The sequence below is a fragment of the Cheilinus undulatus genome, linkage group 6, assembly GCF_018320785.1.
Source record: "Cheilinus undulatus linkage group 6, ASM1832078v1, whole genome shotgun sequence".
NCBI lineage: Eukaryota > Metazoa > Chordata > Actinopteri > Labriformes > Labridae > Cheilinus > Cheilinus undulatus.
The window spans coordinates 53,283,055-53,414,060 of record NC_054870.1 but is presented as its reverse complement, the minus strand read 5'-3'; the positions used below and the strand labels follow the sequence as shown (position 1 = coordinate 53,414,060).

Here is a 131,006-nt window from a genome sequence, read left to right as displayed (position 1 = left end):
TTTTTTTAACTGATTTTTTGCTACTTTTTTACAGCTTTTTGACAGTTTTTGTCACCCTTAACTCTTTTTTTGTCATCATTTTGCCACTTTATGTCCACATTTTTGCCATTCTTTCCCAGTTTTTGCAATGTTAGGCCTATTTTGCACATTTTCATCCTTTTTTGCAGCCTTTCACCGCTTGTTGACCATTTTTGCCACTTAAGCTCACTTTTTATAGCCTTTTAAACACATTTTTGCTCCTCTTCACCACTTAGATTGTGGCTCTTGCAGAGTTATTTTCAACAGTTTGGTTTTTTTGGTTGAGCAGGGTTGAGTAGCGCTGCATTAGACAGTCTGGAGGACTAGAGGCCTGTTATGGCCGCTCAAAAACTGTGGTGTCAGTGTTAATCTGTGGGAGCTTCCCGACCTTAAATCGGACTATGAACCATACAATAATGGTATTAAAGACTCCAGATTCCTGTTTAACTGTTGGAATGGTTCTTTTTGTTTGTCAACAACATAATCCGGACCAGTCGAAGGCTGCTATCAGACCTGGACTTCATAACCCCCCAGCAGAGCTCAGACCAAGTACTGGTGATACATGAGCAGAATTTTCCAGAAGGTTGACATTTCTTGATTATTCATCCTTATTCTGGTTGGTGTTCTGTAACGCCCTGAGAGTTTTTGTGAACTATAAGACACAATCATGAAGATTAAAACAACAAACCCTTTAGAATATTTCACGTTGTGTGATAAATCTGGGATTTACAGGGTTGAATGTTTTCATGACAGTCTAATTTGCTGTATTTTTCCCAAACAGGTCCGGGTTTTGCCACCCAAGTGTTTAGTGTTTTAGCGCCAGAGCAGAAATGCTAATCCTCCTCTGATTCCCTCATCTGTTAGGGATTTAAAGCCTTATCCAATAACAGCCTCCCTGCATGCCCACGTGACTCCTCTCATAAAGCACGCCTTGTTGGTTAATTGGTAATTGGAAACATGGCCTAACCAGTAAAGAGCTGCTACAAAGCTTTAATTTACCTCCTAATTCAGAGCTATTCAAATGAAACAGGCGAGAAAATGACCTGAGGCGAATACCAACAGTCTTCTCTGGACACTCACAGAGAGCAGCTCTGTTCATTTAATAACCCCGAATTAAAGGAAAATGAATGATCCAATCATCTGGCCACAGAATTAGATCATGCTCTATGACATCATCCTGGACCGCCAAACGCTGTTGACCTAATCCTGCAAGAGCGGAAGTCAAATCCGAGCGGGAATATCACGGTGTCATGGTGGAGAAGCATTCAAATCAGCTGGTAGATGAACTTTAATGCAGAAGTAGAGAAACAGAGCAGACTGACACGACTCTCCTGGATCCTGCAGAAGCGAGCAGATTTAATGTTGTATAACGGTTGTTTTCATGTCAACATTTCGTCCCTTTCCCTTTCCTTTTATTGGTGTATTTTGAATGCACTCCCTTTTACTGTTCATAATAACAGCACACTTTGGGTTTTATGAGCCATGGTAGAGAAAAAGGTTAACCAAATGAGCCTTTCCTAAGTAGAGCCTGTGTTTTTCTCCACCACAAAGCATTGCAAAGCTCTGCCATCATACAGCCGGCCCAAAAATACCCAACAACAGTTGGTCGGAGCAGTTGTTGTTGACTTGTGGAGTTATGCCGCAGTTGGCGGACTCCTGTTCTCGCTGCGTGGAGGCATTACAACAGACAGACATCACATGTGTCGGCTGTAAAGTTTAAGAAAACACCGACTAAGCAAATGTGTCAGGGAGGCTCGGCGGGATCAGATGGTTGACGCAATGTGTGCGAACGCTGACAGGTGTGACGGCAGGCCTGAATACACTTTCACTGCAGGGCTGGGCTCGCTCTCTGTCACAGCTCTGACCTTTGAACTAGAGGGAACAAGAGAAAGACATCTAGATGTTTACAGCACTGATCATCAACCGGCGGCCCGGGGGCCGTATCAGGCCCCCCAAAGCTTCCTGTCCGGCCCCAAAAGATCATCAAATTCAGAAAAGGAGGAAAAGAAGATGTTGTGGTTTAAAGAGTATCCTCTGGCTTTAAATGTCTGCAGCTGTTAAATCCATCCCACAAACAACCAATATAAAATAGTTTTAGAATGACTCAACATTCATCTGTTTTCACAGAAATTTACTTTCAGTCACACTTAAAGGGGTAAGGTTGGCAAGAGTTAGAAAAATAATGGGTGATAAATGGTAAAATGGGTTGTTGAGTGGCACAAAGGGACAAACACTGGTGAGCAAGTGGTAAAAACAGGAAAAAGGGTTAAAAGTGTCAAAAATAGTGCAAAAAAGTAATGAAAAGGGGTTAAAAAGTGTCAAAATATGAAGAAACCAAGAGGATAAAACCTGCTGGAAAAGTGGTTTAAAAGGACTTAAGAATGGAAAAAATGGGTTAAAGAGGCAAAAAGTATCAAAGATGGGTTAAAAGTGGTAAAAACAGCACAAATAGCCTGGCAAAGCTGGAAAAAGAGATAAAAATGGCAAAATGGGTGAAAAGTGGCAAACATTGATTTAAGTGTTGAAAAAAAAATGTAATGAAAAGGGGCTAAAAAATGGCAAAAGTGGATAAAAGAGTGTCTCAAAGAGAATAAAACATGCAGAAAAAGTGGTTTATAATGGCCTAAAGAATTGAAAAAAAGAGTTTAAGAGAAAAAAAATATCAAAAATGGGTTAAAAGTGGCAAAAACAGCAAAAATAGCCTGGCAAAGCTGGAAAAATGGGTTAAAGAGTGGCAAACACTGATTTAAATGTTGCAACAATTATTAAAAAAATAATGAAAATGGTTGAAAAAGTGGGTAAAATGTGCAGGAAAAGAGGTTTAAGAGCGGTTAAAATCTAGCAAAAATTGGTAAAAGAGGGAAAAAAGGGGCAAAAATGATCAAAACAGGTTAAAAGTGTCTAAAATGGGGACAGATAGGGATAGATCTCACTGGTAATGACTAAAAATGTCCTGAGTTTTGAAAGAAAACACAAATACTACTACAATAATATTTCAATCAGACCAAAATATTTCTTGAATTTTTGTGGATTTGAAAGTCCGGCCCCCAGGGTCTCTGTGGAGAATAGATCTGGCCCTTGTGCAGATGGACTTGATGACCTCTGACCTACAGAGAGCAGTCTTTAAAGGGGGTAGTGGATAGATGTATATTCTGTAGCCTTCTATTATGACAAATATGGAAACAGAAAACTTTTACCAGATAAAAACCAGCCTTCCAGACATGTGATCATGTAAATAAACTTTGAAGCCGTTCCAGGAACTTCTTTGGTCCACTTCCAGAGAAAAACATCATCACACTTCAGATTGTGTAACAGAAAGAAACAGAGAGCTCTGGCAGAATAACTGAAGATGATTACATCTGACGGTTTGAGATGGAGAGAGTAGGACCTCTGTGACCTGGATGTTTATTTTGGTGAGGTAATTTTCTGATAGTAATTTTAGTCTTCTGTGTCTACAGGGTGCAGTAATGTGTCTTAGAGCAGGCGTTCTCAAATGGTGTGACAAGGCGCAGTAGTGTGCCTTAAGTCTCAGTGTGGCGTGGGAATCTGTACCGTAGGTTATTACTGTAACTTTATGGCAAGTCCTGTAACCAGGCCTGCCCACGGATCTGGACCCCTGAAAATCCTCAGAGAATGGGACCGTCCCAGTTGGGATTTATTGATGTTATCAGTAGTGTGTGTTGGATCAGTAGCATTGGTGCTAGCATCCTGGCTAACAGTTACCTCATTAAGAGCTGGAAAGCATGGCAGGCTGTTATTGGGTTGAATTGGTGTTGAAAATATCAATTCATGCAATTTTTAACCAAGTTAACCAATTTTAGCATTTTTGCCACTTCCTATAACTACTTTGACCCATTTTTGTCATTTCTTTGAAACTTTTTAACCCATTGTTGCTACCACTTTGCCACTTTTTGCTGAATTTTGCTATTGTTTGGCCATTTTTTTTTTGCCTTTTTCCCCATCACCTTTAACCCCTTATTACCACCTTTTAACAACTTTAATCATTTTTTGCTACTTGTGATCTATTTTGCCAACTTTTTGCCAATTTTTACCCACTTTTGCCTGTTTGACCACCTTTTTGCCCAAGTTTACCCTCCTTTTATCCCTTTTAACCCATTTTTACCACCTTTTTACATTTAATCCTTTTATGCCACTTGTAACCCATTTTTGCCACTATTTTGACACTTTCAAGAGGTTTTTGCCAATTTCCATCCATTGTTTGGACATTTTTTTTTTTTTTTTTACCAATTTTCTCCCATTTCTGACTTTATTTTGCCACCTTTAGCCTACTTTTGCCATCTCCATGATTCCCAAATTAGTTGGGCCCCAGAAAGCTCTCCCCTTTATCTCCCCTTACAGGCCACTTTGACTGCAACATTATTTAAAAAGTCTACTTTGTGTTGATTTAAATATAGTGTGCCTTGAGATTTTGGCTGAACCTTAGGTGTGCGTTGGGTGAAAAAAGTTCGAGAACCCCTGCCTTAGAGTATTCGGTGGTCTGTAATCAGGTCTCAGAGCTCTGCAGGGCAGCCGGACAGCTGTCATTCGGGGCAGCGCAGTCACAATCGGTCCATTGTGCCCGATGAGCAGCTGGCATGGTGTTGGTATGCTGACACGCCATGAATCAATCAGAACCCTAGATGAAGCAGACCTGCAGAGATAGAGCAGATCCACGACAGCTGATGCACGGCTCCTCGGCCTAATCCCTCTACGAGGATCGACTCTCAGGACTAACATGATCACACAAAACAAGGACCTATAATAACACGCTGTTAAAAGGTTGGCGTCAAACCAGTCTGCCATGGAGTGTGATATTTACGGTCACTGAGGGGAAATTTCTCAGTGATGGACATGGTTCAGGTTTTACCTTCTGAAAACTTCACTTTCTAAGTCAGTAGTGAGCAGTTCTGGATGGGAGAGTAGCTTTATGGTGGCACACAGGGGCCCCACAGGGGACTTTGGGCCCCTAGAAAGAATAGTGTAAATGTTTTTACAAATATATGCATTTTAATGTATTTTTGAACCATAATCTCCCCATTTATGAGCTACATTTTTAAATGGTTAAATTAAATCTACTTGCATTATTTCAGCGCTGGACCATACATCTGGACATCTTTAGGGAGAAGCACAGGACACCAGTACTACATTTTACTCTATTTGATACAAATATCAGTCTGTTGACCCACTGGCTCCCAACCTGGGGTCTGGGACCCCCCAGGGGGGTGCCAAAGATCTTAGGTGGGGTGCGAGGCTTGGTCTGTTCTGTGGGCCCGGGTAATCAGTCCCGTTTCCCAGGTTTCTGGGTTAAATCCTGCTCTGACACGGCTTTTCTCTGAGGAGTTTGCATGTTCTCCATGAAGGTGGGTTCTCTGTGATAACTCTGGATCCTCTCACTGACCAAAGACTTTCATTTTAGATTACTGGTGGCTCTGGATTTATCTGTTCGATTACCTTCTATCATCTTAGTTCAGTGGTTCCCAACTTTGGGGTCAGGACCCCACTGGGGGTCGCGATGTGCTTAGAGGGGGTCTCCAGATGCCTCAAAAAGTCTAAGAACATTTTTTAATCACAGTGTTCCCACTTTACACCAGTTTTGCCTAATCTTAACCCATTTTCATCACCTTTTCCCACCAATTTTGCCAATTTTAATATATTTTTGCAACTTAAAACCCATTTTTTAAACATTTTAAACCCTTTCCACCACATTTTTCTGCTGGTTTTTGCCACTTCTAAACCAAATCTTGCAACTCTCTGCCTACTGTTGGCTCTGTTGACACATTATTGCCACTATTGACCCCTCTTACCACTTTTTAAGCCACATTTCACAATTTGATATGCCCATTTTTGCCAGTTTCTGCCTCCACTAATCCTTTTTGGCCAGTTTATATCAATTGTCATCCCATTTCACCAAATGTCCACCTATTTTTGCCACTTTAATGCCATTTCAGCCACTTTATAATCCCCTTTTAACACTTCATGTGCACATTTTTGCCACTTAAACCTATTTTTGCCATTTTTTGGTTACTTTTTTGCCATTTTTATCTGATTTTTGGTATTTCTAACCCATTTCTGCTACTTATAAAATCTAATTTCACCACCTTTCTCACCCTTTTTTGTTATAAATAACCCATTTTAGCTATTTTTAACGTATTTTAATTCTGTTTTTAACAAAAGGATTTACATTCTAAGACGGCTACTTACTACACAAATAATTTAAAATGTGTTTCTTTGATAAAAGTGGTTCTTATTCAGGTTAAATATAAAACCACATCTTAACTTTACAATGGACCAGGATTTTGCTGGGCCCCAGGAAGCGCTCTGATTTTTCCCTCCAGTGGACGGCCTTGTCTCCACATGACTATTCTTCAACATGCTTGGCTGTGTTCAACCACCTTCAGGTTGGGGTCCCCGGTCTCTGGCACCTTTATTTCGGGGGTCACGGACTGAAAAGGTTGAGAAGCCCTGTCTTAGCTCTCTTATCTACTCATTTAAATCAGCTGAAGTTTAAATCATTTCTCTGCTGCACCTGTGAGGTGTGGTAAATATGTGACGTTTCACAACTTTACTCGATGTCACAAAAATGCCGATAAAGCTTGACTCTTCTGCTGATGTGGCTCTCTTATGGATCTGCACTGTAAACCTGAACAAGATGAAAACACTCATAATATTTATGTCTGGTTATGTAAGAGTTTCTAAGTGGTGGAAATAAATTATTGGAGCATAACCCTGTTAAAATATCTCATTTACATGTTTCATATCCACTGCACCTCATGTCTGTCACATGTTTTAATCCAGAACTATCATTCCCCTGAAGTAAGCTAATCTAACTATAACAAAGACTGAAAGGTGACCTTTGACCCAGAAAGCCTTCTTCCACAGAGTTCAGTGTATCATCCTTGTGTAGCATTTATCTGATGCAGTTAGCATTTAAACCATCATTTATGACCAGTATTTATGACTGTTTGCTTTAGGAGGCTTAGAAGCATCTGAATATTACTGATTAATTCAGTTTAGTTAAATTATATAAACCAAACATGTAAAAACACCAAACTCCAACATCTTCCTGCAGTATTATCATGATAATGTGTATGTACTGATGAGTAAACCATCACAGTCATTCCTTGGATGAAATTCACTCACTAAGGATGAAAAGCTGTCATAAAAGTGGAGACGCCTTCCAACCCAGCGTGAGCTGCAAGTAAAGCATTCTGGGAGCTTGCAGAATCACGAGGCTGAAAGACACCATGACTTTAAAAACAGATGTTTGACATCCATCTATGAGATGACAACAGTTGACTCCTCAGTAAATACACATTTTGAGAGCATTTCTACTGGAGAGAGTCCTGGATTCAAAGAGCAGGTGAGCTTCAGAGGTGGGATGAGGTGTGTGGTCTACAGCTGAATAAATAAATAAATCGCTGAGGCTGTACAGTAGCATGGGACTCTATCTGGATTAAGACAGCCTCCATATAACTGCAGTTTGAGCTCTTTGCCCAGCCCTGGAGGTTCCCTCTAGAGTCAGTCCTTCTATGCGCGTTTCACCATTCACATTTATCGATGGCGCCTCCACTGTAGGATGACAGCAGTCCTGCCTGTGTGATGATGTCTGTTTAGCTCTGAGAATGCGGTGAGCTGCCCACAAACACATTCTTGTGTATTGACAGCATTTAGCTGGAAGATTTCTTCCATGATTAAGGAAATATCTTTATTTCCAAAACAAATTCAGACCCTCAAAAACTCCCCAGTTTGACCACAGGCTCCCTCTGGAGTACACTCATGCTTGTTCAGTGGTTGAGGACTCTAGCCCTTCATGGTTCCAGGCTGGTTCACTGTGTTTATGCAAGGCTGGAGAGCTGTTGGAATTAAAACACTCAGATCTCCAGGGAAGCTGTTCAGGAGCTCAGCGTGGTCTGGAGTCCTCTAGGATGGCCGTTATGTAAGCAAAAAACACAGAAAATCAATACTCAGGAGACTCCAGTCAAACCAGTCAGATTAACTGGTCATGATATCTGACCAGTGAGGGATCACATTCTTACAATATTATTATTATTATTATTATTATTGTTATTATTATTAATAATAATAATAATAATAATAATAATAATAATAATAAATGATGGTGATGGTGAGGATAATAATAATAATAGTAGCAGTAGCAGTAGTAGTAGTAATAATAATAGTAGTAATAGTAGTAGTAGTAGTAGTAGTAGTAGTAGTAGTAATGATAGTACATAAGTTGACTGGTTTAATAAAAGACAATAATATAAGTAAATGTGGTAGCAGAAGGAGCTGAACTCTCACTACTGAGCTGAATCAGATGATCCAGATCTCTGTGAAGAGCAGGGACCCTCATTGTTAGACTGTATGTTTGTGTATGTGCAGCAGCTGACCTCAGGAGGAATTCAAAACATGTATGACAGCGCCATCTGCTGTTAAAGATGCATCACTGTGTGTACAACAGCCACATTGGCTCAGACAGTAGTAAACTCAGTACTACAGATACATCTAGACAGTAGTAAACTCAGTACTACAGATACACCTAGACAGTAGTAAACTCAGTACTACAGAAACAGCTAGACAGTAGTAAACTCAGTACTACAGAAACAGCTAGACAGTAGTAAACTCAGTACTACAGATACACCTAGACAGTAGTAAACTCAGTACTACAGAAACACCTAGACAGTAGTAAACTCAGTACTACAGATACATTTGACTTTTTCTCATCATTTTGATTTTTTTTAATCTTATAATTCTTTTTCCTCATAATTTGGACTTTTTTTTCCCTTTATATTAACTTTATATCATAATTTTGACTTAATATCATAATTTTGACATTTTGTCTCATATTTTTGATTTTCTTTTTATCTCATAATTTTATTTTTTCTCATAACTTTGAGTTTTGTTTAAATATTGACTTTTTTTATCATAATTTTGACTTATTATGTAATATTTTTAATTTATATGACTTTTTAATCTCATAATTTGATTTTAAATCATAAGTTTCTCATAATTTTGACTTTTTCTCATAATTTTGACTTTTTTCCTAATTTTGACTTCATATCAGAACTTTGAGTTTTTTAGTCTCATAATTTTATTTTTTTCTCATAATTTTGACTTTATATCATAATTTTGATTTTTTTATAATATAAACTTTGTGTCATAATTTTTTTTAAATCTTATATATAAATTTTTAATCTCATAATTTTGATTTTATTTATCTTAATTTTTAAATCATAACTTTAGCTTTTTATTTCATAATTTTGATTTACCTTATAATTTAGATTTTTTATGTCATAATTTTACTTTTTATCCCAAAATTTTGACTCACTAATCACGATTTGGAATGAATGTCCTAATGATGATCATCTCATAATTTTGATCTTACCTCATAATCACAGCTTGCTTTCTCAGACTTACACACAGTTTGGACTTTTATCTCCTAATTTTGACTTTTTATCTCATAATTATAACTCAGGCCAGTGGTTTTCAGGCACGCCTCATATCAAGCCAAACTCTCCAGACACCACATATTCATAAGCAGACATAATGATCTCTTCAGCATGTAAAGAGATTATTACATATACATATGAATATGGTGTGTCACAGTACCCACATCTGGGCCCAAAAGAGGATCAGCTGGACCTGACTGAGGACCATGAAGAGATTCTGCTGCCTCTTCTCCTTCGTTGGTTCATGAAGAAGCCTTCAGAGAACCTCACATAGACATTTTGCTCCAGTAGGTTTTAACTGTTGTATATTTCTAGTATTAACATATGGATGCACATGTTTCCAGGGCACGCTTAGACCAGTGTGCTTGTTGGCACATCACTGAGAAACTCTGACTTTACTATCTCCCGGTCATCAGTTAACTTTCTGTTTAAGTGTTGTTTGCAGGTTTCCATAGTTTTCCGTAGCTTCCGTCAGTCACACCGGGATGCGGTCAACATGAACGAGGGTTTCTGGCTATGACTGAACCAGCCGCTGGGCGGCGCTACCGGACGGTTCTCCTCCCAGCTCGTCATGAGTCTGTAGTCTCCTCCCGGTGGATCCCTGCATGTACACACACCAGTTAGCTACAGCCGAGTCGACCTGAAGGTACCAACATTTTATTCCTCTGTGTATACCTTTACCTGTTAGCTGAACAGCACAGAACTATGCCGAGGCTGCAGATGAACGCTGCTGTGCTAACTCTTAGCCGCTTGTTTCACATTCAGATAGCGTTAGCATGCTAAGGCTAAATAAGGTAGCGTACTGATTAGCATTAGCCCAGTTAGCATCAGCCTCTCCTCCTTATCACTTGGTGAGCTAACAGTTGAATACATGAACGCTTTAATTTCAGACGGTTGCAGTTAGAGTCGACCCTATATGACAGCTCACCCTGAGTATTTTATATGTATTTTATATGTGTATTTTATTCCTGTTTTTGGAGCTAACCATAGCTAGCCGCTGTATGAGGCGTTGACTGGGCTGTAGTAACCGTGCTGCAGCTCCATGAGTGATTAGCTGTATTAAGAAACGTTGGATTAGCTTTATTAATGTATGATCTGTGGGTCTGTTATATTCACAGCCAGTAAAAACACCTGTAGCATTGTGGGTCAGGCTCACTGAAAGTGAAGGGGGTGTTATTGTCTGTTAAATACCAGGTTGAAATAGTCATATCTGATATCAACAACATCCTGAATGATGGTGGAAATGCTGCTCAGATCCTCCCTCTAATAATACCTCTGAAAACTGTCATTGATCATCAAAGAAGACAATCAAATACTCTGTTAAGGAACTGAGAAAGCTGCTTTTTGATCAAATGAGCTAAACTGCTATAAACTTGTTTACTGCTGCATGTGTGAGGCAGTCATTCCTCCATGTTGTTGTTGTGTTTGTAGATGAATTTGGTCATAGATGGTCTTATCTAGGGTTGCCACATTAACAGCAGAGATGTACCACTTGTGAAAATAAGGGCTGATACCAATATTTATGTTCAAAATGTTGATCATCACTTCTTCTCTCCCACTATGACAGCATTTTCTGTTTCGTGTTTGACCATGAAAACAGATCAGAATTTGTCTAACACAAATCTCCTTTTTTACTTGGCAGGTAATGCACCAGATGCAAGCTTTTAATTTGTGTGGCACAACAGATAAACGTTGGCCGCTGGTCTCTCTTTATGCCACATTATTTGCACATGGCCAGTGTTTGCCTGGGCTGATACTACGGGTGTATAAACCACCAGTTTCATCACGATACGATTCAATATATCGATTCTCAGAACAACGATTCGATATTTGCCGATATCACAAAGTCTGCCATGATTCGATTTTGATTCGAGTTGATTTAGAGGCCTGTGATCGATATCAGACGATATTGTGAACCCATTTACCACAATCTGTTACTTTTCACATAAAGGAAAAAAAAAACACGATATTGATGCTCTCTCAGCTGCTAGCCATTACCTGCTTTCTGCACCTAGCGGTGTTGTGACTGGTGGAGGGTGGAAACTGTCATAACCAACCACGTGGGGGGACTTTCAAATTAAAAGCGAAAGGTAAAAAAGGCGATTAATATCGATGTTTATACTTTCAGTGGATTTGACTGAATCATTACTCAAACAATCTATAATCTATCAATCCAGATCAATGAATGGTTGCACCCCTAGCTGATACCAGTGTTAAACTTGTGTATCATTGCATCCCTAATTAACAGATTTGAAAATTCCATATGGTACTAGTAAATCTCAGTGAATAGCATTTCCTGTTTAGATGCCACAGCAAAAAGAATTGAGGTCCTAAGGGACGCAGGATATCAGAAACTATCAGTACTGATATAGTCACACGTTTTGTTTGTTGCATCATGTGTGTTTTTTATGATGTACATGGTGTGTATATTGCATTGATTTAGAGTGTAAAGATTGATGTGGACTGTGCCATTTAGGGCTGGGCAATTAGCCTAATCGCAAATTAGATTAAATCGCAATATGGCCTGCTGCAATATTTCTTTGTATCTGGTTTTCTGACACATTTCAGGTTAGTTTTTTACAGTAGATGTTTTATGCTCTACAACCCTGCTCAACCAAAGCCCTCCAGATCATTTGATATTTTTATTAGAACTGGCCCACCAGTATGAGGTCTGCAGATTTCCTCCAGTATAAAAATGTAAACTTAACCTTGATGATTTATAAAATCCTTGTTGAGTCATAAAAATTAGAAAAAGTAAACAGTAAACATATATTGACCTTTAAAAACTCATGATTTTGATTTTTTTCTCATATTTTTACCTTTAAAATTTATGTTTTTGAATTTTTTTTCATATTTTGACTTTTAGAACTCATGACTTTGATTTTTATCTCATATTTTGGTTGTTAAAAATCGTGGTTTCAGTATTCTATCTCACATTTTGCCTTTAAAAACATGATTTTGACTTTAAATGTCATGTTCCTACCTTTAGAACTGACAGCTTTGACGTTTTATCTCAGATTTTGGATTTTTAACTTGTCATGTTGAACTTTTAATCTCTAAATCATTTGTCATCAGTCCTAAGTTTTTTAACCCCATATCATTTCTGGGGAAACTGAGGTTGACAGTCAGTGGTTAAATATTGACCCTGTTAGGCCCTCAGGTTAGACCCAAATTCAGAATCCGGCCCCTGCTGTGACTGAGTTTGACACCCCTGACCTAGACCATCCAGGAACACAAGAACCCAACTATGTAAAAATATTATGGTATTGGATTTTTGCCAGTATTTGATATGCTGATTTTTCCTAACTCGTTTTAGCTGAGACCAGTATATTTGCAGCTTTTTATTGTAAAGAGCAGCAAGTGTCTCCTGTGCAACGAGAGGCTGAGTCAGTAGAGCCTGGAGGAGAGGGGACGTAGACAGTCAGGTAGTGGTTTTACATTTAGGCTTCATTAGGGCTCACAGTGAGGCACCTAAGTACCTGATGGTATAGGTGCACATTTAGCTGATATTTAAAGCTGATTTAGGATATTTTCTGATGATTTGTACGGCCCATAAACCAGCAGAAATGTTCATCTCTGCTGCTAATGTGTGCTGATTCCAGTATCATACCGATAATATACAGCCCTGCTTAGATCATTTTGTTTTTAAAGGAGTGGTGTGAAAGGCAAAGAAAATGTAGTCAACCATGCATGACTGTTCTTGCTGGTGTGCCCTGAGAAAGCTGTGCATACCTCTTTAATGACACTGTGTTAAGATTTTAGGTCACTCGAGGCTGAGGTTGTTTTTCTCTCCCTCTCTACAGTCTGCTCTTGAACGATTCTCATGAGTCTGATGAAGTTAGACCCACATTTGCCTGTTGTCTAGATCTGGCCTGTTTTGCTCCTAAGAGATATTTGTGACTGAAATAGAACGGTCTAAGTGAAGTGGTCTTCTGGGGGTTTATTTTTAAGAGCAAACAAAGGTTGGAGGTCAGTGAGACAGTGAGTCATTGAGACAGACAGAGCGAGGGCATGTAGGGTTAGCTTTACTTGTTTTGAGAAGTTGAAGGCTTCTCCTTCATTAACTTCTGCCACAGATTGAATTTTAATCTGTTCTTTGGGTATTTGTGCTTCTGATGGTTTTTGTTGATAAAGTTGGACCTAGTTTTAGACACATATCTGCAGACGCTTCCTTGTTTGGGTGCAGAATACTAGCTATCATTATGCTAAGGGCTGCAGAGCTTTTACAGATGCACATCAGTGTCCGTCAATATTCTTTATTTGCATGTCTATCAAAACTAGGGCTGAACCATTTACAAAAATCATCTAAATGCCATTATTTTTCCCAATATTGCGGTTGCAATTTGATGTGCAATTATTTTTAGGTCCCCTGTCTTATGTGTTGTTTAGCAAACACAAGCAATAAAGAGCACCATATTAGATAAATAAAACTAGGAATAAATAACTTAAAAAAGAAAAGACATTTTGATTCATATCTTTTCTTGTTATTCTTGTTTTGAATAAGAAAAACACACATGTGAGGGAGAAAAGAAGGATTTTTGTTAAAAAACAAATCCACAAAGGAAACTGTTTGCATATAGTGTAGAGCAGTGATACTCAACATGTGGCTCTTTTATGTTTTCATCTGAAATATTATTCCCCCAGAAAACCTTTAAAAAGCTTTTATGCCATTTTCACCATTTTTGCCACTTTTCACCCATTTCAGCTATCTTTTGCCATTAAATCCTCCTTTTTCATTTGTTTTGGGCCATTTTGCAACTTCTTTTGCCACTTTTTCCCCATTTATTTGACTTTTATCCAATTTTTGCCCTTTTTAACCTTTTTTGCCACTTTTTGCCCATTTAAGCTACCTCTTGCAATTAAAAACCACATGTTGAATTTTTTTTCCAAATTTTTGCCTCTTCTTTTTGCCACTTTTTTCCCATTTTTTGCCACTTTTCATCTAAATAAGCTACCTTTTGCCATTAAATATCATTTGTGTCCTTTTGTGTCCGATTAAAAACCACTTGTTTAATTTTTTCCAAAATGTTTGCCTCTTCTTTTTGTTATTTTTTTCCCATTTTTGCCTTTTTTCACCATTTTTTTGGCCACGTTTTACCCATTTCAGCTAACTTTTGCCATTACATACCACTTCTTTCCTATTTTTTGCCCATTTTTGCTACTTGCGACTGCTTTTTGCCCGTTTTGGTCCCTTTTCACTCGTTTTTTTTTCCACTTTTGGACCAATTTTGCTACTTTCTGACCCTTTTCTCCCAATTTTTGCCCCTTTCATGCATTTTTGCTGCTTTTTGCTGCTTTTTGCCATCTTTAACTTATTTTTATTGCTACTTTATGCCATATTTGCCACTTTTCACCACTTAGGTTGTGGCTCTTGCAAAGGTATTTTTCAACAGTTTGGCTCTTTGGTGGAGCAGGGTTGTAGAGCATAAAACATCTACTGCAAAAAACTATCTGGTATTCTGACACATTTCGAGTTAAAGAAATATTGCACTGTCTGTGATTGGAATATTGCAGCAGGCCATATTGCGATTTAATCTAATATGCGATTAATTGCCCAGCACTAATAGAAACACACCAACCTGACTACCATCATACCCGAATATTGCTCTCTTGTTCAAAGATTGGACTCAGTCATCCCTTATAACGCCTCAGTAGCTGAGAGGGAGTTATTGTAGTTCAGAGACGAGTGATGCAGCTCTTTATATTGAAGTTTTATTCCCCAAAAGGCTGCAAAGTTATTTATATGATTCTATATTTAAATCTTTTGTAGCGCAGCCTGAAGGTAGAGAGATGACTGTAACCAGAAAGAAAGAGGAGTGGTAGGTGTGGGTCTAATCACTTCTTAAAATACTCTCCCGGTGTAGATAATGCCAGGGCTTTGGAGCCTGTCAGCAGCAGCAGAGTCGAGTAACTCTTACCCTGTGAGGACAAATAGTTCCCCTTTGTGTGTTCCTCGATTGCCCCTCCTTGTTTTTCTCCGCCGCTGTCCTAAGCAGAGTGTCTCTCCTCCCTTTGTTCATCGCAGGTTTCGATGGTGTTGGCTTGATGGGATCCGAGGGGGGCGACAGAGTGATGGTCTAAGGACTGGAGGTCGTCGAGGTGCTTGGCGTGGAATGTTGCGCTGGTCGGTGCACCTAGAAGGAGGGCCGCGGAGAGTCAACCATGCTGCTGTGGCGGTGGGTCACAAGGTGTACTCCTTTGGAGGATACTGCTCCGGGGAGGACTACGAGACGCTGCGACAGATCGATGTGCATGTCTTCAACACAGGTAAGGGCCTCTTTTATCTTTTTATGTTTTTATCTGTTTTTTGTGTTGAATTTGTAGGAAAATTCTACAATTTGATATCAAAAGCTCAACACCACCTTGTCTTATTTAGCTCTGCTTTATTAGTTTCTTACATTTTTTTATATTCTGATCCTTTTAGTATTTCAGGTGTTTTTTCTTATAATTCAGTCACTGTGTTTAATCATCAATGTTATCATAAAGTGCATCAACTTAAAATCCATCAGTCAGTCTTTGTTTGTACAGCAAATTCATAACCAAAGTTATCTGAAGACACATTAAAGAGGGCAGGTCTAGACCGTGCTCTCTGTTCTGGCCTATTATAATAGACCAGCGTTAAAAACCTAGGACTAGGGCTGAACGATTTGGGAAAATAATCTGATTGCAGTTTTTTTTACCAAATATTGTGATTTAATATGTGATTATTTGTTAAGTTTGTCATCTCATGCATTTAACAATAAAAACAAGCGATGATTCCTCCATCATACAACCAACACAATATTAGATTAAACTAGGGCAGAACTATTTTTTAAAGAGATCTAATTGTGATGATTTTTTAACTCATTTTGCAAATTTGATATAAACTGTTGTATTAAAGGGAATTATAATTTAAATGTAACTTTATAAATGTCAAAATTGTTTATCATCAGTGCTACGTTTTTTTCATATTTTATTTCTGGTGAAATGAGTTTGACAGTTTCTGGTTTAAAAGGTGACCCTGTTAGGCCCTCAGGTTAGACCTGAATCCAGATTCCAGCCCCTGCTGTGACTGAGTTTGACACCCCTGGAATAATCCATCAAAGGTGCAGGGTTGGGGTTAGTTATGGGTTAGTCATGTTAATGTTAAAATCATGTTTTTGTTCATTACAGCTGTCTCCTAAAACCAACGTTAGTCTCATGGTCTGTGGTGTTTTTCTGTTTGTTCCATCGCTCTGTCACAAACCCAGCTTTTTTCCTTGACCTTTTATAAAACTGCTCCTTTTTCTTCCTTGTAACCACGTTTAAATACTTTCCCTCCGTGTGTCAGCAGCCTCCTCTCTGCTTTTATAACCTCCTGAAGGATCCAAAGCTGGTCTTTGTTTCTACCAAACTCTGATGGAGGTGTTTCTGACTGATTGGATGTAAATGTGACACCTTCCTGCACTGTTTCAGGACTTGATCACGTCACTGTCTTTGTGCTGCTTCTCTTTGATGTCTGACTTAGAGCTCAGCCTTTCAAAGTCTCAGAATGGTTTTTCTGTTTCTCCTTTACTTTTAAAACTCCCGAGGCTCTCTGATTCTTATAATCGGATTTTCAACTGTTCTATTTCTTAAATTTTTGCCTTTATTTTATGAGGAAAGTTCAAGATACAAAATAATTTTCTTATGGAGCATTTTCTTGCAAAACTGTTTGACATAAAAGAAGAAACATCAGACTATCAGATATTTGACAAATACAATGAATAAACAGTGTTCAGCAACCAAAAACGTGCATGCAGTGGCCAAATAATCCATAATCCTGTTTTATAATCTTCCATGCTTGTAAAATAATCCACTTTAAGGTTAATCTGTGGCTCATGCCAAGACAAAAGGATCATTTACTATGAGCTACTTTAGTAAAAATGGAGTGAAGGGGTTTGAATTTCATCCAGTTGTGTTAAATATCATCATTCTGCAGAGGAGGTTAAAGAAATGCTGAGAAGTTTCTGAGGACTGTTGTTTTACACGTTGTTCCTGCTGCTTTTGTTTAATCTGTGTGGATTATCTTGAATATGAACAAGTTTACAGCTGTTTCCTGTGGGCCTGTAGTCAACCAAAGAAAAACTTTTCGACCAAATCATCGACCAATGAAATGGAAGCTGTCAGCCCTAGTTTCCTGGTGTGCCATTGCAACTGCTTTTACATTCTAGAGCACTGATCATCAACTGGTGGCCCCAGGGCCATATCAGGCCCCCCAAAGCTTCCTATCCGGCCCCCAGGAGATCATTACTTTCAAGACAGGAGGGGAAAAAAATGTTGTGGTTTTAAGGACATTTTTTGGCTTTGAATGTCTGCCGCTACTGAATTAATCCCAAAAACAATTATTATTGATATTTAGTTCTAGAATTACTTACCATTTGATCTGTTTTTACAAAAAATATTTGTCAGCCATTATTAGTTTAAAAAAAATTGTAAAAAAAAATTGTCAAGACTGGCAACAATGTTGCATAAAAGGACCAAATAAAGTGGTGAAAAGGGGTAGAGAGAGGCAAAAAAGGGTGATAAGTGGTAAAATTGATTGTGGAATGGCACAAAGAGAGAAAAATTGGCAGGCAAATTGGTGAAAAGCAGTTAAAATGTGGCAAAAAATTGGTGAAAGAGGAAAAAGGGACAAGAAGTATCAAAAATGGGTTAAAAGTGGAAGGAAAAAGTAATGATAAGTGGCCAAAATAGTTGGAAAGTGGCAAAAATTGATGATAGAGTGGTAGAAATGGGATAAAACATGCAGAAAAAGGGGTTAAAGGAATGACAAAATTTGGTTAAAGAGGCCAAAAGGGGCAAAAAGTATCCAAAATGGGTTAAAAGTGGCAAAAATATAGCAAAAAAATAGCCTAGCAAAGTAGTGAAAAGGGGTTTAAGAGTGGCAAAATGGGTGAAAAGTGGCAAAATATGTGTTTGAAGTTGCAAAAATGATTTAAAAAAAATGGGTAAAGATTGGCTAAAACATTTAGCAGAAATGGCAAAACAAAGTAGTGAAAATGGGTTAAAAAGTGTCAAATTAATTAATATCAGTGCTAAATCACAGCTGGGGAGGGTCCATTCTCTGGGAATTTCAGGGGTCCAGCCAATTCTGCTGCATTAAAGATAACAGGGATATATGTCACTGGTATTGCCTGTTTTTTTTTTTACTTTAAAAGAAAATACAAATTCTAACACAATAATATGTTAATTAGGTCAATATATTAATTTAAATTTGGTTTATTTGAAAGTCCGGCCCCCAGAATCTCTGTCAAGACTAAATCTGGCCCTTGTTCAGATGTGCTTGATGACCCCTGCTCTAGAGTCTTTTTGATGTGCTGTTGCTTTATTTTCTCCTTGTTCTGTCAGAGTAATTAATTCTGCATCTCATCATCATCATTAAAACTCCTCAAGTGCAGGACCTTCACCTTAGGTCTGATTCAGACCGGGGTCATGATAGTGGCTTAGTTGGTACATGACAAGTGTACCAGTGCTTGATTTTCATTTCAGCGTGCATGTTAGCAAGTCTGTGCTTCAGTCTGCTGTCATGTGCAAACAAATCCAGAGAAAAGAAGGCTTTTATTTACTTTGCATGTCTCTTGTTTCTCTCAGAATAAACAGCACAGCAATAACTAGAAAAACAGATTTATAGATGGGGCTAAAGGAGATAAGTAGGTGCACATAAACTGACCAGTGTAAAGAAATTTCTGCCACAGAATTGATTTTTGTATGCATGTGTTGTGGTGCTCATAGTAGACATAAATAATGCTGCAGAAAGCTCAGTCTGAGCTCAGACGACTAACCAAACATCATCCACTCACGCTGTTGTAATTAATGTGCAGCACAGTAAAAAGGTAAAAAATATACTCTCTCCTCTCCCAGTTTGATGTTTGTAATACTAACAACATAGTGAGTCTACACTTTGCAGAGCACCTCTGTCTACATTTATTAAGCTCCTTTAATACACGCTGTCTGCTACATCAGATTGACTATGTTTGTCTACAGCCCGGCGCTGCAGCGTTCTTATAACAGCATAAACAGTTGAAAGTAGCGCTGAACGATTGCAAAAATAATCTAATTACGATTATTTTTTCCAATTTGCGATTGCGATTTAATGTGCGATTATTTTTAGGTTCCCCATCTTATGTGTTGTTTAGCAAACACAAGCAATAAATCACTCTTTATTAAAAAGAGCACCATATTAGATAAATAAAACTAGAAATAAATAACTTTAAAAAAAGAAAAGACATTTTGATTCATATTTTTTCTTGTTATTCTTGTTTTGAATAAGAAAAACACACATGAGGGAGAAAAGTAAGATTTTTGTTATAAAAAATCCACAAAAGAAACTGTTTGCATATAGTGTAGAGCAGTGATACTCAACATGTGGCTCTTTTATGTTTTCATCTGAAATATTATTCCCCCAGAAAACCTTAAAAAAAACTTTTTTTGCCATTTTCTCAATTTTTGCCTCTTTTCACCCATTTCAGCTATCTTTTGCCATTAAATACCCCTTTTTCTTTTTTTGGGGGCCATTTTGCAACTTCTTTTGCCACTTTTATCCAATTTAATCCACTGTAATCCTTTTTTTTTTTTGCCCGTTTTCACTAGTTTTTGCCACTTTTTGCCCATTTAAGCTACCTTTTGCGATTAAATACCTCTCGTTTAATTTTTTCCCAAAATCTTTGCCTCTTCTTTTTGCCACTTTCTTCCCATTGTTGCCCTTTTTTCCCAATTTTTTTGCCTCTTTTTGTCTAAATAAGCTACCTTTTGCCATTAAATATCAATTGTTTCCTTTTTTTCCCCATATTTTTGCTTCTTCTTTTTGCCACTTTTTTCACCATTTTTGTCCTTTTTCACCATTTTTTTGCCACTTTTTGCCCATTTAAGCTACCTTTTGCCATTACATACCACCTGTTTCCTATTTTTTGCCCGTTTTTGCTACTTGCGTTTGCTTTTTGACCATTTTATTCACTTTTCACTCATTTTTTTGCCACTTTTGGACCATTTTTGCTACTTTCTGACAATTTCCAGGGTTTCTCCTAATTTTCGCCCCTTTTCATCCATTTTTGCTGCTTTCTGACCATTTTTGCCATCATTAACTTATTTTGATTGTACTTCATGCCATTTTTGTCACTGTTCACCACTTAGATTGTGGCTCTTGCAAAGGTATTTTTCAACAGTTTGGCTCTTTGGTTGAGCAGGGTTGAGTAACACTGCTGTAGAGCATAAAACATCTACATCAAAAAACTGTATCTGGTATTCTGACACATTTCAGGTTAAAGAAATATTGCACTGTCTGGGATTAGAATATTGCAGCAGGCCATATTGTGATTTAATCTAATATGCGATTAATTGCCCAGCCCTAGCTGTGACATAATACTGTTACAATAGAGAGCAAGAAAAGTACCACGATCTGATATTTAGGCCGCATAACCCAGGCCTAATATGAACACATGATACGATTGTTTACATCTTTGCCAATCTGAAACCCCCCAAAACTGACTGTAACTTCTGAACTTGGGAAATTGTATTCTCTTTCTCTGTTCTTATTCCAGCTCTAACAGGTTAGTATTCTGCTGTATTTGGAGTTAATGGTCCTGTCTTGGTTGTTTCGTATGGCAGTGTCTCTGCGCTGGATGAAGCTCCCTCCGGTGAGGATGGGAGGACATGAACGCGCCCGTGAAGTGCCGTATATGCGTTATGGCCACACAGCTGTGCTGCTGGATGATATTATCTACCTCTGGGGTGGCCGTAATGACACAGAAGGGGCCTGCAATGTGCTCTATGCCTTTGATATCAGTAAGTAAAACAGGAATGTATTAGGAAAATAATTTCACTGCGACCCCCCCCCCCATTATTGTGATTATTTCCCCATCTTATGTGTTTTCCAACGAACACAAACAATAAATCATTTTATGTTGTAACCAGCACAATATGAGGCTAAATTAAGGCTGTACTGTGATTATTTTGATATTGCAAATTGGATATGAATTGTTGCATTGGAGGGAGTGTTCATTTTTTATGTCATTCTCATATTCAATAAGAAAAATGTACAAAAAGAAGCATGACATGTAATGCATAACACCTCTGCTGCAAAAACAGTTTTAAACTGATGTTTTGACACAAATTTCAGGTTAGAGAAATATTGCACCAGCTGTGATTTTAAAATTCCTGCAGGCTGTTTGTGATTTAATCTAATTTTTTATGAATTTCCCAGCCTTAAAATATATGCCATGTTATTAAGTGGAAGTAAACAGATTCTGCCGTCTGCTGGGCTCTAACTGGACTGCATTATATCAACTGCAAAGGATCTGGTTTGACAGCAGTTTGAATTTGCAGCAGCATACCACAACACTTGTACCGCGGGTTTTTTTATCATCTTGAATATATTTCAGAGATTCCATCATTTAAAAGACACAGAGATAATTTTACACACTTTTATTTCATCACAGCTGGAATATTGCAACAGCGTTTTTACTGTTCTTAGCCAAAAATCCCTGGACAGGCTTCAGACGGTGCAGAACTCTGCTGCCAGGATTTTAACCAGAACTAAGAAGAATGAGAACATGACATCTGTTTAAGCATTTTTACACGGGCTGCCAGGATGTTTTAGGATCAGTTTTTAAGATTTTGTTGATTACTTTTAAGGCACTCAGTTATTTCACAGACTTTCAAACTCCATATTCTCCTGCACCCACATTAAGATCCCTGGGCAAAGGTCTTCTATCAGCACCAGAAGCTCTGCTGAAAACTTTGGGGGGCAGAACATTTTCAGTCCATGCACCAAAACTCTGGAAGAACCTACCTGAGGAAATCAGGTCACCTGACTCTGTGCTTTCCTTTAAACAACTTCTGAAAACATATTTTTACTGGTGGGCTTTTTCCTGACTTTATGAAGAGGTTGAATACAATGTGTCTTTAAAGTATTTGCTTTAATACACTCACTGTATTTATTCAGGATTTATGCACCAAGCTGGAGCATAAAAACTAAAAATTGTTCATCTGCTGATTTCAATCTGATCAGCTGGGCATGATTTTTTGTTCTATAAAAGCACTTTTGAGGTCTGTTTTGGAGCTGCTTCATAGATCTTTTTATTATTATTATTATTATTATTATTATTATTATTACTATTATTATTTTTTGTATTATTGTTATTTTTATTTTTAATATTATTACTGGTTTTATTATTTTTAGTATTATATTTAGTATTATTATTATTATTGTTGTTGTTATTTTTGTTTTTAATATTATCACTGTTTTTTATTATTATTATTATTATTTTGGTATTATTATTAATACTATTATTATTAATATTTGTAGTATAATTATTTTTATTATTATTTTGTTTTTATTTTTGATATTATTACTCTTATTATTATCATTATATTATTATTATCATTATTATTATTATCATTATTAATATTTTAATTATTATTATTATTATTAAGTATTAGTCTGCGTATCGCTCATATTGTCTGCTGTGGTTCCTGAAATAAATTGTCCCACTGAAATCATCCACTTACTTTTCAGGAAGTCTTTATATCAACAATTTTAATCCTACAGTCGAAACAATTAGAAACAAAAATACTTATGAATATAAAGTATTTAATTTGGTGTAATAAAAGATTGGAAAAAGGACAAAGAGGCAAAAATATAAGACTGTGTAGGTTCGTTTTTCTGGGGAGTGAAGGAACTACACCCAGCCTGTGGGGATTCCCAGAATTATTTGCAAATACAAGCTTTTTAATTTTAAAATGTACATGGACCTTCTTTGCACACATAGCTTTAAGAAAGTGTATATATTTTTAATGATGATGTTGTTATATATTGCATTTTTGTATCTGGTGTTTTATAAAGTGTATTTTATTGTTCGTATGGTCATCATCAACAACTGACATAATGGTTTCTACAGGAGCATCAAACACTGTTTCAGTCTGAGGTAGCTCTTAGTAATTCTACCTGGGATGGTTAAGACATTATCCACTCTGGAGAAGATGAATGGGGTTTGAGTTCTGGTTTAAGGTGCTGCTGTTTGAACTTGAATTCATGATGGGAGAAGGAAGAGAAATGTTCTTACGTAAGCTGTGTAACAGCTGCTTTTATGTGCAGTGGTTTTCTCTTACACATGATTCCAGTGTTAGGTCAACACTGTAAACTGAGACGTTGGGGTGCTCCGAGTTAATATAAACCTTCCTCCCTCACAGACACCCACAGATGGTTCACGCCCAAGATTTCGGGGACAGTCCCAGGGGCGAGGGATGGACACTCGGCCTGCGTCCTGGGGAAATCGATGTATATATTTGGAGGATACGAGCAGCTGGTGAGTCTATCACTCGCCACTGCTGGGCCGGCTCACCCAACATTTAACATGATTCCATTAATCTCCTCTGCTGTTTTGTAGGCTGACTGCTTCTCCAATGACATCCACAAGCTGGACACCACCACCATGGTTTGGTCATTAATTAATGCCAGGGTGAGTTAAACCCCCAGCTGTTAATCCTTCTGCTGTTTTAGTTATTCCTCTACAGAGAGTCACGTGTGTTTAATGGATTAGAGGTAAAAGAGACACAAAAAACATTCAGAGAAACAGAGAAAAGAGAGTGGACCTGCAGTAAAAGTGACCATAACTCAAATACATTTACAAAAGTTCTGTTTGGGCTTTTTGCCTTTATTAGACAGGACGCTGGACAGAGAAGGAAACCAGAAGAGAGACACTGAGTGGTGAAAGGGAGCCACAGGTCAGATTCAAATCAGGGTCGTCAGTTTCAAGCCAAAACATGGAGTTGCACCTGCTGTTAGGCCTTCACCTTAAAAAAACAGTCTCTACTCTGTTGATCATCACAGATTAAAAAGGACCGGGCTCGTTCAGTATATTTCAATGCCAATAATTATCACCCAGTTTAGTATATATTTTACAGATTTTTATTATTCTGATAATAGAATAGAAAAAAGTTAAAATCCACTGACAGCAGGTTGTTTGCAATCATGCAATCCTGAATGCCAGATGGTTGAAGGAAGTGGGGGACAGGGGTGAGGAAGGAATGTGAATGGAGGAAAGTTAGTACTTTACAGCTCTAAATGCATCTGTACTCTGCAGTTATCATCAGAAAATTTCTGCATGCAAAGAGTTCATTCTCTAAACTTTACAGAAACTATTTATTTTGAATATGAAGTCAGTTACATTGGTTATCAACATTTTTGATCATACATATTAACTTGTCTTTCTCCCAGATGTGCATAAACACATGAAATAAACCCTTTACTAAAATCAACAAAAAGAAAGAAAGTTCTGTCCTCCTCTCCTGATCCTCTCTACTGGAGAGGATCAGGAGAGCCACATCCATTTCTTGAGGGGGGTGTGGTCATGGGCGGAGTCAGACAGCTCAGTCACTTTTAAAGCCACAGACACAGAAACAGCTTGTTCTGAGCAGGGCTGAAAAAGAGGGGTTTTTAGACATGCACAAATCCAATACTGGAGTGTTTTTCAGCAACAAACTTCACAGGCATGCTTTGAGGACCTCTGAGACCGATATAAACTTGTCTTAAAGGGGTCAAATATGTCCCCTTTAATGGTAGCCACCATCCATTATCTGTTGTAGCTAAAAACAAAACAAAAAAACCTTTTTTGCATCACTAAAAAGTACACATTTGCTGCTGTAGAAAGAGAGAGAAGGTAATTCATGCAATTTGACATTTTGGAGGATTTGCATAAAATAATTAATCTCAGATTACCTGTAGTTAATCATGATTAATCACACCGTTTCAAATGCATTTTTGAAATTACACTGTTTTGCATTTAAAACTTTTTTTTGGGTCATTTTTTATTTTTCTACTGTCTTAGGCCCCGCCCACCCAGAGACTAATTCAAGAGTATATGCAAAAGTTTTCTGCCATATTGGCGTTTCATCTACACAGAAACAGTGTTTTGGAAGGCTGTAAACGATACTTTTCTAAACCTGGTCCCAGAGTGAACAAATCTGTTAATGCTTATGGTTTCGTCTCCCTGTGGACAGCCAAACACATCTTTCTTGAAATGATTACATCACACATAGTGTAGCCAACTTACGCCGCATGAGCAGGTCAAACCAAAACAACAGTGGTGGATTATAGGGTTGTGTTCGTGCTGCAGAAACTACTGAACTTATTATGGCTTTTACAGCAAAATGTGATGCTCCTTTACCAGTGAGAGCAGCAGACACCAGATGTTCTTAAATCCACCGTGGAGAACAACCAGAAGAGCCGGGAGAAAGTTTGTGGCAGTTTTCTGTGATCTTCTTCTCTCTTTTGGTGCATTTCCGTGGCAGCGTTACAGCGCCACTTACAAACTTGGCATATACATTACAGCGTTTTCAGTGGTTCCGTGCTTACGCAGACACTTCCTGAAATGAACCTGTCTTTACGGCAAACTTTTTTCAAAATGAAACACAAATACATGGTTTTTGTCTTCGTGTGGACGGGGCCTTAGACTACAGGTAACTGACTTCCTGTTAGGATACAGACCTGGATTATTGTTAGATCAACAATTATGACATGAACTTAACCACAGAAGAAGGAAATAAGTGAACAGTTAAAAGTAAATGTTCAATAACACAAGGTTCAGATTCCTTCTGAGCTGTCTGTGAGGTGAAATGAGACGTTAAGGAACAGTGGTGGATTTTATTTTATATATTTATCTCGAACATAGAATAAAAAATAAGAATAAAATAAATTTAAAAAACACTTCTCAGCAAAATGAAGTAACATAATCTTGACAGCCTGTTCATCATACATTTAACCTTTGGTAAGGACATTTACAATGTTGGAGAAGGGGCAGAAGGAGGCTAAATGCTTATCTAGTCCTACCCCTACCTACAATATTACTTCACTGTAAGAATTCAGCACCTGTTTGACGTCTGTGTAGCAAACCATAGGCTTCACTTTTATTTCACATCACTGTGGCTGCAGGGAGACACTGGCATTACCAGAGTGTGCTGAAAGGGACAAAAAAGTGTGAGATAAATCCTGATTAAAAGAATATTAAGTAATCATGGACCTTTATAAATGTATTAATGTGATTATTCTTGACAGTCCTGCGTAGGATCAATACTAGGATGTCAATATCTTTGAATTTTTACTAAAGTCGTACTCTAACTTAGTTTGTAATTCTGGTATCATTTCCTCCAGGGCTGCACAATAAATCATAATTTTATCGTGATTACTTTACCAGTTTTCACAACAAACTCACTACAGAAGTGTGAATTTATCACATTAAATAGGAAGAATAATGTATGCTCTTTTACTTAGCATCTGTATGAGTTACACTCTAACTCCATTATCAGCTACCATCAGGATAATTACTGCTAATTTTGTGATTTAAAAGCTAAAATGATCTCAGATAAGTAATAAACATAGTGCAACAGGCTAGAGCAAATAGTTGCATGTTGCTTTTTCTTGTCATGTTGTGCATGTCTAACATGAACACAGACTTAAAATGACAGACTTCAAATACCTGAATTCTGATGATTTATTTGTTAATCTGAGACAGGGATAAAGAGTTTCAGGTACGCTGCTCCTGCAGCCTGGAATCTTCTGTTCTGCAGGAAATGTCTGTCTTGGGGAGCTGGTCTCTGTAAATTGTTTTAAAAGTAGATTAAAGGCTTTGGAGGGAGATGCATCAGAATGAAGATGTTTTGACCGATGACTTTCTGATCTGTGACTCAGGATTGGTTGAACAGTGCTAGGGCTGGGCAATTAGTCGAAAATTAGATTAAATCAAAGTATGGTCTGCTGCCATTTTCAAATCGCAAAAGGTGCAATATTTCTTTGACCTGAAATTTGAGTCAAAATTTCAGTTTTAAACTTCTTTTTGCAGCAGAGATGTTATGCATGACATATTATGCAGTCATTCAGGTGCCATTTTTTTAGAATAGTCTACAAAAAATCTTACCTTTTTCATTTTTATACTTTTTTCTTATTAAATATGAGAATAACAAAAACCCCTCATTGCAATAATTCATATCCAATTTGCAAAATGAGTCAAAATCATCAGAATTAGACACTTTCAAAGGATTGTTCAGCCCTTGTTTAGGAATTAAAGAAAGTTAAGGAAGAATAGTATATCAAATTGCAATATTGGGGGAAAAAATGGCAATTCGATTATTTTTGAAAACCGTTCAGCCCCAATCTGTGCCTTGTAGTGTTTTTTATGTTTTAATGTTTCATGTTTGTAACTCTGTGAATGTGCTGCTGCTTGTCTTGGCCAGGACACTCTTTCAAATGAGATTCGTAATCTCAATGAAGCTTTCCTGGTTAAATAAATCAAAATAAAAAAAATTAAAACAAATTAATAGCATGCATTAAGGCCTAGAGAACCCTCCTGCATTCATTTGAAATATTTTGCTATATTTTTCATATTGAAATGCATAAAAAATAAATATTTCTTTCCCCCACTATTGTTCAGCCCTCCTGACAACATGCTCAGTCATTCAGAGCGAAGCTTGACTGTGGGTTGCTGCTGCGTCCTTGCTGCACAGACAGGCAGCCAGCGGTCAGGTCGGCTGGACAAAAGCAGAGCGATGTAATGCAGCTCCCTGGTTGGTAGCCAAACACAAAAAGCCTCACAGAGGATTATATACTCTCCCCTTTTGGGAAATGCCGGTTGTGTTTGTATGCAGCCAGCCTGCTCATGTGATAAATTCTTCTAAAGTGTATTTTAGACGGAGGCAGCGGTCTCTTGGGCCTACAGGAGACTGGTGAAAGAAGGACTCGGTTCACAGTCGCTGATTTAATTTTATAACTGAGGACATTTGGTCATAGAGGGGATTATAGCGTGGTGCTTATAGATTTAGTCCTGCATGTGACTGAATAATAGTTTGTTTGTTCCCTGATAAGCAGTCCTTTATGAAGAAGAACCCCTCCTGGGCTTTTATTAGAGTAGGGGACAGAAAAGTAACTCTTTTTTACTGTAAATCCATTAACAGCAATGTTATCTCTGATAGCAGTTAATTAGTTAATTCCATCAGTAATTAATTGAACATAAAGTAAAAGTTAAAAAGTACAGCATGTTAAATTTTAGCTCTGAAATATCTACATTGTCTTAGATGTTGAACAGTTATGCTCCTTTTTGACATGTACCGACATTTTCACATATTTTAACTAGGGCTGAACGATTTGCAAAAAATAATCTAAATGCGATTTTTTCCCCAAATATTGCAATTGCAATTTTTATTAGGATCCTCATCTTATGTATTTTTCAACAAATTCAAGCAATAAATCATTTTATATCATACCCTACAATCAGTCAGAAATACATATCATACATTAAACCATTTTATTACAAAATTCATTTTTGGAAGGGAGCATCTTTTGAGCAGAGCCTTGGAGAATGCTCTGTGTAAAAGATGCTCCCTTCCAGAGAGTGCATAGCTAGAAAACCCCATATGGATAGACACATTTATGACAATGTGTCCTGAAAACAAGGAAATTATTTCAGAGGTAATTAATCCTCGCATGAATCTGAATATGGGGGTGCAACAAGCTTTAAGCTATAAAGGAGGAGGCTGGGGTGGAGGAGGTAAAGCTTTGCCAGCAGCAGCATGGTGCATCAGCATTACTGCAAGCAAGGATCAGTGAGAAGTCATATTTGAATACACTGCTGTGTTGAGAGAAAGAGCTGTGATTGGCCGTGGGAGCAGGGAGGTGATAATTGGTATCAGCTGGTGAACTAACATTAAGCTTCATCAATATTAGATGGAATAAACTGGGGCAGAACAATGAGAACGTATATATAATTGTAATTATTTTGGCTCATATTACAAATTTGTTATCAGTTCCTTTATTGTAGGGGATTGCCATTTTTTTCATTTGTTTTGATTAAGAAAACAAACAGAAAACAAGGAAAGGAGAATTTTTGTTAAAAAAAAACTTTAAAAAACAACACTTGAATGTTTGCACAATTTCTGCTTCTACAAAATATGAATGTATTAAACTGGTATTTTGACACATTTCAAGTTAAAGAAATACAGCAACTTCTGCAGTTAGTTAACTGCAGCTGGCCATATTGCGATTTAATCTAATTTGTGATGATTGCCCAGCCCTAATTTAAACATTATTGTTTTTTTGTTTTTTTAACTATTTAGAAGATCTGTCTCCATAGCAACCTCTTCTCCCTGTCCTATTTGTAAAGCATGTTTGCATGAATAAGATTTAACAGAACAATGGCAGCACATTGTGTTAAAGCTCTACCATGGCTTTAAGCCAGCTGAATGTAAAGAGAGCAGAGGACTGGCTGCAGTAAACAGTGAGGCGGATCACGTTTCACTGTTCTGTTTTTATTTAGTCTTTGTTCTTTAAGTTTAGCTTTAATAGTTAGGGCTGGTGTGATACCAGATATTTAAATTCAGTATGATATATGGTTGGCCACTTAAAGCATTTGTATGACAGTTTCACATGCAGTTTTTACTACATTAATTTCTCTCCTGTTCTCTGAGATAAGACTTTGTAACTTCACTTTCAATGCTGCTGTTTAGATAACACAGATTGTATTGTTTGAGAACACTTGGCATCTAAAAGTATTATTGAACTGAAAATTAAAGAGCCTTTGTTCCTTCTGTAGTAGGACTGTGCATTGTTTTTCTAAGACTGAAAGTGGTTTGATTGAGGCTACCTTGTATTTGCTAACATGGCCCACTAGATGGCACTGTTCACTCAGAGCTGCTGACATTAAAGCCTCATCTATTCCTGCATGAAGATGAGGTTAGTGCTAGAGGTTATAACGAGTACAGAGAAGGTTCAGAGATGCTTTTTTGCTCCCCAGGTCTTTTTTTTCCAAGTGACTTTATCAGGGGAAATTCATGTTTTGGAGGAACCAAGCCCAGCATGTCTGTTAATTCTCCTGACTAGATTGATTTACCTGCTGTCCATCCTCAGAAAATCTGTGGTGTCTAAAAATCTTTTTGTCTCCTCTTTTTCAGGGCAACCCTGCACGCTGGAGAGACTTTCACTCAGCCACCATCATTGGTACAAAGATGTTCGTGTTCGGAGGGCGAGCAGACCGCTTCGGTCCCTTCCACTCCAACAACGAGATCTACTGCAACAAGATCAAAGTGTTTGACACAGAGACCAACTGCTGGCTGAGCACACCGTCGGTACAGCCACTGCCCGAGGGACGCAGGAGTCATTCAGCATGTAAGATGTGTCCCCAAACATACAGATATAGGGATGTTACCTGAACTTCAAGCTTAAACATGATTCTCGCAGAAATGAATGATGGAGCTACCTGTTTTGATACCCCTGCAACAGAGGTAGAAGTCCTAGGCACCCTGTTGTGTTTCATTTCTTGTATTTCATAGCTGAAAATTGCAAAGAAACTCTGGCGTATTTCTAAATTTCATTGAAGGCAAAGTATTTATGCATTAAAGAAAATGTTTTGGAGTTTGGTAGCAAATTTTCATTCACTTATTTATGCATCTCTACATCTGACGCATGAAAGAGACATTTTACATGGAATCAAACGGAAACAAGGTTCAAACATTTCAACAGGTAGAACTTAACCAGACAGAATTTAACAATAAAACCTTCTGGAGAATAAAAGCAGTGGTGTGTTTTATGGTGCAATGGTGTGGCCACTAGGTGGAGCGTTTACTTATTCAAGACTTAAATTATAATGGTTCTCTTGGATAACTAACTCCTTCCTGGAGCTTTTAAGTAATTTGATGTGTTAGCTTTAATGTGTTTCTGTTGAACTTGTAGTGTTTTGTATGAGATAGAAATTACAAAAAAGTTATTTGGATTTCAAATGTTTAAAATGATAAACTTGTTTCTGGAGAGTCATGCCTTGAGCCCTCTGACATTGATCATTTTGTGAGTTATTTTGTACTTGATTAACTTGTATTTTTATGCACATTGATGTCTTTGTGCTAGGTTTCAATGAGCGGTTGCGTCTTACCCAGCTAAAACTAATAGTCTTATTTTGAAGGATGTACCTGTACTGTTAGTCACTTCCTGTATATAAGGTGCCCTTCCACTCTTTATCTACAACGCTGAAGAAGACCTACATGTCGAAACGCGTCTGTTGTGGCTTGTTATGCCTGAATAAAAAGGACATTTTGAGTGCTGACCTTCCTGCTTCCAGTTTAACCTTTGTGGTCGTGCACCTACCTTTCAGTTTAGTGTTAGGAGGGTACTCCTTTTTATGCTTTTTTGTGTTTTAATGTCTCTGAATTATTTTTGGAGGTGTTTTTTTTCACTCCTCTACCTCTGCCAGGTTAATGATTTGGTTCTTACTAGAAAACTAACAGAATTGTTTGCTTTAAACTGGGTGAAATTATTGATTTTTAAGAGGAAGAATATACACTTGTGCAATCATTTTTAAATTTTCGGCTGTAATGAGTAATTTGTTTGCAAATTACAGCTTTTTTCCAGAGATGTTTCCTGTTTCATTCTCAAGCTTGGTTTGGTTTTATTAGTTTATTTCATAAAAGTATTATTCATTCTGCATTTATTCTGACAAGGTTGGATTTTCTGCCAACATTGTCGGGTTTAACAAATGCTTCTAACTTAACTGGTTCACATGGTTCTATTTTCTGTGCAGTGTACTTGATTTATCTGCATGCTGGACGATAAAACACTTATTTTCTACTTTTCTCTGTGTTTAGTTTGCTACAATGGAGAGCTGTACATATTTGGAGGATACAACGCCCGTCTAGACATGCACTTCAACGACCTCTGGAAGTTCAACCCAGGTTCTCTGCTTTTCATTCTCATCGACATGTAATGATGTCTTCTGATGGTCCTAATCATGTTTTTGCTTTTTGTTTTTATTTTTGATGTTCTTGCACTAACCGTTCACCCCTGTAGATGAAATACTGCCAGCTTATGTTGACCCACTTTTCTCCATGCTCCTTAATGCCCAATAGAAAAACACACTCTGAGTCTTTGTGTTAGAGACACTGACAGTTTTCAGGCTGTGAAGCTGGAATCTGGCCTTAAAAAGGGGTCAAATAGGTTCTTCAATCAGTTTAAATGCTATTCATAAGAAACCTTCTTTGAAAACAAGAACAAAGACGTGCTATAATCATAGATCAACGACAGACCTGGGGAATATTAGTGGTGGTGTAGTTAATTTTAATGACACCTTTCTTTTATACACAATACATTCCCTCCAGGATTGATTAAGAAGACAAACTATGGTCTCGCCGTGGATTTCATATTTAAAGACCCCGAAAAGTCACTGAAGTTCTGGGCTAGCCAGAACGGTGTCCTTAAGGGCTACGCAGACACTGAGGGTAGCAAACGAACAGCAAAATGGTCAGCATTCAGAGGAAAAAAAGAGTAAGTGTCTATGACGGATGGTTCAAAAGTTATTGATGTTTTTCTAAACTGTGTCGCTTCCTGTTGTATACAACAACCCTGTCTTCAGAGACCCCAGGAAGTCAGCCAAGTTCTGGGCTCACTAGAAAATCTTCTGTAAGAGTTAGGAATGCATGGAGGACATAAATAGAGGGACACAACACAGAGCTTTACTGGAAAAAAACAATTTAGTGCCTATGACTTACGCTGCTGGAGCTCTAAGGGTTAAATGTTACTCCTGTGTTTCTACTGTAAACCTCGTAAAAAGTTCCAATGCCGCTCAGAAAGGTGTTCTATAGTTACGGACTTTCGTGACGTCTCCAACAAGAAGTTTCTAGCAAGTGCTTGTGGGTAATTAAAAAGCTGCTCATGAGGAATAACAATGAAACTTTGAGAATAAAAACACAAATGAAAAGACAGAGAGGAGAACAGGAGGAGCCAAGCAGAGGAAGGACTACTGCACAGCCAGTGATTGTCTGTAGGGGATAAAGAGAATGTCAGATAGATGATAGATACTTTATTAATCCCAGGGGAAATTCAAAATGCCAACAAAGTAACAGATTAGACACTAAATTTTGAATTCGCTGTTAATAATGTGAAGAGGAAAATACAGGCTATGAATGATCACATACTGAAATTTAAATATACAACCAGTTAAAAACAGGATTATACAGTAAATCTATCTGCAATGCAGTCCTGCTCATATTATGCATACATTTGATTAATTGTGATTAATTATCACAAAGCCTGTAATTAATTCCATTATTTTTAATTGCCTGGCAGCACTGCTTTCAACCTCTTAAACCTTCGCCGTCCCATCCACTAGGTGGCGGTCAGCCCCTCAGTAATCGTGCCTATTGTCCACCAAGTCTGAATGGCCTGTTGCCATAGCGATGTAATGATGCTGTTGGCTGTGAGGGTGTGAGACGGCACACTTCATCCTTTTATGGAACGACTCAGAGCCTCGTCACCATCATTCGCTCTGCACTTCAGATCTCTTTCTATTCCTGAGATGAAAAGTTTAGTTCTCAGATGAAGGTTGAGTCGTGCTGTCTCTCTTCCTGGGCTTGGTGGTTTAATTTAACAGGAGGCTGAATAAACTGCAGAAGGTTTATAAAACTTAAAATGATTGAGTGAGTAGATGCTGTAATGCAGTTCAAACAGAGGAACTCTGTGGAGATGTCAAAGTGAGGATGTGATCAGGAGTTTCATTGAGAGGCTTCCTTTCAGAATAAAGTTAGTAAACAGAGAGTTTTTTTTTTTCCTTTTCAACATTTCTAAATATAATTTAGTCTAATTCTTGTCTCCTGTGCTCACTATAGAAGCCTTCTCCTGGAATAAAGTGGAGCCCAAGGGGAAAGGCCCGTGTCCTCGGAGACGGCAGTGCTGTTGTATGGTTGGCGATCGAATCATCCTCTTTGGAGGGACGAGGTGAGACACTGAGGCTCGGCCTTATTTCTAACCTTTAGCCCTGCCCTCTGATCATTGCTTCTTTAAACAGTGTTACTAAAGGTCGTGGTGAAAGCAGCTCTGAGCTCCTGATACGCCATCAGTAGCTGTCCACAGCATTTACTGAAACAAACACAACGTCTCTACTGTGCCTCTGCTCCATCACAGAAACAACAATACTAACTTTTCTATTCATTGGCTGTCAGATAAGATTTGTAGTCTCTTAACCTCTGAAAACATATGCAGGCATTAACATCATTGCAGAGAGAGAGTTTGAGAGAGGTAGTGATGAACCTGGCATCTTCAAGTATTCCTTTACTTTCCAACCTGCAGACTTTTTTATTTGAGTTTTACAGCACCACACAAACACTGACGCTCATAAAATATCATAAATAAGAAAAGAAGAAATCTGTAGACTGCAGAGCCTGTCTGAGCGGACACACATGAAACATGCAGCCAGTCTGAAACGGCTTAGTGTCACATTAGAAACAAGCAATAACTAAATTTACCAGTTTTAATGTCCAGGAGGTCATTTATTTTTGCCAGGGAATCACATGGGTATTGATGTTGTGTGTTAGCATTATCTTGTTGAAATTTAAATTCTAGTATCATGACACTCTAAAGCAGTCTAACTCAACCCTGCTCAACCAAAGAGCCAAATTGATGAAAAATACCTTTGCAAGAGCCACAATCTAAGTAGTGGAAAGTGGCAAAAACAGCTTAAGTAGCATTAAAAATAAATTAAATGTGGCAAAAATTATCAAAAAGCAGCAAAAATGTGTGAAAATTGGGAGAAAATTGGAAGAAGTGTCAGAAAATAGCAAAAATGGGTGAGAAGTGACAAAAAATAACTTACAAGTGGCAAAAATGGTCGAAAAGTGGCGAAAACATGGCAAAAAGCCATCAAGAGTGGCAATAATGGGCAAAAAATAGGAAACAAGGGGCATTTAATGGCAAAAGGTAGCTCAAATGGACAAAAATGGGATAAAAGTGGCAAAAAGAAGTGGCAAAAATGGGCAAAAAAAATAGGAAACAAGTGGTATTTAATGGCAAAAAATGGGTGAAAAGTGGGAAAAAGGGCAAAAATGGGCAATAAAAGGGAAACAAGTGGTATTTAATGGCAATAGGTACCTTAAAAGGGCAAAAAACTGTGAAAAAAGGGCAAGAATGGGATAAAAGTGGCTTAAAGAAGTGGCAATAATGGACAAAAAACAGGAAACAAGTGGTATTTAATGGCAAAAGGTAGCTCCAATGGTCAAAAAGTGGCAAAAGATTGTGAAAATGGACAAAAAAAGTTTCCCTTTAAGGATTTCTGGGGGAATAATATTTAAAATTTAGACATTAAAGAGCCACAAATCATGACAAAAGAGCCACACGTTGAGTATCACTGCTCTAGATAATATTTCTTAAGTTGTCTGGTAATTAGACATAAATAACGGAAAGTTTCCGCTCTCTTCATCGTTTGCCATCATCTCTGAGAAGCATAGGCGCTGAGGACAGACAGCCTTCTGTTTTTTTGGACAGTTTATGTGAGGAGAAAACTTTCCTCCCTCTTTGTTTCTGGCGTCTGTGGCTCGAGCAGACAGCAGTCTGCGATGAGTCTCCGGTTGGCCGTAGACAGCAGTGACGGCTGGGGGATCGGAGCTGGTAAGGTGCCTCCTGGCTGGTGACGGGCCGGTGATAGGCCAGTAGCCAGGGAACTAATGAGGTAGCTAACGGCCTTAGCATGGTCCAGAGTGGTCCGGGAGCTGGGTTACTGTTATCAACAAGGCTGCACGTTATCAGGAGGACCCCACCGTGATGAACTGATAGTGGGGATCGGGAGGCTGTGGATAAGAATCCTCTCAGCCCCACTACGTCTCCTAAAGGCCTCTAACTGCTGCTGGATTCATTTTCACTGCTCCAGTGGTCACAGGGAGGAAAAACCAAATACACAAGTGAAGTTTTAGATTCATCCAGCATGCAGCAGCAGAAGGGCTGTTTAATAACAGCTTTAAAGTCTCAACATCAGGATGGAACAACACTTGGCATTGCAGTTACAAACCAACACAAGTATGTACAATTAAGATTGATTTGACTGGAGTTTACCACCCAGTGCAGTTCTATTTTCCATAGCAAGTATTCTGCCAAGCTAAACAAACCAGAGCCACACAGTGAGGAGAATTTTAAACTCTTCTCACCTAAACGAGTGAAAAAGCCTGAGAAGTTTGTCCTTTCTCCACAGATGACCCGTCTTTACAAAAACATGAAGGAAAACCTTTATAAGGTAGCATCAAGTTGAGAAGATTCAATGTTGTTTTAAAAACTTTTTGTGCTTCAATGCATGCCAGAAACAGCGGCTTCACCTCTTAAAGCAATTTTTGATATTCATGCTGTTAATATGTTCATGAGAACATTTATTTTAAGCTAAAGTTTCAAAAGATTTTTTTGATTTGATTTTTTTTTTTGAAGATGTGTCACATTTTATGATGTAAAACTAGGTCAAAATTGCAATTTCAGCTTAAATTGCGTGGTAATGCTGAGAGCTGAATTGTGGAAGAACTGCTGAATATAGCCAAAAGCACAAAAATAGCTGAAAATAGCATAAAAATAGCATAAAATGGCATTAAAAGTAGCTGAAAATGGCATTCAATAACTCAAAAAAGGATAGAAAATAGCTGAAAATAGCCTAAAAGTAGAAGAAAGTAGCCTTAAATTGCTGAAAATAGCATAAAAAAAACTGATTTTGGCCTAAAAGTAGCTGCAAATTGTATTTAATGTCTGAAAAAGCATAGAAATAGCTGAAAATAGCATGAAAATAGCTGTATTTTAAAAATTATAAAAGTTAGAAATGAAAAAAGTCATAGCAGTCGAATGGCGAAGAAACCGAATTGTTTAAAGTTTAAATGGCGTCGATACGACAAAGTATGAAGGAGGAGATAGCTGTCACGGAAGAATAATAAACAACATGGCCGATGCAAATATCAATAGTGTGGACGCTCAGCATCCCCACTAAATACTGAAGTAAAACAGCTTCAAAATTAAAAACTACAAATTATATATATATATATATATATATATATATATATATATATATATATATATATATATATATAAAGTAAAAACTAGGAATAGTATAGCAATAATGTGAATTTTATCGGAGAAAAGAAAATACAGGTTATGAAGTTTTCTTCAAAATCATCTCTTTATTGAATAAAAAGTTGAGTTTTACTTTTAAAAATTGGTGTTTATCCATTATTAACTTAGTTTGCTGAAATACATGGCATCCTGAGTTTAGTGTTTTTTCACATTTCATCAAAATATTTTTATACTAATAACAGGTTTGATTTTTTTTCACACAACTTCTGTTTTCCTCCAATTAATAATCTTAAAAAAATCCGTAGAATGATGTTTGCACTACTTTGGTGCTACTTTACAACCCCAGTTCCAATAAACTTGGGTCACAGTGTGTAAAATGTAAACTAAAACAGAATGCAACTACTTTCAAATCTTAGAAACCCATATTTTATTCACATTAGAACATAAACAGAATATCAGATGTTAAACTAAGACATTTTACTATTTCAGGAAAATTTTAGCTTGTTTTGAATTTGATGGTAGAAACACATCTTAAAAAATAGGGACAGAGCTTTACCATTATGCAGCATCCCCTCTTCTTTTAACAACAGTCTGTAAATGTCTGAGAAGTGAGGAGACCAGATGCAGGAGTTTTGGGAAAGGAATGTTGTCCCATTCTTGTCTGCTGTAGGATTCTAGCTGGATCGGATTTTTCCTTTTCTGATGCTCCAAATGTTTTCTATGGTTGAAAGGTCTGGACTGCAATCAGACCAGTTCAGGACCTGGACTCTTCTTCCGTGAAGCCATGCTGTTGTGATGGATGTGGTATGTGATTTAGCATGGTCTTGCTGAAATAGTCGCAGCCTTCCCTGACAGAGACGTTGTCTGGATGGGAGCATATGTTGCTCTAGAAGCTCTCTCTACTTTTCAGCATTGATAGTTCCTTTCCAGATGTTAGAGCTGCCCACGCCATAGGCACTAATGCAACCCCATACCATCAGAGATGCAGGCTTTAGACCTGAGCCAGGAGAACAAGCCGGATGCTCCCTCTCCTCTTTAGTCCACAGGACACGGTGTCTGTGGTTTCCTCTGACCACAGAACAGTTTTCCATGTTTCCTCAGTCCATGTTAAATGAGCTTTGGTCCCAAGGAGATGGACCAGGGTGTTTCTGGATCCTGTTCACATATGACTTCTTCTCTCCATGATCCAGCTTCAACTGTCATTGATGGATGGCACGGCCAGCTGTGTTGACAGATGATGATTTCTGGGATGTTCCTGAGTGCACCAACTTTTTTTGGAATTGGGGTTGCAGTTTTAGAAACATAAACTGTTTATAAAGTTAAGTAAAGTTACTTAGCCTTGAGCAACAACCTCCTGAAGCAGCAGTGACACTTTAGTGACAGAAATGTGGGTTTGAAATGGAGCACTTCTCTCCTTCAGAGTCTCCTGTAGACCATGACCAGGGCAGACCAGAGACTTCTCAGTTCTAACTGTTGGCAGAGGCAGCGAGTGTTCTGGCAGAACCTTTAGGTATTTGTGGTTTATTTTAAAATTTAGGGCCAGCACTAACAACACACGTGGTGTGAGAGCAGATCAGCTGTAGATACAATTTTACTTTTCAAATATAAAGTAAAAAGTCAATAGTCTGAATGTTAACCTCTGATTTAGAACTGCATAAGGAGGAAATAAGGATTTATGAGGGGTGAAGAGCTTCATACATTTCAGATTGCTCTGCATTGTTTGGTTTCTCACCAGGATTAGTGCAGGACGGTTTTAAGGAGTCATGACTTCCTGTTGTGAGCAGATAGGGCTGGGGTTGGAGGGGAGTGTCATTGGAAATGATGGAGGGAGCTGGAGGAGCAGAGGAAGAAATCAAACACCACTAAATATCTCCTACATCCTGTGTAAAAGCTGCAGGGCAGATTAAGCTTTTTATCTGTTAAAGGAAGCTGCAGCCGATTCTGTTTGTCTGCTTTTAGCTGAAATTATTAACTCAGTTTTAGAGACTTTTAAAAGTACCAAAGCTTTGAAAATATTTTTTACATAAGACGAGTGCATGTAAAAGCATTGAACCCATTAAAAATGCAATCAAAATCCCACACTGTCTTCTTTATACATTTTGATGGGTTCACTCCTCTTCTGTCTGTCTAATGAAATAGTTGTAGTTCTATTTAAAGCTTTTGTACTTTTCCATGGTGTTTCCCTTCAGGCGTGTCTGGTAAGGACCGTAGCTCAGTCAGAGTCTGGATCTTCCACTGCTCACTTTCCTGTTATTTTACTTTGATCAGCAGTAGGACAGACGGCTCTGTCGATGGGAGAGAGGAGGTAATGAGGAGGACAGGAAGTCCAGTTTAACCCAGGTAGAAGTCAGACAAGTTCTCATGGATGTATGAGCGCTTTTCCTTCATCCATGAGACACACTCTTCACACACTCTCCCTCTCTCATTAAAAGTCATCTAGATCGCCCATCAATGACCTATCCTCCCACTGCTTTACATTTAAATCCATGATAATCCATCAACATTATTGAAAATACATTCTATTTAACTTCCTTTCAAATCACAGTGTTCTGCAAATTGTTGTTTGCCTAGACCAGTGGTAGGAAACTGGTGGCCCAGGGGCCACATACAGCCCTCCTTTTAGCTCAGTGCGGTCTGCAAGTTGATTTCGGATATCAGGAAGATGTAAACATAAAGAAAACATGAAAAATATTACATTTTTATAGTTATCCTGATTATATACCCATATTTACGGTTCTTTGTGAGAAATTGGAGGTACCAGTGGCTGTAACAGTTGCTGTAAAGATCTTTAATATAGATCATAAATGCAGAAAAATCCTGATATGCATGTAAAATACATGAAAATAACTAGTATTATGCTTAAATGCAGTCAGAAGCTGTTTAAATTGGCTTAAGTTCTGTGTTTAGCTGATTAAATTTGGTACTAATTGTAGAGACTAGCCAGATGCAATCCAACATAGCTCTGGTTCCCAACCTTAGAGAGGGCGTGGGGTTTTGTCTGTTCTGAGGCTGCCAACAATAGTTTGCAAATATTGAATAAAACCATGATAAAGCAGTTATTAAGTAGTTTATACAAAGGTTGTTTAATGAGAGAAGCATGCTTAGGCCTTTTTTAGGGCTTTATCAGTAAAACAGTTAAAATCTATGTTGGTGTTTGGTGTCGGTGCGTCACTTTTTTTTCCTCTCTTGAGTCCTTGAGAGGTGCTGCTTTTCTTAGGTACATGTAGGGGGGCTCCAAGGAAAAATGGTTGGGAAACACTGCAAATACAGATATCAAGTCCAAAGGGATGCATGATATTATTGGCCAGATATCGGTATCGGCCAATATCAAAATTTTTGCCGATATTTCCATCTGATATTTTGGCTGTGCATATCAGCATATATCAACTGTAAAATTTGTCCATATATTCTAATAAATTAGTGGAGTTTTAGACTGGGCCAACAGATCTTTGTAAGTTGAGATCCTTTTCTTTATTCGTTCTTATTCTTTAAACTTAAAAATGTGTTTTAAGTTTTTTTTTAATTTAAACTGATGAAAGCTATTTATTTGTTCTTTATAAAAATTAGGGAATGTTAAGTAAATTAAAAATCAACTTTTAAAACCATGTGGTGGAGAAAAAGATCAAAGAATAAAGAATGTTCTTTCTTAAACATAACTATATTTTTTAAACTGATGTAACTATCAGACTCAGTCATTTTCCCCTGTTGTCAGGATTTAAAGTTAATTCTTAGATTCCTGTGGTTTATCTTACCTTTTATTTCCACTGGTTTAGGATCAAATATTTTCCCTTTTTTAGACTTTTTTACTGGCATTATAAATATTCATCAGTAAAGACAAATACTTGAATTAATTACCTCATTCTGCTCTTTTATTCCTTTTGAATCTATGAGGTGTTAATGTAGTCAGGCCCTTATTAATCTCTGAGGTATAAATTTAGGTGCATTGATTTAAGGAATGATATTTTTCAGTCTAATGTTAGCACCAGCGTCAGCGTGCTGTTCCATTTTTGCTAAACCTATCAAACTTCTGTGTACCCAGACAAATGGATTGCATGCACTAAAGCTGGCAGAGCAAAGCAAGCATGTGCAGCTGCTGACGTCAGCTCGACGAGAGGAGCTGTGAGTCATGAAGTCATGACTATACATGCAGACGCATGCACCACACAAAAATGGCTCACTTCAATGGAAAAATAGAGAGAAAGGTGGATTTGAGTGATCTGCTCTGTTCTGAGTGATAGTCTCTGCACTGATCAGGAATCAGTTGGTTATCTTTGAAGTGACACACAGAGGCTCTCTGGACCAAAATGAATCTGTTGATGATATTATGGACTGTAGACGGTGGGAGACTCAGTGTTTTCACTATTTTGCGTAAAGGAACATTTTTATGCCTCTCTAAAATGCTCCTTTTATACCCAGTCATGTTACTGGCCTGTTGATTAATAACCCGATTAGTTGCTAAATGCTCCTCCAGCTTTTTGAGACATGTTGCTGCCATCAAATTTAAAATGAGCTAATATTTTTCGTGAAATGGTGAAATATCTCAGTTCAACATCTGATATGTTGTTTATGATCTATTTTGGATAAAAGTTTATGAGATTTGCAGAATATTGCATTCTGTTTTTATTACATTTTCCACAGCGCCCCAGCTTTTTTGGAATTGGGGTAGTATACTTTGTGCTGAAATGTAGTATCTTGTATCTTCTGTAGTAATAGTAAATTCCCTTCTATACTGGGTTTTATCATTGATCACTGGGTTCTGAGGGGTAACTTCATCTTTAACCCTGATGCCCTGTTCAGGGAATTCTGTGTATTTTGGAGTGCATTATATGAAATAACTTTGGGTGTGATTGTGACCTTGCCACAAAAAATTAGGTCAGGGAGTGTGTTTTTGCATGAATTGTGATATTTTTGAGTTTCATCCATATCCACTGTATTTTGACTGTGTAGTCAAAAATTTTGTATTTGGGTGGGTGGGGTGATGTGAAAATGGGGCAATTTTGTGATAGACTTCATTTTTACAAAACTTCAAGTAGTTTGCTACAGAGAAATGGGAAATTACAGGGAAAATATTTTTTTCATTTTGTTTTACATGGGAGGTCAAAAAATGTGTTTCTAATGGAAGTCTGTGGTGCAAACTTTGTAGTGAACAAACCGAACATAACTTTTTTGGACATTATGCAAAAAGTAATAATTCACCAAACTCAATCTTCTCACGTATTATCATGATAGTTAAAACGGTGATACTGATAATAAACAAAGTTAAAAAAAAAAAAAAAAAAAAAAAAAAAAAAATAGAACAGTGATTTATATTTATTCAAAATAGCAGTTAGTAGTATTTGATTTTAAAAAATGGCATCTGAAGGGTTAATTTTTAATGTGATTCATTAAATCGTGATATAAATCAACCAGAACCCCTTCATGAAGAAACTGGAAAAGAAAGTTTGGAAAAATATTGATCTTTCATAAAGTTATTCCATTTTAAAGGTCAAACTACAAACTTTGTAGTTAACAAACCGAAAGCAACTTTTTTAACAGGGCATAAGGGTTAAGAATATTTACTTTTTGGTAGCAGATTGTTGGTTCATTACAGAGTGACAAATGAGAGGGCTTAAATCATTGATCATTATGGTAGATTAGCACAGGTAAACAGTCGGGTTAAAACTATTCCCTCAGAATGAATAGACATTGTCCAACCCACGCAGATTCACTGCCAGCTCTAGATTCCCCCTTCAGACTCCAAGCTGTCTGCTCCCAGCATGCCAATCTGTCACGTCCTTGTTCACATCCTGCCCCTCATAGGATGCCCTGTTCCCGAGCTTCAAATGCTTCCTAAATTAGCCAAACCCAAGCCTGTCGTAAGCATTTATACACAGCAAGTAAAGATGCCAACAATGACAACAGCCTCTGCAGGAGATCCATCATCTTTGTGGTACGATCACTAAGATATGGAAGAGTTTGGTTGATCAGAAAGTGAGAGGAACATGCTGGAAGTCTGCTGCTGGCTGCTGGTGTGCGTAGGTGAAGGTCAGTGCAGGTGGAGTTAGTCATGCATGGCTCGTCCTTCGTGGGGAAGCGAGCAGGTCTCAGTAAATGAGCGTAGCAGAGACAGCGAGGGCAGATCGAATTGCTCTCTGTGAGAAACAAAGCTCCCCGAGGTCATAAATCAGTGAAGGGGCAGAATTTCGCGCCTTTCTGCAGCCCGGCAGGCCTGTTTACACTGACGTAAGTGGCACTCAACAAACTGCCACTAATGCCCAGCCTGTCATTCACAAACACTGCTCCCTTAAAGAAGTGCAAGTTTATACCTAGAATCATCCCCAAAAATAAAGGATTACATGCACCAAAACGGGGACAGTGTCACAGCTCTAACTAAATCCTAACATTCTGACACTTCCTGACCCGTGCTTTTATCGATCACGCAGCTTTTCTAAATGTTTTAAGAGTAAACGCTAATCCGATCCAAAGTGTAACCCCCGTAGACTTAAAGGTTTTATTGTCCTCCACTAAAGTCATAAATTAAACTTGAATTCCTGCAGCTAGAATAAATATCATAAAGAAGAAACAACCATCACCAGAGCAGCTCTGTTTTGGATCGATATGAAAGCACAAGCAACAACCCAAACAACACGCCGACCATAAATCTGAACACAATTTCCTCGGCACACAAAACAAAATGAGGCGCCCCTAAAACAACACAAGCAAAGTGTCCAGAAAATAATTCATGGAGGCCCGTGTGAGCGTTTATCAACGCATGAAGACGGACACCAATAACTTTTGAGCCCTGTTAGCTGCCCTGCTGTTGATGGGTCACGCAGAGATAAACACAGGAGGAGAAGTGGCTGCTCTAAGAAGTATTGTTCACACTGAGTTAGTGGGGTGAACAATAAAGAAAAACCTTAAATAGCTTAATAGAAAAACTTCCTCATTAAAGGAGAGAACGCAAACAGAGGAGGGCTGAGTCTCTCTGCGTTTGTTTGTGTGTCTTAGTGTGTGTGTAGAGGAGTTCCTGTATGTAAGAGGCTTAGGCGTGCTCTCATAAACAACTAACCTGCCTCACTGGTCCAGAGACCCTGTGTGGCCGACGCGCTCAGAGCCCGGAAGGATCACGTTTTCATTTGTACAGTAACAGGAAACAACATATTTACAGAGCTGAGCTGTAGAATCGTCCTCTTTATAAAACCACTGCTATCACAGAGATGTGGAATCTAACCTCACTCTACTCCTCTGGTTTATATTTGTCATAAATATGTTTTCCAGACCAAGATTCAGTGTATGCAGAGAAATCATTCAGTACTGACCATAACTGTTGGAACTTCATCTGTAGCTCACAGCTCCCATCTCTGACTTTCCTATGATTTATTTGTCTCTTAAAACAGACTTCTGCTTCAAACTTCAGCTAAAAATCTGTGATACATCAGACATTAAAACTTGAGCCTAGGGCTGGGCAGTAAATTGATTTAATCGATAAGTCATGTTTTTGGAAAATCAAGATTTTGAAAATTGAAAATCTGGATTTTCTGTTAAACTTTACTGCAGTAGAATCAAAATTAAAAGATGCTGTCAGAAGTAGGGCTGGGAAATTTCCAGCTGGTTTTCCAGCTGCACTGCTCAGGAGCAGACAGCTCTACAGAGGGTCATCAACACAGCACAGAAAATCACTGGCTGTGCTCTGGGGCTGGGCAATTAATCAAAAATTAGATTAAATCGCAATATGGCCTGCTGCAGTTTTCAAATCGCAGAAGGTGCAATATTTCTTTAACCTAAAATTTATGTCAAAATACCTTTTTTGTCAGTGTCACTGTTTGATTTTTATTTAGCCTTGCGTATTCACAAGTGTGAGCTTCCACACCTGCATGTGTGCGATATCTCACAAGGATGATCACACATACAGAAAATCTTGAAAAAAGAAGGCTCTCCTTCTCTTATCTCACTCCACCCCCTGTCTCTTGGCCAAAATAGACATGGAGATAATGAAAAGAGAGCTGTATTTACCTTGTGTTTACAGAAAAAGATGTCAACATGGGTAGACATAGCCCTTCACTCTTTTGATTTGAGCTTTTCAAAGTAAAAGCACAGTTTGGCATAGAGAAACCCCCTTTGTTTATACAAAATTCTTGTATTCAGAAGTTTTCTGTCTCTGTTATGTGATGAATCGAGTTTTTTTTTTTTTCAAAATTGTCCAGCCCTAGTTTAATCTAATAGTGTTGGTTATAGTATAGAATGAGTTTTTACTTGTTTTTGTTGTAAAACACATGAGATGAGGAACTTAAGAAATAATTGCATATTAAATTGCAATATTGGGTAAAAGAAAAATAGCAATTAGATTATTTTCCCAAATCGTTTAGCCCTAATTTCAAGAGTCGAAGGTTTAAATTATGGCGAAACAATTTGCAAAAATAATCTAATTGTGATTTTTTTCCCAAATATTGCAATTGTGATTTAATACGCAATTATTCTTGGGTTAATCTTGTGTATTTTTCGACAAATTCAAGCAATAAATAATTCCATAAATAAGACCATGTGTACTGAAAGCAATGACATTATTTCAGAAGCAATTAATCCACAGTAGCAATAAAATTTATAAATCTATAATATAAAACATGAATCTGAATCTGAATATGAGGGTGCAGCAAGCTTTAAGTTATAAAGGAAGAGGCTGGGGGGGAGGAGGTGAGGCTGGTTACCTGCTGATCACAGCTGGGGTATGACATTCGTGAAGTAACTCTAGGCTTCATCAGGTTTAGAGAGAATGAGCTAACTAGTTTTGCTCATATTGCAAATGTGATGTCATTTGCTTTGTTTAAGGCAGTGGTTTTCAAAGTGTGAGGTGGGCCTCCCCTGGGGGGCGCCACAGAACTTCAGGGGGAGGCGCGGAACCATAAACCAGAAAAAAGTTGATTTGCTTTGCTAACCTCTGCTGTGCATGGAGCAAAATGGATAGACTTATAGTTACTATAGGGACTATGCTATAGAGCAGCGTTACTCAACCAAAGAGCCACATTGTTGAAAAATACCTTCGCAAGAGCCACAATCTAAGAGGTGAAAAGTGGCAAAAAACAGCTTGAAGTAGCAATAAAAATAGGTTAAAGCTGGCAAAATGATAAAATGCAGCAAAAAGTGGGTGAAAAGGGGCAAAAATGGGGAGAAAAAGTGGAAACATGGTCAGAAAGTAGCAGAAATGGGTGAGAAGTGACAAAAAAATGAGTGGAAAGTGACTAAAATGGGCAAAAAGCAGTAAAGAGTGGAAAAAATGAGCAAAAAAATAGGAAACAAGGGGTATAAATCTAATGGCAAAAGGTTGTTTAAATGGGCAAAAAGTGGCAAAAAATGTGAAAAATGGCAAAGATGGGAAAAAAGGAAACAAGTGATATTTGATTTCAATGGATAGCTTTAATGGACAAAAAGTGGAAAAAAATGGTAAAGAAGTAGCAAAAATGAGCAAAAAATTGGAAAAAAGGGATATCTAATGATAAAAGGTAGCTTAAATGGGCAAAAAGTTGAAAAAGGGCAAAAATGGGATAAAAGTGGAAAAAATGGGGAAAAAGAGGCAAAAAGAAGTTGTAAAATGGCCAAAAAAATAAAAAAAGGGGTATTTAATGGCATTATAACTGAATAAGAGGGAAAGGCAGATGTTTAAGGACATTTGCAAACCAAAATATCCAAAATATATTCATGTTAAAATGTTTAAAGATTAGACATAAAGCTTTGAAATGTGGTTTAATTTTTTTTTTTTTCTTCAATTTCAACCCTTTTTGTGGGTGGGGGTCCATCGCATGAATAATTACTTGTAAGGGGAGGCTCACTCTTCCACACTTTGAAAACCCCTGGTTTAAGGTAATTATCGTTTTTATGTCACTGATTTTGATTAAGAAAAAATTACATAAAACACAAAAAGGAAGACTTTTGTAAATCATTAAAAAAAATTGATGCTTGACTGTTTGCATATTGTGCATAAAATCTCTGCCCCTGCAAAAAATGATTTATTAAACTGGTATTTTGACACGTTTCAAGTTAAAGAAATATTGCAACTTCTGCAATTTGCAAATTACAGTAGGCCATATTGTGATTTAATCTAATTTGCGATTAATTGCCCAGCCCTAGTTTCAATGAAGCAAAAGAGAGCTCTAGTTCTTATTTGATGTAGGGAAGGAAGACTAGGTTTGTTGTTGTTCATTTTGATGAACAAAAAATCATTTCGTGAAGAGGCTGGATTGGTTAAAAAAAAATAAAAAATCACACTGTCCACCTTGCCTTTGTAAAACAGTCCTTACTTATTGATTTCATTACATTTCAGTGTAAATTTTCTCAACTTTCCTCTCAAGCTCTCCTGCTGAGAGTTTGTGGTTGTTCTAGAGACTTCTCAGCAGGTAATCTCACCGGTAGCCAAAACATCCCAGCCCCACACCTCGTGTTTAATCCATCCCAATCTCACCGTGTTATTTAATCTGTGAGGAATTCGCCTGCTCGTTTCCAAACAGCGCTGCTGAGCCGCAGAGCTTCTGCAGTGTGCTGATTTTGTTTAGTAGATCAGGAGGGTCAGAAGCCTGGAGCCTTGATATCACCTACAGGGCCATTTTACACCTTATCACAGGCTGAAAGAGCTGCTGTTATGATAGTCCAGCTGGTTGGAGTGTGCTTTGTTATCACTGTTGAACCTGGCTGTTCAAATGTTAGACTAAACACAACATGTGGCTCATGCAAAAGCAAGGCATCAGTGCATTATTGTTGTATAAACGGCTCCTTTCTGTTTGTATTTTTGATCATGTATAGATTTTAAGATCATGATGGCTGCTCTGCTTGGACCTCATAATGTCCTCAGATCTGCAGCAGTGAGACTCAGCTCCATTTAAACACACCCATCATCACGGTGCAGATTCTGGTGCCACACTCATGTCGTGTTTTGGCCTTTGGTGTCAAAGGGTAGGCTGCAGAAGTTTCCTTTATTAATTGTCTGAGTGTGTGTTCGGTACGTGGAGATAAAACCTGTCAAACAGTGGAGGTGACCCCGACAGGATACGGGGCACGCCGCACGTGGCGGGACAGGACCCCGGGGCAGCACGGCAACACTGTGATTTACTCTTCAAAGACAAGAGTGCGATAGCATTTCATCTGCATCTTAACCCCGTTTAACCTGCTAACAGCCTGTATACATGAAGGTGCCACAGGGCCGAGTGTTACACAGCAGCTCAAATAAACAACCTGCATACGTGACACTTTGTGCCGCTGTCATCGACATAAATTCACACGTCTAAATAGTGGTAGTTAAACCTCTGATTCATCAGTCATCTGAGCTAAACATCCTCTGAGGATTCAGGTTCTTAAAATAAAACTATTCTAGTCCACAAAGCAAATGTTCATGCATGCATCATTGGATTTTTAAACTAAAAATAGAGGAAAACAATCCAACTAATGCTGTTTTTTTATCAGTTTCTTTTACTACAGATGCAGCTCCCGAACATCTCATACATGCTGCAAAACATTAAAGTTCACCTGATTAGAGATGGCCTGATTGATGTGAAACTAGGGCTAAATGATCGGTCTTTTTACGGTTCTGATGGTGGGCAACAGAGAGCTTCCATATAAGCTTTCAAATAAGTTAGTCCCAACGACTTACAGTTCAAACGTTACCAAGTGATTTATAAAGGGATGTGCCTCCGGCACGGATCCGTGCCGCGTGAGCTCTAAGGGTGAATATATCGGCTACATATTGGCCGATGTTGATTAATCTGTGATACGCTATAATCGGCCCGCCGATCAATCAGTGGGGCTCTAATGCACAGATCTGATGCTGTTTGGTTTAACTTTATATTTAACTTTGTTTAGCCATGCTAACTGTTAGCGCTATAAACCCAGAATCAGATCTTTGCTGCCGGGCTACCGTTTTTAGTGGGGAGCCACTGCAGCAGTAAAGAATGGTTTCTGTGAGACAGTTTTTCTCTGAATGTGATCTCTAAAAGGCCTTCCAGACGGGCGCTGTCGTACATGACAGAAAGTGACGTAGTTTATTAACCATAAATCGTTGCCTCTGACTTGCCTTTCCTCTTGAAGCTAGCCGTTGTTCCTATCCATTGATGCTACCGATGCCTTAGAATCCTGTGCTGCAGCATTTTCAGCGAGTCTGGAACTCGTGTGACTTTTAGGGACTTTGGATGATTAAATCCACACCAGTAAACCCGACACTGGACGTCTTTTTATCCATTTTAATCCAATAACGGTGATTTATTACCACTAGCTCGAATGCTAACCACTACATTGTTTACCCTTTGTGAGGGTCTGTCAGCCAATGGCAGGCTGTTCCGTAATCATGTGATGCTGCCTGAATAAAGCATAATGTTCAGCAGCAAAACTCAATAATCAGCAGGAAAACAACTTCAGGGTCACAGACATTCTGTACATTATGATTCTATGTTTTGAGTCAAATATAGGTCTAAAATAATTTGGTGGTCTGAACAGTCAGTCCAGAAAGTTTATGCTGGTATCGGATCAGAGCTCGGTATCGGCAGATACCCAACACCTTGGTATCAGAACATCCCTAAAAGTAGGGCTGAAAGATTTTGGAAAATAATGTAATTATGATTTTTTTCCCCAATATTGCAATTGTGATTTGATATGTGATTATTCCTTAATTGTTACATTGAAGTTTTTTTTGTCATTCTTATATTTAAAAAGAAAAAGTACAGAAATGAAGAAGGTGGGATTTTTTGTAGACTATTCTAATTAACTGTCACCTGAATAATTGCACGATATGTCATGCATAACATCTCTGCTGCAAAAAAATCATTTAAAACTGCTATTTTGACACAAATTTCAGGTCAATGAAATATTGCACCTTTTGCAATTTGAAAATTGCAGCAGACCATGTTGTGATTTGATCCAATTTTTGATTAAAAGCCCAGCCCTACCTAAAAGTTACAACCATTTTTACCCGTGTGTAAAGTAAGTTCAGTCCATATCATCAGCTCCTTTAGTGTAGCTGCTAAACTTGCCATGTTTGACAGCTGAGGCTGTCTTCCTCTGCAGCACACACCTAAAGCTTTAAGTGTAAGCCATCAGTACATCTGTACCGTTAGCAGACCGTATGCTAATGAGGACCAGGACAAGGTGCTGCTGATTCTGGAACATTCTCTTTTAAGATCAACCTTGCATGTTTGAGCGTCTGCCTGATCTATCTGTGATGGCGCCGGTGTCACCTGTAGCCTGGGTGTTTACATGCAGATGCAGACTCTGCCTCAGCTCTCTGCTGATGGTGCAATCACAGACTTTAATGCAGTCATTTCTACTGTGTTGTCACATCAGCTTAGCCTGACTTCATGCAGAAACTTTACATAAGAGCCGGCAGGAACAGTCTGGGTAAAGTTTGCGCGCTGTGCATGTGTGGAGAGGACCTTGAGAAGTAAAAGAGCAGAAGAGAAGATCAACCAGGCTGAAAAAAGCAGCTGATAGAACAGAAACACTACAAACTTGTATTCAGAAAGGCTGCTCTGCTGCCACTTGTCTATTTCTAGTCCGTCCTGTAAGTTGGCTGACCTTGACTCCAGTCTGCAGGTCGAAGCCATAAAGGAAGTCGCTTATTTCTCCCAAATTAATCCCTCAGCTCAGAGGAACATCTGTCACGGCCTTTAGAGATTCCCCTGTGAATTAAGCAGCTGTGTTCAAGGTCCCAGGGCACTTTGAACGTCTGCCTCTTCATTTTTTATACCGCTAAGTTTGATAACAACCTGCCCTGATAAAATGGCCTAAATCTGTATTTTCTGGAGGTTAGTTTGGGCAGTTTTCCCTCCAACACCAGCACCAAGTCCAACTATATCTGTCCAGGGGGGATTGCAATTTGAGCTGGTGTAAGCGGCTGGCTTCTCCTCGGTCTAATCTGAAGCCAGGCGTCTCCCTCTCTCTGGGAGCCAGCTGAGGTTTGTGTCCCACACTCCGCATGGGGCTGAGGTCTGGGCAGGTACGGGTCTTAATCCAGCATCCAGCCACTGCCGGGAGGGGGCACAGATAGCTCGCTAAGACGAGGCGAGACAGTCGAGATTAAGGTGTAAGAAACGGACCGGAATCCATCGATCTGTGATGAACACGTCTGCTGGATGTGTGGAAAGTTTAGCTCCAAATCTACTGGCAGCTCTTTCTCCGGTTTGGATGAAAGAGAAATATGAAGGCAAATAAGTCCTTTTACTGCCAGATAATCTTGGTAAATACTGCTTTTTTAGCAGCAGCTTGGCTGTTTTTTTCAACTTTATATTTAAAAACAGAGAAAATAAGTCATACTAAAGTACCTTGAAGGAAATAACCTTGTCCATCTACTGTTGTCCTAAGCATAAAGAAGTTTTCAGTAGTTTGATGTATTTTGATTCCATGTTTTGCATCAGTGTCGGTCACATGGCTGTCTAGAGACGTACAGAAGTCTCAGCCGGAGGGGAAGAATAGCCGGCTAGAGCCGTCTGAAAGCTAGCGTGTAATAAGAGGGCATCTGACGGATTTCCCTCCAGGTAAATTTGAACTTAAAGCACAGCTGGCAAATACTTTTGATAGGAATTTAAACATGTAAATGGAAAACAGAGCTATTGAATAATCACCAGATAAATTCAGCCATTAATATGTTTATGAACTTAAATGCTTAAAATTAAATGAAGACTTTCAGTGTTTAAAACGTGTCAAAAATAAATCTTTCTAATCCAGTTTTATTTCATTTTAGGTCAATACACTGTTGAAATGAAACTGAAATGTACAGGAAATCAATTCATAAACTGTAAGCTACTTTATGAAGTAAATAATACACTGTAAAATAAGACGAGTTGAGCTTACTTAAAGAAATATGGAAACTTGTTACCTCAAAAATAAGTAAACTACATTTGACTTTTGTGAGTTAAAAATGCTTGTTTATTTTTAGTGTGCAGTTCTTGTTCTAAATGAATCACTTAAGTATTCACTACTATATGGAAGTAAATCACTGCCATCTGAGTTTGAATTTGAATTTCTGAAACTGATTTTTTTTAGCATCAAAATTGGATTTTGAATTTGAAAAACCATCAAATTAGCACCGATTTTTTTTTTACCATTGAATTTTTATCCAATGCGAAAATAAATTCAGTGAAAAAAAAAAATTAAACGTCTCAAAAAATTCAGTTTTTCAAAATTCAACATAAAAAAAATTCAGTGTTAAAAAATTCAATCTCAAAAAAAACATTCAAACTCTCCAGTTGTCCCCAAAAACAGCGATCAGAGGGCATCATCAGATGAACCCATGCTGTCAGAGCGTAACACAGCAGTGTGGGGCTGATAAGTCAGGAGTTTGGAGAGAAGAGTACTAATTGACACCGCAGACTATTAATAGCGTGGCTATTCACGTGTATCAAGTGTATGAAGCTTCGAGGGTCCCTGTCACATGACCGAGAGAGTGTAACCTGATTGGCTGGACGTTAGATCAGTTGAGATAGGGATCGATTGTTTCTCCCTGGTTTACTTGGTCTATTTTGATGCTGAAGTTGAATTTTTTGCTGTTCAATTTTTTGACACTGAGTTTTTTGAGCTTATTGAGCATGAGCATGTTGATATATAAAAGTTCTTTCCTCTGCATGAAGATGAAGATAAAGCCCTGAAATAAGAACCCTAGGTTCCCTAAACAACTTTGTAGACAGAACTTTGTTAATTTTACATATCACCTCACTCCATAAGGTTCCTATCTAGTGGCATCCCCAGCTGCAGTGTTTTAATATTCTTTATAGAGGACTGCTCTGTACATCATTGGACGGGCTCATCAATCCTGAAGTGCTTTTGAAATAGCTGCAGCCATGTCTGGTCGTCCTGATAAGGTGCTCTGCAGGAAGTTGTAGTGTATGATGAGTTCCTGTGAGTGGGATGATTCTGAAGGACCAAAGTTCAACAGGAAGTGGAGAAAGGAAAAGGATGCAGATTAAATCGCTGCAAGAATGAGGATATGGTCAATGAAGCTTCTAGAAACATGCTTACAACAAGACGGCCTGCAGAGTTATTGTTGGTGTTACTGAAGCAGAGGTGTTACTGGTGATGTCTGAGCCAATACTTGGTCTTTTTCACACCTAAATGTGCATTTTTGACACTTCTGAGGGTCATTTTAGAAATATAATGGGATTAAATCTTGTACACTTTTGGAACTTGGAGTGTTAGGAGGCTCTTTGACATTTTAGCAGCAGTTTTAAGACTTGAGTTAAGCTCTTTTTTGAGCCCTCTAAGATAATAAAGTAGATGCATTCAATCTTATTTTAAGGCATCATACATGATTGAAATGAACATCACTGTCTTCCCCTGTGTCTGATTTAAACCATCTCTCAGTATGTCTTTAAAACAGGATGAGTTTCCAGCCCTAGCAGGCAGTGCATTACTAGGAAGGACTGCTATTAGGTGATTAGACGCCCTCATTGAGTGTTGTTTGAAATAGCAGCCAGTGTTGTTTTAGTGGGGGTGGGGGGCATCGCTCAGACCTCATCAGACTGGGAACCAGTACTGCTGCATGGGGGAGGACCACTTTCACACTCACTGATACTTCACTGATCGAGTAACAAAGCGAGGCGTCGAACACCGGGATGCCACAGAAAGTCGCTCACCGTGACTTTCCCGCTTCCAGCCACATCCAGTCTATCTAGCACTCGCTTTAACACCTCTTCTTCCCTTCTCCTGCAGCTATAATCCCCTCATTGCCTTCATTTTTGTGGCAACTGTTAAATCATTACCATACCTTGATGTCCTGCTAAAATTCACACCAAGGCCGACAACATCCAAGAACATGCGAGAAAGACTCGTCTTAGAAAAATACTCCACCAAGAAGAGTCTTCATTCCTTATGTTGGTCCTGTTCCTGTTATCTGTTCTCTTTCACGCGTCGTAATCGCAGGACTTTCCCTCCTCTGCCTTTGAGCTCACACAGTAGTCGACAGCTTCTGTAGCAGGCTCTTCAGATACACCAGAAACTTCAGCGCTTCTTTTCTGCAAATAGAAAGCACCAAATTCAAAGATCAATCGGTACCTTTTGGTTTTGTAATGTGCAATAGTACATTTGTTCTAGCTGCTCTGAGTAAAGGTAGAAAATCTGCTCAGAATCAGAAAATCTGGACTGTGCTATAACACTGTTTGATTTTTCATCTTTATTCTTGTAGTTTTGATTTGACCTCTCATTCACAAATATTTTAGAAGTGAGCAGAGATGCTCTGATTATGAAACTTCAGGCTGATACAGATGTCCGAAAAAAACAGTTTAGCTGGTTGCTGATACCAGTATCGATGTTTTCATCACTTTTGTTGGTGTAACACCCATGATATGTAGACATTTTCTTGTGTTTAACCGTAAAACAGATTGGTTTGTGACTTCTTCCCAGTAAAAACACTCTTATTTTTTATTTAACAATTTATAAAATTGATTAGGTACGACAGATAAACACTGATGGCTGATTTATGTTCACTAGGAATGGGTGGTGATACAGTACGCCGGGATGTTGAAAAATATCCTTGGCATTGGTTTAACTACAGTTATTAAGACTGGGCTGTGATGAGTGAATATTCATGAAAATTCCTCTAGATCACAGGTGTCAAAGTCAAGGCCAGGGGGCCAAATCCGGCCCGTGGAACAGTAAAATCCGGCCCTTAAGATCATATGATATTTCTGTTCTAACTGGCCCATCAGTCTGAGGTCTACAGATTTCCTCAAGTATAAAAATGTAAATGTATCCTTGATGGTTTAAGATTTCCTTGTTAAGTCACTAAATCTGAAAAAATAAGGAGTAAAAATATTTAGATAAGAAGAAGAAGTCAGGAATGTGGGAAAACACGTTTTTTTTGTGTTTAAATTTCACATTTTCAATTATGCATGTCACAATTAGGACTCAAACTTAGGATTTTGATTTTTAATTTCATACTTTGAGCATTTCAACTCATAATTTTGACTTCTCATATAATATTTTGAGCTTTAAGATTCATAATTCTAATTTTTAAGTCATATTTTGACATTTTTAACCAGTTATTTTGTATTTTATATTATATTTTCAACTCCAAACTTTGAATTCATAATCCCACAGTTTAACCTTTTAGACTCACAATTTAAGATTTTGAATCAAATTTTGACTTTTAGTTTCATGATTACAAGTTTTATTTCATATTTTGACCTTTTAAACTCATGATTTTGACTTTCTTTCTAATATATTTGCCTTTAAAAACATTATTTTTCAATATCAATTTCATGTTTTGACTTTTTTGAACTAATAAATTTACTTTTCTCAGATTTTGAGCCTTTAAACTTTTCTTTTTAACCTTTTTAAATATCAAAATCGTTTATCATCAGTACTGTTTTTTTTTGTCATATTTAATCACTGGTGAAATGAGGTTGACAGTTCTGGTTACAAAGGGGACTCTGTTAGGCTCAGGTTAGACCTGAGTGCAGAATCTGGCCCCTGCTGTGATTGAGTTTGACACCCCTGATCTAGATTGTCTCTTTCTACCTGCAGCACCACTGCCTGTATGTGAGGATGCTTTTGAAAGGACAGAACTGTTAATGATGTCGGGCCAATCTGGCAAAGAACAAATGCTGTCATATACTTTTTACCAGCGTGTACACTAGCACCTCAAGTTAGGAATTTTTCTTGTTTTCCATGGAAAAACTCACAAAAATATACTCAATAGGAAAAACAGCAAATGAACTGAACCTGCTGACATTGTCAGAGTTAGAAATACTGATTCTATTGAAAAATGTTCTTAAAACTGTGTCTGCATAGAAAAAAACACCTTTTCCAGCAGCTACAGCCGGACAGACCTTAGGCATTCTAGCTGTCAGTGTTTCAAGGTGATCTGATGAGATTTCCCCCCATGCTTCCTGGAGAATCTCCCACTAGATGAAGTGGCTTGATGGAGTCTTCCTTTGTACCGTATGGTTAAGCTCCTCCCACAACAGCTCCATAGGGTTCAGATCCAAAGACTGTGCTGGCCACTCCATTACAGTCAGAATTCTGGCTGACTGCTTGTTCTTTAAATATTTCGTAGACATGATGGAGGTGTGTTTTGGTCATTATCCTGTTGTAGGATGAAATTGGCCCTAATCTAGTGCTGTCCACAGGGTTTGGCATGGCATTGTAAAATCTTGTGATAGCCTTCCCCAGGGTCCCTTCCAGTCTTTACAAATCCCCTGTTCTACCACCTAAAGCCCCCAGACTGTCACGCTGCCTCCACTTCTCTGACTGATGGTTCTAAGCTCTGTTCTTGCATCTGTGTCTCATAGATGTTCTTCTGTTTGATCCAGAGACCTCAAGCTTGGACTCATCCGTGCACAGCACAGTCTTCTGGTCTTCCAGTGTCCAGTCTTTTTGCTCCCATCCATCAATTTTCTATACCTTATTCCACTTTTTCAGGGGCTGGAGCCTATCCCAGCTGTCATTGGCCGAGAGGCAGGGTACACCCTGGACTGACATATAGAGACAGACAACCAGGCTCGCTCACATTCACGCCTACAGGCAATTTATAGTCACCAGTTACCCTAACGAGCACGTTTTTGGTGGTGGGAGGAAGCCGGAGTACCTGGAGAGAACCCACACGTGCACGTGGAGAACATGCTAACTCCACAGAGAAAGGCCCTGGCCCTGACCAGGAAGCGAACCAGCAACCTTCTTGCTGTGGGGCAACAGCACTAACCCCTGCACCGCCGTGCTGCCCCTCTTTTTGCTCCCCTATTAGTAAAATGATTTTTAGCCATGCAGCAATATTAACTTGGATTAGCAGGAGATTGATGCAGACGACTGACTGTTGATGATATATGTTTTCCAAAGAAGAAGATTTTCATGCAGTTCACAAAGACATTTGTCAGTGATCCCAGACTTTTGAGCTGTAGTGTATATCCTCGTGGGACATGGCCTGGCACGGCTGGCAAAGCGCTGGCACTGGGGTATGGTCCTCTTTAAAGTCAAATTGGTTAAGTTGGGCCCCTACCTGTAATGTGAAGCATATAAATATCCACAGGTCCTGCAGCAGCAACACCAGGCTAAATTAAAACCATTGAGACATTCTGCAAAAACCTTTACCCCTGCTTCCCCTTTGCTGACTGTCTCTTGCAAGACTGTGTTTTTCCGTGCACGTGGGAGTAAGGCGTTAATAAGGGAATCATTCAGAATAAATGTAAATGATGCTGATAGATCAAACCAACTGAAACCGGTTCTTTATTATCATCTCAAATTCCAAAGCTAGCAGCAGGGCGTGATAGGATGAGATACAAAGCAATGATATGAGAAACATAATATAGCGTGATGGGATCTGAGAACTATGGAAGCTTCTGACCAGGGCTGCGGCATTTAGGTACGATTTTTGGGGAGATTTTGATGACTGAATTCTTGCAAACATGCATTTGTATAAACTGATGACTGACAGATGCCTCTTATTTATAGTTCTCCTAAATATCTGATATGTAGAGTTTAACCTCTAGATTTGAAAATGAGGATTGAAACTGAAACTTCCAACACTGAGCTGCAGGTCCAGTGGTAGATGCTCTAATAATGAGGGGACGGCTTGGGTGATTGAGGGTGTTCTGATAAAGGTCCAGGTTGTAAGCCCCACGGTCGATCCCCTCCTGGGGGGGCAGGGGGTCGTAATGACTTCCCCAGCTGGCCCCCTGGGACGACCGCGCTCGTGCTCTGCACCTCTGCCAGCCGCTTTAAACCACTGCCTTGTTTGTTTAGGGAAGATTAGCAACGTAAAACCCTTACACCATCCTGAACACGCAGCGAGGGGAGACGTGGAGGAGAGGACAGCAGGAAAGAGGGATGGAGATGGATGGGCAGAGGGACAGAGGAGAGAGGAGTTGAATAAAATAAACGTCATTTAGAGTACTTCAAACAAGTGGTTTCTACTTCATCACTTCAAGTTGCTTTAAAATGTCTGCTGGTGTTTTTGCTTGGACTCATGCCAGTCACAGGACAGCTCATGCATTTCATCCAACAATATTCAGAGCTGTTCTTAAAGAGCAAAGCTACCTTTAAAGACCCACTGTTACTCTCCCTGATGGATATTTATAGACGATGAACTCCTCAGTAAATGCACCTGTCTGCCTGAAAACGTCCTGGGGGCCGTGTTAAACTGGAGAGTGCATTTTTATCCTCTAATCTGGACCGCTCTCCTGGTGCTCTTTTGTTATGGATGTGCAGCAATGATGTGCATCAGGTACATTTATAAGAACTTACGTACAGCCTCCTGGGAATAAATGCTGTTTAAATGTTGTTTTACCTCCCAGCAGCTACAGCCTATTACTTACAGCGGTGTTATTATCCAGCAGCAGTCCAAGCAGACGTGTTTAACAGTATAATTAATTCTAACAAAGATGAGATGAGATACTGCTAAGCTTTCTAAGCTGCAGTGAACCAGGTGTGTCTCAGGTGTGTGCATGAAGACAAAGCAGGAAACAGATGTTCAGTGATTTCTCCAGCTGCACACGTCTGTAAGACTATCAGCCCAGGCCAGCCCGCCGTCTCTCCGCTCCGCTGTACATCCTGTGGGCTTAAATCACGCCGGCTGATGATAAGTGAGCAGAGCAGTGTGTTAGCAGAGCTGCTCCCTTTAACAGTCATTCACGGCTCCTTCATTATTAACCTCAGAGAGCAAAGACCAACGAGGGCAGACGGCTAAAAGACGGCTAAAACATGGTGAAATTATCATGAACCTTAGAATACCTCAAAACCAGAGAAACACAGAAGTTTTAAGTTGTAACTAGAGCTGGGAAATTAATCCAATATAAGATCAAATCACAATATGGCCTGCTTCCATTTTCAAATCGCAGAAGTTGCAATGTTTCTTTAACCTGGAATTTGAGTCAGAATACAAAATGATTTTTTTGCAGCAAAGATGTCATGAATTACATATCATGCAGTCATTCAAGACCCATTTTTTTAGAATAGTCTGCAAAAATCTGACTTTGTTCTGCATTTTTGTACATTTTTCTGATTAAATATGAGAATGACATAAAATGATCATTCCCTTCAGTACAGTAATTCATATCCAATCTGTAATACGAGTCAAAATCATTACAATTAGATATTTTTTCAAAATTGTCCAGCACTTTTTTAAAATCTAATATTGTGTCAGTTATAACATAGAATGATTTATTGCTTGTGTTTGTTTGAAAATGCATAAGCTGAGTAACTTAACCCTTTACCTACTGAGTCTAAAAATGGCAATTTGGACATATTTTGTTACTCTGGCTGTAAAATAGTCAGGAACCGCCCTAAGTCTGAGAGCTTTTCTCCCTTTTCCCAGGAGTACTTGAACTTGACTTTTCAACATCTGGTTAATGGTTATTGCACATTATATGGAGTTGACATAACCGTAATATATATACCACACATTATATATTGGTGGAAAGCACAGATTCTCAGCTCTCTGTCAGCGTTGGAAATTTTTAGATTGAGCAAACTTTCGAGGAGTTACAGTGTTGAGAATCAGTGTATTGGTCTAGCGATACTTCTGGTGTTTTGCTATGGTGTTTTGGTATGAATGCCCATGTCATATGGTTGCGAGTACTGTAATGAACCATATATGTGTGCATGCCCACAATTCTCAGCTTTACAACACTGTTGGAATTTTTCTGATCAGACAAACTTTGACAGAGTTACGGTAATCAAACTCCGGACATATAAAACACAGCGCCAGCGCCGGCTCAGTAGGTAAAGGGTTAACCAGAAAAAATGAAGAAATTGTGATTTCTTGCAGACTATTGAAATTGTCAAACTAAAAAAATGACACTTGAATGATTTCATGACATGTAATCTGGCACTGGGGTATGGTCTCTGCTGTAAAGAAAAAGGTGTAAACTGGTATTTTGGCACAAATTTCAGGTTAAAGAAATACTGCACCTTCTGCAGTTTGAAAATTGCAACAAGCCATATTGCAGTTTAATCTAATTTGTGATTGATTGCCCCGCCCTAATTTTTTGCAGAGGATGGATGCACAGACTAAAAGATCCATCCTTTATGCTAACAGGGGTTTAAATGTAAAAAAATAGACTCAGAAGTTCAGAAAAAGAACAAGAAATTTGCAGAATTAACAACTCCGCAGCAAATCAAACCTCTGTAAATTGTTTGGATCATGAAAACAGTCAGGGGATTAAATTTCCTTTTATAATGAAATGTATGTACCAAATTATGCCCAAAGCTCTGCCTGTTTTAAAGTTGTTGGTTTAAAAACCCTAAAGTGTTTTTGTCTCTTTACAGCCCGTGTCCAGAGCAAGGAATGGGTGATGAATTCAACCTCATGGACCATTCAGACCTGTATATCTTAGACTTCAGTGAGTATCGCCTTCATTATTGGTTATTTAATTCTAAAGGGATAGCTCTTGTATGTTTGAAGCATGCTCTTAAACTTTGTTTTTAAGTGCCCATAAATACAGCTAAATACAGAAACATCTGAACCATCCCTTAAAGAAAAAGTTCAATCTTAAGGTTTCATTAAACTACATATCCAACCCCTGCTTAGCTTTTTAAATTGAGTGATTTTTGCATTTTTTAATTGTGATTTTTCATCATGCCAGGTCTGTTGCATGCAGCTAATGTCCACCTTTCACGGCTGCATCTTTTTCTTTTTCACCTGGCCAAGTTTTCCCCAGTTTTCATGTCATCACATGGAGCACTTCTGTCTCATAGACGACCAAATATAGCCACTTCCTGCCTGTAAGGCGGTCACGTCACAGCCAGGGTTTGTGTCGGTGGGCTGACACAGCCACGCAGTGACCGTATGGGACTGCCGGTACCTGTGGCTTCCCCCGCAGCAACGCCTCCACGTGCTGGTCTCGTGTCTGTACTTTGTTTTTCTCTGAACATATGGCGGGAAGCCGTGACGGAGATATTGACTGAGAGGATGTTTGTCAATAATAACAGAAGGATTTATTTTAGGATAAATGTGCTGAGATCACTGTTTTCAGTCGTCTCTGTCCTGGAAGCAGAATTTTACTGCTGATTTAATGTTTTTTGTGCTAAAAGATAGAAACTGAATCTTTAATTTGACCCCTAAACTGTGGCATGTGGAGCTTTTTGAAGGCATTTTAAAAACAACAGACCAAACATATAACTCCTTAGAAACGAATAATCCTACAGATGATATTTTAAACTCTCTGGTCCACAGATTTTTAGATCTGATCAGATTTTTTCCATTCTGATGTTTTTATTCCTCGGTGCATATGATCCGTCTCTGACTCACTTCTTTCTCTTTTCCTTTTTAGGCCCTAATTTGAAGACGTTATGCAAAATAGCCGTTATTCAATACAGACTGGAGCAGTCCGGACTTCCACATGACATCAGGTCAGATCAGCTTCCTTGTCTCCATCATTATGGCATCAGATCATAAAGATGGCGTTGTTGTTTCTGTTGTTTGTGGGATTTTCAGCGCTCTGTCTGACAAAATAATGAGGCGTTTTTTTTTTGTTGTTTTTTTTTTTTCCCCCAAAGAGGAAAATCAGAACATTTATGTCTTTATCTCTGACTCAGACTCTTTGTGAGGGTGATGTTCAGCCATAACATGTAATGAACACTTACACTGTATCTAAAGGTAATAAGTAAATTAAATAGATGATTATTTCTTACCCTGGAGTTGAAGGAGGTTGGCGTTTAACCATCTAGAACCCAGCGTAGCGCCGGCACTACGATAAGCATATCCATTTTTGATTGGCAGTAGATTTGAGACCGAATGAGATAGATCAGTCATTCTTTTTGCATATGAAATCTGGGGAGTTACACTAACATTTCACACATTCACCATGTTTCAGAGCACTTTTTCATTGCAGTGATGGGTCTGTATAAATACACTATAAAGCAGACATAACAAAAATCTTTATAAGCGAGACCACAGGGGTTTGCAGCACTTCCTACATTGAAATAAACATCATCACATTGTGGGCATGACCTGTCACATGATTCTTAAGTATCCCTACCTCATAGGCTCCCCTCCCTCAACAAAAGGAAGCGGCGTATTTTCCTGGGAGTTTTATTTTTTCCGCTGAATACATTGAAGAACTTAGCCTGCACACACACTTGCCCTCGCTCTCGTTTCACCCTAAAAACACTCAGACACACAACCCACACACACCAGACATCCGTCACACACCTTTGACACACTTCCACACATATGCAGTTATGGATTCGCAAAACCCTTGTCGTTCCAAACAGTTTAAAAGCTGGCGCGAAGCTTTCCAACTAATTACAGCATCGGATGAAGAGTCCAACTACTCATCTGGCTCGGTTTTTTTACAGGTTAAAAAACTGACTCTATCTCAAAAAGCAACTTATGTACAGACTCCAAGTAAATGCCCCGTGGTTCCAAAAGATATTGTGCAACTTTTTTAAATTTACAAATTTGAGAGATACAGCTGTGCAATTTCTGTATTTTGAAATATATGTGAAAAAAACTAAAACTATTTTCATTTTTTTTAGGTTTATTGCACTTTTAAGCAATCTATTGTGGTAATTAAGACAAAAGTTAATACATTTTATTAAAACTTGGGATATAAGGGTTATATTAATGTAAAGCAAATAAAAATACTCCCAAAAATGGCACTACAGCACTACAGTATGTAAGAATATGTCCTGGCGGACTTGCACAATGGTAGGTTTTAAAGGGTTAAGTTGTGGGCCACCAACCTGAATGAGTGTATGGGAAATCACTCTATTATTGTGTTACGCCAGACTTCCACTTTAGTCCGAAGAGAGTCACTGAAATGTACCGTCCTTCTCCTCCGCAGTAAAATTGATCTGTTCCTCATTTCTTATCAGAGGTGGGATCTTTAAGTCTGAGAGAAAAAGGAGCCTTACCTTTATTTAAAAGAGAGACTGAACCATCTCTCTCCTCCCCATAGTCCCCTTTATTTAAAGGAAGTGAAGAGCATTTAACAATAATACAAGTCTTTTTTAAGTTAATTAGTTTCAGTAAAAGAAGATAAGGTATTTAACAGAACTACAAATATTGCCAAGATGCCAGAATTGAACAGAAATAGCTTTTTTTGGACATCCATATGACCTGATAGTGGATAGAGTTGGAGAGAGAGTGGAGCATGGCCATATTAACACCCATGCTAAACAGCCTCCTTCACAAATGCTACAGCATGGATGTCAAACTCAAGGTCCGGGGGCCAAATTCGGCCCGCGGTACAGTTATACCCCGTCCACCAGATCAGATCATACTTTTATTATAATTGGCCCACCGGTGTGAGGTCTGCAGACTTCCTCCACTATAAAGATGTAAACTTAACCTTTAAGTCATAAAAATGGAATAACTAAAAAGTAAAAATTTGTCGAATAAAAAGTCAGAAATGTGGGGGAAAAGATAATTTGTGTTTTCATTTCAAACTTTCAACATTGCAAATCAGAATTACGGCTTAAACGTATGATTTGACTTTTTTATTTTATATCTTAACCTTTTCAAGTCATAATTTTAACTTTTATCACACTTATTAACCTTTTGGATTCACATTTTTAAATTATAAGTCGTATTTTGACCTTTTTAACTAAATATTTCAAATTTCGTTGCGTGTTTTGACCTTCCAATTCCAAACTTTGACTTTTAGTCTCATATTTTTTACCTGTTAGACTCAAAATTTATGATTTGAACTCATATTTGACCTTTTAAACTCATTATTTTGACTTTCTATCTCATATATTTACATATAAAAACATTATTTTGACTTTTAGTAATGTGTTTTTACCTTTTTAACTCATTTATTTAATTTTTTAATCTCAGAGTTTGAGCTCTTAAACTTATCATTTTGACTTTTTTAAATTTCAATTTTTTTTTCTTTGCCCATAATTTATCACTAGTGAAAATGAGTTGACAGTTTTCAGTTAAATCTTGACCCTGTTAGGCCCTCAGGTTAGACCTAAATTCAGAATCCGGCCCCTGCTGTGATTGAGTTTGACACCCCTGCGCTATAGTAGCTTTTGTCGTTGTGTTGTTGTTGCAGTCACATCTGGTTGTCCAAAGTCCCATAAAGCAAAGACAAAAGCGGTCTGAGAAAGACAGGGCCATTTCTAGGTTATCTCTACATCAGCTTCATTAGTGACAGCGTCCTCATTGCATCCTCTGGGTGCTTTAAATAAAATAGAAAGCTTTTTGCAGCTATATAAATTACTTTTAACCTCATTAAGTTAGACTAACTGATCACATCAACCTGAATATATATATATGTACTGTATATATTCAGGTTGATGTGCTTTTTCCTGGCTGCACCAATCAGCATCATTTCATTTCAGGAAAAAGAGGCGATGGTTCGACGTATGGTTTAGCTGAAGTGACTGCAGGCCTGTAAACAATGGTGCTCCACAAAACCAGAATGTTAAACTTGGGTGCAATTGTAGTAAAAATCAAACAATACTGATAACTTTCCCAACACTAGAGTCTACAAACAGAGAAGTCCAAGGCACACATGGATGATGCCTTGATTTTTTATTAACAGACTACAGCTTACTTGCACAAATACACTGGCAGCATGCACCGTCTCCCTCACATATCACCCAGGGTTTCCCCTACCATTATACTACCCCCCCCCCCCCCCCCCCCCAGGCTGTAAATCTAGGGGAAACAGTGTCATCTATCATTATAGTATGGATTGCCAGCTGGATTTTATTTTAAAACATGGTAAGGAGAAACACTGAAGTCACAAAAGTTTAACCTAAGTTTGAGGTCGTGGTAAGGTTAGAACAAATTTCCTCTTTGACATCTTCAATATTTATTTTGACAAACTTGTTTTAACTTGAGTCAGAGAGAGATTTTTAAACTGTGTAACATTTTGAATGCCTGTCTTAAAATAACGATTCCTCCTTTACCATCTCCCAAACCTCTCTGATTTTCTGCTCTTTTAAAGGAAAAGTGCAAACTTGTCATTTTAAATTGACAGCTTCACATTCGTTGAACTCTCAGTAACAAAAACAAAGCATTTTGCTTCTTATGGTTTTATTTTCTGACACTCCAGCATTTCAGGAATCCAAGCAGTCTTCAGATTAACCCTGACGAGCTTGCTGATTGGTGCAGCTCATTAGACAAGTGCATGTGTGCGAGAGGAGCTTCGCTGAAGGGATTATTTTCTGCAACCTGATCCTAATTACTCCTCTCAGCCGCTCATTTCACTACCACCTTGCAAACTGCACACGCCACTGTTTGCAGTCGTGTTTCTGACACTCTGAAGGTTTTCACCGAGGTCAACAAACTCCCGTTAACTCCCTCTGCTCGTCACTCACATCTCTAACGCCCACCCTAAACGCACACCAGCACAACTCAAACCTTAGCCGAGGCTCAGAGAGGGAGTGAGTGTGAAACCAGAGCCAGAGATAACAATCTGCAGCTCAACCTCTGCCCTGTCAGCAGGTCAGCTGCTGTCAGTCTGTGCTGTCTGTTCTCGTGTTACTGCGAGGCCGTCCCTCATCGTCCCGGTCCTTCACTGGGACGCCGGGGGAGGAGAGTAGGGGTAGAGGGTGTCACAGGGATTCTTCATGAGCGTCACAGATGAAGGTTTTTACACTTTAGAGAAATGCATTAAAAACTTTTATTCTGAGTTAGAGCTGCTCGTTAAACAATGTAGACAGGGAGAACATTTTAGTCCGTGCTTATATTTGAGAAAAAGAAACTAAAATACAACCCCTATTACAAAAAAGGTGGGGCGCTGTGTAAAATGTAATTTAATCAGACTGAAATGATTGACAAATCTCCTAAACCCATATTTTATTCACAACAGAACATAAACAACACATCAGATGTTAAACTCAGTCATTTTACTCTTTCATGAAAAATATTAGCTCATTCTGAATTTGATGGCAGCAAAACATCTCAAAAAGTGGGGACAGGGCAACAAAGGGCTAGAAAAGTAAGTGATACTAATGAAACAGACTGGGGAGCATTTTAGAGAGGCAGAGTCTCTCAGAAGTAAAGATGGGCAGGGGTCCACCAATCCGTAATTCTAAAAATTGTGGAACAATTTCAGAAGAATGTTCTTCAAGACTTTGAATCTCCTCCATTTACAGTCAATAATATCACCAACAGATTCAGAGAATCTGGAGAAATCTCTGAGAGCAAGGGACAAGGCTGAAGGGGCCCTCAGGGGCCACTGCATTAAAAACAGGCATGATTCTGTCCTGAAATCACTTCATGGGCTCAGGAACATTCCAGAAATCATCATCTGTCAACACAGTTGGCCGTGCCATCCACCAATGACAGTTAAAGCTGGATCATGGAGAGAAGAAGCCATATGTGAACAGGATCCAGAAACACCGCCGTCTTCTCTGGACCAAAGCTCATTTAACATGGACTGAGGAAACATGGAAAACTGTTCTGTGGTCAGAGGAAACCACAGACGCCGTGTCCTGTGGACTAAAGAGGAGATGGAGCATCCAGCTCTTTCTCCTGGCTCAGGTCTAAAGCCTGCATCTCTGATGGTATGGGGTTGCATTAGTGCCTATGGCATGGGCAGCTCTAACATCTGGTAAGGAACTATCAATGCTGAGAAGTAGAGAGAGCTTTTAGAGCAACATATGCTCCCATCCAGACAACGTCTCTGTCAGGGAAGGCTGCCACTATTTCAGCAAGACGATGCTAAACCACATACCATATCCATCACAACAGCATGGCTTCATAGGAGAAGAGTCCGGGTCCTGAACTGGTCTGCCTGCAATCCAGACCTTTCACCAATAGAAAACATTTGGAGCATCAGAAAAGAAGACCCAGGACTGTTGAGCTGCTAGAATCTTACATCAGACAAGAATGGGACAACATTCCTGTTAAAAGAAGAGGGGATGCTACACAACGGTAAACATGGCCCTGTCCCTACTTTTTGAGATGTGTTGCTGCCATCAGATTTAAAATGAGCTAATATTTAATGAAATGGTCAAATGTCCCAGTTTAACCTCTGATATGTTGTTTATGTTCTATTGTGAATAAAATATGGGTGATTTAAAAATCATTGACTTTTGTTTTTATTCACATTTTACAGAGTGTCCCTTTATTTTTGGAATTGGGGTTGTATATAAACAAGACTTCAAGAAAGATTTGTTGATGTTTGTCACAGTCCATGCTAGGGCTTAACGATTTGCAAAAATAATCTAATTGCGATTATTTTTTCCAATATTGCGATTTAATGTGTGATTATTTTTAGGTTCCCATTCTTATGTGTTGTTTAACAAACACAAGCAATAAATCACTCTTTATTAAAAAGAGCACCATATTAGATAAATAAAACTGGGAATAAATAACTTTAAAAAAAGAAAAGGCATTTTGATTCATATCTTTTCTTGTTATTCTTGTTTTGAATAAGAAAAACACACGAGGGAGAAAAGTTAGATTTTTGTTAAAAAACAAATCCACAAAAGAAACTGTTTGCATATAGTGTAGAGCAGTGATACTCAACATGTGGCTCTTTTATGTTTTAATCTGAAATATTATTCCCCCAGAAAACCTTAAAAAACCTTTTTTTTTTTCATTTTCACCATTTTTGCCACTTTTCACCCATTTCAGCTATCTTTTGCCATTAAATCCCCCTTTTTCTTTTTTGGGCCATTTTGCAACTTCTTTTGCCACTTTTCCCCCATTTATTCCACTGTAATCAAAATTTTTGCCACTTTTTCACCATTTTTTGCCACTTTTTCCCATTCTTTGTCTCTTTTCGTCTAAATAAGCGACCTTTTGCCATTAAATATCACTTGTTTCCTTTTTTCCCCAAATTTTTGCCTTTTCTTTTTCCCAATTTTTTCCCATTTTTGCCCTTTTTGCCCTTTTTTCTCAGTTTTTGCCTCTTTTTATCTAAATAAGCTACCTTTTGCCATTACATATCACTTGTTTCCTATTTTTTTGCTCATTTTTGCTACTTGTGACTGCTTTTTGCCCGTTTTAGTCACTTTTCACTCATTTTTTTGCCACTTTCGGACCATTTTTGCTTCTTTCTGACTATTTTCCATGGTTTCTCCCAGTCTTCGCCCCTTTTCCTCCATTTTTGCTGCTTTCTGACCATTTTTGCCATTTTTAACTTATTTTGATTGTACTTCATGCCGTTTTCGTCACTGTTCACCACTTAGATTGTGGCTCTTGCAAAGGTATTTTTCAACAATTTGGCTTTTTGGTTGAGCAGGGTTGAGTAACACTGCTGTAGAGCATAAAACATCTACTGCAAAAAACGTAACATTTCAGGTTAAAGAAATATTGCATGGTCTGCGATTAGAATATTGCAGCAGGCCATAATGCGATTTAATCTAATTTGTGATTAATTGCTCAGCTCTAGTCCATGCAGGTTTGAGCTGTCAGTGTGAGCGCAGAAATGGTGAGTTCAGGTTGTATGTCGTAAAGGTTTCAGTCGCACCGTGAAAGCTGACATTACCTCTCCACTGTTAGAGGATCAGACGCCGTCTGACTAAAGGCATGGATTAAACCTGAATTTTTCATAGGAGAGCAGAAGAGGAAAAATCATCTCCACCCCCTCTGGTTAACTTCCCCCAGGGTAACAGTGTTCCATTGTTATTTGGTCCACATCAGACGTAGGACGATTTGCTCAGTTTGTCCCTGATTGTTCCTTTCTCCTTTCTTCCTCTCTCCAGGTGGGAGCTGGCCGCCATGACGACGAACAGCAACATCAGCCGGCCCATCTTCTCCTCTCACGGCTGACGCTGCGACTCCTCGCTGCGATCCAGGACATCACGATCTCTTAATAACTCCAGACAACTGTTTTCATCCAGTTTGGATCTGTTTGGGATTTATTCTCCACATTCTTCATTCTGACCAAAATATCCCGCGTGGGACTTCGTCAGACACCAAGAGCTTTCTCGGATATTTTAACCCTTGAGACGCGGGTCGTGTGAGACCACAATCACCTTTTTTCTCTTTTTTTCTAGCCTCTCTAGGAATCCAATCAGCCTATGATAATCATAGACTTCTAATCTTAAGCACAGGAAGAGACTCGGACTTCAGCCAAAGGTTTTTGAGAGCTAACCTCTTCGTTCATGATGTCACACTCTACAGACCACCCCTAAAGGACTAATGTGAATCTGGAGACTGAGATGTTTGTGAGTTTGAGAATCCTGCAGCATTTAAACGGACATGAAACGTGAGAACAGCCGTGTCCATCAGCAGAGGGTGTAGTTTCTTTTGCAGTTTATGAAGTGGACGAGGCTAACTTTGGATTTTGGCGTTTAAACCAAACAGAAGGAGTGTGGGTGCCATGCTTAGATCAGCTTTCAGTGCTAACCTTGGTCATCATAACTTTGTTAACATCCCGATGCTGTAACATGCCTCGAAGGCCGGACTCAGACTACACAATAGGCTGGTTTTACCTGATGCAGTCCTTCCAACAACTAGGGGGTTTATTTCAGGTTTTTGGCTGTTTGCCGATGATGCTAGGTCACAGCAAAGACACTCAGATAGGGAGAAATAGTGGTGTTAGACATAATAATGCACTGCAGAGAGCAGTTTGCTGCCAAAACATCTCAGTTTAATCAACATTTATTTCTCTGGAGAGCCGTAATATTAAGCTAAACTACCAAGCATCATTAAGACAAGGATTAACACTAACACTGACCTTCACGTCTTACTTAGTCTACTTTGGAGTTTGTGAAGCCTGACAGTGGAACAGTGGCGGTATTTAGGGGCCGTGCTCGGCAAGATTTGACCATCTATAGGGGCCGATGAGGGCCAAACGTCACCGCTGAATTTTTGTCCCAGTCTAGCCATAGCTATAGGTTATTAGAAGGATATCAGTCTTTCAAAATAATAGCTTAACAATTAAAAAATGTCCCTCAGATCAAAATGAATTGTGATAAATAACCGTAATCTAAATATCGATAGAAATAATCATTTTGGCCAAATTCCTGCAGCCCTAGTTGAAGTTACATTGAACACATAAAGAGGGGATTTTTACCTCACCTAACAGCCATTTTACCAGGTGAACCTTAAACACATCATACTTTAATGTTTTGGCACCTTGCTTAGTCAGCTGAGTGGCATTTATCCTGCTTGAGCACGGATTTAATGGCAGCTGTGAGCCGAGGAGGATGACTGACCTGCAGCAGCAGCAGCAGCAGGGTTGATGGCGATGGTTTGAAGGTGACTGTTAAAGGATTTATTTTGGTTAAATTTGAGTTACTACTCAAATGTGGCTGGTATTTCTTGACTTGTTGAACCTTTAGCCTGTTAGACAATCGTTTGTGCACCACTGATTGGATTTAAAAAATTTCCCTTCACTTTAGAGAAGACATCTCTATGCAGACTTGATAGCAGATGTTGAGTTTTGGATCTTGGATAAGGGGGAACCAGGTCCTTATGGACCCAGGATTTGATCTCCATCCCTAGTTTTGATGCCATGATAATAAAATCAAAGCCTTCTGCACCCAATTCAGGGTCATTTCTACACTTCAGATATGAAAAGTTGCAGCTGAACTCCTACATGTGGAAATATTTCTGAAGTTTTTGTTCATTTAGATCAGTGATACTCAACGTGTGGCTCTATTGTGATGATTTGTGGCTCTTTAATGTCTTCATTTGAAATTTTATTCCCCCAGAAAATCTTAGAAAAGGAAAAGAGAAATTAAATTTTGACCTCAGAAATTGTTCGTTGCAAGCTACATTAAGCAGTTTGTTTCCCTTGCTTATACAGTTGGCTTTAATTGTCAACTTGTCAAATTTGTCTGTATATTTCCACTGCCCTTACTTGTCATTTATGCCCAGATTTCATCCAATTCACCCAAATTTTGCCCCTGTTTGCCCTTTTTTTGCCACTTTTTCTTCCCCATTTTTGTCACTTTATACCCAGTATTTGGCATTTATGCTGATATTGCCCCTTTCACTCTTTTTTTTTGCTGCCTTTTGACCATTTTGCCCCCTTTAACTTATTTTTATTGCCACTTTAACCCATTTTTGCCACTTTTCACCACTTAGATTGTGGCTCTTGCGAAGGTTATTTTCAACAGTTTGGCTCTTTGGTTGAGCAGGGTTGAATAACACTGGTTCAGATGGTGTACAGCAGTTTGCTTTCAGATTTCAGAGGATTCATTCCTCTCCCTTCCACCTGTCTTACTGAATATTGAAATTCTTAAAGTTTTGGCACCTTTTGATTCCATTCAGAGATGTTAGAGTTTTAAAAAGTGAGTTAGCAGAAGTGCTAAAGTTTTGACAACATTCAGCCATCGAACCACGATTCAAATTTCTGAAAGTACAGCTCTGAGACTTTGGCTCAGTCCCATTTCTAACTTTTACCCCTACCCCTTGATTCCCACTGCTTCCTTGCCCCTCAAAACAGAGTTTCAGGGGCTGATAGTGAAATCTCCTACAAAATGAGGCAACCTTTCGAGCTCCTGATAGGTCATCAGTAGTCATTGACAGCATTCGTGCAAACCGATTGCAACAGAAACCCTGCCAGGGATTCACAAGGTACTCTGTTAGGCTTGGAAGATCTGCATTTAAAGGATCATGTAGACCTGGTACTTCACCCTACCCCTCCATTCCAGGAAGAATCAGGACACCCTACCCCTAGAAGCAAACATGCAAAACATAGCATTCATACTAAATGGAAGGGGAAAGGGGTGAACTGGGGCTGAGCCTTTGTTTTTCAGCATTATCTCCGTTCTTAAGTGTCTTGTTTGATTGTTAACAGAGGCAGCTACAAAAAAGGAAGTCTTGTTTTGAACTGCTGGACACAGCCGAAGCCCTAAAAGTGGGCTATTCCTCCAGGAGAATGTGTCTTTGTCAGACAAAAGCTGATGCATGATGAGGCATAAATATTTCCTTTGAATGCTCGCATGTTTGAAATTAGAAGAGTATCTCTGACGTGTGTAACACGTCTGATATTCTCATGTTAAAGCTGCTGTAGTCTGAGTCCGGCCTGCGTTCATCATGAAGCGACTGAAGTGAGCAGCCTTGTCACATGATCCAGTCCATCTACCTCCCTACACAGCTTTAGATTCATTCACACCTCCTGACCCCCTCAGCATGGAGAGTTTGTCTCTGTGTTAGTCGTAGTATTACCGGAGGAGTTCGACGCCCCCGTCACCCTCCCCTCCCCTCTCTCACCCTGCGCTTTGATTTTAGTGCCAAACGTGAAGGGGAATCGTGCTGCAGATATATACTGTGTATGTGAGTGAGCACGTGATCCCGTTCTGTTTGTATTCCTCGCCCACATGCTTCGGGTTGCTGTGGGCAATCGTCACTAATATGCATAACAGTCGCTCTTCTTCTAGACAATCGAACAGCGTGACCTGCTTTCTCTCAAACCAGCCAGGTGTGTGTGCAGCAGAGACACACCTGGGCAGATGTTTTAACACTAAGGGCTGAATTTAGATCTCTCACTCCACACAGCTTGAGGAAAGCTCCAGTCACAGATGTTTATTCAGGTTTTATTTTACAAATGTAAATGTAGAACAAATTCAAAACACAAAAGTGGTTTGTTTTCTAACCCTTATTTCCATCTGCCTTCTTTCAGACATAATGTTGGTGATTTTTTTGTGTTTTTTATAGAAGTCAACAATCCCCTAAGGCTGATTCAAACAGGAGATGATTTACAAATGTGAGCCGATTTTAAAAATATTGGAGACAGAAGGACGATTTAAAATTCATGATCCTCCAAAAACAAACGCTAGACAGTTCAGCCAGACCCCATGGAAACTCACATAAGCAAACGTGACTTCAGTGAAAATAAACAAACATGGAGGACGGCGGAAATCCTTTATTGCATAAAAGCATAAAATGAGGGAACGTGTGCGGTTGAAATCCTGGAGATTGAAGTAGAGTTGTGTTTATGTTATGCCCGGTCTGCTGGCTCTCATTGGTTGTTTTAAGTAATCCTCTTACTCCACCTATTTAAGGATATTTGGATAAATAATGAGTTGCAACAAGTCTCAGATCAGGTCACATCCCCAGGATCATTTGAGGGTTGGGGGAACAGTTCTGGCCTGAAATTGGCTGATCGATCGGAGAGTTTTATGGTAGCCAAAGCTAGCGAAATATATACAATCATTATAAATTATTTGTTTTTAATTGCACTAGTATTCCATGGGTCAGGAAAAACACAATTTTCAACATCAGAGTTATACCTGCAAGAAAAAATTACTGCAAAAAACTCAAATCAATGCGAGGTGGATTTGTCTTTTTCTATTAATGCCAATTTCTCTTTACCCGTAATCTGACTCACAGTTACATGACAAGTCCAGATGAACATCTTATTTCAAGATATAGAAATGTAAAAAATTAGGCCTGAGTTGCTTGTAAGAGTTAAAGAGAAATCTGTCAATAGTGTGAACAGTTTTTTTTTTGGTCTTATAGTAAGTTATAACATTTTTAGAACGTGTATGTCTTTCAAGACACTCAAGTAAAAGCTGCTTTTCCAAGTGGCACATCTCTCTAATTATTTAACTATAACTAATACAGGCCTTAGTTTAGATTTAGTTTAGAAAGTGCAGTGTGTAAAGTTCCACCACCAGGGGGCTCTCAGCCAAAACAATAACAGTATGATGAGTAAGGACCAGCGCTGCCCAGCTACGTCCATCTCTGCTGTTTACTTGTTATGGATGGAGGACTCTGTCCAATAAAAATGTCCCCTCATATTTACTAAACAAAACAGACGTTATGGCTACGTTCACACTGCAGGCCTTAATGCTCTGATCTTTTCTCAGATCTGATGTTTTTGCTTGCCTGTTCACACTGCAGTCAAGTCAGATCTGTATCTGATTTAGAACTACATCCAAAAGCGGCCTGAATCTGATTTGAAAAGGTCAAATCAGTGCTGTTCACACTGTCAGAAAAAAATCACATTCAGGTCACTTTTAACTACAGTGTGAACGTAGCCTTAGGCCTCGTCCAAACGGAGACAAATTCAGGAGTATACGCAAAAGTTTTTTGTTGTATCAGCGTTTCGTCCACACGGAAACGGCGTTTTGGGTGACTGTAAACGATACTTTCTGAAAACGGGTCCCAGAGTGCATAAATCCGTAAACAACTACCGTTTCGTCTTCATGTTGACGGCTGTCTGCATCTTTCTTGACACGATTTTGTCACACACAGCATAGCTCCCTTAAGGCACCTGCGTGGGTCCGGCCACAACAAACATGGCAGACTACAGGGTTGTGTTTGTGCTGCAGAAGCTACTGAGCTTGTTATGGTTTTTACAGCAAAATCTGTTGCTCCTTTACCACCACCACAAAATGCACACACCATATGTTTTTCAATCCAATGCAGAGAACAACCAGGAAGGCAACTAGAAGAAAGTCTGGGGCAGTTTTCCGTGTTCTTCATTCTTTTAATGCATTTCTGTGGCAGTGTTACAGCGCCACATACAGGCTTGGCATATGCACTACAGCGTTTTCAGTCGTTTTCAGTGGTTCCATGCTTACGCGAATATTTCCTGAAACGTTCCCGTCTTTACAGAAAACTTTTTCAAAACAAAACAGCAATATATCGTTTTCGTCTCCATGTGGACAGGGCCTTAGTTGTCATTCAGACTTTTCTCCAGAGCACATTCTGGGTTTGTTTACAGCATGAATATGGAAGTGCATTTTTGAGTTCATTTCTCCCTCATGAGAAATTTATGAATTAAAACAAAATATCGGTTTTCTGTTGGGTAATGCGCCTAGGTAGTGGCTGTTGTTATAGACCATAGTCCTTGATTCAAAAGGAGAGGGTTTGAGAAGGGTCGCAGAGGGATGGGGGGTGGGGGATGGGGAGTGCTGGTCTCTCTGGATAGATGGGTGGGAGGAGTCTTTATGTTACAGACAGCAGCCTCCATGATAAGACTCGTCCTGTTAGAATTATAAAACTAAGAATTTCTCTTTGAAAACTTTAGGAAATACCTGCAATACTGTGAGATCTCAATTTGAAAATAGATAACACAAGAATGGTCTCTCTCTGAATTGATAAAGATAAGGGCTAAAGAGTTTTGAAAAAAAAAAAAACTAATTGTGATGATTTTGACCAATTTTGCAAATTGGATATGAACTGTTGTAATAAAGGGAAAGAAAATGTTATATAATTCAACATCTGATATACAAAAATGAATAAAATACTCTTTTTGTACACTTGTCTAAAATTATGCCACTAGAATGATTGCATATGTAATGCATAACGTCTCTGCTGCAGTAAAAAGTTTTAAACTGGCATTTTGACACAAATTTCAGTTAAAAGAAATATTGCACCCTATTGCACCAGCAGGTCATATTGCAATTTATTCTAATTTGTAGGGCTGGGTATTTTTAAGAACCTCACGATTCAATTCGATTTTGATTCTTTAGGTTGCGATTCGATATCGATATCATTTCGATTCGATTCAATATTGATTTAAATGCTTCAATGTTGATTCAGTAAGAAGTAGAAATACACAATTAGCCTGTTGACAATTTTTTAATAATCATTTTCATGCCCACGTGAACGTATTTGGTAAGTCACCTCACATTTTTGAGCAGTAAAACATCTGAAAATAAAAATTTGCACAATAGTAACTTATTTGTGGATATGAAGTACAAAAGTAAAAAACATGACAGTTCTGTATAAACACTGAAAAAGTAAAGTGCCTGTAAACTTGAATAATATTTCTGTCCTCTTGGAAATTGTGATAAACCTCACATAACATGGTTATGGTTGGTTGTTGTTTGGTCGAGTGCGGCCTCCGTTCACACAACGCGAATCACACGTACAGCGACCCCCACTGGCCAGGGGGTGAATCGGTTCAGAGGATTTGCTGAATCGTTATGAATTGTGGGAGGAAATATTGCGATGCATCGATTAATTGATATTTTTACACACCCCTACTAATTTGCGATAAATTGCCCAGCCCTAGTCCAAACTCATCTTTTTACTCGAAATTAGACAAAAACCCTCGCATAAATTTGAGTTTTTGCAGTTGATTTCATTGAAAATACTTGTTGAATTCATTCATGTTTTGCTTTGTGGGGGTATATGGAATTTGTTGAGTTTAAGGAATAGCATTTGTGGGAAATAAAAGCAGTCCAGAACACACTGGTGTATGAGAGGCAGCCTGCACCACAGATGACAAATAGGAAGTAAAAGAGCGTCTATCCCATCTGATTTAAAGCTAATACTGCAGTAGTCGACAATTAGAGACTTTAAAATAAAACGGCAGAAGATTTCATCTCTTTTTCTTTTTATTAATGTCAATATAAACTTAACATCAGTATCCTCAGTCAGGATTTTAAGGACTCACATTCAGTCAGTCCTTAATTAGCTGTTAAAACTCTGCAGAACTCTTAGGGCTGTTTCACATGAGGGCGTGGATCCAGGAACACCTGACCCCAGAGTCCATCTCTTTTGATCAGAGTGAATGCAGTCGTACCGTTCTCTGGCACTGTGTGAGTACGGAGCATTTGTTAGCAAGTAGAGCTGTAGTTCAGTCTAAACATCTCCTGTCTCCATGTAGCACGGAGCCATCCCATCCTCTGAGCTCCACAGTAGAGGATAAAACAGACGTGCCTGATGTGCAAACACCCTCAGTCCCCCGGTTCAGCGTTGAATTTCTCCACCCTCCATCTGAACTGTTTACAGACATGTATTTGGTGTAAATCAGTGTGAAACAATCCTGGTGTGAAGTTAACAAGAATCTGCACTAGAGCTGCCGGCCTTAAGGAGAATGACGATGCTGCTTTCTGCCCCTTAGAGCTCCAGTTTGAGACGTTTTCCTCCAAGAACCAAGAGTGGATTTAAAGACCAGCGGTGCCAATATGACTCTTTAACACACTTCACAACATAAACTTGGACATTTCACACTCTCATCTCTGTTACGAGGACTTTACGGTGAAAGTTAACAGTGTGTTCATGAAACGAGAAGGAACAGCAAAACAAAAACACAGTCAGCAAACTGATGATATGTTTAGGTTCCTTTCTTTCTCGTGTGGGGTGGAGGATGTGTTTTTTTTAGGATTCTGGCCTTTTTTTGCTGCGTGTGAATTTTGAGGGTGGTGGTGATTTCAAGAACTCTTCAGGAAGTAGATGAGACAGAAATGAAGTACCTGCACAACTTAAGGCCACGTTTACACAAGGACATTCTGCCGAAAATGGATTTACAGGTTGTTTTCAAAAAGGGCAATGCTAAACACCAACATTTTTTATAGAAAAACGCCGTCCACAAAGATCCACAGAAAGCACTAAAACATTAGTATGCTCACCAGGCCAATGGCTATCAGTGTGACTCTGCTGTGAAATAACACACGAGCATTTCTACTTCCTCCTACTGCGTGCTGAGGTGTAAAATGGGGAGTACTGTGCAAGGTTGAAGAAGGTATTTCTGGCACAAACTCGCCAACTTTAAAGGTGCTAAGAGGATGAATTAAGGAAACAGAAAGCTCCAGCAACACTTTTAGTTTGGAGAACAACTTTATAAGATTAGATCAGTGTTTCTCAACCTAGGAGTTGGGACCGCCTTTGGGGTCGCGAGACACTGAGAGGGGGTCGCCAGATGCCTTAAAAAAACTAAGAATATTTTTTTAACTTGTGCTGTTGCCTATTTACACCAATTTTACCAAATGTTAATCCTTTTTCATCACTTTTTAACACCAATTTTAGCACATTTTTTCCACTTAAATCCCATTTTTTGTCAATTTGAAACCTTTTCCATCACTTTTTTCTGCCTGTTTTTTCACTGCTAAACCAATTCTTGCCACTTTCTGCCTCTGTTGACCCATTCTTGCCTCTATCAACAGTTTTTTTTTCAATCCTTTTGCCCATTTTCACCACAGTTAACCCATTTTTTGCCCGTTTATATCAATTTTTCATTGCATTTCACCTAAGTTCCACTATTTTGTTGCACTTCATAGCCATTTCAGCCACTTTTTAATAGCCTTTTACCACTTTCTGTGCCTGTTTTTGCCACTTTAACCAATTTTTTTTGTCATTTTTTTCCACTTTCATCAAATTTTGGCCACTTTTAACCCATTTATGTTCTTTAAAAATCCCATTTCACTACCTTTTTACCATTTTTAGCCATTATGAAGAAACTTCAGCAATTTTTAACCCATTTAAATGGTGTTTTTAACAAAAGTTTTTTCATCAAAACAAGGCTAAATGAATAAATAAAGATATTTGTTTGTCGATAAGAGTGGTTATTATACAGGTCAAGTATAAAATATGTTTTTCACAGCTTAACTTTACAATATCCCATGGTTTTGCTGACTGCCATGGGCCCTTAGTTTGGCTGGGTCCCAGAAAACTCCTCCTTTATAACTCCTTTTGGGCAGCCTTTTCTGCACACGACTATTCTTGAATGTTCCTGGCTATTTAACCAGCTTCAGGTACAGTGGGGGTCCCCGGTCTTTGGCACCTTTATTTTGGGGGTCTCGGGCTGAAAAGGTTGAGGACTACTGGATTAGATCCTCTGTCCTGATATTTCAGTTTCCCCTTGATAAATTGAAACAGAATTTGGCACTTTTATTTTGAAAGCAGAGAAACAGAAGTATGGTTCTTTTGCAAAGCCAGTGGATTGTTGAGACTCCAGTCTGTCATCTGGTGGATCCTCCTGCAAAGCGCAGTCAGATACTGAGCAAACCAGTCAGTGGCGTTTTAGGAAAAAAGGGCAGTAGCTAAAGACGGGATGTAGTTGATGGGACTCCAAACCTGTAACCAATGGCCGACCAACAAATCTTTGGTCTGGGCTGCGATTTTTTCCACTTTCAAAACAAGCTAAGAAGCTCTGTTAAAGGGGACTTTTTACGCAAAACATTCTTTCACAAAAATATGTGCCCCTGGCCTGTCCAAAATTCCCTCAAGAATCAGGAAAATCCATTCCCTACCCCCCTCTTTTTCTCCACCTTTCAGAAAATGTGTGCTGAAATAAGCCGTTCTCAGATTCTCCTGTCATGATGTCATGTGGGGAGTTGGCCCTGCCCCCACGTTCGGATGGCCCATGGAAGAAAGTTCTGCCCTCCTCTCCTGAGCAGGATCTATCAAGCCACATCCATTTCTTGAGAGGGGCGTGATTAGGGGCAGAGTGAAACAGCTCAGTAACATTTAAAGCCACAGACACAGAAATGGCTCATTCTGAGCAGGACTGAAACTGAGGGGTTTTTAGACATGCAGAAATCAATTCTGGAGTGTTTTTTCAGCAACAAACTTCACAGGCATGTTTTGGGGACCTCTGGGACCGATATAAACTTGTCTCAAAGGGTTGAATATGTCCCCTTTAACTAAGGAAAGAGACAGAAAATCAGTTAAATATTCCTGTCAGACACTCCTGGTCCCTTGTCATGTCCCTTTTTCCTGATTCCTCGTCTATGTCAGCCAAAAACAACAAAGAGGAAAACAGGAAGAGGGTGACAGGGAAAATGTGAGGTTGCAAACAGGCTGTCTGGATACTACATTAGGATCAGTTTAAACAAGCTGAATTTGTTGCTGATGCTTGCACCTCATGCAGTTACACATGAATGTTTGCATGGGCAGACAGTTCCAGTTATTGGGTGGAACCGTAGTGGACATGTATTTAAATTCTCATTCTTCTTAAGTTGAAGAAATCAGACCACGCCGCTGTGGCTAAAACTCAGCCAAACTCTTCCATTTTCAGCTGAAACTGCTGTTGTGTAAACGTGGCCTTAGTCCCTCCGTTATGGTTGTTCACTAACCTCTCACTGAGGAAATACTGATGAGTGTTGATGATTTTGCTTTCATTTTCATTCTGAGGATTCTGTTTCATCTTTATCTACCCAAACAGCATTTAGTAACCTTTATGAACATTTCTGTCACAAAGAAGCGCATCATTAATCCTATCCTACGCTCATGATGTTGTTTTTCAGTGAGCAGTGATTATTGCCAAGCTGGAGTACGACTGATTTCATGCCAAGAAGTGTATTTAATCTTTAGGGCTTTCTGTAAGTGGTTGGATAATTCATAAATAACAAAGACTGCTTGTTAACAACAGAACAAAGTATGGAGTGAGTTTGGACTCATTTATCAGCTGCAGATGCCCTCAGCGGATGTTTTTATTTGGTTTTATATTTTTCTGAGGGGACTCTGTTTATGGCGAGGTTGGTCAGGACTTCCTGTGCAATATGCTTTATAACTGTATCAACAATAAATGGAGACAATTTGAAGGAACACTCGCATTCATGTCTTGTTTTCTTTACAGAACTGACAATGATCTCTTAATCTGCAGGATTTGGACTGACAGTGAATGGCATGGCAAGTTTCAGGAATTTGGAGGCACCAGGCAAGGACTAAAGCGCCTCTCACCATTAAAGGTAATCATAGTGAGTCAGGGAAATAGTTTGAAGCATGTCCTTTTAGGTAACACCTGTGTCTGGAAGGTCCCATCACTGGTTCATCAGTATTCCTGGCTACTATTACACCATGAAGACAAAAAAACACTCAGAGAAAAGGCGATTGAGAAGTCAAAGTCAGAGAATGGAGACAAAAACATTCCCTAGTCTCTGAACATCCCCCAGAGTTCAGTTAAATCCATCATGAAGAAATGAAGGAACATGTCACATGTGTAAATCTGCCTAGATCAGACCGTCCTCACAAACTGAGTGGACGTGCAAGAAGGAGACTAGTGAGAGAGGACACCCAGACGCCTATGACTACTCTGAAGGAGTTCAAGCTTCAGCAGCTGAGATGGAGAGACTCTGCAGACAACAACTGTTGGCCGGGTTCTTCACCAGTCAGAGCTTTATGGGAGAGTGGCAAAGACAAAGACACTGTTGAAGAAAACTCAGATTCAATCTGGACTAGAGTTCACCAGAAGGACTGTGGGAGACTCCATGGTCAAGAGGAAGAAAGTTCTTTGGTCTGATGAGACCAGAATGGAGCTTTGAGACCATCAGACAAGACGCCAAACACTGACATCACCACAAACACACCATCCCCACTGTGGAGCACGCTGGTGGCATCATCATGCTGTGGGGATGCTTCTCAGCAGCATCATGCTGTGGGGATGCTTCTCAGCAGCATCATGCTGTGGGGATGCTTCTCAGCAGGTGGCCCTGGAAGGCTTGGAAAGGTAGAGGGGAAAATGAATATGGCAGTATTTATGCAGTTGCTTATTTTACATCAGAGATTTTTATTTAGTTTACATTACTTGTAAAAATCTGTTTTCACTTTGACATTGAAGAGCATTTTTTTTTTTGTCAAACAAAAACATCCAAATTATATTGACCATGATTGATTTATAGATGATGGCCACACAGTCCAGGATGTCCCGCCTCTCACCCAGTTACAGCTGGGATCGCCCCCACAACCCCAAATAGGATGAACAGTATAGGCAGTGAATTATGGAAGGATTTTTGCTGTTTGTTAACTGTAAGCTGCCATAATTAACACTAAAACAACCTTTATGTCTAATGGATCTAGAATAAATGAAAGTTTCACTTTTGAATTAAACAGAATAAAACCTTTTTAATGATCTTCAGTTTTAGAGATGATGTATTTGTGCTCGATAAAGTTCAGCTGGTTTGGCTCAGATGGAGAGGGAATCCTGCAACATTTTTGTGCAGAAGATGTGGTCTCATCTCAGTTTCCACTCCTGGTTCTGATGCTTGTTGGGGTTCATCACACCCTCATACCCATACGGTTTCTGTCTTTCTGTAACTTTCCTGTAAAGTGGGGTCAGAATGAACTAGGTGATGCATGACTAGTACATATGGATCATGATAATTGTCTGTTCCTTTTGTAAAAGTTTCAGTTTTTTAATGACTCTGTGACCATAAAAAGCCTGTTCTGCTCTGATTTCCTCCTCCTTATCTCTCCTTTCTCCTCCTGGAGCTCTTCTTGGCGTCATTAATCGTTCTCAGCTCTTTGAACTCTGCAGCTCTGCTTCCTGCAGAAACACACACAGCTGAATCTGCTGCAGCCGATGGTCCCTGTCCCATCATCACCAAGTGTCCCATCATGGACCTCAGCCCCAACCTCAGCCTGTGTGACAATGAGGTCTGGTCGATTTTTTATTTTTTACTCAGCGGGAGGTCAAATATGTTTGGCAGGTTTGAAATGTTCCTGAAATTTCTACTAAAACTCGACATCGTTGTGCATCAAATGAAACCAGAATGCAGCAGCTCTGACTGCCCTTACTGCAGCTACTGGAGCATCAGTAGCTGCAGCTACTGCAGCTTTTGGAGCATCAGTCAGACATGTTTGGCTGCAGCTGCTGACAGTCATCCTCCTCCACTCCAGTCAGCCGGGGTAAGTGCCTCCAAACTTTGCTAATGGTTAAAAAGGAATGACAGGAAGTGTTGCATTGGTGCAAAGAGCAGATCAGCGTCAACAGCTCTTCTTAAAAACCTCCTGAAAGTCCTGTAAAGAAGAATTCAAATCTAATGTGAAATCCATGCTGAAATCATTGGTATGAATCTGGTTGGGAGACATGGGGGCTGTATGATAACACCGTGATGTGTAGTAACTGATTCATAGAGTCATTTTCAGACCTCAGCCTTTAAAAAGGAAGAGTTAACCGTATAATAATCCTCCTGGAGCTCCTGTTCGTCTCTGTAATCGCTCTAAGGTCTTTGAACTCTGCAGCTCTGCTTCCTGCAGAAACACAGAGCTGAATCTGCTGCAGCCGCCCGTCTAACAGCCCTCACGTCTTCTTCTGCGGGCACTCTGAAGCCTCCTGACCCCCCCTCACTGCCTGTCAGTCTCCCTAATGGGACGCGTGCGGCTGCTCCAGGGTCCCCTCTGTAGAAAGTGTCTCAGCTCCAGTTTGTTCCTGTCTGTCACCAGCCGCCTGCTATAAAGCCACTGTTATCTGCAGTGTTAAGTGCAGGCCACAGACGTGGGGTCAGCTTAAACCGAGACAGCAGAGACACCGTGTCCCGCCTGGCCCCCGCCGCACACAGGAAGCGAGGCTGTACGGGTGCCTCTGTCTGGCCCCGGAGCCTGCAGGGCCAGCGACACAGGCGTTAATGCGAGGAGACACTCAGCTAAACGACTCTCTAATTTCCCTCCAGGACCCCGAGTGTCCCTGCGGCCCTTCACAATCAGACTGAGGATTTGTTCGGAGTGATTTGTTTTGTCTTGTCCCCCCTCGTCCCGCTGAGATTCCCTCACTCAAGTTCTAGTTCTCTGCTCCCAGTGTCGTCCAGACCCTCAGAGGGGGATTTAAGGAGAGATGCATTAAAGGAGCACGAGGCCTCAGAGGGTGCTGTTTTTAAATGTGCAGAAATAACTAAAGTGAGAAAAACAAGCCGTCTCCTGTATTTTAGTGCCTGGCATTAAGTCCTAATTTATTTTTAAATGTGTTTTTAGATTTGGGTTTTACCTTGTAGGTATCATCATGGCTCCTGTTTGGAGAAACCAGACGAAATAACACAAAATCAAACTATGCATCGCAGTGGGAAAAGTCTGGATCAAATCACACTGAAGCCACTTTACAAAACATCCTCCTTAAAAGGATAAATATCAGTTTGACTGACAGATATATTATTATTAATGAGCCTATTTTATGATCTTTACCTTTCATTGTGGCCAGAATGCCCTGCTAGTGCCCCGTTAGGCTGTGGGGTTCCCTAAGGCTCCATTCAAGGCTCCATTCAAGGCCCCATTCTATTCCTTTATACAGTTGCAAGAAAAAGTATGTGAACCCTTTGGGATTTCTTGGATTTCTGCATAAATTGGTCATCAAATGTGTTCTGATCTTCATCTAAGTCACAACAACAGACAAACACAGTCTGCTTAAAGTAATACTGCACAGAAAATGATACGTTTTCATGTTTTTATTGAACAAAACATATAAACATTCACAGTGCAGGGTGGAAAAAGTATGTGAACCTTTGGATTTAATAACTGGTTGACCCTCCTTTAGCAGCAATAACGTCAACCAAACGTTTCCTGTAGCTGCAGATCAGTACTGCACAATGTTCAGGAGGAATTTTGGACCATTCCTCTTTACAAAACTGTTTCAGGTCATCAATATTCTTGGGATGTCTGGTGTGAATCGCTCTCTTGAGGTCATGCCACAGCATCTCAATCAGGCTGAGGTCAGGACTCTGACTGGGCCACTCCAGAAGGCGTATTTTCTTTTCTGTTTTCCTGCAAAATGTCTTGATAAACTTGGGAATTCATTTTTCCATCAATGACAGCAATCCATCCAGGCCCTGAGGCAGCAAAGCAGCCCCAAACCATGATGGCCCCTCCACCATATTTCACAGTTGGGATGAGGTTTTGATGTTGGTGTGCTGTGCCTTTTTTTCTCCACACATAGCGCTGTGTGTTCCTTTCAGACAACTCGATGTTGGTTTCATCTGTCCACAGAATATTTTGCCAGTAGAGCTGTGGAACATCCAGGTGCTCTTTTGCAAACTTCAAACGTGCAGCAATGTTTTTTGTTTTTTGGCAACAGTGGCTTCCTCCGTGGTGTCCTCCCATGAACTCCATTCTTGTTTAATGTTTTACTTATTGTAGATTTGTCAACACAAATGTTAGCATGTGCCAGAGACTTCTGTAAGTCTTTAGCTGACACTCTAGGATTCTTCTTCACCTCATTGAGCATTCTGCGCTGTGCTCTTGCGGTCATCTTTACAGGACGACCATACCTAGGGAGAGTAGCAACAGTGCTGAACTTTCTCCATTTGTAGACAGTCTGTCTTACCGTGGACACATGAACATCAAGGCTTTTAGAGATACTTTTGTAACCCTTTCCAGCTTCATGCAAGTCAAAAATTCTTGATCGTAGGTCTTCTGAGAGCTCTTTTGTGCCAAGCATGGTTCACATCAGGCAATGCTTCTTGAGAACAGCAAACTCAAGACTGGTGTGTGTTTTTTATAGGGCAGGGCCGCTTTAACCAACACATCCAATCTCATCACATTGATTGGACTCCAGGTTGGCTGACTCCTGGCTCCAATTAGCTCTTGGAGAAGTCATTAGCCTAGGGGTTCACATTTTCTACCCTTCACTGTGAATGTTTACATGTTTTGTTCAATAACAACATGAAAACAGATCATTTTTTTGTGCAGTATTAGTTTAAGCAGACTGTGTTTGTCTATTGTTGTGACTTAGATGAAGATCGGAACACATTTGATGACCAATTTATGCAGAAATCCAAGAAATCCCAAAGGGTTCACATACTTTTTCTTGCAACTGTATTTATGCTGTTTGACACCATTATACATTAAGAGATATGTAGGAGTGCATGTGCAAAATGCCTCACTGATGTCTGGTGATCCCAGGCTAATAGGAAGAGTTCACTTTTGCTCTCTTTACATAAACAACCCACTTTAGGTTAGCTGTAAAGGGATTTTCCAAAAAAAATTGAATTTTTCCTGTCTTGCGTGGAGATGCACCAACTGTAAAAACCATAGCCAGTACTGTTAGAAACACTCACCAGCTGCTTTAACAGTAAACTGCGCTTGGACCAGGTTGGACCCCCTTTTGCCTCAGAACTGCCCTCATTCTTCTACCATAGTTTCAACGAGCTGTTGGAAACCCTCCTCAGAGAGTTTGGTCTGTATTCACATGACAGCATCACATAGTAGCTGCAGATTTGCCAACTGGACATCCATGATGAGAATCTCCCGTTCCACCACATCCCTTCTCCAAGGTTCCACGTGCTCCAGAGATGGCGTTCTGCAGACCTTGGTTGTAATGAGTGGTTATTTGAGTTTCTGTTGCTTTTTTAATGCTGACACCTCTCCTTTTCCAGTAAGTCTTTTTTGTCTGGCACCTTGAGAAGATTTTTTGCTTGGAGAGTGGTCCTTTTTTTTTTTGCTTTCTAAACCCACCTCAGTAAATCTGCGCTGTCCCTTTAAACCCTGCAGAGTATCTTTATTACGATGGGCACCATCCTGTTGTAAACTTCAGGCTTTAATTCATGCATGCGTCATGTTTCATGGTGTCACGTTAAGTCATGCTGTACTCTCTCCTTCGCCTCACTGCGTCACATCCATGGACCCGTAGCTTCTTTTTCCTCCGGCGGGTTTTAATGCAGTGACGACAGAGGCTCTCTCTGAAGAAGCTCTGCCACATCTGTGAGTCTGTGAAGTCTGTTGACGGATTAAACAATGAGACGGCGAGCTGCTTTCTGCAAACACTCCAAGATAGAAACAGAGCAGAAAGATGAGGATCTGTGAGGATGTCTGACTTCTTTAAAAGCCTGATAGAAATTAACTACAGTCTAAACATTAGCTTCTGTTGACCCTTCATGTTTCTGCAGAGTGGGATTCTTACTAGAAGCTGCTGCTCTCATCAACTTTCTTTTAGTGCTGATTGTGGCGCCCCCTGTGGCCATGATTTTCACTGATCTCACTTTACGTTTGCCTAAATGCTCCCTTTACGTATGTATATGTTTAAATAATGCAGCCGTCACTGTCCACATACTCTGGTTCGCCTGCCTCTCTGGGGTCGATGCTTCTTTGTTCTGTTTGCTGCTCTGGAGTCTAACAGCCAAACACACGGGGTACATCCTGTAAGAAGAGCATGCATCATGGCTCGTTCTGTTCCTGTTGGATTAACTGGTGTGACAGCAGGCGTGATCAACCTTCATACGTGGATCCTCTAAATTTAACACTTTAGTATTATTGTCAGGAATCAGAGATTGACACGGAAGATTCTCATGCATGCTGCAGTAGAACAGGGAGGTTTTCACTGTAATCCTTGGGATCTTTAAAGGGGCTCAACACAAGATTTAGAAAGATATCAGTGTAGCGACACCGCCGGCCATTAGGCGAACTACAACAACATTGTATTGTTCGTCCACGACGGCGTGCTCCTTGCTCATGAACGAGCCTCCGGTTTATCAGCTGATACACACGCAGACCAAGGTGATTTACCGGCATCATGTCTACAGAGGAGGTGAGTGGAGTCACACTTAAAAGTTCCACCAACTAAAAATGAAAATGAATAAAGTATATTTGAACCTCTAGTGCGGACACGGCACAAAATCAAATATTGGTTCATATGAGGCGATTAAAAAAGGACAATATTTTCACGACCATTTCTATGAATGAGCTACTTTGCTACTTAGCGCAGCATTGACCAATTTTATTGTCTTTTACGTGTGTAATGTGTGATGTGTATTGAATGGGACGAGTTTTAGGGCAGAAGCAGCAGGGCTAACGTTGCTTAGCTCTGATAATGGAGCCTCGACCGTAGATATCAGATAGCTGACATTATGAGTTGAAGATATTTTACCAACTATCAAAACATAAACTCAGTAAGTTGAGTCCAGTTCCAGGAAGCAAGAAAAAGATGCAATATTATCCTGAAAACACTAAATGAGCAAAATGACATTCTCATTGTTTAGATAGCATCTTCGTCAGCAAGCTAACGTGATGTAGCATGGTTTACACAACATAAAACACTACATTGTTTTATGGTCTGGAGTGATGTCTTACCTTTTCAACAGAAAGACGGCCATCTCTGGATCGGTATTTATCCTGGATTCCCCCCTGCGTCGGTCACACTCTCTTTTAGCTTGACGGGCTTCAGCAGATAAAACTGTCTTAGTTTTTTTATGTTTTCACAGAGTTTGTGTGGGTGTTGGGGCTGAGCTAGCCGGTCATTTACTCGCGGAAGCAGCCTTCTGCATTCAACACGCCGTTGTCAGGTATAAACAGAGCAAGGGGGTGCGCACATTTCGTAGTACCCGACGTCACTTCCGTTGAGATTTTGCGGAAAATTTGGCCAGAATTCTTCACAGAGAAACGACTCCACAGGCTTATACAGGCAAACAAGGAAGACATAAAGAGCCTCATTCTTCACATCGGGATAAAGGGCGCACCTTTATAGACTCAAAAGTGGGAAGTTTTAAAGCAAAAATCTGACATAGAGCCCCTTTAATATCTGTATGGAGCAAAGGGATGCCACCTCAGCTCTAGTCATGGACTGCAGATAGAGGGCGCTGTAGTTCTGTGTGATGTTGGAGACACTGCATCAGCATGTGCACTGTTGATGGGTATGAATGAACGAACTCCAGAAGCTCCTCCTGTCACTGGACGCACTTTAAAAATAACTCCAGTGGTTGATTCATCAAAATAGATGGAAATAGATTTTCTAATAATCAGATATTCCAAATATAGATGGCGCTACAAAGAGAACAACTGCACTGGAAATAAAATCTTGGTCAGAATTTTCCCAGCATGCTCTTGGGTATCATAGGAACTCAAAGAAACTGTTTAAATGTGTTCTGATGTCTGTTTTGCAGTAATTGTTGGAGATTCTTTTGCACGTGTTCCTGGTATTAGCGTCACTTTTGTAGACACTTTTGCACCATGAGTGAAGTTATCCACTGTTAGTCCCCTTATCTCTGTGGAAATTTGTGACTTCCACATGACAGCTGTGCCAAACTTGGTTAAGGAGCTGGTGTTCCCACATCTCTCCTTTTCTCAGAATGAGCTGCTCAGACTGACCACAAAACCACAGCTGCACCAGAGTGGAGAAGATAAACTACCACCAGTTTAAGACAGAAAAAGCCAAAATACCACCAAAATGGTTTGAAATGCAAATTAGTGGAATCTTTGAATGTGATACAAATGAGGTGATTAATCACAATTAACTACAGACATTCAATGATTAATCACAGTTTAAAAAAAAAAAAGATTGTTTTAACACCACTTAAAAACACTCTTACCCATTTTTGTTAAGTTTCAGGTTATAAAAATCTGTGTAGAAGTTTTAAGGAGACGTTTCCCCAGCTCATCGGAGTTTATTGTAATTTTTTTATTTTAGGGACCATGAACACCAAATATGGTTTAAATTTACTCCATTACACTGAGTGTAAACAGTTACCTCAGTTTTATTGAGTAGATTTTTAGATTGAGTTTTATAGTGAATTCTTATCAAATTAAGCAAATTTCCAGAAATGCAAAGAAAAAATGAACAGAGAAATCAGTCACAGCTCCTAAAAGCTGTACCAACCATTTTCTCAAACACCAAAGCTTACTGACATTTCTAAGTTTATTCAGGCGTCACTCCAGAACTCCAGCTCCTTTAGAATATACTGGAGATAATATCGTCTCTCCCCAGGCTCTGCTTGAATTTCTGCTGATTATCATCACAGCGGGGAAATATAAGATAAGATAAACCTTAATTGATCTCCTATTGGGGGAAAATAGTTTCTACAACAGTTCACAGTAGGAGGCCAAAGTAATCAGCTGTATAGAACACAATTTAAGGAAAAAACTCCCAAACAAGACTAAAATATTCCACATTTTTAATACTTGAATACAAGATAACAAAAATCTCATGGATTTAAACGTCCAACAGTCCAGCTCTGTTATTTTAGTCTTCTCCATGAAAACTAGACTTACTTTTTAGAGCATCACCATAAATCTACTATCAGCTAGTCTTAGTCTCATCTTCTAACCTTGTAAAGCAGATTGATGCATCCATCCAGTCATCCATCCATGCATGCATCCATCCGTGCAACCATCCGTCCATCCATCCAACCACCCATCCATCCATCCATCCATCTGTACATCCGTCTGTCCGTCTGTCCATTCAACCATCCATTCATCCATCTGTCCATCCAACCACCCATCCATCCACCCATCCGTCCATCCATCCATCCATCCATCCATCCATCCATCCATGCATCCATCCATCTGTTGATTCGTCCATCCATGCATCTGCCCATCCATCCATCTATCCGTGCATCCATCCATCCATCCATCCATGAATCCATGAATCCATCCATCCATCCATGAATCCATCCGTCCATCCATCCATCCATGAATCCATCCATCCATCCATCCATCCATGCATCCATCCATGCATCCATCCATCCATCCATGCATCCATCCATCTGTTGATCCGTCCATCCATGCATCTGCCCATCCATCCATCCATCCATCCATGAATCCATCCATCCATCCAGACGTCTCTCCCTAGCTCCTCCTGAGGGATTCTAAGGCGTTCCTAGGCCAGATAAGATATGTAATCCCTCCAGCAGGTTCTGGTCTACCCTGGACTCGCCTTCTAGTTACCCCCTGAAGACCCCCACCAGGAGGCAACTTGATCAGGTGCCTGAACCACTGGCATAGACTTACAGGTTTAAATGGGATTTTTAAGAAGATTTTTTTTTTCTCATGAAATTATTCATATTCTTGTTATTCTTGTTATTCATGTTGAATTTAACTAAATGAAGTGTTTTATTGGCGATTACTGGACATATTCGCATGGTACAACTAAATTTGCCTCAGGACACATAAATTAGAGCCACTGCTTTGAAAGACACTTGATTTAAACTCAGGTTTCATGGCTGTCTGGTCGTGTTTTTAAAGGTGACGTTAGTGTTTGACCTGTTCTTTCAGTCTCTGCACGTTTTAAGAGAGAAATGAATGAGAGCATGTTAAGCTTTACATCTTTGTATGCCTCTAAATGATGAAGGACATGAGAAAAATCATTTATTGATCAAAAAGCTGAATTAATCCCACCTGGAGAAACGTGTTGGAGCATCCTGTGTTAATAAAGCCTAAATATAAGAGACACAGAAATCACAAATAAAGACTAAAAGGATTTATAAACTGGGATAAGCTCTAGAGTAGATACTGATTGTTACACAAAATGAGAAATAAAAAACCAACGTTAAGATCAGAGCAGGAATATCATATGATCCATATTTTATTGTTAATGCACATAAAACATCAGAGATGATTCACTGAAGGATGACGGTACTTTTCTCTTCTTTAATTCAGAGCTGACACGCTCACACTGTAAATCCCAGCATCACTTCCTGCGTCTGATATCACCAGTTATTTTTAGAACACTTCACTAAAAATAACTGGGTCTATCGTTTTTTATCAAGGCATCACACATCCCAGTATAATTCTTTATTATTCTATCCTAGTGGCGGGTTTGGAGGAAAGGAGTCGCTCTGAGGCTTTAAAAGAAGAGAAGAGGATTAACTCTCATCATCGGACCACAGCGAGCTCAGGTAAGAGAAAAAAAACAGCCACCTGTTTTTTTTTTAATGATTTATGTTTGTATTTATAAGATTTTTAGTAAGGAACTTTCACTTTTTGCTGTTTTAAAGTTTTTTTTAAGTTATATTTGTGAAAATAGAGCAGTTCATGAGAAGCACTTCCATCCATCCACCCATTCATCCACCCGTTCATCCATCCATTCATCCATCCATCCACCCATTCATCCATCCATTCATCCACCCCTTCATCCACCCGTTCATCCATCCATCCATCCACCCATTCATCCACCCCTTCATCCACCCCTTCATCCATCCATTCATCCATCCATCCATCCATCCATCCACCCATTCATCCATCCATTCATCCACCCCTTCATCCACCCGTTCATCCATCCATCCATCCATCCATCCATCCATCCATCCACCCGTTCATCCATCCATCCATCCACCCGTTCATCCACCCGTTCATCCACCCGTTCATCCATCCATCCATCCGTCCATCCACCCGTTCATCCATCCATTCATCCGTCCATTCATCCATCCATCCATCCATCCACCCGTTCATCCACTCATCCGTCCTCTTGTGCTGCAGATATTATACAAATTAAATACTTATTTTTATTTTACTATTAATATCAGAATTTAATGTTTTTTCTGTGCATGCTCATTTATATTCTGAAAAAGCGTTTCAGAGATTTGCTCATTGCAGAAATGTCTGGTATTGTCTTGTTTACATAAATGATGTCAACTGATTTATTTATTTTTCTGCATATTTTAATGTTTTAGATCATCAGACTAATTTTAATATTAGAAAAGATAACCTGAGTAAACATGAAAGCCAGTTTTTTTTACTGATGATTTTGTTTATTAAGGGAAAAAGCCTACCTGGTCCTGTTTTTAAAAATCATAGCCCTCCATGGGAAATCCTGGAGGGCTTTTCAGCCTCCAATGTGGCTGAATGAAAACTATTCTGCAAAGAAGAATGGGACAACACTCCTCCACAATGATGTAAACACTCACTGACAGTTATTTAAGGGTAAAGGGGTCAAAGTTAGAAATCACCTGATACTAACTGCATCCTCTCTTTATCCATCAGGGTGAAAATGAAGAACTGGAGCAGCTCCTGCAGACGTCATTTAATCTCTCCCTGCACCTCTCATCCTCAGCCTGGGGATCCCAGCAGCTCCTCCTGCAGGAGGTTCAGGTCAGTGCCTCCTCCTCCTCCTCCTGGTCTTCTTCAGGTCCTCTAGTGGCTGAACCAACACTCCATTGTTTTAGTGTAATGTAGTCCTAACTGCTGCTGCAGCTTCCTGCTGTGCTGCTCCACAGGGAGCCTCTAATCCACTTTAGTCCGGCCTGCAGCAGGCTTCCTGTGTGTATGATGCAGTTTACAAAGATGCTGCAGCTGCACTCAGAGACTAAGATGCTTCACTTTGGCTCTACAGTTGCTTTGATGGAGAATCAGACTCTAAAATGAATATAAGATTGATTAATGATAGTTCTATTAAACTTTTAATAAAAGCATCCCGGTTTAAGGTCCAGCCTCAGCAGGGTATTGAAGTTATAACAATAAAGGTAGGGCTTAGTTAGATGCTTTTTATTTCCAGATGAAAACTATCAGGGGCTCTAAATCAAGCCAAGAACAACGGGACCACATGGAGATGAAAATTAACCCAAATCAACCACAGCCAAGATGAATAAGGGACGTTTGGACTGCAGAACCAGCAGCTGGTGTCAGAGAATAACCGAGGTCCAGGACAAGTAAGCAGCAGTAACCGTGACTGAGATACAGCAACAGAACAGCAGCTACCTGCAGCTTTAACGCCCCTGTCTCTGACTCAACATCACAATTTTAAAGGCAATGATACACAAGTCATGTCTGTCACAGTGGGGGCACCATGGCAGCCACCAATAAGACACATTTCATCACGATTAAAATAATAATTTATGACGCATGAACCACTAAAAACCTGAGTGTAATGAAAGTAGAGCTGTGTCAGTGTGCAGCAGTGTTCATATCCTCCACTCAAACTCTGAGAATGTTAGACATCCAGGAGAAACACTGAAATCCATATTTATCCACTGTGTATATGTCAGCATTTTCTCCGTGCATTTAAAATCAATTCACCTATTGATTATGTATTAATATGGCTGATTTACATTTATTTTGTTTTAACAGTGAGGCTGATTAGAATAGTTTAAGAAAATAGATGCTCTGATTTAATTAAAGACTTAGCCCCCCCCCCCCCCCCACACACACACACACACACACCCAACACACTCGTATCCAAGAAAAGCACAGCCCCCCAAAGACCCGCATAGAAAAAATACACATCAGTTTTCATTGACAAAATCCCAACATAATAAGCCTACAGACACTGTTCTTGAAAAAAGATCTAAGTACAAACTAGCCCTTATTATTATCATTATTATTATTATTATTAATAAACAAAATTAAAGAAGAAAAAGAAGGTTTTTTTGGGGTTAAACAGTCCTAAGTTAGGTGAACAAAAAATATGTATTTCTAAGATTATAAAGTTGAAAAAATGTTGAAAATCCACCCTTTTTTAATGTTTGGTTTTATTGTAAATTTTTGCCTTTACAATGTTACATTTAGGATTTTAAAACTTTAAAAAAATTAGTCTCTAATGTCAAAGTTTAAGACTCTGTAAACTTGAAAATTTCATTTTTTGTTGTAAATTTACGCGTCATAAACCCAGAAATTCTGAGATTTTTTCCTTGTAAATATCTGGCTTTTTAATCCTTAGAATTTATTTTTTGCCCCCAAATTTTCACTTTACACAGATCCTCTTGTTTTTTTTTTTATCTTTAGGGGCGACATTTTTATGACTTTACACCGCTTTCCACATTATTATGCAAATGACATTTTTCTCTTATTTTCCTAAATATAAATGCTAATGACTGTTCAAAAATATTTATAAATAAAAAATAAAAATAAAGAAAATAAGCGAAAATTTTCATTTGCATAATGATGCGAAAGCGGTGTATAATTAAGTAGTTTTAAGTAGTTGAATTGGTGTAATATCCCTTTAATGTTTAAAAACAGAGCTCAGCCAACCCTGGGCTTATGTGCTGTAGTTACATGGATCCTAATTGATAGCATGCATGGATACTAGCTGATCTAATTGTCCTTTTGTGGTGTTCTGAGTGTGGTTGTGACGTGGGGGCCGCTCTCAGAGGACACCCACTTTATAAGGTAATGAGGGAGCAGCAGAAGGCCGGCCTCCCTGTGAGTGAGCCGCCCACGCTGAAGCTCTGACAGCTATAAAACCAGGACAGATCCTGATCACACAAACACAGGCTGCTGACAGAGAGAGAGGCTCATCTCTGCTCCGCGCGCGCTCAGATCAGCCGTTTCCATAGGAACCTTTGATATTCAAACCCGCACTGAAATCTTCTTCTTTATTTCTCTCTAACACTTGAAGAGGATGACTGCTGGCGGAGTTTTTGAACTTCAGCAGTAGGAAAAAGTTCTGTTTCCCCACTTTTCCTCAGACCTCTGACCTCAGTGACCATGGTGTCTCACAGATCCACTAAAGGAGCCTCCAAAGCCCGGCGGGACCACATCAACCATGAGATCAGGAACATGCGCGCTCTGCTGCCCATCAGCCGGGACGACCAGGAGAGGCTGAGCTACCTGCACTCCATGGCCGCCATCTGCACCTTCATCAGGAAGTCCGTCCTCCTGCAGGGTGAGTCTGGGACAAGAGTCTGCAAAGTTCTGATCAGAGTTCTCTGCAAACTCACTCATATCTGACAGTAGAGCTACTGCAGGGTTATCTGCACTAAAGCTTCTGACACAATGGAATTTAAGGGCCATGAATTATGAGATATGAACCAATGAAAAGGCTTGGATCATGTATGAATTAATGCACGTGTAACTGCTTAGTAACTGGTGCATTTTAATGTTATTGTTTTAATGTTAGTGAAGTCTTTTCAGGAAAATTTGCACTTAAAGCTGCAAGAAAAACAACTGGCTAATCTGCAGAATTTCAAGTGTTGCAATCATGATTACGGCAACATTACGTCAGCGTGTTTTTACCCTTAAATAAAGCAGAAAGTGATGAGCAGCTGAGGCCTAAAAGAAAGTGTTTCCAGTAAAGTAGTTTTAATGCACACGACATGAGACAAATTCATAAGAATTATAGTGCAAAAGATTAGCATGCATGCAGAAAACAGCCACAAATGTTTATATCTTAAAGTGCACAGCTACTTAAAGGTTAAACAAAAAAAGAAAAATCTACTTACTTTTGCAAAAATATAAAGATGCCAGCTTTGCATCAGAAAGAGTCCTGCACAAAAACAGCTGTCCAGATGATGCTGGTGGGTCAGAATTTGAATTTACATGAAAAACTTTTCTGCACAAATAATAAAAGAAAACAATAATCAGTACAAACATCTGAGCATCCTCCAGGCGGCCGGACCTTCTGAGGGGACTCTGACTCAGTGTTAATTTTGACAGCAGTTTTTAATTTAGTTTTAGTTATAGTCTTTTGCCAAAATATCTTTTAGTTTCAGTCATAGTCATCTAAATTGTTTTAGTTTTAGTCTAGTTTTAGTTGACGAAACTGGATTAGACCTTCAGTTTGCATTGGTTTAACTTTTGTGAACGTTTTTGATAACTTTGATCTAAATATCAGAATTCTCCTGGAGCAAGCATAGAGCTGAATTGAAACTTGGTAACAGGCCCAAAGCTGTTAGAGTTTTTTGTATTTCTTAGGTGTTTTGCCTCAATCATTGGACAGAGGATTCTAAGAAATCAGAGAGAGAGAGAGAGAGAGTGGGGAATGACATGTAGATTTGAAGCCACAGATCAGGTTCAAACCTGAACTGCCCCCTTGGAAGCTTGGCTCCGTATGTGGGACATTTGCCACATTAAAGCATGAATTTCTCTATCAAGTAGCCAAAAAGGTGGTGATGAGTTAAGGAACTTTGTCCCACATATTAATCCATAAAACAGAAACACTACCAAACTTCAAATATTATTTTTAAAACAGTTGTGAGATATTTCCATGCTGCATGGATTTTGGCCCCCCACTTTAATCCGTGAGAAAAGATGTGATTCAAAGAAACATTATACTACACAGTACTGCTAGAGATGTGCAGCATGGATTTTGACCTTCCAATTGAATTATTGTGCAAAGATTTAAGGTATGAGATTGGATTGCATGAGATGAGACTAGAAATGATGATTCATGAATTTAAGGGTACCAGTGGAATCCATGTGCAAAGATAAGAGACGAGACACTACCTTGCTAGTAGAGATTTGTATGTTGCATGGATTTTGACGTCTGAATTTGATAAAAGTGCAAAGATACAAGAAAATACGATGTGATATGACAGGGCAGGATACACCTTGTTGTCTGCAGAATAACTGTAACCTACTATTTGATTTTCGTACTTATTACTCAAAAGCACTACTTCAGAAATGATCTGAGAAACTGACGTTGATCTGCCTTGTTTTTTAAAGCCCTATTTTTGTCTCCGTCTCTCTCAGGACTCTCTGCGGGAGCTGAGAGGTCTAACTGCTCTCTTCCGTACGAGGCCTTTCTTCCAGCGCTGCACGGCTTCGTCCTGGTCACCACGGCCCAGGGGAGGCTGGTCTATGTGTCTGAAAATGTGGCTGAATATCTGGGCTTCTCTATGGTGAGTGAGTGGGTTTATATCAGTGTTGTCCTAACTGTTGACCTCTGGGCAGTGTTGGTTTGAGAGGAAAAAAATGTAAGTTAACCCAGCTTAGCATGTCTTTAAATGAGCAGCAGACACTCTTAAATAGCGCTGAACCAACCCAACCCTAAAATAATCTAATTGCAATTATTTTTACCAATATTTTGATTTAATCTGCGATTATTTTTAGGTTCCCCATCTTATGTGTTGTTTAACAAACACAAGCAATAAATCACTCTTTATTAAAAAGAGCACCATGTTATATAAATAAAAACTAGAAATAAATAACTTTAAAAAAAGAAAATACATTTTGATTCATATCTTTTCTTGTTATTCTTGTTTTGAATAAGAAAAACACACACATGAGGGAAAAAAGTAAGATTTTTGTTAAAAACAAATCCACAAAAGAAACTGCTTGCATATGGTGTAGAGCAGTGATACTCAACATGTGGCTCTTTTATGTTTTAATCTGAAATATTATCCCCCAGAAAACCTTAAAAAAACTTTTTTGCCATTTTACCATTTTTTGCCACTTTTCACTCATTTCAGCTATCTTATGCCACTTAATACCCCTTTTTCTTTTTTGGGGCCATTTTGCAACTTCTTTTGCCACTTTTTCCCCATATATTCCACTGTAATCTAATTTTTTGCCACTTTTTCACCATTTTTGCCACTTTTTGCCCATTAAAGCTGCCTTTTGCCATTAAATATCACTTGTTTCCTTTTTCCCCAGTTTTTTTCCTCTTCTTTTTGCCACGTTTTTTCCCCATTTTTGCCTTTTTTCACAATTTTTGTGTCCCTTTTTGCCCATTAAAGCTACCTTTTGCCATTATATATTACTTGTTTCCTATTTTTTTGCTGATTTTTGCTACTCTCTACTGCTTTTTGCCTATTCTAGTCACTTTTCACTCATTTTTGGACTATTTTTGCTACTTTCTGACCATTTTTCACGTTTTCTCCCATTTTTCGCCCCTTTTCATCCATTTTTGCTGCTTTTTGACCATTTTTGCTGCTTTTAACTTATTTTGATTGTACTTCAGGCTGTTTTTGTCACTGTTCACCACTTAGATTGTGGCTCTTGCAAAGGTATTTTTCAACAATTTGGCTCTTTGGTTGAGCAGGGTTGAGAAACACTGCTGTAGAGCATAAAACATCTACATCAAAAAACTGCATCTGGTATTCTGACACATTTCAGGTTAAAGAAATATTGCACTGTCTGAGATTAGAATATTGCAGCAGGCCATGTTGCGATTCAGTCTAATTTGCGATGAATTGCCCAGCCCTAGTCTTAAACACACGTCTTCATTATCACTAGTATATTAAATGTTTGAAACTGATATTTAGCATGGTGGGAAATCAGAGCAAACTCAAAGGAATAGGAGATGTAAGAGGATGAATTAGGATTTTAATACTGTAAAACGAATGATGCTCATTTCTTACATAAAGTTTACAGGAATAGAGGCTAAATTATTTTATTTCAGGTTCTCCCAGTCAGTTATAAACCATCTCAGTAAATGTTTGCATGGTTAAAACATGAAAACAGTAGATGATAAAGGCTGGTTTGTCTCTGATAAGCTGGTAAAGTGAAGTTTTCTGCATGCTCGTCTTAAATTTGTTGAATGGAATGATTAAACATTTCTATTTCTGCAGCTGGACGTGCTTCAGGGAGACACTTTCTATGACATGGTGGAGTGCTCAGATGTGGATGCGGTTAAATTAAACCTGGACACTGAACATAACTCATCACCAGGTATCTTATAAAGCTTTTCATCACTTTAAAACTTCTTCATGCATCATTTGAAACACTTTGAAATCATCACATTCTTCATTAAAGTTTCTAAAATGTGGCGTTCTCGTTGTTTTTCTGCAGAGAGGAGTTTCGTGTGTCACATGCAAACCTCCAGAGCCTTTAAGCTGCAGCACGGTGGCTGCTGCTCCATGCTGGTCAGAGGAAGATTCCGGGCTTTTCCTCACCCCTCCTCGGTGTGCCCCCCCTCCAGCAGCCAGCCCCTGTTTGTGGCCCTCTGCACCCCCACAGTGAACCGTCTGCAGGGGTCAGACTCGCGCTTCTGCCTCAGCTTCAGCAGCGTCCACAGAGCTGATATGAGCTTCACTCAGCTCTCAGACGGGTAAATCCTGAACCCCGAACCCTCCTTTAAACACGCTATGAATGTTAAGTTTCTGTTCTGTCTGCTGACCACATTCTCATGGCTTTTTGTCGCAGGGTTTCCTTCTTTTTAGGGCACTCAGCACAAGAGCTGATTGGTCGATCGTGGTATGGTCTGGTCCATCCTGAAGATCTGGCCGTGTGTGCAGAATCTCACCGAGGTTTGAGTAAGTGCCATTATGTTTACATCCAAAAGTGGATTTATTGTTTGTCCAATTAAAACTGGACTTATAAAATGCATGTAAACATCCTAGCCTGACAGAAATCAACTTCAGTCAGACCTAGACTGGACTGAGCATGCTCAACAGCCCCCGCATGGGGTCAAGAACTACAGAGCAGTCTTGTAGTACTCGAGTCCAGGAATCGGACTCGAGTATGACTCAAGTGGTTGGTCAGGAAGGATTAGGGCAGGGGTGTCAAACTCAAGGCCTGGGGTCCAGATCAGCCCGTGGAATGGTTAAACCCGGCCTGCAAGATCATATTTCTATTCTAACCAGCCCACCAGTATGAGGCAGATTTACTCCAGTATGAAAATGTGAACCTAACCTTGATAGTTCAAAATATCCTTGTTAAACCATAAAAACCCAAAAGTTAAGAGTAATAAATTAGAAAAGTCAGAATTTTGCATCTTCAGATTATGACTCAAACTTGTGGTTTTGGCTTTTATTTCAATCTTTGACCCTTTGAACTCATAATTTGGATTTTATATGTCATATTTTTATCTTTTAGATTCACTTTTTAAATTTTAACTCATAATTTTACCTTTTCAGCTCATTGTTTTGGCTTTTTGATTCTGTATTTAGTCCTTTTAAACTCGTGATTTCTATTTTTTCTTATACTTTGACATTTTAAATTTGTGATTTTGGCTTTTTATATCATAATTTGACCTTTTAGATTCATAATTTAAAATTTAAGTCATATTTCCAAGTAATTGTTTTGAATTCTAGCTCATATTATGACATTTTCAACCCCTGACTTTTACATTTTAAGTCATATTTTGATTTTTAAAGTTATGATTTCTAATTTTATCTAATATTTTGACCTTCCAAACTTATGATTTCAACTTTCTACTCATATATTTGCTCTTTAAAAACATTATTTTTCTATTTTTAATATCGTGTTCTGACCTTTAGAACTAATAAGTTGGACTTTTTAATCTCAGATGTTGAGTTTTTAAACCTCTCATTTTTACTTTTTGGATTTCTAAATGATTACATCAGTGCTGTTTTTTCATATTTCATCACTGGTGAAAATGAGGTTGACAGTTTATGGTTAATGTTGACCCTAGGCTCTCAGGTTAGACCTAAATCTGGAATCCGGCCCCTGCTGTGATTGAGTTTGACACCCCTGGTTAAGGGTCTTTTCTGTTGTGCTAATGCTGAAAGCAAGGACTGACAATGAAGCCTAATGACCTCTGACCTCTAAACTGAAGCAGTTCATCCTTGGGTTGGCTCAACTTTTCTATAAACATTCTCACTGACTAGAAATAGAAAATGATGCTAGATGCTGAGCCAGCGGTGAGAACTGCCCCTGAATATTCGTCCCTCTCTCCTGTCCAGTGCATGCAGACGAAGGCTCCCAGGTAGAGATGGTGCTCAGGCTGCAGGGAAAAGATCTGTCATGGACCTGGATCTACATACAAGCTAACAAAATCTCTGAGATTCAAGGCGTGAGCTGCACAAACTTCATCATCAGGTAGGAACAAAAACGCCTTTCGATGGATGGACGGATGACGGGGTAGAAAGTTTCCAGAGTTATAAACCCAAACTTTGTTTTGTTTCTGCAGTCAAACAGAGGCCAGATTTCTGCAGAGGAAGATAAGCAGTGAAGCCTTCAAACCATCAGCGCCCCGTCACTTTACAGCTCAACAAACGCCACAAACGCCGACTCAGAGTGAGAGCGGCGCTAAATGCTTTAAAAGGCGGCGGACGTCTGACAGCCAAAGTGAGGAGCAAAGCGCCAAAGCAAGGAGGGAGTCGGACAGAGACGTTTACTTTGTGGCGTGCTCCTCCTCCCCAGGCGACAGCTCACCTGCTCTCTGCGGTGACAGCCTCGCTGTCTTCACGCCTCCCTACAGCCCCGCCTCCTCGTCCTGCTCCGCTCTGCAGCCCGACGAGCTCAGCCGTGACCTCCTGGTGGACGTGCACGGATACACAGATCAGTGCTCCTTCCCCGAGGCAGCACTCACCTGTCACCGCTCGCCCTCTGTCCCCACGCCTGAGCAAACCTTCGAGCAGGCAGACTTCGTCGCCTTCACTCCTCTCCCCTCCTCTTCATCGCCGCAGTACGGTTTCCAAAGTCCTGCATCAGATGTGCGGTTAGTTCCAGACTCCCTGTCTCTGTCTGACATGAGTGAGGGCTCAGTGGACTGTGCTCTGCATCAAGAAGACTTCAGCCTCCTCCAGCAGCCAGCAGGGGGTGGCATTGTTCCCTCTCATCATGTTCCTGAACCTCTAAACTCCAGTCTTCTCACCCCTGACCAGTCTCCGTCCTCCTCCGAGTGTGACTACAGCAACAGGGAGCAGGCCGAGATCAGCATACTCGCTCAGCAGATCTCCTCTCTGGCGAGCAGCTTTGATACGTACAACTCCCTGAACCCGCTCCAAAACCCGACCCCGCCTACTGCCCTGTGTGACTGGCCTCTTCACCCGCTCCTCCCTGCTCCTCTTCCTCTGAAGCATGAGCAGATCCTGGATGACTGCATGTTGGAGAGCATCCTTAAAGACCTGGACATGGTGACCATGAACAGCAGCACGTCCAGCCTGGGTTTACCGTCCCACAGTCATCAGCTGGAGGAGGAGCTGCTGCACCGTGGGACGTTCATGGACCCCTTCAGTTTGCAGCTGGGACGCCATGGCGAATACACTGAGTTGCATCAACTCAACCACTACATGCAGAGAGTCCTTCAGCAAGGTAATCTTACTGAACAACACATCCTCTGGCACGAAGAAGGCTCATTTTTGCCCCGTTTACAGTCGGTTCATACGTTTAAATGATAAAACGCTGAGGGTCGGCCTTCCATCTTTACCTGCAGACCGTGTTTACGTCTTTTCCATTAAACATGGTTTAAGGATTAAAAATGATTCCTCCTCTTTATCTACCCATGGCTGAAGTAGCGTGAGTGGTGTCTGTTCAGCTGCAGAGCCTGTATCAGAGAGGCAAAGGTCAAAGGTCACAGGTTTTATTGGATGTATTGGCTGTAGTCCAACGTCTCACATTAAATGCATCCTAAAAATGGCCCGGAAGCTCTTCTTCTCTCATACTGAGACTGCTTAGCATCCACTAAAACTAAACTTCCTGTCCTAACCCTCCATTTATCAAAATCCAGATTATAGGAAAACAAAAATAAAAAACCTAAATTTTCACTGCATAGTCATGTAAAACAGTTTTAATCTCATTATAGTCTCAGAACGTCACTCTAAACTACACGTGGACTATACATTACATTAAAATATAAAGTATGAATGGCTGACATAATGCAATAATGACGTGTGTGTAAATGTATTCAAAACAGATTTAGAAGTAATTAAAGTAATCTATAAATCAGCATAATCGCTCAGCAGATCTCGTCTCTGGCGAGCAGCTTTGATACATACAACTCCCTGAACCTGCTTCAAAACCCGACCCCGCCTACTGCCCTGTGTGATTGGCCTCCTCACCCGCTCCTCCCTGCTCCTCTTCCTCTGAAGCATGAGCAGATCCTGGATGACTGCATGTTTGAGACCATCCTTAAAGACCTGGACAGGGTGACCATGATAATGGTGATTAAAGTAATCTATAAAGAAAAGGCAGCAGAAAAGTTTCAAATTTATTTTTTAGATCCGTTAGAAGAAAAGAGTTTGGTGCTTTAAGTTTTGACTACTTTAAAGTCAACCTGTTTAAACACAAATATCTATGATTATTATTATTATTATTATTATTATTATTATTATTATTATTAATAGTTCTCTTAATATTAGTATTATTGTTATTATCATTATTATAAATAGTTCATTTTCATATTAGTATTATTGTTATTATTATTATTATAAATAGTTCATTTAATATTAGTATTATTGTTATTATCATTATTATAAATAGTTCATTTAATATTAGTATTATTGTTATTATCATTATTATAAATAGTTCATTTAATATTAGTATTATTGTTATTATCATTATTATAAATAGTTCATTTAATATTAGTATTATTGTTATTATTATTATTATTATTAATAATAGTTCTGTTAATATTAGTATTATTGTTATTATCATTATTATAAATAGTTCATTTAATATTAGTATTATCATTTCTATTATTATTATTATTAATAATAGTTCTGTTAATATTAGTATTATTGTTATTATTATTATTATTATTATTATTAATAGTTCTGTCAATATTAGTATTAACGTTATTATTATTAATAATAGTTCTGTCAATATTAGTATTAACGTTATTATTATTATTATTATATTTTTTTCTATCATTATGCTCTAACTCTAGACCTGCCCTCTTTGTAAAGTGTCTTGAGATAACTTATGTTATGAATTGTGGCTATCTCAACAATGATTGATCAATCAATCGATCAATCAGTCGATCATTCTTGTTTTATAAAATGTGTTAATCAGCCCTTAATTGTTAGAAATGAACTCAACATTTCCACTGAAACATTAAATAAAGATTAACTTAAACGCAGCCATTTGTCCTTTTGGTGAAGTCCAAGTTAGTTAGTCTAAATAATCGTCTCGTATCAGAGGACTGCTGATTTTACACCCCGGCTACTCAAACTCTCCTGAGCATCTGTAAAGAGTGGATGTTAAAACAACCCTCCTCTAGAGAGCGCTGTCTCACACAGACCCCTGATTATCCTAGAGCTCAACACCTTTGGTCTTTGTCTGTTAGCTTCAAGAGGAAGTGCAGAAAGTCTGAATAAATGAATGCAGGTCTGTGTCAGACTCTGAGCCTTTAATCTAAAACTACACGTAACTAACGCTGTCGTCTGTCTCCTTCCAGATGCCCTGGCTGAAGAAAACCTCTACTGACATAAGTCTGTGACTTACTGCACCTCCTCCTGTATGACATATTGTCAGAGAAGTCTACCTGTGCTGGATTTAACCCTTTAAGGGCCTGGTACTCATTAAAAAGGCAGCTAGGCATGAGTCTTAACAGAACAAAGGTTTAAAACAGCTTTATTCTGCTGTTCTTTATCAGAGCAGGGTTAGAAGAAAACTTCCTGGATGGTGACATGCCTGGAAGTTTAATCGAGCAAAAATAATTGAGTTTAGGACTTTTTCATAGATAGATGCCTTGGTTTCTTTATTTTTTTTCTTGCCCTCACTGCCTGCTCCAGTTTGTCTGGTTTAGATCAGCAGCGTTATGAAGGTGTGCTCGTCCATGTTAGTGAAGAACGAGAGATGTTAAGGACATTTTTACTAACTCTGCAGAGTTAAAGCCATCGTGTTTTCTTCTTGCTGCAGCCCAGTTTTATTTCCTGCTGGCATCTTGTCTTTTATGAAAAGGTACTTTATTTTTACACGCTGAAATAGGAGTATATATATTTTTCTGTGATACTGACCACGGTTTACTACTGAGCACTTTATCAGCGTCACTGCCAGGAGGAGTGGAGAGGAGCGGAGACATTTTTAGTGAAGTCTTCATTCAGAGCTGCAGGAGGAAACTGGAACATTCATCATTCCTTTGTCAGCATTTGTTTTTTGTGTTTTGTACAAAATGTTGTATTTTTTATATCCATTTATTGTCTTTTTTTCTTAATGTGCCAAAATACCTGGATGCCGTCACAGATTTATCGTGACTGTAACCTTAAATCTACCTCAGCAGTGCTTAAAAACATTCCAGTTCTTCTGTCATTCCATTTTTATTCATGTTTTTATTTATTTTTCACTGAGAAGTCTTAAAAATGTTTTAAACTCACACTGTTTCATTCCAATGATTTGAATGGTACTGGAAGTGTAAATGACTGAATATTGAATGTTTTTCCTCACAGTGAGCCTTAAAATGCCAATAAAGCTGATTCTCAATCAAACACTGAGTCTGTCTGATGTGCCCAAAATAGTTATTTCCTTTCTGCCTGCGACCTTGTTTGCACAATTCATAGTTTTAGTCATGTGACCTACACGGAGGCGGAGCTTAGGACATGAGCAGCTACCTTTGACCACTAGGTGGCGCTGCAGTATCAAGCATTTATTCCTCATCTCCTAAAAACACATTTACATCACACGACAGCCGCAGAAAGACATAGATACACTATATTGCCAAAAGTATTCACTCACCCATCAAAAGAATTAAAATCAGGTGTTCCAATCACTTCCATGTCCACAGGTGTAAAAAATCATCACCTAGGCATGCAGACTGTTTCTACAAACATCAGTGAAAGAATGGCTCGCTCTCAGGAGCTCAGTGAAGCGTGGTACTGTGATAGGATGCCACCTGTGCAACAAGTCCAGTGGTGAAATTTCCTGGCTCCTAAATATTCCACAGTCAACTGTCAGTGGTATTATAACAAAGTGGAAGCCATTGGGAACGACAGCAACTCAGCCACCAAGTGGATGCTGAGGTCATAGTGTGCAGAGGTCAACAAGTTTCTGCAGAGTCAGTGGCTACAGACCTCCAAACTTCATGTGGCCTTCAGATTAGCTCAAGAACAGTGGTAGAGAGCTTCATGGAATGGGTTTCCATGGTAACAGCTGCATCCAAGCCATACATCACCAAGTGTAATGCAAAGTGTCGGATGCAGTGGTGGAGACGCTTTCTCTGGAGTGACCAATCGCACTTCTCCATCTGGCAAACTGATGGACCAGTCTGGGTTTGGCGGTTGCCAGGAGAACGGTACTTGTCTGACTGCATTGTGCCAAGTATAAAGTTTGGTGGAGGGGGGATTATGGTGTGGGCTTGTTCTTCAGGAGCTGGGCTTGGCCCCTTAGTTCCAAGTCAAAGGAACTCTGAATGCTTCAGCATACCAAGAGATTCTGGACAATTCCATGCTCCCAACTTTGTGGAACAGTTTGGGGATGGCCCCTTCCTGTTCCAACATGACTGTGCACCAGTGCACAAAGCAAGGTCCATAAAGACATGGAGGAGAGAGTTTGGTGTGGATCAACTTGACTGGCCTGCACAGAGTCCTGACCTGAACCCCACAGAACACCTTTGGGATGAATTAGAGCGGAGACTGAGAGCCAGGCCTTCTGGTCCAACATCAGTGTGTGACCTCACAAATGCAATTCTGGAAGAATGGTCAAAAATTCCCATAAACACACTCCTAAACCTTGTGGAAAGCCTTCCTAGAAGAGTTGAAGCTGTTATAGCTGTAAAGGGTGGACCAAGGTCATATTAAACCCTATGGATTAAGAATGGGATGTCACTTAAGTTTATATGTGAGTCAAGGCAGGTGAGCGAATACTTTTGGCAATATAGTGTAGATAGTGGTTTAAATTGTAAGTTTTTTCTCCTGCTGGATCCTCCCACAGCACAGGGATGCTCTTATAATCACTGAAATCAGAGATATTTACTTACCTACTTACTCCTCCGTACAATGCCACCATGAATCAGGGGCATGAATGTTGGAGGGTCTGCAGCAATCCAGAGGCATACTTGAAAGTCGTTGGTGTCATGTTAATCTGGACCTACATTTATGATCAAGCTGATGCAATATTTGTTGGCTGGATTAGGAAAAGTGTTTCTAAATAATAACAGGGAACCTCTGATGTGTATTTTTATAAAAAAACAAAAAACAAAAACGGATCTCTGAAACTGGCTGCATCAGTCCTTTTCATTCTGACTCTTCATTTTGGGTCCAGAGGAGAATGAGAATGCTCGTCTGTGGAGCTCTGAGGGTCGCTGATGTTTGCTTTGAAGTCTCTCTGCGTCTGCAAACCTCCAAAAGATAGTTGAGTCACAGCTTTGGTATCTTAAGGCGTTGTACTTTAAAGTCTGCCTCATTTTTCCTTTGAGTTTCGAGTGTTTCATCCCAACATCAGGTATCTTGTAGAGGTGATAATAACTTGTAGCAGAAGCCTTTGTGCTGCCAGCTTTGGGCCTCCCAGCTCTGTTTCTCCACCACTTTTGCAACTTTGAATGTGGATGAGATTGAGGCTAATCCTGCGCTGACCCAGTTCCAAAAACTACCGAAAAATTGAGTTGAGTGAAATTGCCAAATACCGTGCCCGAGCATAACCGTTAAAAAGATCTGAAAGCTGTTTTTTTTTTAGACCAACAAGAGGCGGAGTGAATTCATCTCCTCTGTATGAGACATGCTCTTCCCATTGCACCAAAGAAGTGAGTCATTGGTCATGAAACATTGATTGTTGCTGTAAAATTGCCTTTTTAAATTTCATAACAAATGGCTTCAGTGTGTATTTTTTATCCTCGTTTCTGATCAGATTGTGCTCAGATAAACTTCCAGCTCATCGTCCACTGAGCTCCTCACTGCTTCATTGATTTTTACATATTGTGGCCGGCTGGACCGATGCGAGCTTATAAACAGTGCACAGAGGAATCAATGACACGTCTGCAGAGTCGATGCATGAAGGAACAGTCAGACAAAGACGAGGACCGATGGATAAACAGAGACATGGCTGCAGAAGGACAAATGTGCATGGAAGAAAAAGCTCACAGGGGGCTTCACACTCATGCTGCTGCAGTGTGTGCAATGCAGAGCCTTGTGTTTCCTCATGCAGCATAAAAACAGCCACTAGATGGAGTCATAGCTCCAACAGGCTGCAGGACTCAGCCATCTGCATGCCATTAGTGTGATATTACTTAAACAAGGTAGAAATAAAGAGGAGGAGGAGTGTTCTTCTCTCTCCTCATGAGTGTGAGGGGCTGGAGCACAAAAGGACAGGATTCAGTTCATTCATGAGCAAACAGCCCAGATGCCTCGTAGTATCCACGGAGACCTAATTAAGAGTGAAGTCTGTCGAAGGGTACAATGGCAGATAAAGTTCCTAACAAGTCCCCCACATCTGCTGCCTGCAGCGCTCGGCGTCACCTGGAACGTTAATGATTTCCCAGAGGCACCGTGACACCGACGCATCCGTCCACAGCGAGGAGACTGCAGGAATCCACCCAGACTCACCGAGAGAACTCTCTGGCTTCTCTAAGACCTAGAACAGATGCAGTTTGACTGGAGCTATAAAGGAGAATCACAGGATCAGACGTGTGCTGGAGCAGCGCTTCCTCTTCATCTTTAGAAAATGAACCCACTCACTACTGTGAGACTTAATCAGGGCAAAAAAATCTGACAGCCTATAAACATGACCAGGGGGTGATAAAACGCCCCATGAGGTGCTCTGATTTAATTAACCTGTTGGCTTTTTTTCTTTGCACCAGTGTTGATTTAGTCGACTAAAACTCAGACTAAAAATGTTCGTCATTTTCTCTGTTTCCATGATGAAGACGAGACAAAGAATACGATACTAAAAACTCTGACAAAGAGTACATTTAGTTTACGTCTAGAGCAGTGATTCTCAACCTTTTCAGCCCGAGACCCCCAAAATAAAGGTGCAGGGACCCCCACTGTACCTGAAGGTGCTTGAACAGCCATGAACATTCAAAAATAGTCATGTGGAGACAAGGCTGTCCATAACGAGGAATAAAGGGGGAGGTTTCTGGGACCCAGCCAAACTAGGGGCCCATGGGGGTCAACAAAACCATGGTCCACTGTGAAGTTAAGCTGTGAAAACCATATTCTATATTTGACCTGAATAATAACCACTCTTATCAACAAACATTTATCTTTATTCAGTCATTTAGTCTTCTTTAAATGCAATAAATTTTGTTTAAAACACAATTAAAATGGGTTAAAAATTCCTAAAATTGGTTGATAATGACAAAAATAGTGGAAAAGATGGTGAAATTCGATGTTTAAAGAGCATAAATGGGTTAAAAGTGACAAAAATTTGGGCGCGCCGGTAGTCGAGTGGTTAAGGTGCGAACCATGAACACAGGCAACCTGGGTTCAAATCCGGCCCGGGGCACTACTTCCTGCATGTCTCTCCCCACTCTCTTCCCTGTTTCCGACTCTATCCACTGTCCTCTCTCTCTCTAATAAAGGCATGAAGAAAAGTGGTAAAAGGGCTGAAATGGCTTTAAAGTTAAAAAAATTATTGTTGAAATTAGGTGGAATGGAAATGTGATATAAACTGGCAAAAATGGGTTAACTGGTTAAAATGGGCAGAAAGTGGTGTAAAAAGTGGTTGATAGAGGCAATAATGGGTCAACAGAGGCAACAACAGACAGAAAGTGGCAAGAATTGGTTTAGAAGTGAGGGGAAATACAGAAAAAGGTGATGGAAAGGGTTTGAAATGGACCAAAATAGGTTTTAAGTGGCAAATATGTGCTAAAATCAGCAAAACTGGTGTTAATAAGCGCTGAAAAAGGGTTAACATTTGGTCACATTGGTGTGAAGTGGCAACAGTGTTATTAAAAAATATTCTCAGGTTTTTTTAGGGCATCTGGAGACCACCTCTCTGTGTCTTGCAACCCCCTGGGTCCTGAACCCAGACTGAAATGTTAAAACTGGACTGTTAAACATTTAAACCTGCTTTTAACTTTTGTGCTCTAAATACATGGAATCTTTTATAACACACACTTAAATTGTCTCAGGGAAATGAGAACGTCAATCTTGAGTGGATTATTTTAAATCATTTTGCCGGAGTTTGTGACTGTTTCTCAGAGGAAAATCTTGTTAACTTTGCTAATAATCTGTAATTATACTTTAGTCATGATTATTATTTAAATGTATTATAACTAGTAGTAGTGTTTTTATTTTTTACTGTTATTATTATTTTTTATTATTATCCTGTAACTCGACATCATTGTAAACGAGGGAAACCAGATGGATTTGTTTCGCTCGTCCATCTGGTAAACCTCCCCTAGGTGTTTGGAAAAGGGCAGAGGCTTTGAAAAAGACTAATTGCACAAAAACATGGGCAACATTAAAAGACAAGACACATTCATATTTGTTTCAGTACTAAAATGTTGCTGACATTCTTTAAAATCCAAACAGCATGTAGGCGTTTCTAACCTTGCAAAGCAGAGGAATTGGCCAGACTTGATGTCAATCATCAGGCAAATCCATCATGCTACAACATTTGTGCCAGACCCAAAAAACAATTTCGACCAATCAGGATCATTGCACAAGGAAGTAGGCGGGGTTTAACTGAACTGGAAGCTGATAGCAATGGCTTCCTTAGGTGATTAGCTCAGATGTAGCTTTAGTGTAGTGGCAGTTTTATCAGAACTGAGCCACAAATAAAGAGCAAAGAGCCACGCTGAAAGCTTTGCATGAGGGAAAAGATGTTTTGGCTCCTCTGCCATCTGGCTCTCTCACGAGTTTGCAGGAGTTAGTTTTAATGTGAGTTGCTTTATAAACCAATGGCTGCTTGGATGTAGCTCAACAGTGCCACCCACTTTTTCAGTGGCACTGGTCCAAAATTAAAGTTTGCTATTTAGATCACAAAGAAAGCATAAAAGGAGCACCCTACTAATAAGAGCCCTCAGAGAAGGAGGCACTTCATGTAGACTTTTTAAACAGTTCTATTTAGGCACAGCACAGAGGACGCGTTTTTGACTCGTGGTCTTCTTCAGCGTTCTGAGGCTGAAGCTACAAGCTCCTCCCCTGGTCAGGATGCGATCTGATTCAAGCACAGCCTTCATGTTTGAAACGGCGTCATATTTAATTTCATTTAAAGACGCTGCTGTTGGTCAGTGAAAAGGACTGAGGGCCATTTAGATTATACGGCCTGACCTCAGCATACATAAAATACATGTATAGATATATAAACCTGAATATAAACACTGATGTAATCTCTGTAACGCTGGTTAATGTGTCATTTAATTACACAGCAGCTCTCCTGCCTCCCTCAGATTAAATTAAGATCACTGCAGATTAAATTAACACAATCTGCCTCTGGGGAGCGGTGGAGTTCAGCGATGAAGAAATGCGTGTGGGTGCTCCTGTGATTCCTATCAGAGATCTGAGAGCAGCAGTGATACTTCAGATGATAGCAGTGAGTCAGACTGACAAAAGAGAAACAGAAAATAAACTGTCATGTCTCCTCCGTCAGCAGCTCCTCGCCGTTTCTCCAGTGGATGTCTGCGGGGCGGATGCAGAGGGAGAAGAGCATCAGCGGCGTAAAAACTCAGCGGCTCATGGATGGATTCTTTTCAAAGCCGAGCCTCCCACAAGCAGCCGGCTCTTTATCTGCGGCCTCTCCTGTGGATCTCACAGATGATTACCTCATTTACCTGCAGAGAGAGAAAAACCCGCAGATTGAAGCGGGCTGATTTCTGGCGACGGGGCCTCAGGTGGCTCGGCTCTGCCTTCGTTTATTTACAGGCTTCATGCTTTTATTGTCACTGCGGCCGGGCTTATCTGGGGGTTTACACTCATTCTGATAGATGGAGATGTGGGGGGCCGTCCAGCGAAGAATGTGTGTCTGTTTAGCTCTGAGACTGCTGGGCAGATTGAAGCGGTAACAGAGATGATAGCCGCCAAGGTCACGGCGAGGCGTCGCTCGCTGTCATGAATGAGACCTGAGCGTGTTAACCTAACTCTGCCTTCTTTTCAGTCTGTGTGTGGTTCATTTTTCTCCTTTCCTTAGCGTACAGCAGTAGGATTTATGTTGGTCAGATTAGGCCTGCTGATATTCAGGGATGAGTACCAAAATCAGGTACCAACGTGGCACCAGTGCCAAAACATCTGATGCCTATGAAACCAATTTAAAACAAAGATTTCAGTGCCGCTCCACTCTGATGCAATCTCCCACCAGTCCAAATGAAAGCACCAATGCTTTGGACTCAACATAGTTCATGTAGTCCTACACTTGTTTTAGGCCCCAACCACACGGAGACGAATTCAGGAGTATACGCAAAAGTTTTTTGCCGTATTGGCGTGTCATCCACACAGAAACGGCGTTTTGGGTGACTGTAGATGATACTTTTTGAAAACGGGTCCCAGAGTGCATAAATCCGTAAACGACTACCGTTTCGTCTCCGTGTGGACGGCTGCCCACATCTTTCTTGAAACGATAACATCACACACTGCGTAACTCCCTTAAGGCGCCTGTGTGGGTCCGGCCAAAACAATAAGAGCAGACTACACGGTTGTGTTCATGCTGCAGAAGCTACTGAGCTTGTTATGGCTTTAACAGCAAAATCTGATGCTCCTTTACCACCACCACGAAACGCACACACCATATGCTCTTAAATCCAACGCAGAGAACAACCAGAAGGTCAACTAGAAGAAAGTTTGTGTCAGTTTTCTGTGATGTTCACCTCTCTTTTGGTGCATTTCCATGGCAGCAACACAGCGTTACAGACAGGCTTGGCATTAAGCACTACAGCGTTTTCAGTCGTTTCCACTGGTTTCATGCTTACGTGGATATTTCCTGAAACGATCCTGTCTTTACAGAAAACTTTTTCAAAATGAAACGGCAATATTTCGTTTTCATCTCCACGTGGACAGGGTCTTAGTTCAGCAGAGCAGGAACCTCTTCTCTTCGTCTCACTGATCCTTAGCCTGCCTCTCTCATTTACTTCATCAGCCCCAAATCAGAGTGCATACCAGGCTTTAGTTGATCTAAAGTTTACAGTAAGGCAGCCACTGTGGATTGGACTGAAAAGCTCCTTTCAGTAACCAAAGACTGACATCTCTCAGGCTTTGTCTAATATTTCCTACAGCCTTTGGTGGATAAGACAGGACGTGGACAGTCTGGCATGCATGTCATTGAAGTTGTCTCCTGTTCTGTCTACGTCAGCGATACTCAGCGTGAGACTCTGGAGCCACATGTGGCTCTTTTGTGATGATTTGTGGCTCTTCTATGTCTTAATTTAAAATATAAACCCCCCAGAAAACCTTTATAAAGAGAAACTATGACCTCAGAAATTATCCCTTGGAAGTTACATTAAACAGTTTGAATCCCCACATTAATACAGTGGGCTTTCATTTTCAACCTTTATTCTTTGTCTGTACATTTCCATTGCCCTTATTTGCAAATTTTTGCCTTTTTTCATTTTTTTTTGCTACTTTTAATCAATTTTTACTGCTTGAAGCCCACTTTTACTTTTACTATCTCTTTTTGCTCAATTTTACTACTTCTATCCCATTTTTGCCAACTGTTTTTGCCTCTCTTATCCTGCTATTTGCAATTTTTTGCCACTTTTTGCCCAATTAAGCCAAGTTTTGCCGTTAAATCCCACTGTTTTCAGCATTCTTGCCACTCGCTGCTTTTTGACCATTTTCCCCCATTTTTGCCCATTTCAGTCACTTTTACACTCATTTTGCCATTTTTTTTTGCTGCTATTTGGCCATTTTTTGCCACCTGTAACTTATTTTTTGGTAACTTCTCACCCATTTTTGCCATGTTTTTACTGCCCTATTCTTCCACTTTTTCTCCCTGATTTTCCACTTTTCACCCACTTTTTTCCATTTTATGCCTACTTTGCCCCTTTTTGCGTCTTGTTGCCACTTTCCTGCCACTGTTTGACCATTATTTGCCACCTTGTACTTATTTTTATATTTTTTAGGGCCCGAGCAGGGAGTGGCACGAGTGGCTACCGGTAATTGTATTTGCTTGGATTATTTTACTTACACATTTGCCGTCATTGCATGGACTTTTGAGACCCTTAACATTTCTGAATTCGTGGGAAACTTTGCACGTACATCCGGTCTCATGGAAATTATGATATTTTTTTGGTCTCCAACATGAAAATTCAGAATTGCAAAAATAGCGCCCCCTAACAGTTTTCAAAGTTAAAGCCCCCTCCTTTGACTTTGTTGTAGATTCATGACATTTTGTGTGTAGGTGCGGCTTGGGGAGATCTACAAAAAAGCCTCTTGGGCCGACACTCTATCTCCAACAGGAAATCCACAATTTTGAATAAATATACAAAAAGGGGTCTGTTTCTGGCCTTTTCCAGGGGTCATATCTGGATTAACTCCTCTGAGGGATTTCATCTGATCGACTTGTACTTCGGCACAGAGCTACATGAGACATGGCTGATGAAAAGTCAATTGGGGTTTTCTCATTAGTCGAAAGGTGTGGCCATGGAGAGCCCTCAAATTTGCATATTTCTCTGGTAAACAGGAAGTAGTTTATAACTCAGCCATTAATTGTTGAATTGGACTCGTATTGCTCAGGTATATTGACGGTCATGGCCTGCACCCACTCATATGGTCATATTTCCTACAGATCAAAGCTCCACCTAGTGGTGACAGGAAATGTCAAGGGTTATGGCATAAGCTACAGCTTAAAAACTATCCAAGATATCCACTTCAAATTTGTGGACCTACATCGTAAGTCGAACAGGAAGTCGGCCATTTTGAATTTTTTTGTAAAACAAGCCATATTTTAGGGGTCGCATTTGAACAAACTTGTCTGAGGGCATTCATCCAAACCACTTCATCTTTGGTGTAGAAAAGTTATTTGGGAATTTCTCATTAGTTGAAAGGCGTGGCCATGGCGGCCCCTTACATTGAAATGCTTCATCATGTGATAAAAGTGGCTGATGCTCCCTAAAAAATTTCCATTTATTACAAGATTGGCCAAATCCTGCTGAAATTAGCCCAGGCACATCCCTCAAGGTTGGTATTACTCAAATTTGAAGGTCAAGAGTCCTTACCTAAAATGGTGTGGCGGTGACAATTTCTCATTCACCATGTAACAGGAAGTAGAATTATCTAGTGCTTACAAAACTTGTAAAGCCATGAAACTTGGCAGAAAAACACCCAGTAACAAAACGAGATGATTGATAGGATGACTGTCACTGGGTGTGGCTTTTTAGCTCAGTAACGCCCCCTATAGTAATTTGAAAATTCAGCCGCTGCAGCAGAATTATCCGAGGATTTTGAGAATTCTTGAGCTTATACATCATTTTAAGTTCTACTAAAAAGCCTTGAACCCATGCCGTAAAACAAACAGGGGGTCTGCCATTTTCATTTTTGTGGTCAAAAAGCAGCACATTTAGCATGATTATCACTACGGCCGTTTTTACACAAAAACTATCCTGTGAGAACAGAATCCCTTCTTTTTTTTTTTTTTTTAAGGTTTGGTGTTTAAATGTCAATCAGATCCACTAATGTGCCTGAAACTGCTGTAGTATACATGCCAGGCCAGTAGGTGGCAGTGTGACTGACAATGAAACACATGCATGCACACCTTTCCTTCCTCCTGCTGGTGTCAACAGACCAACATGGCTGACACACAAATGTTTGTGTGGACAGATGGAGTTGCTTTCTAGTGACAGTCAACCACAAAATAAATAGATATTTAAAAAATGGGAACATATAAACGTTTGCAGGAAGTGAGCAGCACAAACAAACGGCACATCTTTGTGCGGTCTGTGCAGCACCAGGCCAAGATCAAGTCTCTGATGGACTACATGCAGAACGTGGAGCAGAAGAAGAGACAGCTGGAGGAGAGCCAGGACGCTCTGACCGCTAAGCTGCAGGCTCACGGTTCGCACATTTATATTAACCATTAAAACATCTTAGCTCAAGTAAAAACAGGCTAACTTGATGGAACTTTCCTCTTTGTTTTTCATCAGAGAAAAGACACGAGATGTCAGGAGAGGAGAAGGACATCTGCAGACACCATGGGGACATAAAGGTGAGGAGGAAACACGCCACTGAGAGTCTCTGTTACAGAAATGTGAAATAGCTGAATGTTTTTCTGTGTGACACAGAAAACTCTGGAGAACCACAGAGAGGCTCACCACAAACAGCTGAGCCCACTGATGTTGGGTGCTCCTAAATAGACATAAATAGACATAAAGCAGGGAAAAAATGGTATAAATAGTGAAAAGTGACTAAAATGGGCAAATAGATGCAGAAATATGGTAAAAATGAATGAATAGTGATTAAAACAACCAAAGGCAGCAAAAAATGGTGAAAAGGTGCAAAATTGGAATAAAATGGCAAAAAATGGGTGAGAAGCGACATTAAAAAGGAGTTGCAGATGACAAAAATGGTCAGAAAGCAGCAAAAAATGTGGTAAAAATAGATAAAAGTAAGTAAATTGGTCAAAAAGCTGCAAAATGTGGTAAAAATAGTGAAAAATGACAAAAATGGGCAAAAAGATGCAAAAATGAATGAAAAGTGACTAAACAGCTAAAAGCAGGAAAAAAAAGGTGAATAGGCAAAAAATAGGCATTAAATGGCGAAAACTATGTGAACAGTAGCAACAGTGGATCAGAAAAAAGGAGTTACAGATGATTAAAACGGTCAGAAAGCAGCAAAAATGTGGTAAAATAATGGTGAAAAGTGAGTTAAATAGTCAAAAAGTGGCAAAAATTTGGTTAATTATTGGTGTAAAGTGACTAAATGGGCAAAATGCTTCAAAGAGTGACAAAAAGGTAAAAAGTGTCATCTAATGTCAAAAAGCAGCTTAAATTGGGTGAAAAGCGGACAAAAGATAGCCAAAAAGGGGAAAGAATTGCAAATAGCAAAAATCAGGATGAAAGTGGCAAAAACTACAAAACTGGCAAGAAGAAGAGGCACAAATGAGCTAAAAGCAGCAAAAATGGATTGAAAGTGTTAAAAAAGGGAAAAAAGGGAGAAGAATTAGAAATAAGAGTAATGAAAAAAACTAAGAGAAAAATAAAGGTTGACAGTTAAAGCCTCCTGTATAAGAGTGGAAACAAACTGAATGTGACTGATATGGATCATTCTGGAGAAAAATATTTAAAATGAAGCCATAAAAGAGCCACAAACCATCCAAATGAAGCCACACGTTGAGCATTACTCATTTAGACTGATAACTGTCTGTGACAAGACTTGAACTTAATTTCTCAGAGATGGTCCTGGGGGCTTTAGAGTGTTTAGAGTAGAGGGACCCCCAAAGGAAAAGGTTGGGACCCACTGATGTAAAGCTCTGTCTTTTCAGAAATGTTCCGCCTTCTACCTTTTTTTAACTGTTTGGAGAAACATCCAGAAAGCAGAAGAACAAACTGAATCTATGTTGATGTGGTTTGTTGACATTTCTCCAGTTACTCTGCCGTTAAAAAGCGCCCAATCAGAGCTTAGCGAGCGTCTCCTCTCAGTCTGAACCAGGGTCTGCTGCTGGAGCAGGAGAGGCTGATGTCAGACTCCCACAAACTGAAGACTGAAGAGCAGGAGAAGGACGCCAAGCTGCAGAAACTCCTGTGAGTAAAGGACTCATCCGTACGTTTATTCATGTGGAATGTGAGTTCATGTGGTTTTTGTTTGCAGGCTGCTGAATGAGCAGAGGGAGCAGACCAGAGAGGACCTGAAGGGCCTGGAGGGTCAGGGTACCAAAGTATCATTTATTTTGAAAGGGCATTTGACAGTACAGAAATCAAGAGAACAGCCAACTTCACTCATTTTTCGATTTGTGTCCAGAATCGAAAAACAAGTGAAGTTGGCTCTCCTCTTGATTTCTGTACTGTCAAATGCCCTTTCAAAATAAATGATACTTTGGTACCCTGACCTGGAGGAGAGCGTGGTAGGTATTTCCTGTTTGTACAACGGAGGAGATGAAGTCCCCATGAGGGCTCAGTGATCATCCATGCATGCAAATAAAGACTCCATGTTGTAAAACTCCAGCTGTGTCTGCGTTTTTGTTGCATAACCCCCTACTTACATCTCTGACAGCTCCCCAGGGGGGCGCCGCGCCGCGTCCCCCCTTCTCCATCAGGCATGCCTTGATCCAGGTACCGGCCACAGTGGGGTTTGAACCCCAGCATCCCCTGCAGAACTGGTCTAGTCCAGTCCTCTGTGCCACTGCCGCCATACCTTTCACACTACCATCTCTTCTCCTGGTGTATTTATCCTCTTTGTTCAGGATGTGGCTTTAAAATTCACTGAGACCAAGATGGGGATCGAACCTGGAACCTCCAGACTCTGAGTCAGTCCACTATCTCTTTAGGCTACAGAGCCAGACCTGCAGCAGAGCCTCAGAGGGGCTTTTCCTTCTTTATTTGGACTCAAATCTTGAAAACTTAAAGACATTGGTTAGATTTGAAAGGCCAGCTCCTGTCCAGGTCTCCTGAAGTCTAGATTTGGGCTCAGACTTTTAAAACAGATGAACCCATGGTAAGATTTGAACCTGTGACCTCCTGATTCACAGTCAGTCAGCTTTTCCACTGATCCACTGAGACACACACCTGTTCATGTTTCTCAGAGGATCTGATCTCTGCTTTTGGGGACTGGACTTAAAAATACACCAAGAACCAAATCCACAAGCTTCCAACTCTATGACAGTCCTCTTTACTCCTGAGTCAGCGATTTACACCAGCAGTCCTCTTTACTCCTGAGTCAGCGATTTACACCAGCAGCTTCAAAAATCCACAGAAGATTTGAACCGACAACCTCATGATTCCAGGGCAGCTACCTGTCCAACTGAGCTAACACACAGGCTAACGCTAACTGTAGTTTCTCTGAGACTTCACATCTTAGTAGAACATCTCAACCATCCACAATCTTTGCTGCTGAAGACCGTTTTCTTACTTGAGAGGAGATATAAATAGATATAAAAGCATTGATGAAAATGATGAAACAAACTTGTACACATCTTGAGCTCTCTATTTGCTCCTCTGGTCGATCTTCATCACCAATAATTGGAACATTCAGTTAATGCTTTCAGCCACTCGGTCATTTTTCTCCTGTGGAGTGAGGCTGCAAGCATGCAGGAGAGAGAGAGATAGAGAAACAGTGGCGGAGCCAAGCAGAGCAGAAAGAGGAGCTGTGAAAATGACAATACAGTGATTTGTTCATAATTTGGAGCTGCATTCAAAATTTTTAGGGCGCACGCCTCCTTCTCATTAGTTTTACTGCCAAAATAATGGCAAGCTCTGGAAATTAATGATGGGTTTCAGCCTCTGTTTCTGTGACAGTGTGAGTGTTGCAAAGCTCACATAACCCATGGGTGCAGTGCGCCTTTTTGCTGGCATGCAACGGTTGCAACGTATCCGCTTTCGCGTAACACCTCGACATGCAACGACCATCTCATCCCCTAAACCAGTGGTTCTGAACCTTTTCAGCACAGGACCCCAAAAATAAAGGTGCAAGAGACTGGGGACCCCGCCTGTACCTGAAGGTGGTTGAACACAGACATGAACATTCAAGAATAGTCATGGGCAGACAAGGCCGTCCTTTAGGGTGGAAAAAGGGGAGACCTTTAACCTGAAAAAAAAACAAAAAACAAAAACACTCTTACCAAAGAAGCAAGCAAATTTTTCATTCATTTCTGGGTAGATAGCCTTCTTAAAAATGGGTTTAATTACTTTTGTTAAAAACAGAAATAAAATGGGTTAAAAAATGGCTAGAATAGGTTAATAGTGGCAAAAAATGGTGGAAAAGGTGATGAAATTGGATTTTAAAAGTACCAGATATTGGTTAGAAGGGGCAAAAATGTGATAAAATTGGTGAAAAATAAGCAAAAGGTGGCAAAAACCGGCATAGATAGTGGTAAGGGGAATGAAAAAGTGGCTGAATTGACTTTAAATTTGACAAAATCTGATGGAAAATTTTGTGAAATGGGATGAAAAATTGATAGAAACTGACAAACAGGTTAACTAAGAGAAAAATGGGCAAAAATTGGGCAGAAATGGGTTAAACTGGTAAAAATTAGCATATCTAATAGTAAAATGTGGTAAAAAGTGCTTAATAGAGGCAATAATGGTTCAGGAGTGGCAAAAAATGGCAGAAAAAAGTGTTGGAAAGGGTTTGAAATGGAAAAAATTGGTTTTAAGTGGCAAAAATGTGATAAAATTGGCAAAATTGGGAAAAAGGTAATAAAAACGGGTTAAAATTTAGTAAAATTGGTGTAAAGTTGCAAGAGTGTAATATAAAAAGTATTCTTAGTTTTTTTCAGGGCATCTTGCGACCCCCTCTCAGTGTCTCGCAATCCCCATGGGGGTCCCGAACCCATTGTTGAGAACCACTGCTCTAAACTGCACGGTGGATGTGGAAGTAGAATTATGGTTGTTTTTGCTGTCTGAGAAATAATGAAAATCATCACTAGAGGCAGGACCGACTTCCCCAGTTGATGGCGTGAGTGGTTGTCCTGGTTTCTTCTTCTTCTTTCTTCTTCTTGGCAGATTTGAACTACAGCTACTGTACTGGCTGTGTGCAGACATTAGCTACGTAGCATTGACATTAATATGAAAACACCCTTTTTTAAGCCATGCTTTTTCTCCTATGAGTTATTTCAGAAATACATTAAAATTGTTAACACATTTGTAGCTTTACCATGATAGAAAGTTGGTTATATTTATTTCTGTCTATGAGGTCGGCAGTGGAATGAGGCTCTTCTGGTCAAATAATTTCGTATTCAGCTGTTTGATTTCACCCCTTGCACCCTCTTACTGTTTCCTGCACCTCACATTTCCATCTCAACAATGCTGCTGTCCCACTTTTAAAGGACTCACGTCACCTGACTGCTGCTGCTTCAGTCAGCACAACACGGCGCTGTAATTGGGTTAAACAAAAGGACCTAAAATAGACTGCAGCCTGCTCCTCCGGGCTCCCGCTGCTCATCCTGAGACCAGAGCTCAGACTCAGCCCGGGATCTCAGGCATGCAGAGTCAACACATCCTGTTGATATTCACCGGAGGTAGGCTGACCAGGGGAGAGGAATGCAAACAGCACAGCCTACATGCATGTATGGATGTCTGATTCAGGGGTTTGCTGCACTGTCCAATAGCAGAGATCTCACTGTGGAGACTTGATGCAGATGTGGTCTGATCTAATACATCCACCAGCAGAGCTGTATGGAAACATGGCTGATGTAATAATGTCATATTTACCTTTAGAAATAAAGTTCACTGGGTTTAAACTGGAGCAGATTTCTTAAAGGTGTCCTCTGGCTGCAGGCTGCTAAGGGCCAGATTCTGGTGGTTACACGAGCAGCTTGGTGGTTTGGACCGTGTCCATCGGCATTTTTTTGTCTTGAGTGCAGAAAGAGGATGGATTAAGATGCATGATTATACACGGGTGTGTTTAAGGTGTGACATGTCTGAGTGTCAGCTTTTATTTCCTTCAGAGCCAAAGATTGGTGCTTTAGATTTTAGTTTTAATTCTTTGACAGACTGAACTCCAGCTGGATCTTCAAACTTCTCTCCTTCCACTGAAAACACCACCATAGAAAACACGCTGATGGAGGATTTCAGCTATTTTTCTCTGAAGCATTCCCACAACATCAGAAACAACCAAAAGATGCTGTGAAAACTTCCATATGAAGATCAAAAGATTAACTTCACAGGTTTAAAAATCCTACCCACAGGATGGGACCGGATCTATTCTACAGATACATGTGGGTCCCTGATAAACCCAGAAAATGGGCCCTCTGCAGTAGTGATTTATTGATGATATCCATGCATGTGTCTTGGATCAGCAGCATTGGTGTTAGCATCCTGGTTAACAGTTGTTTAGTTTTGGAGCCAAAAAATTGTGTTAAGCTATTGTTGGTTTCTGATGATGAAATCACTCAATGGCACAATTCTTGAACCCTTTTCCCCGCTGTTTCTGCTTTTTCAAAGTTGTTCCACATTTTTATGCTTAATTCCCTTTCATGTCACAAACACCTCTGACCCAGTGCCAAAGGCGGCCCGTTCCCAAATCTGGACCCCTCCCTCCTGGGATTAAGCTCCTCACTTCTCCTATCACACGTCTGCCTACTCATAAAACCCTGGACATGTTTCCAACCAGGAGGACTTCTCTCCTGTCTTCCAGCTTCCCTTGCTGTCTGACATCTTCTGCTGTTCTCAGCAAACAAGCACAGAGAAGAACAGCGAGCTCGCTGGTGCATCCTTCACTGCTGGAGCTGTTAGGATTATTTAATCTGGATATCAGTGATCCAGACTAAAATGTGCTCTTTTGTTATCCAGGATCAGCTGATCCATCTTACTTCAGTCAAACTGAAGGAGAACAGGCAAACTCTGAAGGATACCCAGCCATGGAAAATAGAATGTTCCACAGATCTCTGGCATGCAGGCAGCACTCCATAGACAGCACCTTTCACAATAAAACTCTGAGGATGATTGGATAAATGCTCTGTCTATCACATTCATTACAGGCCAATCAGAGAGACAAATATGATGTAATGGGCGCGTACCTCTGCTGGAAAGTCAACTACATAACCCTAGCTCTACAGGCAGCTTTAGTTCTGTCAGAGCACCGTTCCTCGCTGGTTTCCTGCACACAGGAAATAAGCAACTTTGTGAGACAGTTTCTGTGTATGCAACCAGGTTTGGTGTTTTCTGTTTCTCGTTATTCCCTTCTAAAATCTGTTGGTTGTTTCTCCAACAGACCTGCATGTTAAAGGCCACATTAAAGATATGAAAAGATATATGTTGGCATTCTCTTTAGCAGGAGTTTGTTGACTTCCAGAGCCACTGCACCCATCCTAATGCTCAGCAGTAACACACTTTTCCCACCCTATAATTCAGGTATTTTAAGAAAACATTGCAGGCTTTCAGCCCCCTGCCTCCGTCTATACCTGGGCCCAGTTTTTACTGAGCGAAGTCTCGAAGAACAATGTGTATTTACCCTCCCTAAAGTCAGCCTCCACCCTTAAGAAAATCGATGCTCTGTGCAGGAATCCCAGTGCACAGCAGCACAAAGGTGGATCTGTGAGATACACTTTGATTTTCCTGCTCTGCTGTGGTCGCTGCGGTGAAGTGGGTGTTTAAAGTCGTCGATGGAAATGTCAGTGATTGCTCTTGGCTGCTAGTATGTGATTGTACAGAAACACGTATAGAGGCTCTGCCTGGTAAACATGTTTATCTCTGCTGCAGCAGAATCCCCAAAGACTGACACAAATAAAGATGAAGGCTCAGAGGCTTAAATATCATTAAAAACCAATTAATGAAATGAGATGTAATTATGAGTTTAATATAAGGGAATAAGTTCATCAATAAATAGAATCAATTAAAAAGATTTAGAAACGACAAATTAATTTATGCATGCATAAATGAGGAATTACTTCAAACGCATCATTAAATGGCTGAATGTGTAAATGGGTTTGATGACCCAGTTTCTAAAGCAGGAATAAACACTCGTCTTTACAGTAACGTTGAGGCTGCAGCATGCCTTCAGCTCTAACAGCAGACTTCACCGCTGAAATGTTTGGTTACTCTTTAAACGAGAGAACTTCCAGACAAAGGATCAGAGAGGAAGATGGTTCTAGAAGGCGAGGACGGCCGTCATTAGCAGATTTCATCAGCTGCAGAGAGGTTCCTAAGATCCCATGTTTCCATGAGTCCTCTGTCTCCACACTCCATAACCAGCTACAGAAGAGAACAAACAGCATAGAACAGAATACAATAAAATAGAAAAATATAATATATAATATAATTTAATACAACAGAATAGAACAAAACAGTACAGAACAGAATACAATAAAATAGAAAAATATAATATATAATATAATATATAATACAACAGAATAGAACAATAAAATAGAAAAATATAATATATAATATAATATATAATACAACAGAATAGAACAATAAAATAGAAAAATATAATATATAATATGATTTAATACAACAGAATAGAACAAAACAGTACAGAACAGAATACAATAAAATAGAAAAATATAATATATAATATATAATACAACAGAATACAATAAAATAGAAAAATATAATATATAATATAATTTAATACAACAGAATAGAACAAAACAGTACAGAACAGAATACAATAAAATAGAAAAATATAATATATAATATAATATATAATACAACAGAATAGAACAATAAAATAGAAAAATATAATATATAATATAATATATAATACAACAGAATAGAACAATAAAATAGAAAAATATAATATATAATATGATTTAATACAACAGAATAGAACAAAACAGTACAGAACAGAATACAATAAAATAGAAAAATATAATATATAATATAATTTAATACAACAGAATAGAACAAAACAGTACAGAAGAGAATACAATAAAATAGAAAAATATAATATATAATATAATTTAATACAACAGAATAGAACAAAACAGCATAGAACAGAATAGAACAATAAAATAGAAAAATAAAATATATAATATGATTTAATACAACAGAAGAAACCAGAATAGAATAATAAAATAGAAAAATATAATATAATAAAATATAATATAATAAATCATAAAAAAAAATATAATTTAATACAACAGAATAGATCTGAACGGTACAGAACCGAATAGAATAATAAAATAGAAAAATATAATATATTATATAATATGATTTGATACAACAGAATAGAACAGAACAGAATAGAATGGAACAGAATAGAATAATGAAATAGAAAAATACAATATAATATAATATAATAAATTTCAAACAACATAATAGAACAGAATAGAATCAAATCGAATAATAAAAAACATGAACAGAATAGAAAAAAAATACAATATATTATGATATAATATAATATATTATAATATGATATAAAATAACATCATAACAAAATAGAATAGAATAGAGTAGAATAGAATTTAATAGAATAGAATAAAAGAAACATGAATAGAATAGAAAAATATATTAAAATATAATATTTATTACAATAGAACAGAAAAATAAAAAAATGAATAGAATAGAAAAATAATAAAATATAATAATAAAATAGAAAAATAGAACGAAATAGAATAGATATAATAAGAAGAATAATAGAATAGAATAGAATAGAATGGAATGTGATAGAATAGACTAGACTAGACTAGACTAGACTAGAATAGTATAGAATAGAACAGGACGTTTTAAACCATTTCATTTGACCTAAAGCATCCTGATTCTCTGACACTAAAAGTGTGATTTGCATCTCCATGTTTGAGTTAGGGATGTCTGTCGACAACACTTTAAAGGGATATTTCAGTATTTTTGAAGTTGAGCCATCAGAGCTATGTAGCAGCAGTAGCAGCATGAGCCTCCAGCGGTTTTAGTGAGAACTGCTCCTTTAAGAAGGACTCTGGTTGTAACAGCCAGGAAGCTAGGCTAAACAGCAAACAGATGGGTACAGTTTCTCTGTGGAATTTAGGGAGATTTTGGTAAAACAACGTCAGCTCAAACATACACACTACTGAAAACCTTTGACAACATTTTTTACCCAGAAAGCCTTTGTGTTTTTGTCACTATTCTTTAATGCAGACTTTGGCTACCAGTTATGTGCTCTTGCATTGGAAATGAACCAATCTAGAGGAAAATCACCAAAATGAACTCATCCTGCTTTGAATTGATCTGATCCCGGGTGAGCCCCCAATGTGTCACAACCCCGGCTCAGGGGAAGCAACAAAGAGGAGCAGAAACTGATAAAGGGTTAACAAAGGTTATTTAAAATACCATAACATGAAAATGTAAATGAGAATGTCCGCTGAAGAACACGGCTGGTCTGGCTGCAGGGAGAGAGAGAGGAGTAGTTTGGCTCTGGCCTCTGTAGACCGCCAACAGGTGCATAAGCATGGCACATAACAATACGCAAATCCCTTTTAATCATATTTAGAGTTTCATGTCTGTAAAATGTTGCAGAAAAATTGGAACAAGGGTAAGAAAAGACTGGAATGCCTAAAAATATCTCAACATACCATGATTAGGTATTAGGGCTATGAAATGATTAAAGTTTTAATCCAAATTAATCTCAGACTTGTTGTTGTTGATTGCAATTAATATCCTTTTTCACATTTGTAATTCCACTTTTCTGTGTCTAAAACTGTTCTTTTGGATTTTTCTACTGTCTTAATCTGAGGGTAACTGACTTCCTGTTTGGATACAGACCTGCTTTTATTTTGAAAGGGAAAAATGAACTTTGACATGACCATGACGTCAAAAAGCGCTTGATATGGATTAGAAAGGAGATACACTATATTGCCAGAAGTATTTGATCACCTGCCTTGACTCACATATGAACTTAAGTGACATCCCATTCTTAATCCATAGGGTTTAATCTGACGTGGGTCCACCCTTTGCAGCTATAACAGCTTCAACTCTTCTAGGAAGGCTTTCCACAAGGTTTAGGAGTGTGTTTATGGGAATTTTTGACCATTCTTCCAGAAGCGCATTTGTGAGGTCACACACTGATGTTGGACCAGAAGGCCTGGCTCTCAGTCTCCGCTCTAATTCATCCCAAAGGTGTTCTATGGGGTTGAGGTCAGGACTCTGTGCAGGCCAGTCAAGTGGATCCACACCAAACTCTCTCCTCCATGTCTTTATGGACCTTGCTTTGTGCACTGGTGCACAGTCATGTTGGAACAGGAAGGGGCCATCCCCAAACTGTTCCCACAAAGTTGGGAGCATGGAATTGTCCAGAATCTCTTGGTATGCTGAAGCATTCAGAGTTCCTTTGACTTGGAACTAAGGGGCCAAGCCCAGCTCCTGAAGAACAAGTCCACACCATAATCCCCCTCCACCAAACTTTATACTTGGCACAATGCAGTCAGACAAGTACCGTTCTCCTGGCAACCACCAAACCCAGACTGGTCCGTCAGATTGCCAGGTAGGGAAACGCGAGAACGTGTCTCCACCGCTCTAGAGTCCAGTGGTGGCGTGCTTTACTCCAATGCATCTGACACTTTGCATTGACCTTGGTGATGTATGGCTTGGATGCAGCTGTTACCATGGAAACTCATTCATGAAGCTCTCTACCACTGTTCTTGAGCTAATCAAGAACAGTGAAGTTGGAGGTCTGTAGCCATTGACTCTGCAGAAAGTTGGCCACCTCTGCACCCTCAGCATCCGCTGACCCCACTCCGTCATTTTATGTGGCCTACCACTTGGTGGCTGAGTTGCTGTCGTTCCCAATGGCTTCCACTTTGTTATAATACCACTGACAGTTGACTGTGGAATATTCAGGGGCCAGGAAATTTCACCACTGGACTTGTTGCACAGGTGGCATCCTATCACAGAACCACGCTGGAATTCACTGAGCTCCTGAGAGCGAGCCATTCTTTCACTGATGTTTGTAGAAACAGTCTGCATGCCTAGGTGATGATTTTATACACCTGTGGACATGGAAGTGACTGGAACACCTGATTTACATTATTGGATGGGTGAGTGAATACTTTTGGCAATATAGTGTATGAGAACAGTTCAAAGGTAAATCTTTATAAAGACAATGTTTGAGATAAATCATGATATTTTATTTTTTAAAGTGTGGTAATTCTGGGACTGAATTAACTGCAATTAATGGAGTTAACCTTGACTGCCCTACTCTAACGTATAAAGCTTTAAAAATAACTTCACTAAACATGAATTTAAATTAAGACGCTGCCTGGTCGGGTTATAAAAACACCTAAAGGAGATTTCCGAGTGCTGACTCTTCAGTTTTGTGATTTTACCAGCAGGTTGCTGTGAAAAATGTGTGCATCTGTAAAAGCGCTATAATTTGTCTGATCCTCAGACTGAACAAAAGCGCTGACGATGCAGCAGAAACCTTGTGGTCTAAGCTCCCAGGACTACAGATCCTGGTGGTTTTGGCTGGAGCGTTGCTTTATTAATGAACATCAGACCATGGGGATGCAGGCATGACCCTGCAGGAGGCTAGCTGCACCAACGTTAGCTCATTAGGCTAGCTGGTGACTCTCTCCGGCTGTTTTGACTTTAATTATAGTGAGAATCTTGTAAAATGGGTCATCCTTGAATTCTCTGGGTCCCGTGTTAATAGACTGCTGTTGATGGTGCGTGCCATTGTTTCTGGATTTAATCAGACATGAAGAGCGGGAGTGTTCCTCTCTCCTGTGTGTGGCTTCTCAAAGATTCATCACCAATCATCAGAGCCTTTAATGCTCAGTTAGCTTGATTTTAGCTCTCATTGATGATTCTGCCTGTGCAGCCCGATCAAAGAGCACGGCTCAGTTCAGCTCATGCATAACAGAGACCAGATTCTAGTCCGATGTTTCCCACTTATCTCCTTATTTCAGGAAAATCCCTCATTTCCAAAGACTGTGAGTGTTCCCAAACTGGAGTTAAGGAGGTATTTTTGCTGAATAATTCATTCCTAGCAGGATGCTTGGATCTTTCTTAGGATTAATAAATGTGTGGATATTATTATTTCCTGAAAACGTTGCAGTTCGCTGCAGAATGAGAGCAAACACAGAGGATGAGACGAGTTTCCACTTCACAGGAATCTTCTTCCTCTGAGGAACTTCAAACCAAATATCAAAAAAGCTCTGGGAAGAGACGCAGCTCTGCCGGGTTTAGACTTCTGCAGAAAACATCCAGGATGGTGAGGGAGGGGTCAGCATGTGGACGACAGGTTTGAAGGATGAAGAAAAAAAAGGAACAAGGTGAAGACGATAAGCAGGCCGACGGCGTCCTCGCAGTCAATGACACTCTCATTTCTCTCCTGGAGAACAGAGGACGTGTTAACCAGCCTCTCTTCACGCGCTCAGCCTCTGTTTTTGTGAAACCAACAGCAGATAGCCGTGAATAAACAGTGTTAAGTGCCCTTTAAATGAACAAAGTGTTCCAGATAAAGAGATCATTGTGCAGGATTTATTCACTGTGAGCTTTTTCTTCTTCACATCTCTGTCAGGATGCAAACATTCCTGCAAAAAGCACACAGACTGAAGAGCATTACCATGGAAACCTAGCAGACCTCTGCTGGTAACGAAGAAAGGGCTGAGCCTCGGCATCCTGGTCGCCATTATTCTCATCTTCAATAGTTTTTAGATTAACCCTCGCTCCCTTGTAGTTTTAAACATGGCTGAGGCCAGTATGTCCAGAAATCTGACCTGCAGATAAGTGTTAATAAAATAAACATCGTTCAACTTTTTTTTACTTTCACTGCTTCAGATCTCTGCAACAACTTCAACCCTGACCAAAAAAAAAAAAAAAAAAAGTAAAAAATTCAATGTTACACCCTTTCCATGCCAGTTATTGTACACCATGTGACTGTTATTTTTTATGGTAAAAAACACAAAAATACTGTATTTCCCATATAAAATGGTCTAGAAAGAAATTTTTAAAAAATAAATACAATCTGGGCCATGTCAACGATGAGTAGTAAAATTTATTTTGATGCATAGACATTTTTTTTGCTGTGCCAAATGCCATATTTTAGCTCCATCTGTCCTTGTTTGTGAACTCTGCAGTTGTTTTATCAAAAAAAAAGTAAAAACAATGTATATTCAAATCAAGAGAGCACAAAAACAGATCAGAGTTCACACTCAAAACCCAAACAAATCATCAGCCATGTGCATTCTTATCTAAAACTTACTCTCAATGTCCCAGGAACAAAAAAACTGTAAAAACTGCAAACAGGGATATGAAAATCTCTCAAAATTGAAAACAAATAACATCAATGTGAGAATTCCTTTTCAGACCAGTTGGCAAAACAAAGAACAAAGCGCTTTTGAACCTTGATATTAAAAGCTAGAAATAACAGCACAAGGCACCTGTACAGAGAAAGGTCTAAAACACAGAACTGGGACAAAGCTGTTTCTAACTCAGAACAGACAGGAGTTTATCTTGTTCTCAATCTAAAATACAAATAAAACAATTGGCAGAGCAAAGACAAATGCTTTGATTAAACAAGTATTTCATTCTATGTGTTGATGTGTTGTGTGTGAGAGTTACCATGTCAAATGAAAAAACAACACACCTCCCAAAAGAAGCATGCTTATTTGTTATTATGGTTGAATATTGAATTGTGTAGCTGAATGTGTTTATTGTTAACTCCACTCATTTTATTTGCTAAATTTTGCCACATCGGTGAACTTATCGGTGAATTCTTCACTGAAGTAAATAGAAAATGGTATCATACACTGAATATTTGTCAGCCAATAAAACTAAATGCTTATTGTCAATAAACAGATTTTTGCCTCACTAATATTAATGTATCAATTTGTTAAATTGCAGGACTGATGACCTGTGCAACTGCGCTGAACCACCTAAGAAACGGGTAAGTACTTTCAAGAATACTTAAGTTGGAACTGTCTGATTTGATCAGGGATTTATTGTGTGTGGGTTTTTCTTTTCAAACCAAACGGCTTTTGTTAGTACCTACGAAGTAAAAGCCCAGACATCAAGTTACTGGGCTTATGACACTTTACAGACCTTGGTCAAGTGGTCATGGTCATGATCTCAGTCAGTCTAGGTACGCAGTTTCAATTCGACTTTTGCACTTTTCATTTGATTTATTATGAGTATTTTTTTGGTGTCTTTTGTGTTACACCGACTCCTGTGAGTCGAGCATGGCTGTCTGTTTAGGCTGACCGGGACCATCTGGGCCCCATGATCTCAGTCAGGCTGAAAGCAGCCTGACTTGTACTTGCAGTGAGGTTAGTTGCGTGTTTACTTAGTTTATTGTCACTACGTGTAAAAACCTAAACTTAATTGTAATTATGTACATGATCTTGTTCAGCTACTGTTTAAGAGCACTAATTGTATTCTTGTATTCTTATGCCGAGGTGGAGACATGGTGGAGGGTCCTGGTCTGATGGCTGAAGAATCAAGTCAGAGGTATAGTATCTTTTAGTGGACATCTTATTAATGTAAGGAAAGGCTTCACTGCTGAAACAAGAGTAAACACACAGACATGTACCAGCGTTTATCTGTTAACTGTAAACCCCAGTAGAGACACTCGTGTATACAATACCGTTTCAAAATCAGAAACCTCTATATCCAACAAAAAGCATAAAAACAGAATTAAAATGATCTATAGTCAAGAAAGATCAATTTAAAAAGGACAAAAGGCGCTTTGTTTACCTACAAATAAAAAAAACATGATGAACCACTTATCAAAAGAAAAACTCTGCAAAAACATCAAATCAAATGAACAGTTATGCTGCTTCTGTTGCTTCATATCCTATGGAGAGCTGTGTTTGGGAGCACTTGAGTGGGCGTGTCTGTCAGTAGTCTCAGACAGGTGTCTGCCCTGTTCACCTGTTCTTCAGCGGCTGATCTGTGAGCAGCCTCCAAACCTGACTAACCAATGAGTGAAGAGAGCGCTCATCAATGAAAACACAAGACGTCTGTGCTCTGTGGTTGTAGATTTTTCAGTTGTGAAAACTGTTTTGAGGCACTTGTAAGACTGGGCCAGTGTTACTGTGTAAACACAGGAGATCAGGGGTATCTTATTGCAATTTTCTATTTTTTCATTTCAGCAGCACT

At 39.5% G+C, this 131,006-nt stretch overlaps 3 protein-coding genes across 5 annotated transcripts; all 3 read left to right on the top strand.

The window, feature by feature from the left end:
- Positions 1-10,027: 10,027 nt before the first annotated feature.
- Positions 10,028-73,991, top strand: klhdc3 (kelch domain containing 3). Of its 3 annotated transcripts, none has more exons than XR_005992015.1 (11): positions 10,028-10,113; positions 15,493-15,734; positions 21,072-21,248; positions 23,655-23,770; positions 23,852-23,923; positions 30,402-30,615; positions 32,085-32,171; positions 34,101-34,209; positions 60,511-60,584; positions 60,828-61,593; positions 68,857-68,917. XR_005992015.1 is itself a non-coding variant. In XM_041789530.1 (11 exons), exons 2-11 carry the CDS (start codon positions 15,581-15,583, stop codon positions 68,921-68,923), a joined length of 1,149 nt encoding a protein of 382 aa, XP_041645464.1. In that variant the 5' UTR covers positions 10,028-10,113; positions 15,493-15,580; the 3' UTR covers positions 68,924-73,991. The 3 variants fall into 3 exon arrangements, 2 of the variants coding, with proteins under 2 accessions (XP_041645464.1, XP_041645465.1); XM_041789530.1 differs by having other exon boundaries at positions 61,515-61,593; positions 68,857-73,991; XM_041789531.1 differs by lacking the exons at positions 60,511-60,584; positions 60,828-61,593; positions 68,857-68,917 and adding an exon at positions 56,541-56,661.
- Positions 73,992-90,986: 16,995 nt separating this feature from the next.
- npas4l (neuronal PAS domain protein 4 like) lies at positions 90,987-104,036 on the top strand. Its single transcript, XM_041790245.1, has 10 exons — positions 90,987-91,095; positions 92,180-92,287; positions 94,633-94,796; positions 96,602-96,750; positions 98,422-98,521; positions 98,642-98,900; positions 98,996-99,105; positions 100,498-100,633; positions 100,725-101,851; positions 103,935-104,036. The coding sequence occupies exons 2-10, from the start codon at positions 92,187-92,189 to the stop codon at positions 103,961-103,963; spliced, it is 2,175 nt and encodes a 724-aa protein (XP_041646179.1). The 5' UTR covers positions 90,987-91,095; positions 92,180-92,186; the 3' UTR covers positions 103,964-104,036.
- Positions 104,037-115,132: 11,096 nt separating this feature from the next.
- Positions 115,133-115,694, top strand: LOC121510792 (kinesin heavy chain-like). The gene is made up of 3 exons (XM_041789009.1): positions 115,133-115,395; positions 115,485-115,546; positions 115,623-115,694. The coding sequence occupies exons 1-3, from the start codon at positions 115,215-115,217 to the stop codon at positions 115,692-115,694; spliced, it is 315 nt and encodes a 104-aa protein (XP_041644943.1). The 5' UTR covers positions 115,133-115,214.
- The last annotated feature ends 15,312 nt before the right edge of the window (positions 115,695-131,006 follow it).

Coding starts and splice junctions, on each gene's coding strand:
- LOC121510792 (XM_041789009.1), top strand. CDS start 115,215: ATGGGAACATATAAACGTTTGCAGGAAGTGAGCAGCACAAACAAACGG. Junction 115,396..115,484: donor CGCTAAGCTGCAGGCTCACG/GTTCGCACATTT, acceptor GTTTTTCATCAG/AGAAAAGACACGAGATGTCA. Junction 115,547..115,622: donor GACACCATGGGGACATAAAG/GTGAGGAGGAAA, acceptor TGTGTGACACAG/AAAACTCTGGAGAACCACAG.
- klhdc3 (XM_041789530.1), top strand. CDS start 15,581: ATGTTGCGCTGGTCGGTGCACCTAGAAGGAGGGCCGCGGAGAGTCAAC. Junction 60,585..61,514: donor CCTGTATATCTTAGACTTCA/GTGAGTATCGCC, acceptor TTTCCTTTTTAG/GCCCTAATTTGAAGACGTTA. Junction 61,594..68,856: donor GGACTTCCACATGACATCAG/GTCAGATCAGCT, acceptor TCCTCTCTCCAG/GTGGGAGCTGGCCGCCATGA.
- npas4l (XM_041790245.1), top strand. CDS start 92,187: ATGAAGAACTGGAGCAGCTCCTGCAGACGTCATTTAATCTCTCCCTGC. Junction 92,288..94,632: donor TCCTCCTGCAGGAGGTTCAG/GTCAGTGCCTCC, acceptor GGTGTCTCACAG/ATCCACTAAAGGAGCCTCCA. Junction 94,797..96,601: donor GAAGTCCGTCCTCCTGCAGG/GTGAGTCTGGGA, acceptor CGTCTCTCTCAG/GACTCTCTGCGGGAGCTGAG.